A 144,179-nucleotide genomic window follows, 5' to 3' on the forward strand; every position below is an offset into this window, starting at 1 on the left:
GAAACTGTTTAAGTCCTCAGAGGTTGCCTAACCCTAACCTGTATATATTCACTCCTGAATATATACAGTTTTAGAGACCAACTAACCAAACATGTATTTTTGGAGTACCTAGAGAGAAACCATTCGTACACGGGGAAAATATGGAAAATTCACGTAGAAGGACCCCAGTCTTGAATTTGAACCCATTCTTGGTGCAAGGCAACAGTACTAACAACTTTGCCACAGTGCAGCCCACAAAGGTACTGAAACTAAATATTTCATAATCTTACACAAATTTTGCGTCAAAAAACTTTTTCACCTATCCATAATTAATATATTATCTAAAAAAATACGTATCTTGAGGGTTTACATACAGGTCACCAGAATATTTTTTTTACTCTATCTTCTATGGGTGAGGCCAGTCACCCTTCTGAAATACGTTCATTTCAGGAAGCTGATATTTCAGATCTGTCTTTTGGTTTGATCTCCTGACCAGAGATAAGGGTCAGAACATTGGCAAACCAGTAAACAAAGCTCAGCTCTTTTTTCACCATGAAAGACCAGCGTAGCGTCTATATTACTGCAGACGAGGCCCAGATCCATCTATTTAACTCCTGCTCCATCCTGTCGTGTCTTTTGAACAAAGCACCTACATACTTGAACTCACTTTGATGTGGATGTTTTAGGTACATCTAATTTTAGAAAATATCTTAATGTAATTACCCTTCAGTTGTGTACAATCTACACATTTACAGTTAAATTCAATGCACAGGATACCACTAGTAATATTAATTTAATATGATCAATATTAAAGTAGGGATACTGAGCAATAGTTTGGCTTTTGCTTGAAAATAAGAATAAAGAAGCTTTTAATCCTTTTACCTCATTTCTGCTGTTAAGTGCAGTGGAGGTCCTGTAGTAATGTGGGCTTGATATCCCAGGCCTGACTGACAACCCAGACAGGAATATGGAGGGTGTCTCTGAAACTCTGAAGAACACAGGAGGTTCAAAATAAGTCAGTTTATGAAAAGGTCAAGTTTGTTTTCCTGAATTCCTTTTTATTCCAGAAATATCTCAGAGAGAGTAAAAAACAAGACAATAAAAATACAATATAAGTGGGTGTGGATAGTTGAGTATGGCTTGAATTGCAAAATCAGTTTGAGAAAATTGCTTTACAAATATAGTGAACGTCTGATCTGCCTGAATAAAGAAAACAGCATGTAAATTAAATGAATACCACATAAATCTGACAAGGAGTTGATACCTTACAACAGTGGATAAGTGTTTCTGAGCTTGAAAGTAGTAGTTGTCACTTGTATAGTTTGATCTTGTGCTTATGTTTGATAGAGATTTCCTCAGTACCTTCAACACATTTTGTTCTTCAGAGATGACGAAAAATAGTCAAGCTCTCCATCAGTCCATGTCCTACAGAACATACACACTTATGCTTGCAGACTTGCAGGAGGGCTGGTGCCTATTTTCAGCAATCATTGGGCAAGAATATGCCAGAAAATCCCAGGGAAACACAGACATAGGACAAACAAGCATGCATACAAGCACTATCACTCTTATGTTTTTTGACTGTAGGAGGAAGATGCGGTACCCAGAGAGAACCCATGCATGCTAACTTCATGATGAAAGACTAGGCTAGTATTTCAACCAAAGAAAGAAAGCAACAGAAGAAAATTTGAATTTATTTGGCAGGTGTTTCCTGTAATATTATTTTGAAGTTGCTCAGTATTTTTCCTTTAAACCAATGTGAAGGTTTTGCATAGACCAGCCAGAGAGACGTTAAAGAAATTTCAAAATGTAGTCTTAATTTATTACAAAAAAATCCAAAATTAATTCAAAAATGATCAATTGGGCCCAAACTCAGGTCAACATAACAAAGTGCAACTCAGGTAGTAACACAACAAACTCAAGCACAAACTGACCTAACAAACAAGGCATGAGGGGAACTTAAATAGTGGCTGATCAGACCATTAACACACACCTAAACAAATACTGGTAAGCATATTACTAAATCTGTAAATTAAATAAATATTAGAATTGAGCTAACTTTCAAAAAGAAGAAACATTAAATAAATGGTCAAATTAAACTAAAGACCAAATTTCCCCTTGCCCTGGTGAACAAATGGAACGGCCCGCTGAGGAAGTTTGACAGCCATGTATGGACATCAATCAGCTGGAGCTCATCTCTATGATTTTCAGCAACAGGTCCAGAGGAAACTGGTAACTCAAAAGAAAGAAATTAATTTGTTGCATTTAACAAAGTATACAAATAACCGACACATAAAGTTAACTAAATGGGTGCACAGCAAATAGTTAACAAAAGAGTCAGACTAATGAAAACAATTTTAAAGATAAAAATCTAAACTACTCACTAATCAATATGTAAAGTAATATTAAGGAAGAACAGAAAACCATTACCAATTCTATCTCTGTGTGACAGTAGGGACAGCTGTCACACCATGAAAAGCACAAAACAAGAGCATACATGTATGCACATAGATGACTATATTTAATGTGGTATGGTGGTGCATTTCTTAGCATAAGTATTGCTTGATAAAAACACTGTGCTTCTTTCTATAAATAAAATATACAAGCTCACACTTTTGGCACAAATGATCTCTCACTCTTTTTTTCCTTCATTGTGTTGTTGTTGGGATGAGGGAGAGACAGGAAAAGGGAGAGAGGACATTCTTACTTAATTGGGATCTTGAGCGCATTTGTTTTCAATAAAAAAATGTGTGCTTTGTTTGCATTCTCTTGCTCACTTTTTTCAGCTTTCAACCTCTCTGTTTCTTTTTCTCTTCATGTCTGGCTTGAGATGACTGACAGCAGACTGATCACCATCCACCAGCACTCTGAATGAGCTCACTGGCAAACACCAGTACTTATAGAATTTATCAAAGAAAGAATTAATCAAAATATGGATTTTGAATAGTGTTGATGCAGCAGCATAGGAGGACGCGAGTACAATTTGAAAATTAATCCTGTGAAGCACGTTTTTATGTATTGCTCCATTAAGCATGACAGTGAACAAGATAAAAAAAAATCAGAATCAGTTTTTGAAGTTGACATATTGTGTTGCCACATTTCTGCTTTGAACTATAATCCACCTGCAAATCATAAATAGGAGAATGAACTCAGCAAGGGTTTTTTTTCTCGCTTCTCCTCGTGGCAGCTAGCCAGTGGACCAGCCTTGTAGGGTGTGAAGGGCCCCGCCAGAGGTCAAAGAGGGTGATAGGCAGATGAAGTCATTCCTGGATCAATGCCCGACCAACTAATGCTCGTGCTTTCTAATGAAGCACGTCATCTCCCTCCTCCATGCGGCCATGGAAGAGCGCTGGATACCAATCAACAGTCATATTCAAGGAAACTTTCAAAATCTTTGGAGATTCATATTCAGAAATCTGGTTGCAGTTGCAAATACATCGGGTTTTCCTACTAATCTTAGCAGAAAAGTACAAAAATTTGTGTTTGGGTTGTCGTTTTTCTTGAGCTAACACTGCTTCTTGGCAACAAGTCTAATGCAGTTGGAAATCCAATTTATTTGCCACTGAATGGTGCTACATTTGTAAGGAAAACTCATTTGTGGGTAAAGCAGCAGTGCTGAGTATGTGGGTTGTGCCCATAAAAAACTTGCTAAATTCTCTCAGCCGGTGCCAAACATTTTTGGTGAAGGCAGTGTGGGGTGGTATCTCCCTCAGAGGAAAAGCAAAGCCTGTCCTCATTTAAGATGATCTCTGTGTAGGGATTGAAACTCTATCCTCCAAGCTATCAGTGCTCACTTCCACAAAGCGAGGTTTATCAGTGACGACCAGTGCCGACGCAACGCCCACAAGGATAAAGCACTGCACTAAGGGAACCAAGAGTATGGGGAGGGCACCAAAAAAATCAGGGTGGTGAAAAACCATAGTTATAAGAATCATAATAACAATATACTTAAATTAAAACTGTGTAACGCATGCCATGATACATAAGCAGTACAAAGCTAGCGTACCCAAGAAAAAGATGAATTGAGGGCACCCGACTGGCTAGCTCTGGCCCTGAAGACTACATCTAAAATTTGGGAGTGGACAGTTCAGGAGGACTGCCTGCCTCAACCCCACTTTCGATGTGACAGCACACATTAAAGATGATGTGATGTTCTGTCCTGAGCCAGAACAGATCACTGGACTAGAGTCATGGATTGCTCACTGCCAAGTCTTGGAACATTGGCTGAAACCTTGCTATTGCAGGCTGATAAATATATAATAATAGAATATTTTACAAGTAGAGAATCCAACACCACCGATGTGTTTGGCAGTTTGTTCCCTCCAAAATATTATTGAAATAAATCTATCTGTTTAGGTGAATTACTATTAGATAAATATTATTTAGTTTACATTGTTTTTGTTCAGTTGTATGTTAAGAGTTTTTGTAGAAAAGTAACTGTCTGCTTGTGTTTTTTAGGGTGCTGAAGGAGGGGCTCACCCAGGCACAGTTCATGCAATGTGACAATACAATTAATGTGTAATATTTGATACTGACTTTTTGTGCTGTATGTTCAGCCAGCTATGATATCAATTAATGGCACAAGATAATAAGGAACCTTAGGCAATAAGATTTCTTATTGCCTAAGGTTGGATGAAATTTTAAGAGGATGAGATTTTAAGAGGTCTAATTGTTAATCAATTTGTGTTTTTTTTTTCCTGGCTCAAGTAATTTATAATAGCCCTTAACTGTTAATGGAAAAAAAAAAAAAACACGAAAAATCCTTGTGTTTGGTCAAGGGTGTGTTGGCATCATATGTGCACACAGTGTTTCATTAGTTCACACAGATGCTCGCAATATAATCTCCCAGAGAAATTTTACAGGCATATCTTTACTGCCTTTACACTACAGAGCTCAAAGAAGAGAACCATTTTCCACAATGACCCACGGCACTTTTATTGAGCCCTATGGCGTTGTACTGTCAGGAAAACAACATGTATACGTCTAGCCCACAGATATGGTCCAGGAGTTATGACTCTTGTTTCCAGTAATGTCTTACCCCACAAAGTCAAACTTCAGTTCATTGTTATTTGGGGGCATTGCAGCATAGCTTAGTTTTTGTTGTAAAGCATTGTCCCACTCATGTGTGGGACTATTAAAATATTTTTGTACAGTATTCATTTTTATAAAGACACTAATAGGCTTAAAGAAATAAATAGAGAACTGCTTTAGCCAGCTCCTTTTAAATTTTGATGTAGTTTATGTCAATATTCTCACCAACCTGACCTCGAAATCCAATACAGCAGTCTTATAAATAAGAAAACTTTGATAGCTTCAATAAAAAACTGCATTTTTATCTGTCTTATTAGAAATAGTATTTTTCGAGCAGTACATTAAAAACTCCAATGGGTGAATCTTATCTTTAGTGTTTGCAAAACAAAAATGCGTAGGAAGTCATGGTTAAGCTTAATTTTCAGACCCACATTCAAACCCCAGATGAGAAATTGTTCTTAGAAGTGAGTGGTTGAGGGAAGTCCACATGACTCCAGAGATGAGTGGCTTGAATGTGGTATATGATGTGCTATGGCTTGTAATTAGCAGGTGGCTATTTTTTCCCAGACTTTATACCTGGAGAGCAAAGTAGAGCAGGCAAGCAGATTTTCAGCTAGAGATAGGTGCTGCAAGGGATGATTTTGAAAGCAGGTAAAATACAAGGAGGAAGTGTCTCTATGTATCTGAAGACTCAGGAGACAGGTACATTAATGGAGGGAAACTTAGGAAGCAGAAAGGACTTGTAAGAGAAGTTTTGCATAAGTAAATAAAAAAAAGACTCACCCACTTTGATCAATCATTAAAAGATGATTACTTGACAGTCCCTTATTTTCACAGCTGCTTAATCAGAAGGAAATTTCCAGAATTTTTTTGGGAGAAATTTATACATTTCTGGATTTAAGTGCAACACACACCTGTAGTTTCAGCAGCATCTCAAAATGTTCCTATTTTTTTCTATGAAACCACTCACACCGGCAGCAGGTCAACACTGTAAGGAGTGGCGTCTGGTGGTCCTGTTCAAATCTACTCTGTTTATGCAAATGCCACTGGATTCCAGTCCCTGCAGCTATTCTTCTGTGCTACTCTGGTAGTTCTCCTTCTATTGTTGTATTGTAGCAGCAAATTCTGGTGAGGAAAAAAAAAATCAAAATGGGAAAGATTAATTATTGAGTTTATCACACAATTTGTAACATCAATGGCACTGCCACAAAATTATAGATGTCACTCTAAAGTTGATGAAAAGGGAAGAAGAAAAATAGAAGAGCTGTAGGCTAATAAGGACTAGCTGTGCAATATATGTGATATATGAGTAATTAATTATATTACTCATATACTGTATCTGCTCTATGATATAAGTTGGCAAGACATCAGTTTTTTTTTCTTTGAAATGTCCCAACAATATGTACTATGTGTTGTGGTAAAATTAAACCAAGGTTGAGCATTTTAACCATAGTGTTGGCTTGGAACAAAAAAGCAAAACTGCATGACCAAAAAGACCAACCAGAACCACAGTCAGGCCTGATAGTTGTACCATCATGACACAGGTCTATTTCTCTTCATTGTGCATCTTAGTCAAGATGCAAGGAATTACAAATATTTTCAAATGCCAGTCAGTGTTTGTCCGTTTTGTACACATATTTTTTTCTCTTAAATTACTATTTTTCTATTTATTTATTTAATTTTTCGTTTTTGCATGGTATGCCGCAGGCCATGCCGCCCTGAGGGGAGAGCCACATCACTCATATCAAATTGACTTCTGCTAAAAATACCAACTAAAGGATAGCTCAAATACAACAAGTGGTACTTAGCCACAGTTTTATAACCAAAGGGTATCGGGCCTCCCCTTGAACCACTGTAATCTGAAGCTCAACAACCATAATGGTTAAGGCAGTGAGGGGTGGGGAGTTAAAAACTTCACTTCTGACATTCCTCAGCTCTCCTCCGACGCACAGGTCCGGGACTTCTCCTCTGACTTGAGATCTCATCCAGTGGAAACGCTTCCCTCCTCCTGCAACGGACCGCTGTGCAGAAACTTGACCGCACCGAGAGGTTCCGCTCTCGGAGAACCCCGCCGTCCCCACCCCCTGAAGTCGGAGATGCACACACGAGGTCCATCCACCTGGGTGGTCTCTCTACTTTAGTGAGCTGTTGCTAAGCAGCTAATAATAGTCGTGTTTGCTGAGTAATTTTTGCCCTTCTGGAACCAATCAGATGCAAGAAAGTCCTGCGATCTGACAGCCCCAGAGGCGGGATCTAGAGTCTTTTTTTCTCACCCCTCCTCCTTTCTCTGCCTCCAAACGGAGAGAGGTCTTTTTCTCCCTCTTCTATTGAATCTCAGAGTTGGCCGTGACGCTCGGCCCAGGGGAAGACCACATAGATCTCAGCAGAATGCTGCGACCATCGAGCTTTCATACCCGACCACTTGTGTGTGGGAATCCCTTTGCGCGCCTCGCTTTTTGAGAGAAACTTTCTGTTTTTTCTTTTCTTTTCTTTTTTCCCCCCTTTTCAACATTTTTTTAAGAGACAAGGTGAAAGCGGTGAGAGCGGCGGAGACCTCCGGATCACGAAATGTTGGGATGGAAGGCGCAGACTTTGACTCGCCGTCTCCAACAGGAGTATGAAGTCCCACTTCACGGGTGTGAGGTCTCCACGAGTGAAACTCTGTCGCCTCGGGATATCGCTACACGCTTTCGGGGAAATACTATAAAGTGGGAAACGGTAACCACCTCGCAGTCCCCGCAACATGGCCTCGGCTGCTAATGCGCCCTTCGAGCAGGAAAACAGAGACCCCGATCGGCCGAGGATAACGCGGAGGAACAGGGGGGACTATACCCGCGGCACACCGCTGGATTTGGAGTATTTGCAGCGGCCGAGTTACTGCGATGCGGGCTTCGCTCTGGAGCAAATATCAGAGGTGCTTATGTCTCATGTTTCACTACAGGAGAGCTGCGTGGTGCCTGTTTCATTGTATTTACTGGGGGGTAAAGTGGCCAAACTTTTATGTCCAGTCGCTACTAGGTAACAAGACGTGCTTGAAAGCATGGACATGAGAAGGAAAAAAATGCTTATTTTTATTTCAAACGCATGTGAAACAAGCTTCTTGTTGTGGTTATCAATACAGGAACTGCTGCATCCAAACTAATAACGCACATGGCAAAACATTGCATGTTATCCTATACATTGGAAAGACAGCTGTACATATAGTTTTCTGACAGGTATCTCAACTTGGATGAGTCTTCTGAAAATCCATGTGGCTGTTCTCTTCCGTTCACAAATATTGGCAGCAACCCCCCCACACCCACACACGCGCACGCACACACTCACTCTCTCTTGTGTTGGCTTCTCCACTCCCCATGCAGACCGGAACACACGGCCAGCTCCACAGGGAGAGGGGTTGTCTGCCTGTCTGCGTGTGTGTGTGTGAACGTGTGTGGTGGTATTTGTGGGTTTTAACCACATGCACTCTTCAGGGTATTTAATATCACCTATTGATGTGTGGGGCGTGCAACGGTGGAAGTGAAAGCCACCCCAGGGACAGTTCATAGACTGCTTCCCTTTAGAATACAATAGTCTCTGTGCAGTGGGATATCTGCCATGTATTTATAACTGAAGTTTCAAGCTCTCAGATATAAAACTCCTGTTGAGTTTGGCTTTTAAAGGCATAAATAAATGGCAAAAGAGATTAAGTCAAAACCCCACAGACTTATCATTATAAGTTGACAGTAGAGCTGCACAACACATCTAATCACAAAATCAGTGTGTTCAATATTGGAATCACAAAAGTTACTGGATGCAGTATTTGTCTGGAAACTATATTCCTATAGCCATGCATTGACATTCACTCAGAAGTCTACTTCCATTCAGAACCAGCAAACAGATAATTTTGTACCCAATACATAAATAATGATGAAGTACATTTTTTCTTTTTCTAGTGAAGTATAGTTAAGAATTTTAGAGAAAAATAATCAGTTATTAAGGATAGTCTACATTTGTACAATTCAATAGATTATTACCCCTGAGTAGACCAAAAATAGATATTATTTATTGGAGTCCACCATTTCTGTATAGTAGGCTATGAGTTGAATATAGAAATTTAATGTCAACATACCCTGGGTGGACAGCCAATTTGTACACGATTGCAGATCTTCATGAAATGATGCAGGCCTAGCTGACAGTTCTTTCCCATCATTTATCTCCATCAACTTTGGATGTTCAGCTGGAAATCAGTTTCAAACTCTTCAGTTTCGCTCTATTCATAGCTTATTATTGCAGCTGTGAAACGACAGCACTCTATGTACATCCAATAAACCAGAAATGTATGTTCCAGAATGGGACAATAAAGGGATTTTTTGTTTAGAAATCCATTCACGTGCATTATCAAATTGAATCCTAATGACTAGAGATGTGCTGATCAATGGATTAGAAATCAGATTATGCCAACGTATGGTTTCCCTTCGTATGTTTGCCTCAGAAAATTGAGGTAATCAATTTTTCATTGATTGCCTCTGATCTGTGATCAGCAAGTCAGGTACCACAATATGATATTTTTCTAAAACTGATCTTTCTTTTCTGCTTCTATATGTTAAGGTTCTTAGAAAAAAAACATATTTGTATTGGCCTGGAAAAGTGTGATTGGTGCATCTTTCTTTCGTTTCTCAACGTTAACTTCCCCTCAGATGTGTTTCTGTGGGTAAAATTTGTTACTTTATGCACATCATGTGTGTAAATAACCTCTTTCTATGTATTCCAATGGTTTTATCTGGTCAGGTAAGTGTAATCGGTTTGCTTTCATTGGCAGTAACTTTATTCTCTTGTCTTATCACAGGGGAAGGCGACTGGGAGGAAAGCACCTCTGTGGCTGAGAGCGAAGTTCCAGAGATTCTTATTCAGGCTCGGCTGTTACATACAAAAGAACTGTGGAAAGTTTTTAGTTGTGGGCCTTATGATTTTTGGAGCTTTTGCCGTGGGTTTAAGGGCAGCTAATCTGGAAACGGACGTGGAGAAACTCTGGGTGGAAGGTAAGATGATGTTTGGTTATTGGCTTTTTTGTTAAGTTGCACAGTTTCTTGAGTGTATGTATGAAAATCACCAGCTATAAAGACTTTTTAGGAGAATTGTTTAAAGTTTGTGTCTTGGAAAGTGGCCGAGCAAAACTGTGTTGGATTTGCAAGAGGTAACAATAACGTCACCCGTGAAGAAGGTTGTAATTAGGCTCATAAGCAGCCCTTGGAGTTGAGGAAATTTTTGTCAAAGCCGCCATTTTGTGAATGTGTGTATGTGTTGGTGTGTGTGAGAGCCAGCCCCCAGCAGTTGAAGGCTCAGAGGCTGTGTGTGTGGTCCTGTTTTGGACAGCTCTCAACTTTCCAAAAAGATTTGTTTCTGGCTGCAGGGAAATAGCAGAGCACGGACAGGAGTTATGGTGGAAGTGTCAATCAGTCTTCTTGTTTTCTTATAAAGAATTTAGGCAAATGAAGAAATTTAAAAGAGGGAAAGAGAGTGTATGCATGGGTGGTTCTTTGGGGGTAAAGGCATGAGGCTGAGTTTTTTTTTCTCCCTCTTTGATCTGCATTCCTGTACATATGGCTCAAGTTGGCTGTTCCACTCATGAATGAAAAGACAGAATCTGCAATATGGACCTGAACTGTATGTTTGAATAGATTAAATAATATTTTTCATATACATTTTTGTACCTTTATACTATTCTTCCATTCCTTTTTTGTATGAAAACAATCCATGTTTTTTAAGCTTAAGCATCAAAGCGGACGGACTCCGGACCTCTTCCCCTGGGTTTGCAGGCCTAGCCCATCCTTGCGTGCTGCTGCAGGGGTCTGACAGACAGAGGTCTTCTAATGCATTGCGCAGGCGCAGTTGGATCACGGTTTGTGCAGAAAGTAGCCTCTTCAAACACACATTCCTGATTGTACTCAGAGGATCACACAGTTTTCACATGCCAGAACCACGGTCAGGAGGACCGGGGCAAGAGGGCGTTACAGGAAATGCAGAAGGTTAAGGCAGAGTGATAGAAAATTTATTTTAGCTGTTAGGATAAATATGTTCAATCTTCAATCTAGCATTCTAATGTTTTTTAGGCAAAATAAACATTTGATGTCATTTAAAAAAATTGTGAGGATAAATCTTAAGTGAGGTTGAACATTCACAAATAATTCAATGTAATTATCATGTTTTCTTTGCATGATTCTATATTTCTATTTAATGCAATTGTAAACCAGTTTTGCTTATTGACTGATATGTGATATGACAGATTATTACCCCTGATAAAACCAATATAACTGATCGACCTCCTACTGGAGTCTTAGAATAGTATTTTTCTATTATAGACTGTGAGCAGACTAAAGAAAATACTTTTAATTTATCAGATATTAAAGTTTGTGTTGAAAGTCAATTTGGTGGGAATGAATGGTCCTTTCTTAGTCTCACAGTGTGGGAATTCTCTTTTTACGACAATACAGTAACAAAATATTACCCAGTGAATATAAAAAAATCTAAAAACAATACAAGCAACTGCATATTACTAAAGTACCTATAAAAAATATAAAAGTGACTGAAACTATAAAGGTCACTAGTTGACTAGGTACCCAGTTTTCTTGGTTTATTCTTTACACTCAGGGTGACATACATGTTTTATATGTGAAAGGGACTTATTTAGATTCTTTAAACAAAAATCTATAGAAACAAAAATGGGAAGCTGAAACTCACTACTAATGCAACTCCAGACAACTTATTGATCTTACGGACAGTTTTGTGTTGTTCTACTATGACTGTTGCTAAATGAGATTTTGAATGAAAATTAATCTTTATTGGCACTATTGCTGTACTTTCCATATTTTTTAGTAGTCAGAATCTGATCATTTTGCATATTATAAGGTGTTTTAAACTTGATGGATATATTTGGTGGAAATGTTGCTGAATAGTAAAAATTTTGTTGTTTGAACATTAGTAATGTGAAAAACTGTGTTCCTCTGCAGTTTAGTACTTTGGCAGTTTTTGTTGTTTTATGGATATTTATAATGCAAAAAGAAATCACCTGCCATAACAACTAAAACATTTTAAAGCTACTTTTACAACCAAAAATTTTAAATTATTTTCTAAAATCATGCTAGTAGTCTACTGCATTGAATTGTGGGAAAATAAGTTAAGCCTATTAAATATTAATTTACCACCAGGAGTATGCTTAGTTATTTTGATTTGATTAGGAGTCATACATTATTGATTTCACTACATTTGACAAATAGTGGGGATCAGAAATAGAAATTTTCATTCAATTACATATTTTTTAAAGTCATCATAGACAATATCATCACAATTACTCATCCTGGCATAATAATGCTAAACTCTTGTTTATAAATCCCCAAAAATGCCAGCGTGGTTGAGTTTTTAACACCTGGGATTTGAACCATTTTTCATCACTATTTTCATGAGAACGTCAAAAGAAAATTGTTTGTGTTTCAAAGTACAGTACAGACCAAACGTTTGGACACAACTGTGTGTCCAAACTTTGTGACCAAAAGTTTGGACACAACTGTGTGTCCAAACTTTTGGTCTGTACTCAGTTCAGACCAAAAGTTTGGACACACCTTCTCATTGAATTCAATGAGAAGGTGTGTCCAAACTTTTGGTCTGTACTGTACATTGATACAAGCAGTTTGTTTATGCATATGAAATGAAAGGAGTCAAGGAAAACAATTTAGTGCTTATTCTTAGAATAGTCTGGTAGCAATGACCAGTATGGATAATAAAAAAGATTTAATTTCATACATTTAAATGCATCCTTTTTGTCTACAATTTAATCAATTCACACAGTCAAAAATCTGACACTAACAATCGCGGTCATAAAAAAATAACCCTGACTCATTACCAAATTGGCTTCTTCACTACAACTTTTACTGTGTTTTGATGCAACTAAGCAACTGTGATATGACTGCATTTCATCATGTCCGCTTAACATTTATTGTTGTTCTTAAGACAACCATAAAAAAATTGATGAAACTGCAAACCTAACCAAACCTGTTTCTTCATAAAATCAAGCTAATTTCAAGTGCACCAGGTACTGGTAGTAAAGGGATTTCTAGGAAACATTTGTCAAATGCACACACACTTTGATTACAAAAAGGGACCTCCTCACACACATACACTGACAAGGAGACAGTGCTTTGGTGGTTTCCTTGGTCCCGGTGCATGAGGGGTTCCAGATGCTGGTAGGGAGAGATCTGTTTGTTTAGATTAGACTGCACAGCTGAGGGATAGATTAGTTCTGCCTGGACCGCGGAGCCCTGTGCTGGGCCTTGCTGGGGAAACTGGCCCATCATTCGAGAAGAAAAAGAGGCGAGAGGAGAAGAGGACAGACCAGCTGTTTATGTTTCATCTGGAACTGCCCTCCGCAGGCGACCCACGGACGACCCCGCCTAGGGAAGCTGTGTGGCCCACAGATGCACATACGCTGCAAAACTGTTGGAACTCTGCATGATTTCATTTGGGGTTCATTCATGCCTGCTTTCTTGGTTGTAGCCAGAATCCCCCAGCCGTCCACCATCAACTGCATACAGCACTTGTCTTGGGTGTTTATTCTTCGAGTTGTCACGTGCAAAAACATTAGCAGGAGTTGTCTCTTCTCACTGCACTCTCTCTGCACTGTTTATAAGTGCTCAGACACAGGAAGTTCTGTTTATTAGACAAAGTGACAGAGAGAAATTGGGAGTGAGACACATACTCGTGCAAAGGGGTGATTGTCTCCTCGTACACCCTGAACTGTGAGAAAACATGGAGTGGTCGGTATTTTTTCTTTAAAGGTTTTGTTGCTCCTATGTGGCCTTTATTTGACAGTTGTCAGATAGGAAAGCAGGTTGTCAGAGCGGGAGAAGACATGTGGCAAAGATCATCAGGCCAGAACTTGAACCTGCGACACCCACATTGAGGACTAAGGCCTCCATACGAGGGTCATGCTTTACCCCTGTGCCAACGCCACAGCCAGTATTTTATCTTTCAAGCAATAAGGAGTTGGATGGCGGTATGGGATAGTAAAAGACCCTCAACAAGAAGCACTGTATTTAGAAAGACTTGAAACAAAAAATACTCTATCTGCATTTAATTGAAACACTAAGACAGGAGTTATTCCTATGACTATTAAAAATGTCATTATTACAATTAGATTATTTTCATTTATAACGTTCAAAGACTGGTATTTTGTTTTTGTTCTATATAAAGAATAATTAACCAAAGTTTACCACTGCAAGTGCAAGAATATTTATACCATACAAAATATTATACTTTATTTATATACATTTTGTTGATGTCAATGTCAAATTTAATTATATAGCACTTTAAAAACAGGTTTAAAACTCCACCAAAGTGCTGTACAAAAATGATAATAAAATAAGTTGATGAAAAGAAAAAGAAAAATAATATAAGAAAAATACACTGCCTGGCCAAAAAAAAAGTCGCCACCTGGATTTAACTAAGCAAATAGGTACAAGCCTCCTATTGGAAAAGTACTGCATAGACGATTATCTTTCAGCTGGTAACAAGTTATTTAACCCCAGCTGATGCAATGAGTAACTCCTCATTTCTTAAACAACCATGGCAAAAGACACATCCTGTGGTCGTGGAAAAGACGTTAGTCTGTTTAAGAAGGGTCAAATTGGCATGCATCAAGCAGAGAAAACATCTAAGGAGATTGCAGAAACTACTAAAATTGGGTTAAGAACTGTCCAACGCATCATTAAAAACCGGAAGGATGGTGGGGAACCATCATCTTCCAGGAAGAAATGTGGTCGGAAAAAAATCCTGAATGATCGTGATCGGCGATTACTTAAACGTTTGGTCAAATCAAATCGAAGAAAAACAACAGTAGAACTCAGGAGTATGTTTAATTGTGAACGCAAAAGCATTTCCACACGCACAATGCGAAGGGAACTCAAGGGGTTGGGATTGAACAGCTGTGTAGCCGTAAGAAAACCTCTAATCAGTAAGGCTAACCAGAAAAAAAGGCTTCAGTTTGCTATGGAGCATAAAGATTGGACTCTGGAGGAATGGAAGAGGGTCATGTGGTCTGATGAGTCCAGATTTACCCTGTTCCAGAGTGAGGGGCGCATCAGGGTAAGAAGAGAGGCAGGTGAAGTGATGCACCCATCATGCCTAGTGCCTACTGTACAAGCCTGTGGGGGCAGTGCTATGATCTGGGGTTGCTGCAGTTGGTCAGGTCTAGGTTCAGCAACATTGTGTGCCCAAAGAATGAGGTCAGCTGACTACCTGAATATGCTGAATGACCAGGTTATTCCATCAATGGATTTTGTCTTCCCAAATGAAACGGGCATATTCCAAGATGACAATGCCAGGATTCATCGGGCTCACATTGTGAAAGAGTGGTTCAGGGAGCATGAGACATCTTTTTCACACATGGATTGGCCACCACAGAGTCCAGACCTTAACCCCATTGAGAATCTTTGGGATGTGCTGGAGAAGGCTTTGCGCAGTGGTCAGACTCTCCCATCATCAATACAAGATCTTGCTGAAAGATTAATGCAACACTGGATGGAAATAAATCTTGTGACACTGCAGAAGCTTATTGAAACAATGCCACAGCAAATGCGGGCTGTAATCAAAGCTAAAGGCGGTCCAACAAAATATTAGAGAGTGTGACCATTTTTTTGGTGGCGACTTTTTTTTTGGCCAGGCAGTGTATATGTATAATGTTAAAATAATAAGAGTAACAATAAGTGCCATTCTACTCTTTATAGAGTTACACTGGGAGTCTAATGAGCTAATATTAGCTGACTAATTAGTTGGTCTAGCCTGCAGCTGGCTTCTTGACAGTCACGCAACCCAGAGATTAGTGTTATATTCGTGTTTGATAATGACCAGAATTCATTCAATCATCACAATTAGCAGTTACATTTTTAAATTTTATCTAAAGAGGAATGGTGGATTATGCTCCTTCAGTTTCATAGCATGTGTCTGTATTTTTTACAGCAAAAAATATTTCCAAACAGCAAACCCTTGCTTTCTTGTGTCCATGGGCTAAGTACGCTGGTCTTCTTTAAGCCAGCTGGCGGTCAGTGTGCAACAACATGTGCACAAAGGGAAGTACTGTGTTACTGGTTCCCTCCTTAAGCCAGAGACAAAAATGGATCAGAGTAGCAAAAAAAGAAAAAAAAAATGTTTTTAGACTTCCATGTAGAGGTTAAGTCCTGCAAAAGTTTACTTTAACAGGGACCAGTATGCCGGTTTCAAAGCCTGATAATCTGAAGTAATTATGACATGTTTTTATGCTATATCATTTCTTATACAAAAATGTAAAACAAAAATACATGCAATTAAGTTTAAATTTAAAATAAATGCTAATCATTATTGCTACTAAGATAAATGCTATTCTTTTAACTCATGTTCAGTATGAGTTACAATATTGCTGTTAATATTATTTTAGATTTATTGTAATTTTGGTACTACGTTTTAAAAATCTAGAATACATTTCAGTACATATTGTGCAAAATACACATTTGTTGTTCTGCCCTTTAAACCAGAATACAATCATAAAAAGCTCATCATTAGTAATTACTGTAGTTGGTTAATTGGTTGAGCTATCTGCTGTGGTACCCAACCTCCGACTGTTTTGAAACAGAGTAAGGCTTTGTACGAGTGATGGATAATCCTACTTTGAATTTGATGTTCTTCTATGCATGAGATAAATTTTGTTTTCTTTCAGATTGGTGACCGGCAGTTATAGGTCTGGGTGGGGCAGGATTATATCAGGCTACCCTCCATAAAGCTGGAAAAAACCTTGGTCTCTTCGGGTCTTTCTCTGACATCCCATTAATAGGACTTTGAAATATAGAAACTGTGCTATGGAACACTTATGACGCTTTGGACGCATAACTTATTTAAACTGCGGTGTACCAGTAACTGATTCATGCCTTCCTGGTAGCAATATTTTAAGTCTACTTTTCTTTGAAAAAAGTGATTTAGGTCAGAATGCATCCACACTGTTGAGAAACTCTGGGTTTATTTTCACTGTGCCACTCACAGGAAATGATTAGCTCCAGCAGGAAGTTGTAGTATTGTGATGTCCTATCTTGATCTCCCCCACACACAAACATTGCTTGGAGTCAGCTTTGGAGAAAATGCCTCATGGCAAGTGTTCAACTCAAGATGCACCCTCGATTTCACATCAGTGTAATGATTAGCTGTCAGAGAAAAGAGATGTGAATTAGAGGAACATGAAGGCTTTGTTGTTCTTCCTGGCCACAAATAGCAAGTTATGGTATCTCACAGTATCAACGGGCCAAGGCAAGCCGAGGCCAAATTGTAAAGAAAATAAGACCACTGCCTGCCTCTAATTAAAACAGTATCAAATAAACATTGGCCTACTGTACTACTAAAGTCCTTCACGGTTTTGACTTTGAAATGGGTAATCACCTCAGTTTGCTGATTGGCAAAGAGAAGTAGCAAGAACTGGGTAAAAAGTTTAGAAGCTCTGGGCATAGATTGAACTTGATGAAGCAGATGAGCTAGAGTTGTTCTTAGCACTAGTGAAGGTCATTGCATTCACGGAAATGTCCCAATTCAAGCTGAAACGACTTCACACTGCCCAGATTTATGGTGTGGACTTGGGGGCACAGAGTCATGAATTGTAGTCTCATGGCTACAGGCTGACGAGAGGCCCCGGGGTCCCGCAGCACTTTCTTTGGGTGCATAAGTGCAGAGGCCAGGGGCCACGGGCATGGACTCCAGAGACCCTGAGGTCATCTCGTTGAGGCCCCGCTATTTAAAACCTCACCTGATACTCACCCTGTGGCCTGGGTGCAGAGTGAAGACTCACAGCAGAGGGGGTGCAGGGCAGGAGCTGCAAGAAATGCAGCAGAAGTCGCAGCTGTCACCAAGGCACTGATGTGAAGAGGTCCATCTCTTGAACCTGACTGTTAGAAGGGAGTCTGAAAATGCATTTTATTTTATTTTTGTGTGAAAAGAATTGTCCAGCAGAGGGCAGTAAATCTGAGGTATAATCTTTAAACTGATGTTTATGAGTACTCTAATTGAAAATAAATTATAGTTTCCCAGATTTTAATGGTTCCAACCATATTTCTTTGTATGATATATGATGTGTGTGACCAGTGTTTTAAATTCAGAGAATATACAGTCATTAGACACTTTTATGTACACCATGTTTGTTCTGGGTTGGACCTCCAGAGATGCTTTATTTGTCCCATAGATTCAGCAAGGTGTCAGAAACATACTTCAGAGATTTTGGCCCTGCACATCTATTATCAAAAACACTTGTATCGTATCACCTCAGTTTGTTTGAGCCATTGAAGTGCAGTGTCATTTTCACCAAACCTGTTTGAGATAATTTTGAATTGTGATATTCTGTTTAACTTGATGAAATAGCCATCAAATAGGCAACCTGTGTTCGTAAAGGAACAGATGTGGTCAGTAACAATACTACAATGCTGGGGTTAACTGTTGTGATTTAAGTAATGATCATTTAGTTCAAAGGGGTTGTAAGTGTAACAAAAGAATATCCCATTAACCATTACACCACTACTACCAGGCTGAGCTTCTGGTCAAGGCAGGATGGATTCCTGGTTTCATATTGGTCTATGCCAAATTCAGATTCTCTACCCTTTGAGCAGCTGAAATTTCTACTCATTGAATTGGGCAAAATGTTTTCAATTTGTTATTGTCTAGTACTTAGGCGTAACTTCCTGAAGGACTGGTGTGGACATGTCCCCACCAACTCTGGCATGAAGGGGACAGTCCCTACCAATATTTCCTGCACCTTTTTTTCTTTATGTGCTTACATATGTAACTCGACAGCAGCTGCACGTTGTATTCAAAGCAATAACAGACAATTAATGCTTTTTTTAAAGTTCCTTTGTACAACGTAAATGGCAAGTCCGCTCAGTGATTTAGAGCAGTGGTCCCCAACCTTTTTAGTCGCGCGGACCGGTCAGCCCTTCGCAATTTTGCTGCGGACCGGGGGGAGGTCGTTTTTTTTGCTGCGGTTACGTTCCAAAAAGAACCCTCGATAGGCGAAATCCGCGAAGTAGGAACTTTTATTTATTTACAATTATTATACAATAAAATACTCCATAATACATTGAAACCAAAGAACAAAACCTTTTTACAGGCCCAAACATTTGTTTAAAAAATAAAAAGTACTGTATAAACATTTTTTTTTTTTACAAATAACTACTGTACTGTAAAATAATAATTTTAATATGAACTGAAAGCGGATTCCCGTGCCCAAATTGCGGAGATCAGCGCCGCCCCACCGCGACCTGAGTTATTGGATTAGAAAGGGAGAAAATAAAAAATGATTATGAAAAAAAACAAAACAAAGTACAGTAGGACAAATAGTGACTCACGTGTATTTCACTTCTCTTCTGACTGAGCCGCTGCATCCTGACTCCGCTCTGTAGCGGGTTTTTTTCTTTTCTTCTAAAGCCCGCGGTGCAGATGTGTTTTTTCGAGAGAAGAACATAGTTATCGGTAGCTGTTGTCGCTCTTTTTTCTTCTGGGCAAAAAGATTATTATAAACCGACATGCCACCATCGATTATGTTAAATTTGGCAAGCTGTTTTACGTATGTGTACATTTTAAACCGCAACGTTGTTGACACACAGGTAGAGAAGAAGCGGAGAGACTGTTTAACCAATCAGAATGCAGAACACAATGCACGATGCAAATCCGTGAATCAGCGAGACCGTGAAAGGTGAGCCGCAAAATAGCGAGGGTTCACTGAACTCCGATGCTGTTTTGTTCCTCATTCTGCTGCAAGTTGGCTCAATTTTGACGCGCAAGACGTAACCGGTAAAATCCGGTTTAGGATTTTCAAAATAAAAGATCCGGAAGTAGTTCATTATTTCTTGCGCGGCCCGGTATCAATTGGTCCGCGGACCGGTACCAGTCAGGAATATCGGTGGTCGGGGAAATGACACAACCTAGCAGAGGTGTGACCAAGTCACTGTGTTGCAAGTCTCAAGTCTCTGTCCTCAAGTCCAAGTCAAGTCTCAAGTAAAGACAGGCAAAAGTCGAGTCAAGTCTCAAGTCAGGAACCTTTAATTTCAAGTCATTTCGAGTCGTTTTTATTTTATTTTTTTTTATAATTTGCAATTATACATAAAATTCCAATAATAGACCATTTGTTCGTTTTAAAATATGTATTTATCTCAAATGATAGAACATGTGTAGCTGAACACAAAGTATAAAAAACATTTTTAAATTGGACCACTTTATTGCCCAGTTCTGTTAAACTTGATATTCAATAAAAAAAGACGAAAATGCTGACATTTCCACAGCACAATACAAAGAACCATAACAGCAGTTTTTTCCTCTTTTCTCTCACCTGTCAAAACAATATATTGTCAATATAATTTCCCAACGTAGATGTCTTCAAATACACCAACCATCCTTAGATGATACTAGACCCGGCTCATCATCATGATGGGACAGAGAGACTCTGTTCCCTGTGTTCAGGTCCAGAATCTGCTTTCTGTTCCGGAGCCCCGCTCACTATCCACCGGCTTCCTGAGCTAACACGGTGCACATTATTTGTGGAGGCATTTGAAGGACCGGATTTATGGTAAATCATCACCAATTTAACCCGGAGTACACATGCTAACACGAAGTTAGCTAAAGTCAACTATCTTACAGCAAAAGAAAAGCGCCACCTACCGATCTTTGTGAAGCTTCAAATGCCGGACAAAGTTGGACGTCGTGGCATCTCCATCCGATATTCTCTTCTTGCATGTTTTACAAGTTGCAGTTCGTTTTTTAGTCGAAAGTTCATAACCTACGTAGCCAAAAGAAATTACTCGCGGAAGCATATTCCAGCGGTTATTTCGTATTTCGTTCCCTGAGCTCTGTAGCTTTGCCGCGTTTTTTTAAACGTCCAAATCCTGTTAATTTGATTGGTTGTGCTGCAGCTACGTACACATACATACATAAGGAGAGAGGAAAAACATAGTAACGGTCTGCGCATATTGATACGGAATGAGTGAAATTAATTAATGACGCCACTTTATAAATAATGTGTTTTAAATTTTAAGACTTTGAGTAAAAAATATCAAGTCTTTTCAAGTAAACACACTGTTAGACCTTTTATTGTAATTTTACAGTAACTTACTGGCAACACTGTTGCCAGCAAGTTACTGTAATTACCATTCTACAGTACCTTTACTGGCAACAGTGTTGCCAGTAAGTTACTGTAATTACCATTCTACAGTACTCTTACTGGCAACACTGTTGCCAGTAAGTTACTGTAATTACCATTCTACAGTACTCTTACTGGCAACACTGTTGCCAGTAAGGCAACAGTACCCTTACTGGCAACAGTGTTGCCAGTAAGTTACTGTAATTACCATTCTACAGTACCTTTACTGTTATGATATTTCACAGTTAATTTTTACTGTGAGTGTGCTTTACAGTTATAACTGCTTTACTGTAAATGTAGTTTCTAGTATAATACAGTAATTGTATTTTATAGTAAAGCTGGTCTACTGTAAACTTGTTTCACAACATAATGTCAGAGTTTTACTGTAAATTAAAGTTTACATTTCTTTAAGATAAGAATATTTTACCATAAACCGAAAAATTTCATAAAAGAAATTTTAGTCCAAGTACTGTGAATAACAGGTATTTATTTTCAGCAGATTTGTAGAAATAAAATCCATTTACATATTCGCAATGTCATAAAAAACAATGTCACAATACAATATAATGTGCTGTAAAACAACAAAACCATAGAACACATTTCCTACATCAGAAGAACTTTTATTCCATTCGTCAAACAAAATCAGTGGGATCCATCTTGTGGAAGCTGAACTGTAAAGAATAAGACAGACAATGTGGGAGGTCATGAGATGGTCAGGAAGTTATCTACATTTTCAAATCGACAGGAAGTTGACAAATTAAGCTGAAGTGACAATGTTCACATGCATAAAATCTTTGTCATAAAGCAGCATTAAGTTGATAATTTGTTTTAAAAAAAAATCAATTGGACTGAAGTGATAATAGAAGCTGCATAAAGAATGAGCAGGACTGGCTTCACTTCAGGTTTTGGGATTGTTTATGGCAAAAGCAGTCAGTCAGTCAGTCTTCAGTAATTCAAAAGATTGCGTACTACAAATGTCCCCAAGGGGACGATGAAGTACAACAATCTTTTTAGTCATTTTGTTGGTGCTGACGGATTACTGCAAAGGTGTGCCTAATAAACTGAAAACTGCATAGTATAAAAATACACCACACTTAAACGACTACACACTTATACATTTCTGTGATTTATTAAGAGATGCAGCGACATCCACTTTTTACCACGGACACAGAAAAGATGTAGGCTACTCTAAAGGGCTATTGTGTAGGAATCACATGGCATTTATAAATAATCATTAAAATCATATTAAAAAGGCTAAAGTAAAGTCAGAGCATGCAAGATAGGAGGAAAAGACAACAAAATAATAAACATTTACATTTGGTAAAATACTTACCTAGTTGGAAGTCCTCCATTCAAATTCAGCAAGTTGTTGGAAGAAGGTGGTGATCTGGGAGTTGACACTGACTACTTTCTTCTTGACAAGACTTCCCGTCTTGCGGCTTGTACCGACTTTGGCTGTGCATTTGGTACCAACATCTGGATTGATCCTCACAAAGAATCTTTTAACAGAAATAAAATATATTAATTGTAATTTTTAATGAAGACGTACAATACAGCAATCAGCTATGGTTCTTCATCATCAGTCAAACTGTCATTAAATTTAATTCATAAATGGCTTGGTGTAGAGTACTTGCCATTGTATCATCTCCAGCGTGGTGGATGCTGACTCCTGATACTCCAGATTGAAGACAGAATATGACCCAAAAAAGACAGCAAGGACGCTGGCAAAGTCATGTAGTTGCTCAGGCTGGAAAAATACCTTCTCCTCCATACTGACCATCCACCGGGTTGCAGACATCAAGCTATTTCCTAAAATAGACAAACCCTTGTCAGGCTAACGCTAGTGAGTAAAAGTACAGACTACCATAACAATTACATACATTGCTACGAAAAAATTATAGTGATAGAAAATATTCCTCTTACCAAGCATGATTACCCTTGGTGTAGTGGGTAAGGTCATTTCCATTTCAACAGACATCTTGGTGGAAGATACCTTTAAAACATAAAAGGAAAACTCTCTTAAATATGAATTACTGGTAGTAATTTATATTTAAAGGGCCAGTTCACTCAGATTACAACAGGTTTTTGAGAACCTCATCCCGGAGACTAGACTAGATTTTACCCCTACATCCTGCTACCACTCTGAAACAGCGGATGTGAATGACAGTTTGTGGGGCTAAATGTATTTTTTAAAGCATTACATTCCACAAGTGTTCAGTCTGACTTCTGCAATGGCGGTGACTCCTGTGCATGTGGGACCTGAATGCAGAAAATGTTCTGAAGGAAGCAGGACATTGCTCTATTCCACATGCAAACCGATAATTAGCTGTGTGTTGATGTTTCTTCACATGACTACAAAATTCTGTAAATTCTGAAGTACAAATGCTGCAGAATTTACACCTGTACATAGTTGCACCTGTTAGTACTGACTTAACTTTAAATTTACAGGAGCATGGTTTAAACATGTGAACAGTCCTTATGTGTAACGAGGGTTGGAAATTAACTTTTTTGTCCACCTGCCACTGTGGCTGAACCAACTCAAAAAATAACAGAAACTACTTTAATGTTTTTCACCTTTGTCCTCATTTACAGACTCTTATACACTATGTTGGAGATGTAATGGTACTTTAGCAGGCTAACCAGCTGTAGCAAGCTCAAAGTTATAGATTAGGTTAGCTGCTCCTCTACATTTCCAGACTATTTTGTGGCTTCAAATATGTTTGAAGAGCTTTTTACCTGTTGTCTTGTCTTTTGAAGAGTTGAAGCTATGTTAGCAGTCAGCAGGACAGAACTGCACAGCCACTTGGAGGGAAAAAGCTTAGGAGTTAAAAAAAAAGGTCATCTGAAGAAAAGAAAAAAAAGAACAAAGTTAGAAATTCATCCTTGCTGACCTACATAGCTAATCTGCACTTTTAACATCTGCAAGATCATGGTTTAAACAAATGAACAGTCATTAGATGTAAAAAAAAAAAAAAAGAGAAGGGGGGGGATCAATTATCAGTTAAGGTTATATTGTTCGACAAAGGATGTAGCAACAATGCTAACAGACACTCAGCACTGAGCTAATCTCAACCCAAAGCCGCCCGAGGAAGATTAAGCGGTAAAAGTCAAGCTAAAACCTTCAGCGGTAAAATTAGCACCTTTGCTAACGTTAATTCCGAACCAGCTCAAAAAGTAACACCATCATATTTTCCTATCTTTCACCTCATTTACAGACACGTAACTTATAAGGTTGCAATATGCCAGTTATATAAAACACCAGAGTTAGTAAAGGTAACGTTATTTCACCAGGCTAACCAGCACAAACGAGCTCATGCTATAATGCTAAGTTATAGCATTATAGCATGATGCTATAAGTTACGTTAACTCCATCTAAAATGTACATTTCCAGACTAGGCTTTGGCTTCAAACAGTTTTCTAAGAAGTGGTTTTTTACCTGTCTTGAAGAGCTGAAGCAGTGTGAGCCCACAGCACGGAGACAGAGCTGCACTTGCACTTGGAGAGAAAAAGCTTCGGAGTTTAAAACAAACGTCATCAGAAAACAGTTGGAAGCGAAGCCACGCTTGATGACGTAGCTAGATAACTGCATATTAATGTTAGCTAGGATGTGAAAAAAACAAAAGTACATGCTCTCTTTCTGCCTTAAAAATATGTTAACCACTAAAGGAGTAAAAATACAGAAACAGGGAACCACGATGAAGCAGCTATGATGACCGTTGGAAATCAAATATAATTCTTACTGTATATGATAAGTACAGTACCACTACTGTAATGTGTAAACAGTAAATTACTGCAAATTCAAAACATACAGTAAATTACTGTAATACTATGTACTATACCCATAATGCAATGCAAACTACAGTAACTACTTGTAAAGATGTCTTATGGTAGGGTGACCAAACGTCCGTATTTCCCGGGACATGTCCGTATTTCACGTCCTGTCCCGGGCGTCCCGGGGTTTTTTTTTAGAAAGTGAGGAAATGTCCTGTTTTTTAAATTACCTTCATTGGACCATTATATTTACAGGCACTAGGGCACTGCGCACGGCCCTGCGTGTGACGTAATCCCTGAGCCGCGTCAGTGCGGGCAGCCCTGTTCTTAATCAGAAGATAGATAGCGTGGCTGTCAGTACGAAAACAACATACGAAAGCGCAAATGTATGTTTACCTACTATTTACAAAAGAGTTTCCCCGCTTTCAGACCCCCCCACCCCCCTCGCTACAACGTGTCCTGGTTTTCCCAACTGAAAATATGGTCACCCTATTTATGGTAGTTTTACTGGGCATTTTGTGGTATTTAACTGTAATAAATACAGCAAAGGCTAACAGTGTATGATGACCGTTGGGAATCAAATATAATTCTTACTGTATATTATAAGTACAGTACCACTACTGTAATGTGTAAACAGTAAATTACTGCAAATTCAAAACATACAGTAAGTTACTGTAATACTATGTACTATACCCATAATGCAATGCAAATTACAGTAACTACTTGTAAAGATGTCTTATGGTAGTTTTACTGGGCATTTTGTGGTATTTAACTGTAGAAAATACAGCAAAGGATAACAGTGCAGCTTCAAGTCGAGTCAAGTCCCAAGTCAATGGCATGAAAGTCAAAGTCAAGTCCGAGTCTTTGAGCATTTTTTCAAGTCAAGTCTCAAGTCGTGATTTTAACGACTCGAGTCTGACTCGAGTCCAAGTCATGTGACTCGAGTCCCCACCTCTGCAACCTAGCAAAGAATCTGAGAAGGGGGGGTAAAGTTTTGATATTGATTGTCAACACTACGGTAGCAAGATAACAAAGTCCCAAGGGATCACATTTCACAGGTCGGTAAAAAAAACCTTAATTAAAAAATATATAAAGAAAGTGGAGAGTAGGTTAGTCATGCTAAGCTTAACTTTTATCACCTTAACATGTGCTCTTGCTGCGCAGTTCAGAGTACTTCGGTTCAATTAACACAAAAACAAGGCGACCCACATACATTTTCTGACAGATAATCAGAAGTGCAGATGTTTCAGTTAGCTAATCAACCACCGCGACTGTTCGGGATCACTTCCTAATGATCGCAAAACGGAAATTGAAAAACATAAATCTGCAACAGACAGAATGTTCTGTTTGGTGTTTGTACGCCCTTTTTGTGGGGGAAATATTTTTGTGTTTTTTTTTTTTTTAGTGTTAATTCCTCACGCATTGGAACGAAATCATTGTTGCAATAGAAATTTCGTTGAATCCTGTTCAATGACAATAAATGCTATCTATCTATCTATCTATCTATCTATCTATCTATCTATCTATCTATCTATCTATCTATCTATCTATCTATCTATCTATCTATCTATCTATCTATCTATCTATCTATCTATCTATCTATCTATCTATCTATCTATCTATCTATCTATCGCTCTGCGCTTCCGGGCTGCTGTTTATTGGTTGCCATGGCAACGAGTCTGCGTATGACGTTAAGCTGACAGAGTGAGAAAAAAATATATAACCACCCGTTTTTTTTGTTTTACATTTTTCCCATGACAAATTGCATCATTTGTTCGTAGAACGTGGCAAAATTCAGATCACTCATAAAATAGGATGGAATATTTCATAAAGTATATAGGAGCCAAAGTTGGTTAAATTTTAAATCATGGCTCCTATTAAGTAAAATTAAATTATGGGCCATTATAAAGAGAAATTCGCTTTGTTCTCTTTTATTTCTAGAACTGACAGAAACCAATCTATAGATTTATTAGCAGAAAGAATATACATTTTTACATATCCAAACATCAGCATCTCAGCTTTAAGCCACATTTTATAGAATCCAGTAATATCGATGGTCACTTTATTCACCAATTGCTCCAACCAGACCCAGAAAGGTTTTGCGACTTTAGTATTTGCTATATTAAAGACACATCATATCTCATCTGCTATGTGGAAGTCAGCAGAGCAAAGGTTTTGCCAACCAACTGAGGGACAGCTGTGGAGTCAGAATCACATAATTGAAAAATACAAAGTTTGTATTGACAAGGATTCATTTGGTTTACCCAGAAGTAACTTATTCTGCTTTTGAAAAGTTTAATAACATTTTGATTGTTGCAAAATCTCATGTTGTTGATGTTTTTAGCACTTGATAAAATCAGACAATAAAAGGTAACTATGTGATAGTTCTTCACCAAAAATATTACTGAATTCTGAAACTGTTTTCAACTGTAGGCAAGCATTGAGCAAATACAGGCTGATTCCATGAATTAGAATATGACTGAAAAGTTTCTTTGTCAGCAGTTCCATCACCAAGTGAAAGACATTATATAGATTAATTAGATTACGTATGTTTTAACATATTTATATTTTGTAGTATGTTTAATACCTCCTAAAAGATTATTTTTGAAAGGTACTGTTAATCTGACAAGGCTGATCAGGACGTATATCCTAATTTATTGAATAAGACTGTAAGGCATTCACATGGAAGTTTAATAATGGAAGTAATTTCTAGTTTATCACTAGAAAAGAAAAGATCTTCCAGTAACTGTGGGTACATCAGCGCCCTAACGCCCCCTCCACCCGCTCCTCTTCGTCCCCACCAACTTGCAACGCAAAGTTACACCCTTGGTCTAGTCTGTGTTTGATGCAGCATCAGTTTCCTGTTCTTTTCTGAAAGAAGGGGCATCAGGTGTGGTCATCTGCTTCAGTGTTGCATGTGTTCTGCAGTCCTTGGTTTGTACAAGTGGTTATTAGGGCTACTGTTGGTCTGTCTGTCATCTTAAGGAAGTCTGTTGGATAACCACTGGATAGTTTCTCTTTTTCACATTGTTTTTTAAAACCTTAGAGACAGTTGTGTGTGAAAATCAGCGCTTTATGAAATGATTGTACCAGCTTTTTCTGAACCAACAACCATGAGACACTTAAAACCCATTCTCTGTTCAAATCGCCTTATCCATTATTAAATGCCTAAAAGCATTGAGTTGCTGTCATGTGATAGATTCATTATTGTGTGTGGTAACAAGAAATTAAACCACAGTACTAATAATTTGACTGATGTGTGTAATTAAAGTGGGTATTTTGCTGATGGCAAAAAAATGTCACTGGAAACATTTTGCACCTTCACAAATTGGTACTTTTGCTTTTTTTGGTCATGTTCATACCTGTTCTAGGTCTGACTGGATTAAGACTATTCATAAACACCTTTACAGTCAATAATTTTAAAGATGCCTTAATAAGCTGCTCATAGTCCTGGTTATGTGACGCCAGTAAATATTTTGTTTCAGCAGGAAATTGCTGATGGTTCATTTTTGGTTTGAGTACAAGTTGTAATCAGTAATTTTTCCTTATTTTGACTTCTATAGGGATCAAAACCCCAATTCATGGAAAAAGATGCAATATACAAAATTATATTAAAATAAATTATATGTGAGATGGCAGTATTTCATTGTTATTTATCCACATAATCAATCAAAGCACTTAATAATGAGGACACATCCACTTCCTTTGTGCTTCGCTTTTGTGTATACTGTGATTAACAGCAGAGCCGACCAAGTTGGTGGTTGTTTTGGTGGGAATGGTAGTGAGAGACTGCAGTTTTAATGTTAAGTGCTTGCAGAAAAACGCCTCATGGAGAAAGATGAAGAGGAGGGGGGAGTGCCTCCCAGAAAGTGGCGTCTTCAGCTGAGACGATTGTGGTTTTGCATGGTTGAATTATTCAGCTTTTGATGTGCATAAAAGCAGTGACACATGCATGGATGCATGTGCACAAACACACACATACACACAGACATTCTAAAACTGTTGTTGCACGCAGAGAGAGGCTTTGAGGTTCTGGTTCTGTGAATGACGAGGTGGTTGACCAGTGCAGGCTAATTAGACGTCCCTTTTTGTGTGAGTGTTTTTTTTTCTCCTTTTTATCTCTTTCTTCTTCCTGTCGTGCACGTTATATTTTTTTTCTCCCCCACTGCAGTATTTTTTTCTTCTCCAGCTTTCATTCAAGAACCGCAAGCACTAAGAACACAAAAAAGTGTGCCCACACCCAATATTTTTTCCAGTTAGCTGAGAAGTCACTGTAGGCGCCTATCGTTCTCGTGTCATCTGTTTTGCTCTTGCACGGTAGTTCTTCAGTTGCGCGCTTAGACACTCATACAAACTGCACTCAATTAAGTGTGTGTTTATCAGTTAGCCACAAACAGGATTAAACCCTTGGTATAAGGAATAACATTCCTGCGTGTGTTGTGTTAAACTTTATGAGTTGATGAAAAGCGCAGGCGGATTGGTGAGGGACTTGGTATTGGAGGAACATTGAGCCTCTGGTTCTGTAAGCAGAGTTTTGCAGGGATGTTTTCTCAAGTTGAATCCCCGGTATTTGAAAATTGCCTTGTTAGTGAAAGCCCTACCTGGCCGAAAGTTAAAGTGCATTGCCATTTCGAGTTGTTAAGTTATCCGTGGGGGTGTGTATGCGTGTGTGTGCGCGCATGCTGCAAATGAGAGCACACTCCCATTCACAAACAACTTCCTGAGATGCCTCCAAGTGCTCTGTTTACATTCTGCATTCTTTCAGGCGCTCTTATTCAAAAACCAGAGCCTTGCAAATGACCGACCACATGAGACTGTGGAGAAAGTTACCACCATGTCCCCCAACTTTACCTCCTTCTTTTACTCCTCTATTCCTCTCTTTTCCCCACTGCTAGAAAGGACTCTCTCTTTTACTCAAGCGTCTTTTTTTCCCCTCCTCTTCTGCCTCTTCCCCCTCCCTGGCTGGAGAGAGTGGCCTCAGAATGCCAGATGTATTACAGAGTGAGCCACGGCAATGTAAACACTCAGCCCTGCCATGAGAGCAGGGTGGTCTGGCCTCCCTCCTTCCCTGCCCTCCTTCTCCCTTCCTCTCTTCCCTCCCTCACAGTGCTGGCTGCCAGGAGGGTGGAGAAGTACAAAACAGGAGAGGGAGCACATTTGTGTGTGTGTGTGTGCTGGAGTAGAGAGAAAGAAGTATAGTAGCAGTAGTGTATTTGTGTTTTGGCCACGGAATCTGCCGTAGACTTGGAGAGATTGGAGTGTGGATTGATGCATCTCAGGCTGCAGTGTGGAGAATTTTATTGCAAACATATCCAAATGTATGTATGTGTGCTAGTTGCTGGAATTTTATGCAGCCCCTCTGGCTTACCGCAGTTACATACATAGCTTTATAGTTCATTGCAATTCCTGCAAAACGTCGTCACAGAGTCTGGCAGTAACAGCAAGTACCACACAAGCACATACACGGCATGAAAAGAGAGAAAATATTTTCTGTCAGATGATTGAGAAGTTTGGAGTTTAAATTTGAGTCTCTATCAGAACAATAAAATGGTAGCAAATGTATGTTTCGATTTGGTTAGATTTTTAAAGGTAAACATGGAGAGCTGACTAAATACCCCTTTACCATTTTGTAAACTTGCAGTTTTGGATGTTTTTTTTAACCTAAAAAAGCTTGTGAAATTCTGAGTCTGCTTTGACTGATGATGGAAGGTAATTTTCTACTTCTACTGACAGAAATGGGATTATGTTTCTCCAATAAATAATATTCACCAAAAGGAGGTCACTTAGAGTTATTTTAGTTTGATTTAGTATCATAATCTGTTATGTTTTAATAGGAGTCAAATGGCAAAACTGGGATCAGAACCTAACTTACTGGAAACAGGATGCAATAAATAGTCTTATGAAAATACAGTAATACACAGGTAAATTAAACTATATGTAAGATCTGGACTTTTTCATGATTGTTTTCATAGTACCCAACTACAAAAAGAATTTACTAAACTAATGTGCAATAGCTTGGGGAAATATTTTATTATTGGCATTAAATGGATAGTAAAGGGGTAAAATATGAATAAGTAGATAAATAAATTGGGACACTATAAAACCTTGTAGGTTTTTTAAACATACTTGAACATATTTGTTTTGTAAAATCAATTTAGAATACCTTTTAAATATTAATATAAAATTTTAACAAAAAAAATGCTAATTTTGTTGTGGAAACTAGTGAGGTAAGCTAAGGTAAGCAGGTGGTGTGATATTTTAGCAGTTTTAGTTGTTGTGTAATAAATATGGACTCCTTTACTTTTATTCCCATATAAAATTGCTAAAATAACGCACCACATCACATCAGCAGCATGTGATTAGCACACTCGGAATTGTGAAGATCTGCCTTTTTCCTCAGACATTTAGTTTGGTGTCTGCCTGATTCTTGGTCATCGAGAGTGAACACCATATTGACAGTGAAAGAGCTGTCTGATGGTCCATTGTACACCAGATCGCTTTCTGGAAACAGTTTTATTTTCGGATATTGATTGGAGAAAAGACCCCTTGAATTCACTGTAGTTGTCCTGTCATGCCACTACATGGTGGTCTGATTTTAGCATGTTGTCAAATGTGGATGTGCTTTTTGCCCTTAGCTTGCCTCACTAGCCTCATTTAGAAAATTGCAGAGGCAGGCTATGCATTTGGTACCTGGGCCTCCAGAGGGACTTTACCGATTTAATCCACCATTCTGACTCTACAAGTATGCAAGCCACCAATACAATTGTAAACAAAAAATGCAATATAACAGTATTGCAAAGGTTCAGGCCAGACATCAACATCAGTAGTAAAACTGATGTTGAATTCACACATATATGATCTAATTTCAATCTTCCAGCTCGTGTCATTCAGATTGGGAATTTAAATGCGTCCTGCGTGATGACATGGATCTTAAATAACTGCACTGTATCCAAGTAAACAGAGAGAAGACAACTAAGACCAAATTATGGCGATTTCCTTCTGATATTTTTACATGATCGCCATTATACTCCAACAGAATGTCTATACGCAGAGAGACTGAGAAAGGTAGGGAGGTTATTACGTACATAATTTACATATTTATCAAATAGCCTAATTAATTATGAGCATTTATTTGCAGATTGAGCGCAAATACTGCAAGAAACCCTAAGGCAACTCCAAACCTCTACATTACAGCCAACTATGCCAAAAACAGAAAAAATAAAGCACATAATACTCACTCAGTTGTGGAGTATTTAGACAAAATCCACACTCCTGTCTTTACACAGGAAACACTTCAGTGACCATCATAGAGATCTTTCCATTTATGTTCCATCTGTACACCCTTCTCTATACCCTTGTTCTTTGTTGTATCCTTAACAAATTCTAGGCATTTTATCTGCAAAGCTCCAGAAGCTATAAGTGTTACTGGTCACGGCTGAGACTCCACTGTTTTTATGATGTCCAGTTGTTCAGAAAAGGTTCACCTATCTGCCATTGTTTTTGTTATCTTACCATGCAAATGTAGAATAAACCCTGTGCTTTCTGCACTTGTGCACTTTCACACCTGTTGAGTACTTTACACCTCTACGGGGGTGGTACCAAAAAGGATCACTCTTAGACACTGGTTTCAGAAAGTCATAGACTCAGATCACTAGACACATGTAAATGCCTGGCTGGATCACAACAAATGGTTTCATTTATAAAAACCACCCTAAATTATGCTGACAATGATCAAAAAATACCAATCACACCTCCAAGGACCATCTGAAAACTAAGAAATGGCAAGCAGGAGCAGAGTCAGAGCCTGGAACTTGATCTGTGGTTGTCATGAAAGATGCTGTACATGCAAAGATTTTTCCCAAGGGTTTAGGCTGCCAGCAGGAAGACTGAAACAGTACTCAGACAAATGTTAGTAGGTGAAGGTAGGGGACATGCTCCTCACATAATTACCATTAAAATATGATCTAAACAGGCACTATTAATGCCATTTTCTTAAATACTTTTCTTATTTTATTTTACAGCAGTTAAAGTCATGCGACCAAAGTAACCTGTTAGTTGAACAGCAGCAAGTGGTTGGATATATAAACAAGTGCAATGATTAGTCAGGATGCAATGACTACAGAGGTCAGATGGTTTATATGTATAATAAGGAAGTTGCAATTATGGCAGACATTGCTGGTCTGCAAGAGTCCAAAGAAAATCAAGAGCTTCAGAAATTTTACATCACAAGAAAGCTTCTTGGCTAATTTGAAGGAAAGTATAAAAGAATTGGAGATTGTTTAACCCTACTGCACTGTACTGGTTTATGTCAGGCAGGGTGACAGGACAATGGAATATTGAATTGCTCTCAGGACAATTTTTGCTCTTCCTCTCACTTTCTTTTTGTTTCTGCCTTTGCCTTCTGCTCCGCACTCAGGAATGTGTGATTTTGGGATACCTGCAATCATGGGCCATCTTTACAGGAAATGACAAAGAGATGGCTGGCTGAGATTGGCTGCTCAGGCTCATGTCACGGTCTGTTATGACTGGGCGGTGGGCCAATCACAGGATTGTAAATCCAGCAGGGGGGAGGCAGTGAAAGCTTACCTGATTGCAAATTTACAGGCATTGACAGGATACGTGTCCCCCCCATCCATCTGCATGGTTTTAATTCATATAGTTCAACTGCTGAAGATTAACAGTGTTAACACCTTGCAATGACAGCTGCATCCATTTCTAGTTTAGGTATGAAGGTACATCCCTTTTACTTGCAACATTTACTTCACAAATGCATGCACATGTTGCAAAAACAGACATTTTACTGTCAGTGTTTTCTTCTACATCTACCTTATACTCTTTCTGCTGCCTTGTGAATCCATTGGTGTTGAAAGGAATTTTTTTGGGGGGGGAGTGGGATTTGGGGGGTTGGTAGAGGAGATTGGGGATTTGAATGAAGGCAACAACGTGGAAGAATCTGCCCATTGAGGACTGTGTGAATGTACACCTCGGGCCCAGGAGAAGCTGCATTGGGAGCCAGCCGACTGCTAAATACACCCATTTTAGGAGTTGCAAGGGCCGGACAGGTGATTAGCATAATCGGGGGCGAGGGTATCCATAGATATGGTAATGCTGCATTTAGGGGGGTGCAGCGGTTGGCAGCTGGAGTGTCACATTTGTGTCAGGGGGTCCGGCTGTTTTGGGCACATCTCAGCTTTCTACTCTGCTCTTTTCTTATTTTTCTGTTGCTCTTTTCTGTCATTCTCTCACTTTTTCGATCATTTTACAGAACGCTCTTTCTAACTTACTTATGTGGAAACCTACTCCTTTCTAAATGCTAACAGGGGAGAGTAAAGCGAGAGCACAAGGGGAAAGAGCATGAGAGGGAAAGAGGGGGGCTTGTCATGGGTCAGATAGGGTCTCTGCTCTCAGTAAGGCCTTTCATCACATATTTGTGGCTGTGTGCACACCTGCATTCACAACTACTATGTATGCTGCTTCTAAGGAACCACTACAGCTGTTGTTGCTCTTGTGCTTTATTCTTTAGCACAAGAGCTAAAGAATAAAGTGTGCATAGTGAGAGTGCAAGTTGGAATTGGTCGCTCCTGTTGGCTTGCTTGTGTTGACTTAAGAAGTACTGACATTCATGGTAAAAATGATTTTAAAAAGAGGTGATGGATGGACGAATGGATGAATGGATGGTAGGGCTGCGCAGTATTAGAAAATCTTGCAGTGGCAATAACACTGGTAAATATTGTGATGATGATATAAGATGTAATATGTTCCTATTTTCTTCTTTCCTGTTTTTCGTCATGTGGGCTATCATTACTCTGTGATCTTTAGCATTTTGGGCATTGTCCTCTGTGTCCAGTATAATCATCTAATGTCACTGAGCACTGTTTTGCTCAGTGACATTAAATAAGTATGATCAGTTCATTTGTAAAGTCAATGTAAGTTTACAATTGAAGAATTTCACAAATTCAGTGTCATGCTGAGCCTTGGGGTGATGGTGACACGAGGATGCATTATTGGAAACTTGGACTCTGGCTTTGCAGTGACAAAAATGATTGAACATGTTTTTTACTTTCAGTTGTTTTGAGTTGTTTGAAATTACTAAAAGAAAAGCGACTTTGTGTCTTATTGTGCTGTTTTCTTTGTTGAAATCACTGTCATACAGTTTAAATTGTATCTACCAAAGATTTGGTTCACATAAACTGCCTGCAACAATAATCTTCATCTTTTCTGCAGTTGGAATTTAGATTCACATATACCCACTCTTAAGAGATTAAATTGCTCTCTTTGTCTGTTTTCAATATAAGAACCATGGATTAAAGTAGGTTATTTTTATCTGGGTGGAAAAGTGCTTTTTGTTCATCTTCATCAGTAGCTTTGGGTATGGGACATTTCTTTGCTGTTTGCAGGAAGGTGACCCGGTTTTGGGGGGGGGCGTTCCCCACACCACAGGGGGTTCTTGCTGAGATGGGGCCTAATCCAGCTAATCCATTCTCTGCATACATGCACACGTGTGCACACACACTTACTGAGGTGTGCTTGGCCACATGCATGTACACTGAATACACTCATACATCTTGGATGTTCTAATGTTAGTTGAACATCTGCTTAACACATATAAGAATTTTTTTAAACCATTTTACCTTTTCTTTGTCATATCTAATATTTCTCCAACGTATACATCACACGCATTAGTTGAAGGACGTGGTTGCTGTTGTTTTCCTTGAAAGTGTAAGCTACTTCCGTTTTCTGCATGAGAGATGTCTGTGGGATGGGGCTCTGGTGCTCTGTGTCCTGCATGGAAAAAAGAGAAAGTTGGCAAAGAGAAAAGGGGGCTGGGCTGGCTTTGACAGAGGGGCCGGGCTGATTGCCATCATAATCTGGCCAATCACAGGGTAGAGCTGAATAAAGCAAAGACAGAGAAAATGAGAGTAGGAATGGGAGGAGGGAGTCCAGAACTGAAAGGACGAAGGGGGTGATGTCAGTTCCTTAGAAACCTACGTCCTCTTCTTTCATAGCCCACTGCCCCCCACTCCAACACTTGGAGAATAGGGGAGCCCAGGGGTTAATGTTATGCAACATGTTCAATACCCACACTGAAGGCTCTGCCACAGGGGCATACACAAGCCTCTTCTCTTCTCTCAGTAATTTTCTCAGTGATTTAGAGAGTTTTGAGTGGAATCTTGTTGTGTTGACAAATTGGTCATTCCAAACTTATATGTTGATTAATATATTGTTATAACATTGGTTAAAAACCAAATGGTATAGCTCTATCACAGGTTTCTTCAACCTTTATTAGTATTTGTGGCATAAGTGTATGTGAAACTGGAATGGGCAAAGTTTCAGAGTTACTCTTCAATCTTGCACTGTGTACAAAGTTTGATAAAAGATGATCTAAAGTGTACAAGAATTTATGTTCCCGTTATCAAGTAAAAACAAATCCTTGTTACACTGAAGAATCAGCATACAGTACATCAAAAGGGACACACCTAGTTTTTTTCCCCCTATTGATGGAGTTTGATGCAATGTCCAACTTCAATCACTAGGTGGTGTTTCAATCCATATATCTTTGTACTTCATCTTTCATCTTTGCCTGTTTAAAAATGAATATAAAATGCTTACATTTGAGGATGTTTATCATGGATTCCATTAACTGTATTTTTCTGAGAGATCAAGTCCAGGAGTGAAATACAAACACTCTTCCTGTAGAAAACATCTAGATTCTTTAAAATTTTATCTTTTGATATTCCCAACATGTTTATTGTGCATCATGACTAACTGGAATATCCTAATGTAGAACGGGAGAGTTGAAGTCAACTCAGCAATATTACAGTACTGATCCAGTATCTTAGGAGATAGTCATGAATCCATATTGACTATAATATGTAAGGGATAATAAAGGATTGGGAAAACAAAGTGATATGTTAAAAATCAAAGACACTCTCTGCAGCAGAGTCTGCTGAGATGTCACATCATACTTAGAGTAGTAACTTCTACACTGAAGATAATTGCTGTTAGTTCAATCTGAATAAATATTACATTTGTAGTTGCAACCATGATTACTGACTGAAGCTATTTAACAGTTCTTAGTGTGTCTTTTGGAAAAATTGCCTTCACTTTACCAACGACTACCAACTGGTTCAACCCAGCTCTTTTTCTTAAATCACCCAGCTGTGTTCTCATCTCTTTCACTATTTTTCTTCCAAAAACATGGACAAATTTTTACTATAAAAACTGTATACTGAGCTCTGATCTGGAGCATACTGGAGGTTTCTTTTAAGGCTAAATGTGCTATTTGCTGCAGATCGTATAACAGTCCAGAGTGTTGAAGCAGCAGTGTATTTTCAGGTTAAAGAAGAAAAACACATCAGGAAAAAAATAGTGCTGGTAAAGCAAGCATTTAAAAGTCAGTGACACTTTGTTTTGGTCACAGCAGCTGAACTTGGAGCTGAACACCTTCAAGTTATCAACACAAACTGGGGTCACCCAGTTTTCCTTGGAGGAGGAATATGGGAATATGTGTCATTGAAGAAACACAGCTGTGTGTACACACACTCGTATGCACACCCCTGCACGTACGCAGTACTGTGTGCACACACTCACACTTTTTCCTGGTCCAGCTGGGGTGTTAATTTCACCCCACGGCTGTGCGAGTGTTGACCCCAAAACTTTGCAACCTTGTGAAGTGAGGAATTCTTGAAGCCCAAGGCAGTAATGTGCTGTTTCCTGTAGAAGAAGACTACATTCCTTTGACTTGTCCCTTCCTTTACTGCTCACTCGCTGTAAACTCGAGGGTTTTTTGGGTGGCTGTCCGCAACTTGGAAAGCATTCCGGCCAGACAGTGAGCTCTTTCTAAGCACAGCCCTCCCATCTTTTTCCAATTAGATCTTTCTTCATGTTCTCTCACACAGAGAGGCAGGGTGAAAATAGATGTGCTTCCTTCCTTGTATCAGTGTTATCTTTCTTCCTTCTGGCAGTGCACTTACACCGAGCCTGAGGCTAGCTTCGCGTCCGAGTGCTGAGTGCATTGGACAAGTTGACTTCTTAGTGCACTGTCTGTGCACATCGGGTCCTAATAAGTTCCATGCATGCTCCTTTGAAGGCAGTTGCTGGTGTAACATAGCTGTGTAGCTCGTCTAGTACTGGAAAGCATGTCGCTCTAGTTAGGCTCGGCCTGCTATTAATGATGAGTATTATAAACATGCTTTCAGACAGGATCAGATGGGAATGCTGTTTGGGTCCAGAAAAGAAGAAATCAAGTGTGTTTTCCTAATGCCCCAAGACATGGCCCCCTCCCTCCCGTTCCATTGGTCTGACTGGGTGGTCCGGCCCAGCAGAACAGGCCTGCTTATGTTCAACTTTAATGCCATTACAATGGAGTAAAAACATTCAATCCATGCCTACTGTTGCACGAATTGAGCCGAATTGTTAAATTGGATTAAGGCATAATAAAATGTTACAGATTTTTCACACATCCAACACTCTTACTGGGCATTTTTCATGTTTTGTGTGATGGCGTGTGTGTAAGTGTGTTCAAGACATTGAAAGAAGACAACTATGAATTACTTGAGCTTTCACTGAGTGTTTAGTTTCTGATGATGGAAGGGGTGCAAATCTTCCGCTCATAAATCTGGCACATTGAAATTGAAGTTGTGCACAGTCACAAACTCGGTATTAAAAGTGCTACTACAACGATTAAACCGTGATGGTTTTGGTGATTTTTGTTTTATTGTTTTGTCTTTCTTCAGTTCTTTTCACCACTTTTAAAGCAAATAGCACAGTCTGTATATTTTTGCCACAGATTATGTATGTTATAATGCTATTCACTCCTACTTCAATTGCATTGAAACAAGCTATTTACATTATAGAATAATTTGTTTTTACTGAAATTAAATGACTAGATTACCATTTTAAAGTAAGTTTTAAGTATTGTTTCTTTTTTATTTTGAAGTTTATAAATACAAATATTCCTAGGAATGCATTAATATGAAAATTTGGGACAGTATCAATTTCTGATGTAAATATTGCTGTCATGGCTGACAAAAGATTTGTTAATAAGAAAAGAATTGCAAAATCCTAAATGTTGCACAGAAAAGATTTTTTTCTTACTGCAGTTAGTCGTCACAATCCTTCTTAGAGGATAGAGATAATAAAAAGCATACTGTCATACAAGCACTGCAACTACCCACTATTTATTTGTACACGGACAAAATTGGCATGACATTTATTGTAAGGTTTAAAAAAATGTTGCTCTGGAAAGTAAAATTTATTACTACTAAATTCATATTTCAAAATAGAAATTTGTTTTAGGACTCTGTTGCAGGGGCATCCACACTTTTAATCACATGAGCCAACGCTTTCGAGCCAAAAGTACTCGCTGGACAAAAAAACTAAAATGAAGTAAATAAAGTATCCGGATTTATTTTATTTTTTTTTATTTTTTTATTATTTTCAAAATTTATGGGTTTTTTTTGTAGATTCAAAACTTAAAAGTGATTTTGCATGTTTACTGTATCAAAAGGAAGACATGTAGTCTTCAGCTTCTCTTGGACTTGATTGAACAAATTTATTTGCTGTAATAAGAACAGGATTTGAGTCACTTTCTCTCAAAACGCTGGCTATAATTATACAAGTTTAATAAAAAATAAAAGCAGTTTTTTTGTTGTTTTTTTAAGTAAAGAGCTATGGATGAATGTGGTTCTACATTTTTTTAAAGCTAGGTTATAAAAAGAGAAATACTCTTTTAAAGATTTTCTATTGTAAGGAAATTATGTTGGTAATAATTTTACCCTAGTTAAAATTAAAAAGTCTCCATCTGCATCAACCACCTGTGCTGCAGGCAAAGTTAGTATCATTCTTGAACTGCAGAAGGGGGCCAAACAAAATCAAGCAAAGGTCCACAAATGTGGGGTGTCCAAAGTGTGGCTATTGCAATTTGAACAAATTTGTAAATTTCTCTAATTTTTAGATTTGTGTATAAATGTATGCTTTGATTAAACATTTAAAATCTTGACAGAAGAGTGGAGGGTTTTATTCCCATTCCCCCCCACCCCCATTTTTGTCTTAATTAAAACAAAACAAAAATAACATTATGCCAATAAGCATGACTGATTTTGAGTTGGCTGAGGGATTGTGCTTCATGGAGCAAAGTTTTAATGGTCTTTGAAGAGGAACCACAAACTTCTGTATATCGCTCTGTTTATGGGGAATGAATTGTTTGACATATTCCAGTCTTGTCATCTTTTATTTTTCTATTCAGCGTCCTAAGGTTCCAGTTTTGTTTTGTCTTACGAATATGTATAAGTTGAACAATGTCATAAAAGCACAATTTTGTGTTTAATTTTAGCCTCGATTTACTGTTCTTAGCTAGCAGGATGGGCGCCCGGTATGGACTTGTGTAGTGTAGCCCATCTGACATGTTGTGCATTCAGAAATCCAATTCAGCAAATCTCTTATTTGAGCTAACTCGCCTTTCTATCATGTCAAACAAATCTGCAATTTTTTCTTTGACGTCCACAAGCCATTCAGCAGAAAAAAGCAAGTTTTTGATGGCTAGGTGAATCAATTACCAAAATTGCCGTTCTTGTGTGGCAGTCCTGCTCTGTATTGTTCAGCATTTATCGGAAGAGGTCCATAGAAGTATCATTGGTGAACCTTCAGCAAAGGCTTATATTGATTTAAATGTTGTTTCTGGTTTTGAGAGAACAGTGTCAGAATGCACAATGCATCACTGTTGTCCGCACTATAGACAAAATGTTCTGCTTCATCAGTGTATTCTGGAGAATCCTGTTAACTGCAAGTTTTTAAAAAATATATATATAATTTACACTTTTTTGCCTAAATGACGTCTGGTCAATTAAATTAATGTGATTAAAATAGGGTTGTTGTAAACGATTATTTTAGTAATGAAGTAATCTATTGATTATTCTGACGATTAATCAAGAAACCAAATAAAAAAAAATTGATAAAATAAAATATTGGTAAATATTGCCATAACAGCAGTATTAATATCAGATATCAACATTTGCCCAAATGTTCTTATTTGTACACTCCTAACAATTTTCTGTAGTTTACAAAATTAGCCTATAACAATAAAAGGTCACTTTTTACATTAATCTGGACAAGAACTATGCAAAAATCTGAAATCATATTCAGTTTAATAATAAAGCAACAAGCTCACAAATACACTTCTGAAAAAATGTCTATTCTGTAGTTATAAGTTTATGTATTCATCTTCAGTCAATTTAATAGATAAACTCTCACTTTGCCCAGGAATTTATAGCTTTTGTGTCCGTGTTAGCAACGAGATTGGACACTTTCGTCACACACAGAAACACATCTGCCAGCTATGTACCGCCAGGGTGTGTTCCGGCACCCATTTGTTGCGACCGCGGTGGTAGAAAATTTATTTTTCAGTTCGTTCGTAAAGCTACACTTGCGCTAAGCATCAGCTACTGCAGCCCTCTGTGTTCAGTCTATCAGTTCCACCTGTATAAATACACTCACCGCGCACTTCTAAGTTAAAGTCCTCAATCAAAGACACTTGAGGCTAAACAAATGACCTCACTCTTCAATTTAAATAAGCTAATGCATATCATTAAGTGTATGTGCTTGTGAATTCTAAAGGGTTTGATTAAACTAACTTATTAAATATTACATTCAAATATACATAAGATTTGTTCAAATATTTGTTCATTGGGGTAAAAAAGACACCTTGATGACTGAATTCTTCTTTGTCCAGTTGGTGGGCGTGTTAACCAGGAACTGAAGTACACACGACAAAAGATGGGGGAGGAGGCCATGTTTAACCCTCAGCTGATGATCCAGACACCGCGGGAGGAGGGAGCCAACATACTAACGGTGGAAGCCCTTCTACAGCATCTGGAGTCTGCTCTCCGAGCCAGCAGAGTTCATGTTTACCTTTATAACAGGTAACTAATATTTTCTGTCCTTATCTCAGATGTTTGTGATAGGGCTGTAATACATTAAATCCTGTTATGTTAAAAGTCCATGTTATTTTCCCCCAAAGCCTGCCCTGGTGGAAAAAAACTGAATGCATATCTAATATCTGTTTGTTTCAGACAATGGAAATTGGAACACTTATGCTTCAAATCAGGAGAACTAGTAACAGAAACACATTTTATGAATCAGGTGAGACAATTATTTGTTTTAATATATACTCCCCAAGTTTGACACCAACCTGTCATTTGGTGTGAATTCTGCTTTGTGTTTATCCAATCAGATTATAGAAAAGCTTCATCCCTGCCTCATCATCACCCCTTTGGACTGTTTCTGGGAAGGAGCTAAACTCCACTCTGGAATGGTCTATCTCCCGTAAGTACCACATTTCGACTTATTAAAATTGATAAAAATTTAGAAAATTCCAGCCTTGCACTGCAACATGTTATCTGCTTAACTATATTCTGACAAGCACTCGGAGGGCTGACGGAAATCCTAATTAGGCACACATAATCGCTTTTCTCTTTGTCAGGTCAGTTAGCAAACTGATTAAAACTATGTTTGGGGACATCTCTGAGAATTGAGCTTCTCTGCACTGGTTTATAATGTTAGCTCAGCTTAAACTGCACCAGGATGCTTTCCTCTGCATCTTTTTGCCTCTGGTAGAAGAGGCTACTTTAGCACACTGAGCCCATCCAAAAACACACCATAGAAGAGCAAGAGTGTGTGCATGTGTGTCCTGAACTCGTCCCTTCTGAAGGCTCTATTGTAGTGGTCTCTGGCATGCGTATCGCTGGCAATGGTTTTTCTCCAGCCCTGGGCCTCACGGCATTGTCTGGCCGTTCTGTTGCTAATAGCGTGCTGCTACAGTAATACTCAGCAGACCTTTACCTCTGCATGGGTTTGTCCGCGCAGTATGTGTGTGCCTTCGCCAGTGGTGCATCCATGTGTCTTGTACATGTGTGAAAGCATACCAGTTTGGGTTGCCGTCATTAATGGATGTGTACATCCCTCTGTGTGCCTTGCCTATTTGTTTAGGATAGTAAATAAGGCTTTTTACTATGTTCTGGTTGGGAGGTTGGGAATAATAACCCAAGCCTGGTTAAGCACGTACAATGTATTCAGAATGAGAGATTCAAAAAAAGAGAGATTGGAATGTGTGAGGAAAGGAGAGAATGGAGAAACAAGATCTGGGATGGAGCAGGAAATTACTTGTTGCACGATGGGAAATGGTTACCTAGCACGGAAATGATTTACTGCACTCAAAAGTTTTAGCGTTTGTAAAGTTTATAGTTAGTTTGCAATAAAATTTGAAAAAATAAAAATAAAAAATGAAGCTCTTACCCTTTCCTTTCTAAAAAATAATAAAAAAAAAGGTTTCCTTCATACAGTGGTTGGGAGAAGAGATGCTAACATTTGCTTTTGAACTTTGCAGAGGTGAGAACCCTATGCAATGGACCAATTTTGACCCCAGGGAGTTTCTTGAAAAGTTACGAAGAGCACACATTCATGTGGATAGCTTTGAGGACATGTTGGAAAAAGCGGACGTTGGGCATGGCTACATGGATAGGCCCTGTCTGAACCCTGCTGACCCCGACTGCCCTGATACTGCACCCAATAAGAACTCAACTAAGGTTGGTACATGACTACCATCAAGACTGTGGCTAGAAAATTTTAGTAGTTTAGTAGTATGACTAGTATGTCAGTCTAGTCATATTACTAGAATGACAAGTAGTATCGCGTTATACTTTCTTAACATCTACTTTCTAATTACAACAGCCGTTCAACGTGGCACGGGCTTTGAGTGGTGGCTGCCACGGTCTGTCCAGGAAGTACATGCACTGGCAAGAGGAACTCATTGTAGGAGGCACCACAAAGAACGGCAGCGGACCCCTACTCAGGTAACCTACCCATGCTTACACATCCGCAGATTCATAAAAACACCACAGGGATTCTAACAAAGCTTATTTTGGAGACGCTGGATGTTTTTTGTTCTGTTACGCTTTCTGAGTGTGCTTGTGTGCTGTATGCGATAAATCTTGCAGTCATTAGCAGATTCCAGTGAAATTCTAAGAGCTCCAGCTGTTGCTCCTCAGCTCTGGCTGCACTGCTTGGACTCTACCCTCCCTCTGACTCTCATATACACAGAGACGGGCACAGAGTGAATTGGTGATGTGCATACATCATTTACACAACTTTATGTTCGAACCATGACTTTTGAATACCGAATGGATACAGAAATTTAAATCTTATTGAAAAAAAACGGGTCTATTTTGCAGTTAGAAAAATTATTACATATTTTGCTTGCACACTTTGTACTTGCTAAATTAGAGCGTTTATGGCACAGTCACGTACGTAGAAAAGTACATATGCACGTTCACACACATCCTGCTCACAGAGTACAGTTGGCTGCATTCTTTGTTTTTTTGCGGTTGTGTTTTCCTGGCAAAGTTGGGTCATTACAGTGCTGGTGTGTTCCTGCACTGTGCGTGTGGGCGTGCATGTGTGTGTGCAGTGTTAGTGTGTTGCTGCTGCTGCTGGCACTCGTTTTCTACATCTTGTTTACTAACTGCCACCCTTACCGTGATTATCACCATACCACGAAGATCACATTCATAAAGAGAATGACAAGCTAATGTCTGCTGTTTGTTTCATTGCTTTTTGATAATGTGAAAATACACTGACTGACTTGAGCACTGTTCACAAGTTGCTCTCTAGTCAAGTCTCATTTGTTAATAACTAATCACTTACACTACCTTATTGGCTTGCTAATGTGCTCATTAAGGTTGTGCAGTATTCATTATACTTGATATTATGGCTTTTCTAGTCAGGTTCCATGTAGAAGGCATTTCAGAGGGATACTGCAGTAGTGCTGTGCACAAGTAGAGTTATCCGTCATTATAGCAGCAATTTGTTCATTTTGGGGTTTTAAGAAGAACGGTAGATGAGGGGTGGACAAAACAAGATGTTTTAGACCTTATGAAGGGAAAATAGGGGCAATAGTAGAAGGAGTTTGTCTTGTAATTGGTAGACAGAGCTGGTAAGGCAGTTAACCCGCCTTGCCTGCTGGTGGTGGTCAGAGGGCCAGCTGTGGCTGCAATTGAGTAACTTGCCACCATGCAGCAAGTCAATCGGTGAATTACTGAATTTAATTTAAGCGCTTTGTAGACCTCTGGACTTGATAAAATACTATACAAGTATAATCCATTTTTATCATTTGGAACATTTTTGAGAATCTGAAAATAAAAATCTCAGAAATGATGAAGGATCTAAGAAATAGATCTGCTCCTAGTGACATTTTTCAGCTGAATGATCCTTAGGATTCACCTTTCTAACTACGTTATTTTTCTTAGTGGTTAAAAAAGGTGTATTAAAACAGGGTTCTTTTAAAGTCTATAATGGCTGGAAAAATAGTCTAAATAGTCCTGTCTAAAACTTGTATCTATCATCCACCCACTCACTTGTACATCTGTCTATTAGTTCCTCCATCTACCCATCCATAAATTTGTCTCTTCTGTCGTCCATCCATTCCTCCATCCATCAATCCAGCTGTTGTATTTTTGAATCAAAGAAGAATTTTAAAAATTAAAGTGAGTTCTGTATCTTGTTTTAGAACTCCTCCATTAGAACTGAAACCCACGTTGTATGTGTATTTTCTAGTGGATGTACTGCTGGAAGTAGCTTGCTTTTTTCTGGTAGGTGGGTTTGATGCTCCTGAATAAGTGATATTTTGAAGCCTACATCATGCATCGCTTGTCAAGGGTTGTTCAAAATACAACATCACCTCTTCCTATCTGGTGATTGATACTTATTAGTTGATTAAATTAAACCCAAAAACGGAGTGTGCCCAGAGTACTTTCATTTTATGTTTTTAACGTAAGGAAGTTTTCTTAGCCTTGCACCTGTAACTCTGTTCCCTGTCCTTGATCCTTTCAATATTCTTCTTTCCTATGTGCTCTTCAGTGCTCAGGCTTTACAGACCATGTTCCAGTTGATGACCCCCAAGCAGATGTTTGAGCACTTTCGGGACTGGGATGAGGTTTCCCACATCAACTGGAATGAAGAAAAGGCCGCAGCTATACTGGAAGCCTGGCAGAGGAGATACTCTGAGGTGAGGGCTAAAGGCTCAGAAATGGGGGGAGGAAAAAGGAAAAGAGAAAAGAAATCTTCCCTAAATCCTCTACAACCACACAGTAAATCACAGGCCGGATACAGGTGTACACGGAACGGCCTCGTCTAAAGCCCAGGCCCCTGATAGATAGTCAAACCTCTGTTGGTGTGTGGTAGAAGGGATGAAGCTTCTAGCTGCTCATTGGAGAGAAGCGCTAGAGCAAAAGAACATGCGTGTCTGGAATACATTAAGAGAGTGCTGGATATCTCTCTTTTCTTCAGCTTAACTCTCACACAAACACGCACACGCACACATGCAACAATCCAGAGCTCACACACAATCACTTTCCCAGCTGTGGCCCCATTGGTGGCTCATGTGTGACATCATCTGGTCTTTGTTTTGGGAGGCCCAACTTTCTGTTCCACATGACCCTATACATGTGTGTGGTATTGATCTTTTAGCTAGGGAATAATTGACTGTAAAATTAATCACTGGGTAAGAAAAGAGATGCCAGATAGTTTCAGTGTGTGTTTTGGTGTGTGAATTTTTAGGCGTGTCTGCAAAAATATGCATCCATTTCAGTATGTGCAAGTTCACATGTGGGTGATCTAATGTGTGTTACCTAATGTGTGTCAGCCAGCATTGCTCCCCACTGAGCTGTAACTAGAATTTGAGGTTGAAGCTATTTGTCTGTCTGTGATAGTAAAACACAGAGAGAAGGGATCATGGTGCTGTCTGCACAGACTCCTGCAGTGGTTCGCAAAAGTATTTACAAATGTTGAACTTTTAAACATTTACTATGGTACAACCGCAGACCTCAAAGTATTTTATTAGAATTTAGTATGAAAAATAAATGAGAAAGTGCTGTATTATCATAAAGAAAACGTAAAAGGATGAACAGTTTTTCTTTTTTCCTTTTGTTTTTATTGAGACGTTATTTTTTAGAGCTACTTTTACTACAAATTCAGTCTTTTGGGTGAGTGACTACCAGCTTGGCACATCTTGAGTCAACATTTTTCTTTGCAAAGTAGCACAATTTAAGTCTGATTGAATGGAGAGCATCTGTTAACTAGGGCTGCACAATATATAAAATATAGTTTTTTGTTATTGCTATATCCCTGCACCGAATATACATATTTCCAAGAAAAGCTTGGACTAGGCTAAGTATTAGCTACATATTAAATACACTGAATTTATGCCAGTAATACATGTGGCTATACTTGTTTAATGTAGCATAGAATGGTATAGTTTTCTTCCAAAAGTTATGTCTTGCATTCAGGCCAAAAATTTAAACGTGAGCAACCAAAGGCCTTTTTTTCACATTTGCTGCATTGCATTTTCATGGAAAACTGCCTGTTTAATTTTATTGCCTGAGCTCTTTTATGTCTGCATTAATTTCTGCCTGAATCACTCTCGTTCATCTATTTCTCTTTAGGCAGTGCTGCATAGTGTGGCAACAAATTCTTCCCAAAAGGTCTTGTCCTTTACCACCACCACTCTGGAGGATATTCTCAAGTCTTTTTCTGATATCAGTGTTATCCGGGTAGCCAGTGGATACCTGCTGATGGTGAGAGCCCATTCATAACTAGAAGCAAATCCTTTACTAAAATAAATAAATAAAAAATAAATAGATATAAAATAAAAGCATGGAGAATGTGACTGATTGTTTTCCCGTCTGTGCTCAGCTGGCATATGCGTGTCTGACCATGCTGCGGTGGGACTGTGCCAAGTCCCAGGGTGCCGTGGGGCTGGCTGGAGTCCTTCTGGTGACGCTGTCTGTGGCGGCCGGTCTGGGCCTCTGTTCTCTCCTGGGAATCTCCTTCAATGCTGCCACCACGCAGGTACCTCACGCACATGATGGCAGGCAGCTTCCTGTCATCCATCAGTTAGTTGGGTCAAGGTTTTATTAATGGGAAAAAAGCAGAAAGAGGACCTGGTTCAATCCTTGTTACCGTGAAAGAAAAGGGAAAACCTGTAAGCCTGCAAACACCAATAAATTGGTCTTCCAAATGCACAAGCAGAAAGTCAGTTATTAGTTATATAGGGTATTAAAAACAGCAAAGTCATTGACCATCACTAATTCCTGATCTCAGTCCCATTAAACTGTGGGCACACCTGAAAAGGTGCATGTGAGCAAGGTGCCCTACAAACCCAAAAAATAAAGTAATAAACCAATAAGTAAAGCTTGTGAAAGGATGCCAAAAACTGATTGCTGATTGCGGGACGAACTCCTACTTCTGTTGCCACCATCGTCCTGTTATGCCTTTTGTGTTCAATTCAGTTAAATTCAATTCAATTCTATTCAATACAATTCAATTCAATACATCTCCAATTCACAATAAATACTCTAACAAGGCACTTAAACAAGTGCAGTTCATACCCAGAAATATATAAGTGAACCAAATAATCCAACTCAAGCATATTTGCATTCAACTATGTGTATTCTAATTTGATCCTAGTTATACTATTATTGCGTTAAATTCCCTTAATAATACCAACTGGTGAAAGGTATCTAATTCTAAAGAATGACGGTGGATTGCTGGAGTTGTTCATTTTGCAGCAATCCCTCCCGAGCAATCGTATTCTGACAGCTTTTTCAAGTAACTGAATAAATGTTTACTAGATTTAGTATTTCTAACAGGTAAAATAAAATCTGGTTTAAATCTCAAATCTTTAAAGGCTAGCTTCTCAATATCATCACCTGTCTTGTAACATCAAAGCTGAAATAGATTCTCAGCAGTTCATATTTGTTGGTTGCCATTTGCAGGTTCTTCCCTTCCTGGCTCTGGGAGTTGGAGTGGATGATGTCTTCCTCCTCGCCCATGCCTTCAGTGAGACCGGACAGAACAAGAGGATACCGTTTGAGGTGAGGCAAACATCCACAGTTACGCTGGTCCAGCTCCTTTCATGTCTTATCTTCACTGCGGAGGAATGTGTGAAAGCCTGTCTGTGCCTGTGAAGTAACATCGCACAGCTCATGTGCCACATACTTAGCCCACTTATCTAAGCAATGCTCCGTATTAGAAGAAGGATTTTTCTCACTGCTTGTCAAGCAATCTCTACTCTTTTTTTGATGTCTGTGTTCCTTTGCCACAATTTAAGCTCTTGTGTTATCATTTTAGTGTAAGCATACACAAATTGTGTGTTTTTCTTTCCATACGAAAAGTACTTTGTATGCATATAATGATTTCAAACGCAGATTGTAACATGCAGTGTATATCTCTTCATCTTCACATGGGACGTAATTGTTTGGATTTTGAACAGTTCATCTCCAGACATGTATTTGCTTGTTTTTGTTTTCCACTGCTTTCCTCCCCTTCCAGCTCTCCACTCCCTCATCCCCCCTCTAGCTTCCTTTGTGTGACTGAGATGAAAACTAAACAGAGCTGAACTTGATCTCTGCTGTCTGATACACATAAACACACACACACACAAGGACGGACACGCCTGCAGATGCTCCATGTGTGGTCCCGCACGTCCCCATATCATCACACGGTTACAGAAACAAAACATACAGGGCTGTTTGAATGTGTATTACTCTTTGTTTTGTGTGTGTTTTCTGCGAGAAGTGAAAATTTCTGCTTTTCCTTTTGCACCTTAAAGTGAGGCAGACAGCCCCGGGAGAGTTTTCCTAAGCACTTCAAGGCTTCAAAAAGCTTCCCAATCACTTTCAGTCATGCTGGTTTTAAAATAATTGTTCATAATCCGCTGCATTACACATCTGCTTCTGGCTGAGAACTGATCAGAAGTTTAATAGCTTTTCCCCCCCATTTGCTTTGCTCTTTCTGTCTCCGTCAGGACCGCACTGGGGAGTGTCTGAAGAGGACTGGGGCCAGCGTGGCTCTCACCTCCATCAGCAACGTCACAGCCTTCTTCATGGCAGCCCTCATCCCCATCCCAGCACTTCGAGCTTTTTCTTTGCAGGTATGCTCAAAGCCTCAAGTGTGAAAATCTGTGTGTGAGATCTCTGCAACCAAAATTCATGCTACAGTAGTCATTGCCTCCAGATTGTCGCTTTATTGATTTCATTCATCAAACTGAAGGCAGTTATGTATTTTCCACTTAAATCCACCCGCTCTTCTCCCTCCTTTCTTTCTCTGTCAAGCGGTGGTCCCGGTCTCTGTCCAGATTGCGGCCGAGGTCCGTGTAACTGAATCTGATTGCATGTGCGAATGGGTGTTCTTGGATCGCCTTGTGTTGGTTTTCTGTGTGCGAGAGCTGAGCAGAGGCTCGTATTGTCTGTGTGGGAGGTTTGAAAAGCAACAGACTGTCTGGTGTACGTGTGTGGGTGTGTGTGTGTGTGTGTGTGTTCCCACACTAACACTGAGAGAACCAGAGGGGAGCTCTGACTTCTCTAACATCTGTCAGTAATTATAGACGTCACCAGAGCGGTGTCTGACAAAATGCCTCCAATAATCACAGACTTGTGAATGCTCCCAGTCATGGTTATACAAAGGGAAAAAGAGATGAAACTATTGATGATTGCATTTTGAAAGGTATAATCTTCCCAGTAGTAGAGTAAGAGTAATTGAAACATGTTTTAAAAACAGGTAGCAGCTTGTTGTTTGGTCAGTAGTATAATACTGGCTACGAGCCAGTAGTGTCAATGTGATAGGTCTATTATGAATTGTTACTTTGCAAAAACTAGGACTTTTATTAACTTTTGGCATAAAAATATTTTACTCTTTTCATTTTTGTTGCAACCAGATCTTGTTGCACAAAATCGTCCTATTGGACATTGTGGCAATATTTCTGATCAAGGTGAAAAATCGCAATGTACTATCTAGTTGCAGTTACAATAACTTTGTTTTGCAAAATGAGTAAGAAAAATAGTTCCACCATTTCAAATCATTTTTAATCAAAGGACTTTGGCAGAATAAAGAAACATACACAATACAAAGACTTTCTAACCTGAAGAAATATGTGCCTGTACAAGACATCTGTCTTATGACGCTAAAGTTGCCTTCTGTTCTGCCTGTTGTTTTGCCTTTCTTTTCATTCAAATGGATGAAATAGCGCAAGTTTACTGTAAAGTGGTCAGATTTCCTATTATCTGCTGAAAGCTTTGCTCTCTTTCAGCCTGAATAAATTGCATACATATTGTAGAAAATAACAAATAGTTTCTAAGATCTTTGACTTCTCTTGAAGCACCTTGTCAACCTGTACAGATTTACCAAAACACAAGACGTTGGTTTTGGGGTGAGGCCTTGTAAGGAGAACCAGAACCTGCTCGGGATGTCTGGGTTTTCAGAGGAGTTTAGCTTTATTGTTAAATTTAATTTAGGTGGAGCTTGCATTCAAAACAAAAAATGGAATTGTGCAGTTGGAAATCCTTTAAAAACTTAGTAGAAATCCAACAAGATTCATTTTTGCTTTGTTTGTTTTACATAGAAAAAAACCATTTATGTCCTTTGACTACAATGTAACATTCAAACTAAAATTCTTTTTGAGACAGAGGAAGGAAAAAAATACATATGTGCTCAATTATTCCCAGTTACGTAAGTGACAGATTTTACTGCCGAAGTTGACCAAAGTGATCGTCTTTCTCAGCTCTCCTCCTCTCGGGCTCAAACTCCGTTTCTCACACACGTATGCACTCAGCCAAGTGAGGTAAGATGTCGCCACGTTGAGTACGATATTAGCATGTGTGGATAGATGGCTTTAGTACAGCAGGTCTGTCAAACATGATCCATTTACCCCGTGGGTCTAATCCATGCCGCCTCATTTTGTACGCTTATGTACCACACACACATTCGCATGCCATGCATACTTTATACTTGTGGTTTTGTGTATAGTAGAGCACAAACTCATTGAAAGAATATGAAAGTTCTTGCTTTTTACTGGCAAAGATGTGTTTTTTTCTTTACCCGTGCCTCTTTATCAGCATTAAATGCTTCCTGTGGTTGATTGATTTATCATCTATCCCCTTCTTACTTCACTTCCTCCCTTCAGGATCGAATAAAATACACACAAAAACTATGACATGGTTTCACTCCCATTGACCCAGTAAGAAAGTGTGTTTTAATGTGTGTGTCTGGTTGGTGTTAAGGTGTGGTTTAAGTGGGAGGCTGTACAGTTTCGCTGCTCAAGATACGTGTGTGTTTATGTGCATTTTTGTGTGAGTGTTGTCTGTGCAGCCGCAGTGCCTGCTCATCACTTCAGAGCCTGCGGGCCTCTGGCTTCTTGGGTGGTCTGGCACACACATGCGATTGTGTGCGTGCGTGCGCATGTGGGTGTGTGTGTGTGTAGTGGTCTGGCAACTACGCAATATCCAGATTGTGTTCTGGGCAGGGACCCAACCCCCAGCCTCTGCTCCAGTGCACCACCTTCAAATACTTAACCACAACATTGTACTGGCTTCTTTTACACATACACACATGCCTTACCTTTTTTCCCCCTTTTTGTTTCTCCCTGCACAGTCTCTGTTTCAGTCTTGAAAGAGACTAAAAATGTGTTGAAAGGCAGTTTTTTCCTTTTACGTTTGCAAATTTTATTTTTATCTGTTTGAAAGCCACGCCGGTCTTCTTTCTTTTCCTGGCCATTCATCTTCATAGTTGTTTTTACAGTTTTGGACTTCATGTCTTGGATTGTAAAAGTTAGATTCTTTGGAAGAAATACTTAGTGTTTTGCTAAAGTATTCACATCCCTTTTTCACATTTTATCTTGTTAAAGCCACAGATCTCTATGTACTTCACAAAAATTTGACATGATAGACCAACATAAAGTTTGCCATAATTGTCAAGAAGAAAGAATATAAATAAAACTTACAACCATTGACGCAAACTTTTAAGCATTCTAGAACTTTGACATGGCTATTTTAACATAAATAAACTTTATTCTACACCATTCTAGTGTAGCTCTGGTTGTATATTTAGTATCGTCTTGCTGAAAGGTGATCCTTGGTTGCAGTATCAAATCTCTTACAGCCTCTAACAGGTTTTCTTACAATGTTTCCTTGCATGTAACTCACTATCATTTCCTGAACTCAAACTTGGATATGTATTAACTACATCATTGCAAAGATAAAATAAAAACCATAGGTATTTGTCGATTTCTATTATTGTTCTGAACATAAGCGCATATTTATAGTATTTGGAAAATCATGTTTCGTGTTTGAGGAGTCCTTTAATCCTTGGTTATGCTATAAAATGCCACTATGTGCCTGGAAAAAGCACAACATTGCTCCGTTAATCTTAATCAATTTTATAATTAATGTATAAAATTGTATGTTCCCAGCTCTCTCTATAAGCTTTTAATAGCTTCTTCAGAGATCTGATTCACTCAATGCTATCTTTCAGTTATGATTTGTGTTAAGTGTGGTAAGACAATGTGTTTGTAAGTTGATTATGGAACTTGTTAAATTGAGTGAATAAACTAAGGTTGCAAAGTGTTTTGCGTGTTGAATATCAGGTTACCTGACATAAAGATAATTGTCAGATGCTCATGTGACAAAACCAAGCCACTATATTTCATGATGTTGGCAGAGGAAGATCTACAATGCCAAAAGGATTTTACCTCAGAACTAACAAGAATACAGTGATAGAGGCAGACTGAACGGTTAGCAGTAGATTAGAAAATATCTACTTCAGTCTTGAAACTCTTGAGGACTGACTTTGAAATCCACTTGTGAGTATCTCTGATTCATAAAGGGCTTCTGAAGGCATTTGATCCCCCTTTATTTTTATTTAGCAGTTCTAGAGTAAATAAGCGCAAATACAAGTGTTTAAAGGTTTACAGGATAAGAATACTTTTTCAAACGCATGTATTTTTGCACTTGATTGTGTGTCTCTGTTACTCTACCAGCTCTTTGGGAATAAAATTGCTCCCTCTCTGTGTCTTGCAGGCTGCGGTGGTAGTTGTGTTTAACTTCGCCATGGTGCTGCTCATTTTTCCTGCCATCCTCAGCATGGATCTCTACAGACGAGAAGAAAGGCGCTTTGACATCTTCTGCTGCTTCTACAGGTGAAATCAGTTTTTTCATTTCTGAGTGATTGCTTTCGTATTATTTCCTTTCATGATTTTTTTTCTCTGTGCTTTTATCTTCTTATAAATAGCTTCAGGACAACATTATCTCCCAATTATCATATAATAATCCTTCTGAAGCAGAACCTAATTAGAGCCAAAGTTGTCTGTGTCTGTCTGGCTGCTCAGTTGTTTCGCTGTGTGTTTATCTGTCACTGTCTTTATTAGACTCTACCGGTCTTCCTGCCAGCCTGGGCATGCTTGTTGGCGCGGCGTTTGTGCAGATGTGTACTTGTGCTATTAAATTCCATTGTTACCACTATATTTCATGATGTTGGCAAAGGAAGATCCAAAATGCCAAAAGGCTGAACAATATTTCTAACAGATGTAATGCTGTGCTCTATTTTACAAAATTGAAGGTTCTAGCAGTGTGTTTCATTTGCCCATGAAGTTCTTTATATATATATATATATATATATATCTCACAGCTGTTCATGGCTTTGTTTTTTCTGCTTCTCTGTCTACCTCCACAGCCCATGTGCCAATCGAGTGATTCAAATCGAGCCTCAGGCGTACTTGGACGGAGCAGATGCGGGACACTACAGCCCTCCGCCGTCGTATCGCACGTCTCCTCCTTCCTATCACACGCCTCCACCGAGCTACAGCAGCCACAGCTTCGCCCAGCAAACCCAGATCACCATGCAGTCCACAGTGCAGCTCAGGACAGAATACGACCCCCGCACGCAGGCCTTCTACACCACGGCCGAGCCCCGGTCGCAGATCTCGGTGCAGCCGATCAACCCGGTTCAGACGAGGGGCAACCACAGCGGTGACTACTACAACAACAACAACAACAACGTCAGCAGAAGCAGCATGAACAGCCGAGGCAGCAACCTCGGCAACAACCACGGTGGGAGCAGAGGTAATGGGGGCTCCTCAGGCTCTGCGGCCTTCGCTCATCACTGCCCAGCGCCCACATCCGGCGCCTGCACCGTTCCTCAGGGTGACTCAGCCTCTACGACCAGCCATAGCCCAGAGAACAACAGCTCCACGCGGGACCTGCTGTCTCAGATCGGAGAGGCCTCAATGGGTCTGCACTGCCTCGAGCCCTCCTGCTCCCGCTGGACCTTGGCCTCTTTTGCTGAGAAGCACTATGCGCCGTTCCTTCTGCGACCCACCACCAAGGTCAGTTTAGCTCCTTAATACGTATGTTTTTTAGAAAATGAAAATACAGAGAGAATTAATGTGTCTGTGTGGGACAGTGGTGTGGTTTTTATTTTGTTTATTTTGTTTTTTTTCACTGAGTCACTGGGGCGCTAATTTGAATGGGAGGGTTAATCAGAGTGAATTGAGCAGGACGAAATCTGGGGTGGAGGTTGTGGTCATGTCCTTTGTGAGTCATACACACTCAGCACACTCTGACCTCAGTCTGGGTGGCCACTCTTCTCAGCTAAAGTACATCTTGTGGCCTTTACTTGATGAAGTGTTTCACAACATACCATGAACTGCAGAAGTATCCACGCACACATTACGGAGGGATTTTATGTGATTGACCAACAAAAATTATTATGTCTACGTGAAGAAGAAGTAAACAGATATATATTTTTCCAAGTGTTTAACAAATAAAAATCCCAAAATTGTGACATGTGTTTGTGTTCAGTCCGTACATCAATTACAACCTGTTCTTTGCAAAACAATTCAAGCTGAGCCAATGGGTCTCAGAGGTGATGTGAACACTGGCTTTCACTTCTTGGCACAGATTTTCAATTAGCTTTTGGGCTGGAGTTTGTTTGGATCTTTCTTTGACTCTGAAAAGCTTCCCTGATGATGATGCTGCCACCACCATGTTCACAGTTATGATGTTGTTCAGTGTTAGGTTTCTGCCACATATGTATGTAGACCAATAGAACCTTCCTCCAAATGTTTCTGTATGTTCCCTACAGAGTTTTTTTTTTTCTTTAAACATTACTCTGCTATGCCATGGCCTGTCAGCTGTGTTTGTTGATCTTTACAATGCTTTATGACATTACGCTCTAGTGGACTGGTTAACTTTTGAAGGTGCTTTATCAGAGTAAAGGGGGCTGAATACAGATGTGCTGAATATAATTTTTAAAACAAATGTGGGAACCAAGCATCTTTTTAGTTCTTCTGAATTATTTTGCACTGATCTATTGTGTAGTGTATCTGTAAAATACTTTGAAGGATGTGGTTCTAACATGGCAGAATGTGGATAGTTTTACAAAGAACTATATTTTGGCTTGCTATGACCAAACGTTGTTGATTAAAACACGGGTTTTTAGATACTTCTAAGATCAAGCATCAACCTTTCATATTTCTACTCCTCTTTGGCTCGTAAGACTCAAGATGCAGCCATTTGATCAATCCATCCTTGTGTCCATCCCTCTGATTCCAGGTGGTCGTGATTATGCTATTCCTGGGCCTGCTGGGAATCAGTCTATATGGGACCACCCAGGTGCGTGACGGCCTGGAGCTGACGGACATAGTGCCCAGAGAGACCAGCGAGTACGACTTCATCGGCGCTCAGTTCAAGTTCTTCTCATTCTACAACATGTACGTGGTGACGCAGCGGGCCAAGTACGCCCAGAGCCAACCGCTCTTGCACCAGCTCCACCAGAGGTTCCACACCGTTCGCTATGTGTTGAAGGAGGACAACGGCCAGCTTCCCCGCATGTGGCTCCACTTCTTCAGGGACTGGCTGCAAGGTGAAATTAAGTCTGGTTTCTAATCAGGACTCCGGCCAGATGTTAAGCCGACTGCTCTCTGTGTCAGTTTCAGTTAACTCAAAATGTGATTCCAACTGCCGTGTTACTGACACTTTTATTCATTTCGTGAGAATAGCAGAGGAATGGCAGTGATTTAGTTTCTTGTGAAAAAGTTTTGAGATCATCATTTTATTCTTTGTTTGACATGAATCCACAGCAAACAAGACGTTAGGCTAGGGTTCAAAAGCAGGAAGCATTTTAAACTTTACACCGATAGGGGCTGATTAAAATCCCATAAGGGAGGCTGATGGAGAAGATGTTAAAGACAATATTTTTATTCTGGGCTTTAAGAATTGAAAAGCAGAAGATTTAGCATCAACCTGAAAAGTTGATGTTAAAAGTTAAAAGTGAAATCAAGGTTCCTGAGAAATTATAAAAAGGTTTAAATGTGAGTTTATTTTTCAGGTTTCCAAACCTTATTCTTTATATCCTTGTCTGTTAGTCGGGTCCATTCACTCTGTTTTGCTTAGTTTGTTGTTTTTTCGTTTTCTATACTTGAATTCAGGTTGGTGTAGAAGAATCTCCCATAAATTCAATATAAACTTTTTGCTTTTATACCAATTCTTTATCAATTTGTTAAAAAAAGACAAACAACCCTAGAAAGGTGGGGCTTAAATTGTATGGAAATATAGAATGAAAAATAAGAACAGCAATAAGAACCCTAGTTCTTATGCAATATAGTTCATATATTTACATGACTTTTAATTTGGAGTCGATGCAGCATTGGCACGAGAAATACACGAGCATGTAATCTTATAAAAAAAGATACGCAGTGGCATCTTGTGGGAGTCTGTATATGAATCGGCTGAAGAACCACACAGAGTGTGTGTGGGGGGTGCTGAGAAAGGGAGAGCCGTGTCTGATATTCCTCTCCGCAATGGTGGGACAAATTGGAGCCAGACAGGCCAAGGAAAGAGACCCAAAACAACATCTCCCACAGACGGACCACAGCATGGGCCTTGAGGGGGAAGAGTAGACAGGAGGGGAGTGATACACATATGGATTAGGGGAGAAGTATAGAAAAGGAGGCATATGTTACTGATATATCCCCTAACGATCACCATGAATTAAAGCCAGCAAATTTCAGGCTTTTGAAGTCTTGCTTTGTGGTAGAAAATGGAGTTATATGAAATCAATGACGCTTGTTATGGAGGTTAAGGTTAACTTGTAGAGTTGTGTCATGTTCTGTTTTACCGCGTCGGGTTATTACGTCTTCCGTTTTCCTGTGAACTTGTGCTTTGTAATTGTCATATAGAGGAAGACTGAAGATAGCAGAGCATGTAACCTTTTAAACATCCTAATCTAACCAATCTGTCTCGACTTGGTTTCCCTGACAGGACTCCAGCAGGCATTTGACAAAGACTGGGAGGCCGGCCACATCACCGTCAACAGCTACAAGAATGGTTCTGATGATGGCGTCCTGGCTTACAAACTGTTGGTGCAGACGGGACGCAGGGACAAACCCATCAACTTCAGCCAGGTATGTGGGGGATTTAAACCTTTCCTGTTCAGTCACTTGACCAAGCAAGAAACAATTGCGCCATGGGGCGCAATGTCAATATTCTCTGCAAAAATGGGATTATCCTACTCAATAGGAACTCCTTTATTTTTATTAACTTACCTGATCAAATAAATTCACTCCTGAATGAAATTGTCATTTATTGAGATGAACCTGTAATCATTTGGATGGCCTCTAAGCTCCTTTCATGCTAACAACAGATATACAAAGGAGTGATACAAAAGCTTACGGAGAGCAATGGGACCAGATTACTGGGAGTCGATTATCTCTTGTGGACTACTGTATCCTGCAGCTATGAAAATAAAATAAGATTTTTTTGGAGTATGCAAACTTCAAGTTTAGATTCAGCAGATCTTGTTGAGCTGAGTCTCTAACCTAAATATCAGTTTATTATATGATCTATGTAAATAGTTTCCAAAGAGACTCAACTCACTGTTTGTCCATTTATTTGCTGAAACATTGGTTTCAGAAAATAAATGAAAAATAACTCTGCATTTGAATCATTTCTCAGTTCCTGCATGTGTGAGATCAGTGAACAGTGAGTCGCTCCCCCCTTGTGTGTTATTAGCTCCCTCTGTTTTCAAAGCTTAGCACACCAGTTGGACAGAGAGGCTGCGTTCTGCTGTCTGGTGGTCTGAGTTTAGCACCCACTGCATTTCATTATTAGTGCTGGCAGAGCAACGATAAGGCCATTACTCTGTTTTTGAGAGGTCCTGCTTACGCAGCACTTGGTTGAGATCTACACCTCACCTTGACTCGAAAGCTGTTAGAAAAGTATGAAACAAACGATGTTATCATTCGACAATTTCCAGTTCAGTTGTGGAAGTAGCCTTGTCTCCAGTCTGGCATTGTGAGAGATGTTGTTATCTAACTAGGACTCAAGTCAACCCAGTGAGTAGCTTGGATCTCAGATGGAGGTCTAGAAAGGAAATTTGCGAAAGATCAAATCAAGTCTCGTTTATGTCAACAGAAAGATACCAATGCGTTGATAATGAGAGAGAGTGTGGGAGAAAAATGGGAGGAAATAAGGGGAAAGATTGAGTTTTTGGAGCTGAGGAAATTTGCACAGCTTTAACAAGACAACAGAGGGTTGTATGTGTTTTTAATTTAAAGTTTTTTTTAACCACTTTATGAAAACAAGAGATGTAGATTCATTGCTGCGTTCTTTGGCAAGAAGAGTGAAAACAGAGATAAGAACCTGAAGAAATATAAAAACAAAATTCTTGGCCAGGACTCCTGTGAACCTCAGACACAAAACAATCCATTTTCTTTTCAACACTGAGCTCATTTATGTCGAGTCTAATATACACGGCAGCATCCTGTGTAAAAATACAGCAATCAGAATTATGTGGCAACTTTCGCATCTATGAATTTTTGAAAAGAATGTTAACAATAATGATTTTTTTTTATACTATTAACTGGACTCAACAAAATTCATAACATCTTTTCTGACAGGCAGTAGGACTGGAGAGAGTAGTACTGTAAGTGTTAAAAATGTTTCATCGTATATTAGTGACTATTTTTGCTAACTGTAAAGCAGCTGTCTCCGATGTGCGTTGCCTATAAAGAAATAGTGATGTCAGTACCCTTACCTTAATTCAGGATTTTCCAACAGAGTGCAAATATTTCCACATCCAGCATTTCCTATGCCAGAAGAGGGCCCCCAGGAGGACAAATAAGAGAGCATCTTCCTGTTATCTGCTGATAGTCATGTTCTCTCTTGCTCTTTTACAGCCAGAATGGACCGCTGTCTTTTCTCAGCATGTTGTAGAAAATATAGTTTCCTTTTAAGTCACTTCTTGAATTCTTGTGGTTCCTCTGCTTTTATTTGAATAAAGTACTTCTATATTTCTAAACTCCTTACTCATGTTCAGTAACATCGTCCACTCTAAAGAGCGTTGCTTTGAGAATGATCTTGTAGTGTTTAGATTACGGTGGATTTACTTCTTCTAGCTCACAGAAAGCAAAAGCAGCTCTGGTTAGCAACCTTGTGACATCACTTCCTCTGCCTGTGAGGGAATTGTACTTGTTCTGAGTTGCGAGGGGCCGCCGGCAGAGTTGCCTGTACTTCCCGTGACAGCTTGAAGACATGCAATTGTTGCCTATTCCGCTGTTAAATTCAATCCAGATCCACTGGATTTCAGCTCTCACTCCTGCTCCGTCTCTGAGGATTACCTTCACAAACCTCTGCCCTCTGTGCTACTTTCCAGTGTACTCCTTCTTTGAGATGGGATGAAACACTTGTTTATTTGGGCCAGCACTGTGTTATCATATTGCAGTAGTTTTTTTCCTGTGTCTAAAACAGAGGAGCAGATCTTCACCAACTATTTCATTTTTATTTGTCACTTTACAGTCCTATGCAGAAGAACTTTTATCTCTGCCCTCCAATTTATCTTTTTTCTTGGTGATTATTCAGTCCTGGTGTGCTTGGTTTGAAAGCAATGTGACAGAAAGGAGACATTTCGCGGAGTGAATCCAGACGAGGGAGAGCACGCAGACAAAGGAGGAGGTGAAAAGACTGAAAGTCTGAAGAAAAGACAAGGCTGACACTATCAAGAGCTCTTTTCTTTTTAGGGCCGATTGAATCTGTGGCGCCAGGCATTCTGGGTACCCATAGGGGTCAGGAGAACCAAGTGTGAGCAACATTTGTACAGATGTTGTGTTATTTTTATAGCTCTACTCCATTTGCTGGGTGGCATTTCCTTCAGTGTTAACAACCAGGTTAACTGCACACAGACGCGCCCAGGGACTCCAGCCAATTTTTTTTATTGTTACGCTAACTCAAGCAATTTTTCTCTCGCTAACCCCCTCCACCACCATCACAAAATGTGAGGAGAAAAAAAAAATCCAAATCCTTTCTTCATATACGTAACCCGGTGAGTCCAACTCGACCCCTGAAAGCTCTCCCAGCCTCTGTGAAAGATAGATTTATGGTTCCTAGAAGGCAGAATGGCAGAACTATACAGTAATGGTTTTACCTCTCAGGAGGTAGCGATGCTAGACTACGCTTCTTTGCTTCACCATACGAGGGCTAAATTAGCAACCTTAAGTGAGAGCGCTATTCATGTCCTCAATACAGCTGTTTAAATTAAATATCAGTTGAAGCTATCACAAAAAAACTACATAAACAGTTTGCATTTCTGGTTCATAATGGATGAATGCCAGGTTGTGTAACTCTCCCCTTAGAGAAGCTTAGAGTCGCAATTTTGCATGACAAATTTAGGCATTAGTTTTATTTGTTCAATTCTGATTTTCTGCAGACAGAGCAATTATCCAGAGTATAAACTTTAAGTTTCATTGTTTTGCAAAGAAAAAAAATAAATACATTTGAAAAATACAAAGAAGAAATTTTGTGTGCTGTTTTTTACAGCACTTTTTTGGTATAAGGACTGTTAGTACCAAGTTATGCTGATTTAAAAAGAAGAAGATGTTTCAAATATGGCCCAGGCCAGGGGTGTCAAACTCCAGTCCTCAAGGGCCACTATCCTGCAATTTTTAGATGTGCCACAGGTACAAAACAGTGGAATGAAATGGCTTAATTACTTTCTTCTTGTGTAGATAAGTTCTCCAGAGTCCTGCTAATTACCTAATTATTCTATTCAGGTGTGGTGCAGCATACATCTAAAAGTTGCAGGGCAGTGGCACTCCAGGACTGGAGTTTGACACTTGTGGCCCAGGCAGTTCAAGCTACAACTTCTTGGTTTGACTAAAAAAGCAGTATTTTATTCTAATATCCACACATCATCCAAATCCTCACATTTTATTTTTCTGCTAATGCAACTGCACTGGCTCCCAGTTTACTTTAGAGCACATTTCAAGATTCTTGTTTTAACATGGAGAGCTCTGCATGGGCAGACACCAGGTTATAGTAGAGCACTACTGCACCCATATATCCCCAGTTCCATGAGATCAGTGCATACTAATAGTACTAAACTGAAAATAAAGGGAGACAAAGCCTTTTTGTCAGTGGTTCCAATACTCTGGAACTCCTTTCCTTGGGCACTAAGTTAAGCAGACTGTGGCTTTCTTTAAAAGTCATTTAAAAACCTATCTTTTTGAATCTGCTTTTGTTTAACAAGTCTTGTAAAACACTTTGTGATCTTGAAATGTGCTACATAAGTAAAGTTTTACTTATTTACATATGTTGGGGGCTTGTATACATGACAGTCATTCTATTCTTAAATACATTTATCAGTTTTGAAAGAAACACTCCAGACAGAGACATAAAATATGGGTGGTGTTTGAAGGAATAACCGTGAATATGGACAAGTCGTGTAAAACTGTTTGCAGTAAAATTGACACCTAATTTTCTTTTCACCAATAACTACAAAAGTCCTTCCACATTTATGTCTATAAAGACTCAGTGTTAATTCTTCCTTAGCAGCCCAAAGCTCTTGGTATGAGAGTGTTCCAAAAGTTACTTTTAGACGTTTATTCAGAGTGGTCAGAACATATGGCCTGAGGTAGACCAGCCAGTATCTGCTGTATATAAAGGGAGAAGCTGATTCAACATTTTCCATGTTTTAATGTAGCATGATGATTCTGGGAAGCTGTGATCAGAAATACAGGAATTTCCAGAGAAGGTAACCAGTGTTTGACTTGTTGATTTTTCTTTGGTTGGAAATGGAGAGAGAGCGGGGCTAATATTTGCCTCCTGTTTTTGAATGGAGTTTCATTCTCTTGCACTCATCCATGTGTAAAAGGAAACATTTCTGCAGTCTGCTCACCTGTAGAATGTTATGGTAAAACATAGTTGATTTTCACAGAATCGTGGCAAAAACAGCTGCAGCACCACAATCTTTACTGAATGTTAAAGTCTTTTTTCTTATTTCTAAAGGCTAATTACAGTTCAGACTACAGTTTTCAGCCCAACATAAATGAAAATAACCTTCAAGTGCGTGTACATTTTAATGAAAGACCTGTCAGCAGACCATATTGTTAAGTGTGTATTAGCAATGGTTGCTGTCATTAATCCATCCCTTTCTGTGGGTTTTGTAGCTGACTCGACAGAGACTCGTGGATGCAGATGGGATCATCAATCCTGGGGCTTTTTACATCTACCTAACCGCCTGGGTCAGCAATGATCCCGTCGCTTATGCTGCCTCACAAGCAAACATCCGTCCACACCCTCCTGAGTGGCTCCACGACCGGACTGACTCCATGCCCGAGACACGTCTCAGCAGTAAGTCAACACACAGGACGGCCTTGCAGTGCAATGCAGTGTCTCAACACTAGCTTTTGCTGGTAACGTGCTACCACGCTCTGAGTTGTGTTTACCTCTTGTGGTCTGACTTATTGCTTTGTGTCCATCTCTAAGCTCAAAATGAGGTAATAGACTTTGCTGGACCAGGCCAGAGTGTGCACTTGCATGAGCTCAGGTTGCAAAGCTGAGAGCTGGGACACAACTCAGTGTTGTTCCTGTGGTTCAGTGGTATAATCCTGGCTACCCTGGGGCTCTTGCAAGCACACTCACACACACTTTATTAAAACTCAGTGACCCTAATCATGCCACACAACCTGCTCTCATTTCTTTACCACAAACAGACTGAAAATCACATAAAACTACAGTATGCTCTTATTTGAATTTAGGAGAACCTGAGTTTGGATGGGATGAATGACTGGAGAACTTGTAGGAAGTTTGGGACTGGGATAATGTTATTGGATTAGGTTCTTTACAGTGTGATCCACCAGGGTAGATTTATGCTGCTAAGTGTTTTGAATTTCTTGCTGCAATTACAATTTCAGGATTAGACAAAGACTCTCAGTTGGGTTTAGTTTTGGACTTTGACTAGGCTATTCCAACCACGAGAACCTGTGGTCTAAAACCATGCCGTTGTAGCTCTGGCTGTATTTTTAGTGTGTTACTGCTGGACCGTGACTTCTGCTCAGGTTTTCTTCCAGGATTACTATGTATTTAGCTTCACCCTTCTTCTCATCAACTCTGACTATCATAATCTTGTTCCCACCCATTGATGCTGCCAATAATATGTGCCACCTCAGGGATAATGTATGTGTGTCTTTGAAAAAAACTTCCCCTGAAAAAATGGAAAACCAGTGTATTGCTTTCCTTCCATTTTACAGTTTAAACAAAAATGTAGTTTTGTAGTTACAACATGACAAAATGTGAAAATGTAGAACGGATGTATCAATACTATTAAAAGGCACTGTATACAGACATGCAGCTGCTGAGTAATCCTTTAAATAGTTATTTTTGAAACTGCCATATGCACCAAAGACGTGACAGCATGAATCTGAATAAAAACTGTTTTTCAGCAAGTATGACTTCATTGCTGAGTGACAGGCAGCTATACGTGTTTGTGCATTTATATTATTCTTTATGTGGTGGTGCTGTGTTTAGGGTGTGGTAATGGCAATGATCCTGACATTGTAATTACGGTGAATCAACCTTAGTTCTGACAGTCTGCTGTGTCTGGAACTGATAGGCCCTCATTAGGCAGACTTGGCTTCAGTCTGGCCATGTTCGAGTCAATGGAGCTCTGTTTAACGCACCTCTGCACCCCACCTCCACATAAGCACAAACACAGTCACCCACAGATGTAACTATGCCTTGAATAAAGCTGAATTTAGGATAGATAGACCACAGCATGGTGTAGATGAACTGTCTTAAATGATCACTGTGGATTTATTAAATTGTTACCAGAGCCTAAACAGGACAGATTTGTATTATCTGCAAAGGTTATTCTTCCCACTGTTGTTTTAGCAGTGGTCTTTCCCCTTAGTACCCAGCAGCATTTAGTTCCTCAAGTTAAAATTTATCCACATTGTTATAAAGAATTTAAACCAAGATCAGTACATATCCATAGAAAGTAAATGAATCTTCCTCTCACTTCTTCTCCGTTCAGTTCCCGCTGCCGAGCCCATCGAATACGCACAGTTCCCCTTCTACCTCAACGGGCTCCGAGAGACCCCGCAGTTTGTGGAGGCCATCGAGAGTGTGCGAGCAATCTGCAACAACTACAGCCGACAAGGCCTGCCCTCCTACCCCAACGGCTACCCTTTCCTCTTCTGGGAGCAGTACGTCAGTCTGCGGCACTGGCTTCTCCTTTCCATCAGTGTTGTGCTTGCCTGCACCTTTCTAGTCTGTGCCCTGTTTCTTCTCAACCCGTGGACCGCTGGCATCATAGTAAGTGTTAATAAAAAAAATGAAATCAAGTATTGAAGAAAAAAGCTTTTGTTATCTTAAAATCTATTTAGCATTTTATACTGGCAGTCATTGCAACTAGTGCAGGTAGTTTTGCTAAAAGAACATTGCCAAAATGAGTTGCAAATATGTCTTAACATGTAGAAAATTCTATTTCCTTTTTTAATGGCCTCTTACATTGCTGTGCTTTCTCTGACTTCATTTTTTCACACCTAACAGATTCTGAGAATTGGACTCTTTGAATCCTGTACTCTGAATAGTAATTTCACACCAAAGACCATTATTGGTGTTACAACAGCTTTTCATCACTTAGACAATGTCCAGTCAAGAAGGATCAATTAAGCTAAAAATCTTCCAATTCCCGGTGCACCTCTAATCTTTTTTTTGTTTTGTTTTGTTTTTTTCGATAAGTAAAAAAACAAACAAAAAAACCCATTCTGAAAATAAAACTGCTTTGAGAGTATGATGATAAAAAAGTTTAAAAAAAGAAGGGATGCTGTGTGATATCATGGGCCCCTCACCAGTGTTTATCTTGTGCTGTTTTGTTGGGCCACTGTGTTTAGTCTAGTCTGACACTCCCAGACATCAATGCTGAAATAAATGTTGAAAGAACTCTAAAATTTCTCCAGCAGCTAGTTTCCACTCTGACCCTCATAAAAAGTAGTCTTTGTCCTGTGTTTTCCATCCTCTGCCCTTGTCTTTTACTAATTGTCTCACCCATGAAGTTTCCATGGACACAGGCAAGCAAATAGGGTGCATTTATACAATGTATAATGTATAAACTTCCAGGTACTTAATTCACACAGAAACACTCATACAGATCACTCTGGTTATTCTCTCTGCTGCGTTGCACTTTATTACAGGCAGTTGCTAGGCCACCTGAGGCATTAAAACAAGGTAGGAGGGGGATCCATGGTCATCTGTCAGGCTTTACTAGCAACATCAAAAGGTTTGTTACAGAGAGGCATCAAGAAACAAACAACTAGCTCTACAAGCTTATAGCTAGTTGCTTAACACTGCATTGTCTCCATATACAGATTATATTTGATCAACTTAATGTTGGTGCTATAATAATCATCAAATATGATTTGCATTCTGTATTTCCATTTCCATTTTGCATTTCCTCAGGCGTTTAGACAAAGAATCCAAGCTTTTGATACCATTGTTTATATAACAAATAGTAGAAATTTGATCATTCTTAAGATTCAAAATGAGACCTGAATTTCATCTTGAGGTAATGTTTACTTAGTATTTTTGTCCACTTGTTAGCAGATTTCATTCATACAAATACATCTTAGACCGTGACAGCCACAAAAATTACCTCTAGTGGACACTCGTGCACAGAGCTCCATCCCCTGCCCACACTGGGCCTCTTCAAAGGATTTAGGTCTCGCGTAACCTGACACCTGTCAGCTGATAATGGTATTTACTCTCAGTTAGTGCCCTGTCCTGCTTTGCCCGGGAAAATCCACTCTCCACACAGAGTTACACACATTTTGCTCACATTCTGATGTCTTGCTGCCTGCTGAGTACAGTCAGAGTTTAGATCAACTGTTAATTTCAAGGTCATCTACCCAGAAGACCTGATTTGGGTGGGTGTGGATATTTGATTTTCTCCATGTGTTCTCCACCCACCAGTCCATCCTTCCATTGCAAAGACAGCTGTGATAAATTCATAGTAAGCCTTAAATGTAGACGTTCTCAGCAATGTGTAAATTGTAGTGTGTTTGTTTACTGAACTCCAACATGAAATATTTGTAAAATCACACAGCTCGTGTCTGAAGTGATGATGTACTATACATTTAGTTTTATGACTTAGTAAGTTGAGTAAAATTTCTTCTTACCCTTTCAGTATTATAACTGTGTCCTTGTTGCTTTTGTCATACAAAATACAAAATAAACAAATTTAGAGCTAAGTTGCTTAGGAAAATTGCATTGTAACTCTGTTTGGGAGCACATTGCACTTTAAGGCACTAGGGCTTAAGTTATTTCTCCCAATTTGTGCATTTGTGTAGTACTAAGAGAATGAATGTGATGTCTTTTGGGATAGTTCTGCTTTATTGTTTTTCTGATGCTTCCTGCAAACCAGTTTCCCCTTGCGATATGTATAAAACTGAACTGAACTGTTTCCAGACCATCCAGCTGACCATTCTTCATTTTATTTTTGAAATATTGATGTATTGTTGTATGCAACTTCAGAAGATATGAGATGTATTTTGAAACTTTGGAGAAGATTAGAAATAGTTTTTTCCCTGAACTGTATGTTAAATGTCTCTTTTTAAGTGAACCCACATTTCTGTCTGACAGAAAGCTCTTTTTCATCCTCAGGTGCTTGTGCTCTCTCTCATGACTGTGGAGCTTTTTGGCTTCATGGGACTGATGGCAATCAAGCTGAGCGCCGTCCCTGTGGTCATTCTCATTGCCTCGGTGGGCATTGGCGTGGAGTTTACAGTCCATGTAGCTCTGGTAGGCCAATGAAAGCATACTCTTTTCAACACCAGTTCTGCTATGCTTCTGTTTTGATTTTTGTGACTTAGGTTATTAGGGAAAAAGGCTGTCCAAACTAACACGGCATGATACAAAAAAGTTGTTCCTTCCTAAACCTCGTAACTGGTTGTGCCGCAGCATCTGCTGTCTATTTATAATTTAAAATTTATTTGAACAGGGACAAGATATGAAACAGTGTTACATTTAAAAGAAACTGTTGTCCTGTCTATAGGCATCTTAGTCAAAGACTAAAAGCTCCCACATACTTCATCCGAAGTCCCGAAATGAACTTTCATTAACATAGAGGTGTGATAAAACTTGCGTCAAAGTCAACACAAGGTCTGAGTCAACCTATTTTGACAGAGTTGTGGTGAGGAATTATGTACATTTGTTCATAATTCTAAACTGTAGTTTTGAGCTGTTCTTTTCACAAGAGATGTAAAAGCACTAATGATAATTGTTTGATTACTGACTATTTCAAATCTGGGGTCCTTTAAATGAGAGATGATTGTGCAAAGGATGTTATGTTTCCTACTGAATTGGAATGTCTTTTTAAAGTTCTATTACTCCTTTTATGGGTGGCTTTGAAATTATTTCACTAATAATGAAATCTCTCAATGAATCTAATGAAACCTCTCAGGGGTGCAAGGTTATGCATTTATGAAAGACAAATGCATAAAACTACCAAAGTTCAGAGTTCTCACAGTTTTAAAAAGTTTTCTAATATAAGGACTGAATTTAATTTGGGAATACAAACCAGATAATGAAAATAATCTACTTTTTGGATTTTCTTAGAGCAATTTTGACAGTGTAGACACATCTGTGAAGGATCACCACTGTTTTATGTTTTCTCCATTTATGGGTAATGGCTCTCACTATGTATTGCTGTTTTATTTATTTATGTTATCATCATTATCATCATGGAAACAAAACAAAATTAGAATAAATCTCACTGTCGTGTAAATTATTGACAATACTTGATATCTAAAGAGATGTGCCTTATTTAAGTGACCCTACCCCCCGCAGAAAAGATTTGAACTGTATGTTTGTCTGTATTTTAGGCATTCCTGACAGCTATAGGGGATCGTCACAAACGGGCAGTGCTGGCACTAGAGCACATGTTTGCTCCGGTGCTGGATGGCGCCTTCTCCACTTTACTGGGTGTCTTAATGCTCGCAGGCTCTGAGTTCGACTTTATCGTCAGGTGAGTACAACAAGACTTTGTCATAGGATTGCACTTAAAGGTTATCATATGGCAGTTGTGTGGCGTCCATAGTCTGTTGAGACCATGTTTAAACCTGCATTTTGCAGGAATGTCCCTGAGCCACCATTCATGCATGAAGGCCTCTCTCTTTCTGCATCTTTCTCCATCAGTCTTTTTGTTTTACATCCCTATATCTGCACTGCATGCTCTGTTTCTAAAAACATATATTTTTTCTAGCATGAGATGTCTAGAGGATCTCCCTAAAAAATTGCAGAAAATGTTTTTATTGCTATCCTTCTCCATGACCATGTTCAGTATTTCCTTGTGTTGAAACAATTGAAAGATGGACTTTAAGTTCAGATGAAAGTAATAAGAACAGATAAAGCTTCAGTTTTTTTATTGTTTGTTTGTTTGGGGTGGCAAGGGGGATGACTGTAGAGAAGGATATTAAATTATAATCTACAACTGTTGAGTCTCTATTGGACGCCAGGTTTTAAGCATTCTGTACGTTCCTCTCTGGACTATTATAGGAATATTCCTCTAAGCAAATAGGCTCAATGCATGCATTCTTCTTTGCACTTAACTGTACAAATTTGTTGACCTGTTCCTTTAAGAACTGGGAGCAATGAACTCTATCTGATCTGCAATTACACAAACTGTGCTCATGTATGTACATGCCAACAGTTACACACAGTCCCTACATATAGACATGCATACACACGCCGTCATACTCCCTGACCCTGTAATCATTGGGGTCAATGATGGCATGCCTGCACGTCCACACATACACACATGCGTATCCAAACACACAAACTCTGGAGGCCAATGGACCTTCGCTCCTCATCTCCAGCGGTGTGCTGCGCCTCTGGCTTCTGCCACGGTCTGGGAGCCTCCATTTAAAGGTCCTGCTGTTGTCAGAGCAAACAAAGCGGCGCCCCAAGACGGTGCAATAACAACAGGGCCCGGCTCGTATTTTTCTGCATGCGCTGAAAGAAATGTTTCCCTGGCTTTCTCTGTCAGCCCTGTGAATGTTTTCACTCTAAACAGTCCGGCGGGACTCACTGCCCGGTATGTGGGCTGCATGCATCCATATGTACAGTAAATGTAATTCAAGCAATGACATAGAATTTACCAGCGCTGGTGTTTTAGATTGATTTACAAGAATGGTTTTGATGTGTACTAAAAGTACAAGATGGATGCTTTGAAGCTGTAAAAGTGCACGTGTGTGGTCAGTAGGTGGAGTCAAGGCATAATAAATCAGATCAGATTTTCTACCTCATACTGGCTCTCGGGACACTCATAAGTTAACTAATTGGACAAGAATTTGAATGAACTAACTAACTAATGAACTATCCATCCAACATCCTGTTTCAGTAAAATAAATCATAGTAGCAAGTCCCTTACTTGACACAGTTTATTTATTGCTTTTATGTAATTCAATTTAATTGCCTGTTTTTCATTTTTAGAAGCCAAAAACTACATCAAATGTTTAATCATTTGGACCTTTTCTTCCCAATTAATTTCAAGCTAAAGGTTTGCAAACAGTATGTTCAAACTACAAGGCTTAATGTGGTCCCGATGCTGACATGAACAGTCTGGAATCTGATCTGAGTTTTTTTTCCAGGTCTGAATTAGTATGAAAAGTATTTTAATGCCGGACTTCATTACCTATTCTACTGTGTAAATGTTTCCTTTCCTCTGTCCTTGCATTCTGTATTGTGTCCATTATTCCTATCTCCTTTTTCCATTATGTCTTTCTTTTTTCTTTTTCCCTCAGTTTTTTCTTCCCTCTTTCCTTCTGTCATACCAACATTCATTTTGTCCCTCTTCTGGCCTTGATTTCTTTGTGGTGTCCTATCTGTTATACTGGAAACTTTTCTTATTTCCTTGCGTCCTTACGCCATTCCTTTATTTCTTTCCTACAGTTCTTTCTTGTGTTTGTACCCTGTCTCCTATCCTTCTTTCCTTATTTGTTTTCTTTCATCTTTACTTCCTTGTGTGATTTGTTCTTTTCTTATTTCCTTCCTCCTACCTTCCCTTCTTGCCTCATCCATTCATCCATTTTCTATACCCGCTTGTCCTTGCATGGTTCTTGGGGGGGGAGGGCTGGTGCCTATCTCATACAGGCGATAGCCGGGTTACATCCTGGATAGGTTGCCAGTCCATCACAAGGCCCCTCTGGCCTCATGACTTTCCTTACTGTCTTTCATTCTAAGCGTACTGCAGTCCATGTATCGACCACTCTTCCTCTGTTTTCTCCTTTTTTCTTTTCTCTTTTTTCCTTGTGTCTTTCTTGTGTTCTACATATATTTCTTTCATGTGTCCTTAAGTCTGTCTGTCCTTCTTTCCTCCCTTACAATTTTTTTTTGATGGTGCCATATGTAAATATCTACCTTAAATTCACAGTGAATGTTTGTTTCTTATCATTTGAAATGACTGAGAAATCTGGAAAAAGGAATCAGAAAAAATATGGGATTTCCACATGAAAAATGTGTAACCTTACTTTTATAACAAAAGCCAATGCAGTGCATACAACCAAGACATGAAAAACACGAACAGCCACCAAGTGCTCCTTTCTCCATTAATTAAAATCTATTTAAAATATAACCCCACCACATATGATAAATGATAAATGTAGAGCAAATATCCTAACTGGATAGCTATGCAATGCAAATTTTATTGAAATAGTCCTGATTAACTAAACGCAGGACTGATCTCATTGCAGCCTTCACTTAAAAGTTGGCAGCCCCATCTAAACTACAAAGACTATTGTAGCAAAACACTACAGTATCATCTGTATAGCACACAAACAAATCAGAACCTCAAGTGATCCAGCCTCACTCAAAAGTCAAAAATTGCACAGCTAGGCTAGTGTGTCTGGGTGTCCTGACAGTGTTCACATGGCTAGTGGCAAAGAGAGCTCTTTCTCATGTAGGTGACTTGATTTGAGCGAGGGCGAGATTCAGAGCAGAGAGTGTGGGGTCTTACCTGATACATACAGATTTAATTAGATTGAGGGGATTGTGGAGTGGTCGGGAATTTCACAGAAGCTTAGCTGGAAGGAAGGGAGTGAAGAAGATGGAGAGAAAAATAAAAAAATTGAGAGAGGAAAGAGGCCAGGGAAGGGTGGTGCTCTCAGGGTTTCCTTCTTTTCGTCCCTGGACTAAATTGTTTAAATTCTATACCCTTCACTTCATTTGTTTGCCCCTCTCTCTTTTTAAAACCAGAGAGGAAAGAGAGGCCCCTGTCCTTTTGTACCCCCCCTCACTTTATACCCCAATGTCCTCCCTCTTCAACCTCCTTTACCCCCTCCGTTCACATTCCACTCCGCTTTGTTTTCCCCATGTTTGCTTATACACTGCACACCCAAGAGAGAGTGCCCTCACCCCAATAGCTCCTCCTCCCCCTCTACTTTTTCCCCCCTTTTATTCCTGTGCCTTTGAATTAACCAGCTCTCGCTAATTATGCTTCCCCTTTCCTTTCTTTCTGTGGCTTCTTTAAGACTAACCCTCTTTGGCAGGGCTTAGACACACACAAGGTACCTTTATGTTCTGCTCCTCAGAACCACAGTGCACGCATCAGCTATCTGTGGGGGGTTTGTACATGTGTGTTTTATTTGGGGAGTGGCTGGTGTCAGTGTGGAAGTATTATTTTGGGCATGTGTGGTGAATGAACCTGCGCATTTCTCTCCACATGTAAACATCTGTGGTCTTTGGGGGTATTTTCTTTGTTTCCTCATGTCTGTCTTTGTTAGCCTAAGCAACCCTATGCCCATGCTTTTTGGCAGTGTCATCCACTTTACTCCATGTTTGTTTTACTGTATTTTTAGAAAATGTTTTAAACAGGCAAATAGTAAATAGTAAATGCTGTTTTCCAGCCTTTGCAATAGGTTGGCATTTTTATTTACTCTTTTTAATCCTTTTCATATATTTGTTTTATATTGCAGGTATTTCTTTGCAGTGTTAGCCATCCTGACAGTTCTTGGAGTCCTGAATGGATTGGTCCTTCTCCCAGTATTATTGTCATACTTTGGACCTTATCCAGAGGTATGATTTAAAAAACTGAAACCTCAGCCAGAATGCAGTCTTAATCAACCAGGGCAATTGTGTTTTTATCAATAGAAAGTAGGGATATAATTTAATTCATTCCAGGGAAGAAGCTTGAGTGGCAGTTTCGAGAGGAGCGGCCACTTCGTCACTAAGTCAGTGACTTAGTCCACAGCATACCAAAACATTTTTTTTGAAAATTCAAACAGTTTGTTCCAATATGACTATGTCCCAATGCACAAAGCAAGGTCCATTAAGAAAGATTGTTGTAGAAGAAATTGACTGACTTGAGGTCCTGACCTGAACTCGAAAGAACACATTTGGGCTGAATTAGAGCTAGACTCTGAGCCAGGCCTTCTTGTCCAACATCAATGTCTGACCTCAAAAATGTGATTCTGGAAAAAATTGTTTAAAAAAAAAAATCCTCTGAGACTTTTAATAAGGAAATCCTTACTAAATGAGTTACGGTTACAAAAATGTGGGCCAACTGTCTATTAAATGCTACTGATTAAGAATGGGTAAAACTCTGCTGATTTATGAACTGAAGGGTTTGAAGTCAGTCCTCCCCATCGTGACTGTGTGAACCGAACAAGTTAGTTTATCCTTTAGTAATTAAATTGTTCCAATACTATGCCAACATCCGATTACCATGACAATTTTAACTTTGTTGGTTAGTCGGTTCCTCTCAAGTGTCAAGGGCTTTTTCATCTAATGTGATTGAGTGCTTTCAGCCAATTTGTTTGTATTCTCCTCCTTATTTGGAGGTTATAATGGTAGATTACAATACCTCACAATTTTAACCTATCCAGATGAAGTTATATGCAAGCATCGATTGGATGATGCATTACAGAACAGACTTAATATTTATGAGAAATATTGTGAAATCTTGTGCTGAGATCTTGTATACCTCTTCTAATACCTAATGGGAGTGGAGTCTTTATTGAATATTACAATTGTGATTTTGTCAATAGAAAGTGACTTACAGATGTTCAAAAACTGATTGCTTTCCTCTCATTGGCCAGGTTTCACCCACTGATGGCCGAAGTCGGTTACCCACCCCCTGCCCAGAGTCCCCTCCTCGAGTGGTCCATTTCTCGGTCCGTCCACACCAAACCTCTGGACCCGTCACGAACTCTGGTGCAGCCACAGACTCGTCAGACTCAGAGTACAGCTCTAATGCCACAGTGTCTGGAATAAGCCAAGAGGTACAGAACTACAACCTTTACCCTCACAGAGGACAAACTCAACCAGAGGAGCATCACCACCACCTCCGGACCAGCAGGGGCAGAGTGGCCCGGCCAGAGGAGGAAAGAAGAGTGGGGTCAGGACAACGGCATTCACCAAGACAACAGCCTGACCCCCCAGCCTATACTGTGTCTTCGGTAGGGAACTATCACAAATGGATTTTTCTTTGCATGTGTCAGATTTAAAAGAGTGTCTTATTGTGGTTCTCTACAGTTTGTTCCTTCTCAGGGTTGTGACTCTGGTCTCCTACATGGCAATACTCAGCGAAACTGCAGCAGGGACCCCAGGGGCCAGCAGCACTGGCAGGCCTCGCCCCCGGCCCAACCGCGCATGGACGCTTTTGAAACTGCAACTGAGGCTGGGGGCCATCACACCTCTCGCAGTTACAGAGAACACTCAGCAGGCCACAGCAACCATTCTTCCCACAACTCACAGCCTCATCATCACCAACAGCATCATCACCACCTCCCGCACCAACACACCAACAACGCTCCTTTTTGTCAGCCCATCACCACAGTAACGGCGTCGGCCTCGGTCACTGTGGCCGTTCACCCTGTGCCATTTTCCGCCCAAGGTCCAGCTTCCTCCTTCCCAGAATACACGGGAACAGACAGTTACTACCCATCGGGGCCAGAGGAGTCAGAATCGGCTTTCCAAGACCCCCACGTGCCTTTGTACACCCACACAGGGGGTAGGGAGGCTAAGGTGGAATCTGTGGAGCTTCAGGATTTGGAATTAGAGGCAGCTGACACGAACCATGGCCAACAGGCTAGCTGAGGTGATACTTCGGTTCCTTTAGCATATTCATAGATAGATTTGTTTCATACACATAACTGGCTTAATCACGGACTATGCATACAACAATAATACTGGCAATGCACAGAGAAATTGACAAGTCACCAGGATCCGTTTAATTCCATACCTTAGTGCTACTAAGTTGAACTAACAAGAAAATTATTTAGTGTGGAAGTTGTTACTGAAGGAAGAAGATTTAAAGGTATATTGTATGAATCAAATCATCAAATTAAAGTACTTACTGGGCAAGATTGTGAAATACAATTTGTTCATTGGCCCTTTAGGTGAATGCTAACATTCTGATTCAGTCCTTGGTAAAGGTTTAAAAGGTTCCATTTTTAAAACTAATGAATAAAAAAACTATTATTCATTATAATAAGAAGAGCAAAACTTAAAAGGTAAAAAAAAACACACACATTTATATTAAAATTCAAAATAATAGTTTAAAAGGAGTAAAAATGCTAAACAGTATAGAGTGAACCAATATACATCAGTGGGAGTTCAAAAACAATGCAAATCTGTGGAGCTTTAAATTAAGAAAAGATTACCCTAAAGATAGGGTTCAGTAATCATGCAGGTTGATAAATTACCATTAAAATGAAAACATCTCCTTGTTCTAAGATCGGATTTTTACCTCTGAAACATGGCTGTTAACACATTTTAACCCTAATACTTTAGAGCTTTTTTTTTTTAAACTCAGCACACAAAAAAAGCTTTTAATAAAAAACATGATCTTTTCAGTTGAAATTGTTTGTTATAGTTTTAGAGATTTTTTAAATATGAGATTCAAATTACTGATTCAAGGAAAGGTCTCATTTTTTGTTTTTGAGCAGCCGATCGCCAGTTGGAAACTGATCTAGATGAAAATCATCTTGATTACAGTCACCAGCCTATTTCTCTGTGCATCTCTAACAATAAAATTACTTACTTAGTGTCTGAATGTAAAATGTCTGACCATCCATCTTAATGCACGTACTGTTTTTTTCCAGATCTGGGGAAGAGAAGCACTATGGCCAAAGATGGACTCCCCTGTCTTGCTAAGCAGTTGACCAGCTTGGCACAACCCCACATCTGACCCCATGTAGCGTAAAAGCTTGCCAGTGTTGCCATAATGGTGCTCAATGTTACTGTAACACAGTGGACTCTTGTTTTAGATATTTCTATCTATATTTAAAAGATTTATACATATGTAAATATAAACAAATAGTTGGTATAATTTTTAGGAGCTGTACAACTCCTACTTGTTAATAGACTGGGGCTGTGTATGTTGTAGGTGTGTATGGATGCATGAATGTGTGTGTATTTTGATTACTGTTCACTTCTCTGTGGATCTGTGCCAATAGGAAGCTCAATGTAGGACAAACATGCCTGTCAGCATTCACAGTTGCTGCTCAGAACTTTATTTTTTTTATACTAATGTACATTTTTAACACTATGCAAATCTCTCTTCAAACAGAACCAGTGATCTGTCAAGGTATATGAGTGTGTGTGGGTGTGTCTGTGTGTCAGGTTGTGTAATGTGAAACAGCTCCATTCACCAGATGCATCCTCAGTTCAGACTAACATTTACACTCATTTAAAACATGAGGGAAACTGTTAGAAACATCCAACAAAGCTATGGTATATCTGTTTGTGTGTGTTTTTATTATTGTATAAAGGTACGCTTGTAAAACTATTAATTTTTTATCACAAACCTGTGGTAGATATGAAAGAATTACTGTTTTAACTTGACACGCTATGCGTGCTATTTACAATGAGTTGGTATGAAGACATTTTAAGATTTTTTTTTTTTCCTTTTTTTTTATATTTTAGTTACGGCCTTGAAACCTGTTTCTGCACTCAGCTATGTATCACTGTCTGTTAGGCTGGTTGTATTTTACTGTAAGAGGTTTTGTGATGTTAAACAACCCTGGCAGGCTCACACAGGTTCTGAGCAGCCTCAGAACCCACCTCAGAAATTAACTCTTACCTTTTACAGGGACCTTCACGTTACTGATTCTGGAACAGGGTCAAAAAAACAAGGTGCTACCTCTGCACCTTATAAAGTGGCTTTGTCTTGTGGATAAGCTAAAGCTCAAACTAATACTGTATGACCCAACTCAAAATGGCACTTGACTGTGTTTCATTCACAGGAATATATCTCGCTTGAAGTAGCTCTTTCTGTCTATCCAATAAGCTAGACCATGCAGCCTTCGAAGGGCTCAGACCAATAAGGCCTCATATTTTGCTGTGTGCGTTTGTGTGTGTAGTGGTTTTCTTCACAACTCCTGTCCTCTGCCTGGATCTGAGACCCCCCTTTATTTTATGACAATAAAGACAACTGGTCATGGTTTGGCCACAGCTGTCCCCACTGACCTCCGCCCTTAAAAATCCACAGCATAAGGCCATGACACTAATTGGACGTCTCCACTCAGCTGCTAAATTGCACAAGCCTGAGCCTTATGGGGGTGGAATCGGGTCATTTTTTTTGTACCCCACCTTCACCAGATATGGCTTGCTGGTGTCAGTGCCAACAGGCGTACCTGTACACTTCTTGAGCCCCTTTGGTCTCCTTCCATAACAACCTTTTCTTACACTCCGACTCACTCTCGAACATTCGTAGGTTTTTTTCTCCTGTTCACTGAGCTGTGGTGATTCTCAAAACCCTACACTCCTCTGTTTTAATATCAAGTTTTTGTGATGTAAAAATATTGGTCATGGTAAATGTTTCAAAACCTTTTCCTCATTCAATGTGACATTACAACTAATAAAGAATCTAATCTGTATGTAGGGAAACGGCACTCCAATAACCTGGTTGTATAAACCAATACTTCATTTTTAGTACTTAGTCTTCATTGGCAGGAGTCTGTAACCGTCCCCACATCTCAACCTGGTAATTGTAGTGCACTCTGCTTTACAAAAGTTCCCCAAATTTATCACAATACGCAGACATTTTCTCCCCCTTCAGATGATCTCGCAGATTTTCTCAGATTTTGCTCTGAACTATAGTGAGGCAATTCCAGTGCTTTAATTTTCCTCTTATAAAATAACATCATTCTGTCACTGATTCAAATATGTGCGTGGACTCAATAAGAGGAAAGAAAATTCACTCATCTTTTCATTAGATTTGGAGAAATGAGCACTTGCTGTAAATTCCCAGCTGTGCCATATTTTCTCCAGCTGTTGCTATAGTGTGCTCTGGTACCCATTTAATGCTGTGGGAATTGTTTATAGCCTTCCCCTGAGTGATACCTTTTAATGTTGAGAAAATTTGAATCGTCTGTAACCTCCCCTGTGCAAACTGTGGCTTTAGCTAAAGTTGGCAAATGAACAGGCAATCCTTCTAGGGGCTCTAAAATGTAATTTTGTGTAAATAGATTCACTGTAATTTAAGGGAAGTGAAATGTGAAGACAAACTAAATGCTAAAACTGAAAAGAATGTTCACATTTTTCAAACAAGTTGGTGCAGCTTTGTATTTTTTATATTTTTTATTTAAAGAAAATTTTTGTTCCCTTTAGTTGCAAATATATGTATGCAATTTTAAATAAGGAGACCATTTTGAAAGGCTTTATTAAGAGTCTCACTTTTTTACATCACAAAAAATAGGCATTTTAATGGGGTGTGTACTATTTGAGAGCCACTGTACATCAGCTGCTTGCCTGAAATGGGTTACTTTCTTTGTTGTTTTAGTTTTGTTTTTTGTTTTTCCTCCCATTTGTCACATTGGCAGCAGCGGAGAGAATCATAGCTGGCAACTATTTTATTCATTTCTCTGTTTGTACTTTGTTCAATTTCTATATTTATATTTTTGTAATATAAAAAATATGTTTTTTATTGTTAAAATGCCAGTGGATAACAAAATGCAGGGATTTTATGTCTATTGAAAAAAACACTATTACAGTAATGTTTTTTTTACATTAATGGAGTTGATCTGTATAAAGTGCTTACTAATGTTAAATAGGAAGAGAAGAGTATATAACGTTTTGTTTTGTACACAACAGATCTCATCATAGCTCTTAGAGGATTTTAAAAGGAAAAAAATCAGACTTTTTCAGAATGCCAATTTTTTTTTTTTTTTGGTCACTGTTGGCGTGGATTTATGCTGTTTTCAGTTACAAAGATAAATGTATGCCATATAATTTATTTATATGAAAATTTATTTTTGTAGTGTACATAGTAGTTGTCAAGGTATTTGACAGAAGTATATTTCTAAAGAGTTTATATGTAATGATATACCATAAGAAAGAAAGAAAAAAAAGAGAGAAAAAGCCTTAAGGTGCACACTTTCATTGCTAACTGTTGTGTGAGACAACATGGCCGCCTCCCCTTCAGTATTATGTTCCGATCCTTGGAGAGAGACAGCTGTTTCTATGGGTTTATCAGAAGCTAGCCATGAAAGTAGAAATTTTGTACTAGCTCTCTAAATATTAATGTTCAAACACTGATAGAATTCTAACAAATGAAAATATAACTTATTTGTCTCTTTTGTTCATAACTTTAATAAATGGAAATTTAAAAAAGAAAGCTTTGGTCTTACTGTTGTTTCATGAACACCCCCTCTTAACTCCCTCTTACTACCTCTATCCTCTTTCTTGACATCTGGTCTCCTGCCCCTGCAGCCCTCCCTCAAAGCCCACCCAGCTCCGCCCCTGCAGCTCCCTCCTCCACTCCCTGTTCTGTATGATTTTGATTGACAGCTTTATAGACTGCAAGGAAATTGGTTGTAGTTACAATACAGCTGGCCTGTTCAGAGTAATGAAAAAGGGCATGTGGTCCTGAGCTCACTCCACTGATGGTGGAGCAAGGAGGGCTTTGTCAGCTGCATGGGTGGCAAAGAAGAGGTTTTGGGAAGGAGGCCTTAGCTGAATTTCAACAAAGTGTCATGATCAAGGCAAAAATATGCAATAGATTTTGAAACTTGCTTGCATGGGGAAAATTGCTGACCCTGGATCAGCTGTAAGAGGAAGGCAGTAGGCATGTAATTATCTTTTAAAGCCAATAAAAGCACCAAATTCTGCTTGCTGTCTTGGAAACGACCGCACATGTTTGCAGAACTCAGCGCTCGGATGTTGTGCATCATGTTTTGATCTTCTCTAACAAGACTTGACTTTTTTATGCTGTGGTTTCATGAGAGCGAGGAGCTAAGGTAGAAGACTAATGCAGAGTTTGTCGTGTAGCAGTCAGGATACAAATACAGACAGCTGTGAATAATACAGAGCAGAAGGATGTTTAAATGGTGCTTTTTCCCCCTTGTATATATAGAGCCTTTCCAAAGTATTCCTAAACTCTGAAGTTTCCCATATTTCGTCCTGTTGGTACCATATCACAAACTGTATTGTATTTTATTGGGATTTAGATAGACCAACTTAAAGTAGTGCATGTTTTTAAAGTGGATGCTAAAATGCTTCATGTGCCATGAATCTGTAGTCAGCGTCATAAGTCAATAGTTTATAGAGCCACCTTTTGTTGCAATTACAACTGCAGGTCTTTCAGGATCTAAATCTACCAGCTTTAGAGATGGAATTGTTTACCCATCATCTTCCTGAAAAATAGCTTAAGCTCAGTCAGATGGGGCTGAGAGCCTGCAGAGACATCACTGCTCTAGTCTTTCCACAGCTTTTCAGTTGATTTAGGTCTGGACTTTGACTAAACCATTCCTTTGTCTGTCTGGCTGTATTCTGAGTGTCGTCCTGTTTGAAGGTGGACCTCAACCACAGTCCCAAGATTTTCTGCAACCTCTAATAGGTTTTCTTCAGGAATTTTCCTGTATTCAATTGCACTCCATTTACTTTGGCCAACTTCCTTGCCTCTGCAGAAGAAAACCTCCCCACAGCATGATGATGCCACCTCCATGATTTTCCATTGCAATAGTGACTTCAGGTTGCTGTGATCACGTAGCTTTTTGCTTAGCGGCTAATTTTGTGTTGGTCTGTTACAAAAAAAATCTCAACATTTTGAAGTTGGTGCAAACATATTGGACAAAATGTGAAAGTGCTTTATAGAGTAGTAATGCTTTACTAAAACACATATTTTTCTAAAAGTACAAGACATCCTAAGAATGAATGTGCCCACCCAAAGCTTGCTTCTAAGGGACATGGTTCATTGAGTTGCAATGTTGTTAAGATTTCTTTCACCAGAACTCCCCTCATCTGTTCAAGGACCCCAGGTCACCAAACCAAGACACCCCCCTCCAAATGGCCCTGCCTTACCCTTTAACCCCCCCTTACCTCTTGTTTCCTCACAAATACATCTGCACACCCCTACACACACTCTTAAACTCCCCTCCCACTCTGGAGAGTGCTTCACTGAAGCTAACAAGCTCAAGGTTGTTAATGAATAAGTGTTTCCGGTACCTGTCCTTAAAGCCAACAGAAAGGGGGTTGGAAAGATGGGGGAAGCATAAAAGTGGGGGCAATTAGGAAGTTTATTCCCTTCTGGACTACTAGAGTGTTAGCCATGGCTTTCTGCCCAGCTCACTTGACAACAGCGGACATTCAGCTAAGCTTATCTTTCTTTATGTAACTTTTTTGCTTCCTTATCTGCAACCTACATTTGTAAATGCAATTATAGACAGGGATTTCCTGGTTTTTGTGTTTAGCTCCCTCTTTTCCATCTATCCATCCCCCACCTCCCAACCCTTCCTTCTCTCCATCGCTCACTTATTCCCTGAAAGGCTTGTCCATCATCACATGCCGGCAGAGCTAAGCCCTCCAAGAGTATACTTTGCTCCACATGAATGATTGCTCTGTTGACATGACTGCACGGGACACACACATGCATGCGCGATCACTCCTGCCAAATCCAGGGCCTGGTTTGCACATTCTTTATGAACAGGGGAGTTTAAGAATAAATCTGCAGGAAACATCACATGGTGTGTTGATATGACTCCAGATCCAAACTAATACGGGTTTTGCCTTTGGGGGCCTTAGAGACACCTTGAAAAGCGTTCAACCATGAACCTGCTTTTGTGTCTGTGCCTGCTCGTCTGTGGGCGACAACAAACTTAAGAACAAGTACTTTTAGCGTGATTGACGTCAAAGCCATGGGAGCTTTGTAAATGTTTGACCTTAAGTTGCAGAATTTGACTGCACTAAGAACAAAAACTGTGTATTGCAGCTGCCAGTGGGTTTACAGACTTTATATTCTACACAGAAATAGACAGAGAAAATCAAATATTTACATCCTGATATCTACATACACTGTAAGAATGGACAGACATTTTTTTCATACTATTTGGCATTAGATGGGATTAAGCTTTCCTCCTTTAGGACAGTTTTGATTACTTAAAGTGTTTATATTTGTCAAATACCAGAATATAAGGCAAAAACATTTATTAACATTTTTTCAAAACTTAAAATTGAAGAGTTTACTTACTTACTTTATTTTAAATCATATTACTTAGTTCAAATGCTTTGGGTATTCTTTCAAAGGTTCATCATGAGATTGCAGGAATTTCAAGCCATAACACTTGACAGAACTGGTGTAACTGAGTCAGGATATGGCATTTTTTGGATTCACAGTGTTTGGTCCATCACAGGGACTCGTTGGACTTGGCTGCTTCTTTCATCCCCCACAGAAGAACTGTTCTTCCTACAATAGCAGTTCTAAACAAGTTGTAGGTCCAAGTCCCCTGTCACTTACTGGGCTCAAACAAACAGTTCTCCAGGCAACAGTGCTGCTTGAGAATTATATAAATAACATATTTGTAGCGTTTTGATATATTATAAAGAGATAAGCAGTAGACTTGTAATACAAGTGCATATTTTGTTCATATTTAAACTCAAATAGCTGTAGAAGGTTTGCTCAGTCTTCTGTAGCCTATCTAACCTTATTTTTCTCAATAACTCTGTAAACGGTTATGAAGTATTTGCTAAACACAGTTTTGGAATACACCATTTTAGCTTTCCAGGAACTGTTTGATGAATAGGACAAAACTTGGGAAGCAAAGCACCATTCAGATCTGGGAGAGCAAGGGAAGTACTTCCAACTTTAAAAAAGAGCTGACATGATTCACTGTGCACTGCATAGCATTCAGAATCATCAAGTATGCGAGACAATCAGCTACAGAGCCAACAGTTGGATCCTTCATCTGGGAAAACGAAAGACATAAATCCAGCTGTATAATAAATTAAAGAATTTTGTTGGTTGTTTCTTTCCATACAGTGCCTTGCAAAAGTATTCGGCTTACATTTTTCTACATTCTCACAAAATACAACCACAAAACTTCTGTGTATTTTATTTTGATTTTATGAGATAGATCAACATAAAATAGTCCGTAAATACGCCATGAAATAGAAGGAAAAAAGAAGAATAAGCAAAACTTTTCTTCCCGACAGACTCAATGACATCAGGATCTTTTGACCAGAACTCCTTCTTTTACATTTGCTGTGTCCTCTAGGAGGATTTGGGAAAGCTTTAAAGGAGATTTCTTATTGTTTTCTTTTAACAATTGCTTTCTACTTGCTACTTTCAACTGTTGGGCCAATAAATAATTCCACCTATAGTTTTCTGCAGCTCTTCTGGAGTTCCTTCAGGCTTCATGACTGTTTCATTGGCTTGTCAAACAACCACACCTCACTTCTCTGATTAATTTTTTAAAATGTTTTCATTCATCTTCATAATAATGTGATTCTTTGAGTTAGTCTCTTACTTGAAACAACCCATAAAATACATTGATGACACAAAATGTGGAAATGTTTAATTAGGCTGGACCTAACCACTCTGCTCAGAGATAGAACACTTAGACCTTTGAACAGCCAGAGATTAAGAAGGGACGTATAAAAATAGCCAACGAATTGTAGGTAATTAAGCATAAGGTGTAACCTAGCCATAAGGAATGGCTAGAGAAAAGACTGGAAGTTAAGATGAATGGAAAAATGGAGGAGGAAGAGGGGTAAAAAGAGAAGGGTTGGTGGGTGGGTGCCGGTTTGTGCAGGGAGTAGCCGTATGAGAATAATTATAATGACTGATGTTGTTTACTCCCATTTCCCTTCGCATCATTTATTCTGTTGAGGTAGAAAACCCACCCAGCCCCCTTTGCATTTTCTTTTTGCGTTACAGACGAGCACTCCAGAGTGGTGCCAAGCCAATGTCACAATCTCCCCCTCATCCATTTGCACTGGAAACATTTTTCCTGCCCTCAGCTTTCTGCACTCCTTCACTTCTGTTCTGCTTCCATCTGCCTTTGCCTTTATCCATCTTGTTCCATTCCCTTTCTTTTCATTACTGCTACGGGTGTGAATTCTCCGAGCACATGTGAGATGTTAGCATGATGTACGTCCGTTTACACTGAGGAAGACAAACTGAGGTTGGATGGTGTCACGCTTTCTTCCTTTTGTTTAATGTAGTCCTGGTGGGCACTCACACACAGAACCAGATGAGCACCCCACCACCCTTTTCCTTGTTTAAACTGTGCTGTTTGTCTTTGCCAGAAAACATGCAACATTGTATGGAAACAGATGCTTCATTCTAAACACCACGTAGGGGGGCAGTCAGTCCGGGAATAAGGGAAATAGAAAGAAACCCACAACTAAATATTTTCATGTGTGACTGAGATTGTTGAGCAAATTTACAATTTTCTCAAAGTCAAAGTAGATGCCTTAAACATTTTTTGCAGCCCTAAGCTAGGAATAAAAATAAGGCTGACAAATTTCTAAAATAGAAAAAAAAGAAAGCCGTATATTTGAGGAGGGTCTTTTCCAGTGTGATGATGGTATTCACTTTGGAATTTACTAATGATCTGCCCATTCACAAAGAGGCTAGGAGAGGAGAAATATTTTTTTTTCCTTCCATCTGTGCTTATTGATTCTGGCACCATGACAGACACCTAATGAGGAACAGGACATGGAGAAAAGCTCTGAAGACCCTCAGAGGGAGACTTCGCCCGTGTGTCGAGACAGACCAGCAGAAAATATATAGCAGTGCACTGATATGCATCAACGTTGTTGAGCTTCCATCAGAGGACACAGAGAATGACAATGATGGACATGAAAATTAGTAACAAAACTGCTTTGCTGTTGTTTTCTGAATGACTCTCAAATTGTAAAGAGATTTTGTCCATTTCTCTTTACTATGTTTTGTTAGGTCATTACAATTTGCAGACATTTATGCACAGTGCCTTGCAAAAGTATTCATAGCTCCTGAGCATTCTTACATTTTGTCAAGCTATAACCACCATCTTAATTGTATATTATAGGGATTTTATGTGATTCTTCTTAGATTATAAATAACTCAATCTCAGGCACATCAGATCACCTAAAAACCAAATTGTTTCCCTTGACTAACAGTGCTTGATTGCCTTCTTTGGGCTATGTCCCTCAACAGTGATGTCTTTCATATTTCTTTGTGTGTTTTATATTTTATGAAAATATATCTGTAGCCTTTGGTGACTAGTTTTGAGACTCCCAGAGAAACATGCTCTCAGTTGAATACCTACATGTGCACACTTGAGCTTAAACAAAGACTCAATTAGTGTAAAAGCTATCAGAGAAGCATTTAGAGCAGGAAGTGTGTAATTATTGCAGACAGAGGGGCAGATAGATGGATGTGTTTGTGTTTAACACTCCCACTCAATTTCCCTGCAATCTACTGGACTAATAGAAAGCAGGTGTCTCACTCCCCGTACCTCCTTCTCTCCCTTGAATTTGCTCTTTTGTGTGTTGGTGTGAGTGCAAAATATGTCATGGTAAAAAATTGATAAAAAGCTCTGGTATCAGGTTGTTGAACTCGTGGAATAAAGTGAACTTTGAAACAAGTTCCTGTTAATTTTTGAATGACTTTAATTTCAGGTTTAGTCTACTAAAAACCCACAGGTTCAAAAACTACAAAGATAGTTTGATTTAAACACAGTCTCGGACTGTGCAGGTTTTAGTTTGGTAGTCACAAAAGTTTAAATGAAACAACGTAATATCAATCAGTCAAACATAATAATACAGTCGATTTACTACTATTTGGATTTTCTGATCCTTCAATACAAACTCTGAAGTTGAATTGACTTGGATTCTGGAAAAACAGAGCTTAAACATGACAACTGCAATGCATTAACGAAGATGAATCGTAACATCATTGCATAACAGAATAACTTAAAAATATGAAATAAACAAATAAAGTCTACGGATATTTAACAAAAAAGCACACCTTTTATAGAATTTAATAAGTTAAAATTTTAATTCAATATGTAAAAGAATATTAAAGCTGTAAATAACCTTATTTTGCAAACAAAACACATAAATATTGAAATTTTGATGCATAGGCAATTGTCATCTGCCATTGTTTTGTGACATATGCTGTATTCATAATCAATAAATTAAGATATCCATTTTGTTTGTCACATTAAATGTGTCTTTAGCATACAATTACCTTTATACAGGCATTAATCATGGTTTTCACAAACCCCGCATATTTGTACTAAAACTGTTTTAGTGGTCTGATGCAACAGTCTAATTCAAAATGGGAAATTATCAAATTTAACGGAAATATAAACTTGAAGACATCAGTCTCTGTAATTTATTAAATGTAATTCTGTTAATGAATTTGCTTACTGAAATATATACACTTGTCATTAATATTCTAATTTAATGTAATTTATTGACTGTATATATGTCTTCTATGTTTCAGTGCATGATGAAATACTTTAAACTGTCCACTGTCTTGCCTTATTAGTGTTTTCACCGCCTACTGATGCACAAATGGGTAGGCCTTTGATGCAAAACACTCGTATGTAAAAATTAAAGAGTTAAATGAATATGTATGCAGCTGTGGTTTTTGATAGCACTGTTGCCTTGCAGCTAGATGGTACTGGGTTCAAACACTGACCTGCATTCTCTTCCTGTATGTAGGGGTTATTCTCTGGTACTCCAACTTCCTCCCATGGTCCAAAAACGTGACTCACACTTGACGTCCTCCCATGATCCTCTGTGTCTCTGTGTTTATCTGTAATGGACTGGTAATCTGTCTGGTGTGTGCTCTGCCTCTTGCCCAATGACTGCTGGAAATAGGCACCTAATGCTGCAAGGGTTAGCAAGCATAGGCAATAGATGGGTTACGTATGCTTTTTTAAATAAGTGAAATATTTTTTAATCAGTGAAAAATGTATTTTGTCCTTTGTTTTCTATTTCAGATTCTATTGGTAATCATTTAACATTCATTAATTTGCAGAATCTGGTCACGTTTGGACATCCAGTGGTAGTTGCAAATGTGAACTCTCAGCAGCTTGTTGATTGCCAAACAGAGCAGAGAGAGCGCTGATTACTATGCAGGACACACAGAAATAGCTAAGGTAGGCAGAGTTGGCTTGAAAATTCAGTAAAAATGAACTCTAATTAAATAAGATGCCAACCGTTGTGAGATTATTGATCATTTGGTAAATCAGTTGTAAATGTCAAAGTGCAGCTCTCACTATGCAGAGAATGTAACAAGACAGGATTGATGCACACTGTACTTGTGTCTTGTGCACGCAATGCTGTTTCACATTGGTCACAGCATCACTAGCCTTTTCTCCACCAATCCTCAGCTTCCTCCCTTAGCAATAAAGAAGGATGCCTGGAAACATAAACAGTGAATCCATGTGACTACATTTGTTTGTTCTTAAAATATTATATGGAATGCAGTAGGTACATGTTTGTGTTTTCATTATGTATCCATGTGAATTTTGTCCTCAGAAACAGAAGACAGCATAAGATGCACTATCAAAAATGTTGTGTAAGAGAAGAGATGATTGTTTTGCTCAAGGCAGAATATTACACGCATTTTGTGTCTTGCCCACACCAGCAGAGGAGGCTCCCCAGATTTGTATGTCCTTTTTGAAGTGCTTTGTGCGGGGCATTTCTTTTCATCTTCTGCATTTTTGTGCAGTGAAACACAAAGTCAGGGATTGATGTCTGTTACCACTATTTTAAACCATCTTTATTCCAGATGTCTTATATCTTTTTTTCATCTAAAGCTGTAATAAAATTATAGTACTTTTATTGCAGTTTTGTCATGTATGAGGGGTGTGGTAAGTGGGTTGCTACAGAGTACAACAACATAACACAGTGATAAATAAATAAATGGTGCAACCCACTGAAATTCATCTTGTATATATATGTGTGTGTGTGGGGGGGGGCTGGGGGTAGGTACGTATATATAATCTGTATTATACAGTAATACACATTACTGTATAAGAAAAATATACTGGTACCAAGAAGACAAAATGAAAACAAGAAAACAAAAACAAGCAACTACTACAAAAAGACTAAAAGAAAGAAAAATACTAAGTAACTGGTTACACTGCACAGATTACTATTTATACATTAGGATGGTTCTATCTGTCTATAAAAGCCTGGGTGGCATACTAAAAAGACCATGTGTTTGAAGAAGTATTAATGGAGATCCAAGAAAAAATGCTTTTTTAGTACATCCAAACACTTCAAATACTAATGTTTTTTTTATATTAAAAGAAAAAGACAACACATACAAAATATATTAACACTTACACCACCTGTTCACAAATCTGTGTACACACACTTCTGCTTGCTCACATGCACCACAGAACTTCTGGAGTTTGCTCTACAGGCAAAAGACCGTGTTATACTTATTCTTTATCTATGAGACTGTACTGCTGTTACACAAGGTGAGCACACATATAGCACAGACCAGGGCCTGTCCTGAAACGCTCTGCAGAATTCAAGCAGCAAATGCATGATTTAAAAATATTTGACCACACATAGACATGCTCAAGGACTGCATTCACCAGAACAAAAATTGAGTAAATGCACTTCTACAACTACATGTGTATAATCTCTTTCTCATGCAAGCCTGCTGTGCACTTATGCACGCACATGTGCATGCTCAAACCAACACATGGGGCATTACGTATTTTAAACAATTCGTTTCCTGCTGCTGCAAGTTTCTTGGGATCTGGCAAAAGCTTAGATGATTTGTCACTTTGAGCCATGCTTGCTGGGAACCCCTCAAAAGTCCCTGTGGATCACACTCTGGAACCTTTAAGTTCCTGCCACTGGAATGCACTCTGCTTCACCCTTTTGATGTTTAAACCTAAAATGTTTGACACAGAAATGAATGAATGAACCCACTCACGCACTTACATCTGCACACAGATACCAAGAACAGCCTTGGTATCTGTATTCCTATCTGTATAGAATAGCCAACAGAGTTGGTTGTGTACAATCCAGTGACACATCAAAGTTCTTGATTAATGTATTCCTTAAACCCATGCATATCTGTTGCTGCTTATACTAAAATTGTTTGCCTAAAACTATTTCTGGCATGCAAACATCATCATGATCATCATCATCATCAACAACAACAACAACAACAACAACAACAACAAAATGTCGGGCTGTGAAGTAAATTTAAAAAGCAACAATCCCAATTCTAATTCATCTGCTTTAAGAATATCATATTTATAATTACTCCAAATTACTTTCAAGTTTAGATCTTGATTGAACTAAAATACTGATTCTTACGGTTTTTATTTGGTTGTTTGATCAATTAGAAACTAATAAAATGTGCTTGACTTTATAATCAATACAACTAAAAAAGATGATAAATTGAGTTCTACGACTTCATTTCCCAGGAGTCTTTCCAAGGGGATGTCCGCGTACGTCACCGCTCTCAGCAAATAGGAACCTTCCCTACCCGGAACTCACTAGAGAAGAGGGAAGTTCAGTTTCTTGTTTTCACGGAAAGAAAGAGGTTTTTGTCGTTTGAGTCTGTAAAGAATATTTTCGTATGACCAGCGTCTGCTTTGGAAATACATCAATTTGAGTGCTGCGCATATTATTTGAAAGTAAGTTCACATTTGAATAATGTCCAGTCGACGGGTAATGACTGTCAAGTATGTATGTTGCTGATAACATTCTAGATTAAAAACAATCCACGAAAGAGAGTATTAAAAAGTTTAAATGTATTCCTTTAACTTAACTTTGAAACCGACTGACATACAACAGCAGTGGTTTGAGGCTGAGTTGGGTTTTTATTGATAGTTTTCCTTTATAATACGGTCTCCTGTAGAGGAGGAAATACTGACATCCTGTGGTCTGATGTTGATACAGCACATGCCTCCATCTTTCTATTTGTTCATCCATCCATCCGTCCGTCCATCCATCCATCCATCCGTCCGTCAGTCCGTCCATCCATCCGTCCGTTCGTTCGTTCGGTTGGCTTAGACGTTGCGGTGAGAAACTAAACTATAAACTGAGAAATTGATTGACTGAGAAATCTTCTGTTTTATTTCTATATTTCCAAAAAGGACTAGATGGAAATAATGGCTTAACACTTTAACTGGAATATATTTTAAATATTCAAAATAAACAAAACAGAAAAAAATAAATATAATTAGAAATCTCTGTCAGCAAAATTGTACTTCAAAAACAAGGGCTAGTTGAAACCAATGCACCAGACTTGCACATTACTGACCCACTGCAGTGGGACATGGTCAGAATCAAACTGTTTACATTTCTCATCTTATTAAACCTTGTTGAACATAAGGAAATCATATGCAGGTAAATTTGCAGAAAGTGATGCTTAACTGATTTTGGTTGTACTGAAATAATGTCAACAATCTCATAATTACATCAGCAAACCCAGCAAAACCCAAAGTCCACAAACTTAGTTTAACACATCCTCAAAGATAATATTTGACCAGTCACATCTCGTTCCTCCTCCAAAATGTGCATAACTAATTCCAGAGCTGCTGCTGAGTCTGTTTGTACATGTACATGTTTTTTTTGTAACTGTAACTGCATTTTATTCCGTCTGTGCCTATATGTACTTGTAACTATTGACAGGATAGAGATGTTGATGAAACTCCGCTAAGGTTGTTTTTCTTTTAGGTTCTCCCTCAGATTTTCTGAAAATGGAGACCCTAAGAGACAAGTCAACAAGAGTCGTTTGTTCCTAATTTGGTTTGGCATTTTTCCTCCCTGAAATGAGTATTTATATATTCATTTCAGCGTGCCATAGGGGCTTTCCAGCTGAGCTGATGGCAAGACATTAAACAAATCATGTGTTACGAGGTGATCATAAAATACAAGCCTGTGGTGTCCCACATAGACCTGTCATTATGGCAAAACACAACAAACACACACACACACGATTCTCGAGCTATATGCAGACATGAAACACATCCTCGTACACACCCTTGGGGCCTGCCCTCCTATGCTTTTTTTCCATCTTCATAAAAGGTGAAGAATGTATTGTTTATTTCTCAGTAGGCAGTCTTGGATGTGTAGAAGATATTGCTTGGATCACAAGAATGTGATCATTAAATTGTGGTAATAAGAGGGTAGAATAACTAGATCAAAACAATTTATTTCCTCTTTTTTATTCATTCCACTTATTCTATTAACCTCCTTTGAAAGCAAGGGTGGCTATGGAGGATGTAGGCCACATATGCAGATATTGACGTAATTGTCAAAAGCATCTGTTTTTAGTTATTGTTTATTTAATACTAGCCTGGTAAAAACCAGCCGCTTGTTCTACGCTTTCTATGTACGGACGATTGGGACTCTTGGCTATTGAGAAATGATTGCTTGCTGGAGGCATGGACTCTGTTGAATTTTTAAACATTTGGCTGGGACATGTGTAAAGCGCCTCTCAATAAAGCTTACCGGAAATTGCGTGAGCTGTAAACATTCCAGTGGGGAGTAGGATCATCTTTGCCAGCAATAAAATGTCTTAAATATTCCTCCAACTTTAATTGCTCAGTATTTGGAAGCATGTCCAACACGGACTGAATAGCTTCTTTCACTTCCTCCACTGCCACTGCCAAACTGCAAAGGCATACTTCAATTCTGAAATGGCGCAGAAAATCAATGTCAAATCATTCATAACTCTTCTTTCTGTTTGCTGATTGGTCAGGTTGAAATTCATCTAAAGAAATCAAGCTCAATGAGAATAAACCAGATAGAGCACTGAGGGGAGATTAATGCTAAGTCTGCACAAATCCATCATCATCACAATATTCAAATTGGAAAGAACTGTTTGGAGTGCAATAATTGTTGGGTAATATATTCCAAGTGTTATCAACTTGGATTTTATATCCTAATATAATGTTTAGCCAGTTGCACAGAATCTGATGGCATCAGATATTCACACTGGGCACAAATGACTGGACAAAATGCTTAAGATCACAGACTGAAGGAAGCACATATGAGAGTTGAATGAAGAAATAAGCATATATCGCAACTAATATTATCAAAACAATATTTACCAATGATTTTATAATATCATACAGCCCTATCTAATAACCAGTTGTTTCCTTTAGGTTTCATTTTCATGATCAAAATGTAACTTTTTCAGTAAGTCTAATTGGAATTTGAGATCTACCTATTAGGATTTTGTGGGCAATTTTTGATTTGGATATTTTGTAAAGCTTTGACCCGCTTAGTTCTCACTGTCTATGTTTTTACACCAAGTACAAGATATTTTTGCCACTTTTTAATTTCTCATAAGAATCATATGATTTTTTTCCCTATCCTTCCTGCCAGGAGTGGTAGTTAATCATTTGGAGTGGAGGTGATGTCACACTGTGTGAGAGAGAGCAGCCATTGTGAAATTGTGTTTTATTATTTTAAATCAAAGACAAAAGTGATTTTTCAAGTTTACATTTGAATTATTTTTAGCATCACTAATGAACATGTTTGATGTTATGGTTAGTGTAGCTAGCATTATTCAAGCAGTGGCTTCTGTGTACATGCTTGTGAATGCAGCAATAACTGACTTTCACACATGAAGTCATGTCATGTTGCCAGAGCAAAACTAAAAGATTGCCAGAGCGACCTTTTAGTGTTCATTGATGGAACTTTGTTCTTTAGTTTCTGACTTTCTGGGCACCCGTTTCTCTCTGTATTTCTAATAGTTATAATGTCTTTGTTGATGTTTTGTCTACTTTCTATTAATGAACATTATCAGCAATATTCTCTCTATTTGATAAATGTTATGACGGTGCTATCATTTTCAAGTTGGGATCTTACGCTGTTCTATATGTCATTGAGCAGCCTACTAAAGACTGTTGGTTTATGTTTTTATTATTTTCCTACTTTGTACCGGCATAGACAAATCACAATTTTATTTGTTAATAATTACATTTTTTGAAACTCATTTCTAGAAAAAGTCTCCATATAAATGTTTTTTACTGTTTAAAGAAGTGAACCTGAGTTTTTATTTGTCATTGTAACAGTAAATCTCCATCTGTGGAGTTTTCCTGTAAACAAAGTTTCTCTTATTTTTCAAACTCGTTCTCAGCAAACACAATTTGTGTTTTCTTCAGGTTAAACAAAGTGGTTTATTGCCTTTTCTCATTTATTTCTAAATGCTTAGTGCTGCATAACATCTGAAGCCAATGAAACTGGATAGCGGGAAACGAAGAGATGTCAAAATAAATCAAACATCTATGTCCACAAATATGCTAACAGAAAAACGGTATACCGCCAAGATCCCACTTGCCATTATTCTGTCTTGATACTTACAAAATATGATGGTAAAGTTCAAGTTTCATGACAATTTCTGTGTAATTCTTGACTTTAATGGTACATTTATTGCTGTTTCCTAGGATTTCTTTAAGCTCAAAAGTAAATTTGCCTGTGGAAAACGTCAAATGACTGAGCTGCAGGTTCAGCAAACAACAGCACACTCGCCAAATGTTCAGCAGATGCCCTTCTGGCTTGAAAAAGCCATCTCTTGGGGCCAAACTGACACTCCACACACACGGAACGACATCGCCCTACACTTGAAGAGACTGAGGGATTTCCTCCAGCAGCTTCTCTCAGAAATCAGCAGTGTGGTGAGTAAAGGTATTTATTGATAGATTATAGTGTTACAGGAATAATGTAGATAAGTTGGCTTTTAGAAATATTGCGGTCAGGAATAACATCATTACTACCTACCTAATTGTGTTGTGGTCCTCCTTATACTGCCACCTACCATATTGGCCACCATTTTGTTGGCAGTAGATCCTTTAAGTCTTGAAAACTGTGACTTGTGGATTTCATAGATTAGATTTTTTGGGAGCACATTCTACAGATGTTGGATTTGATTGATATCCAGGGAATTAGACCAACTCGACACTCTTGTACTCTTTTTTTTTCTCTTGTACTTCAGACCACTATTGACCCATTTCTGCTATGTGGCAGGGGCATTAGAAAGACTACAGGAAATACTGATTAACATCTTCAACAAAGTTTAGGTAGCTTTTGTGTGTAAAATGAACATGCCCATGAAAGCATTGTAATTGCATGTTTTACCATTATTTATGTCTGCCATTGAAACTTAAAACTAATGCACAATAATACAGTGATGGGAGTGCAACAGGCTGTTTTTCTGTCTTTACAGGTTAACATTGCACTATATTGATTTTAAAGTCTTCACCTATTAGGCAGAACAGCAGCCATTTGATTAATGAAACTTTGAGAAAATTAACACAGAAATGAGACTATCAAGTCTGCTGAAACCTGCGCCCACACCTTCTGAGTTTTAGCCAAGGCTTGAACGGTAATTCATTCAATGGAAGGGTCCTGCTAACAGACGCTGTTCTGTGTGTTGCTGAGGCAGTGTATGCCTGGCTGGCAGCACTGCAGTGTTGAGTTAGTCAGGTAATAGCCGCAGTGGGACCTTGAGTGCTAACCTGATGTATCCCCATATCAGATCCAGCAAATCTGGGAAGAGGGCCGAGGATAAGGAGGTCTGCTGTTCTTTGAGATTCCTGAACTTTTCTGATCAAATCTTTTTTTTCTCTACAACTCGCCAATTCACAGCATTTAAGATTATTCCTTCATATTTTAGACTGACTTTCCAGATTTAGCTGAATTTATCCTTATTAAATTGCCCTTGGAAATTGTTTTGAATCTTCCAATGTTTTACTGAAACATTTAGTGAGTTGTTAAAAATCAGTTTTCTGCTTATATTTGACTTATTACTTCAACTTTGACTTTTGAATCTACCAGTATATTTTTATAGATCAAGCCTCGCTTTTTTTCCCCTGCAGGTCTCTCGTTCTGTCAGCATAATTCTGGCTTTGCGTAATGCAGATGAGTCAGAATGAGCAAAGTTATGGAGCACATGCAAAGAAACAGTATGGTAAAGCTTAATTGCATTGAAATCTTTTTTTCTTCGCAATGGGCTCATAAAAGACCAGCTGAGGATAGCCCACATTTTGGCAACGATATGAATCCTTTGATATCTTTACAGCTTTCTTGTGGCTTATGACCCAATATGTGTAATAATCCTATTGTTCATTTCCAGGTTCTATACATGTTTAGAACAGGTGAGGATGATTGTCAGACACCAACACTTGCAAAAGCCAATGCTTAAAATTAACTTCTCAGAGTTTCTCTTTTTTTAGCCATTTCTTTGTTAGATGCAGTGGTTTCCATTTTCACAGTGATGGTCTCAATAATATTATCGTGGAAAAATGTATTGTCCAGAAAAATCTGTTATCGTGACAGGTCTAGTTTGTGGTCCACTTCGCTTTACAACAGTTTTGAGTTGTGAGAATGAATTGATACTGTTTCAAGCTGATGCCAGTGCACAGTTTACCTACACAGTCAGAGAAGGAGATGGAGTAGAGTAATATTTTTGAACTTCCATAATGTATTTCTTGAAATATTAATTAATTGCTGAATCTGTACATCCATCTATTCCGTCTATTCATTCACCAACCCATTGATCCACACATCTGCTCGCTAACTTGTAGTCTGTGATTTTGCAGGTTAATATCACACATTTGAACATTATTTGGTTGTGGCTACAGTGTTGAGCTGTATTTGAAGTACTGTGATGATGATTGCCCCGAAATATATTTTGAAATCGATTCTGTTTCAAAACCCTCTTTGGCAGTAGCAGCACCAATAAAAGAGTCTACTTACAAGAGACACACAGAGTTGTGTAAAACCCCTTAACTATCATGAGGGTGACAGTTAAGGGGTTAATCACTGTTATGTCCAATTGCGCCTAATGATCCTAATTTATATAAATGTACATCTATGTGGTATATTCAAATAAACAATTTGTACTTAATTTAATATTTCATTGACCCTTTTTGAAGAAGAATTAATCTTTTTTTATATAATTGTAAAACATGAAGCTGTTAGTGTGTAGAACAGGATTAGCATGTCTAGTTACTATGAATAACACACACACAAACATGCTAATGCTTGATTTGTTTGGGTCCATTGCTGTGGGGGTAATGTGTCTGAAGTTTTATTGGAGTGATTGGCTGGTTCTCATTCTTTTAGTCTGTGTACTACCCTCCCCCGCATGCTGGGAAGAAGCTCTGTTTCCGTCAATTAAACTTGAACACAGTTATTGTGTAGGTGCAGCTCTCAGAGGAGCCTCGAGGTAAATCCAGGACTTTTCTCCAGCTGCTTATCAGATACATCCTTCTGAAAATTCTGAAACTTAACCAACTTCTCATTGGATTGCCTTTCTTTGCTCTTTTAGTAGAAACAAACATGAATGTAATTTGTGCATGCATTAGAACCATTAACTTCCATCTGTACCTTAAAATGACAAAAGTTTACATTTTCATTGTTTTTCTTGTCAAATTTGTCTCAGTTTAGAGCTTCACATATTAGGTAAACCCTAAAATACATATGCATGATTTATATGTATTTTGCATCTTGGTGTCTTTCTTCACCATCTATTTCATTCTCATCTATAAACATGTCTCCTTAGGCTCCTTGGCCAGTATGTAATCAGTCACTTCTGTCAAAGAATGTCTGGTTGTAATTACAACAAGTTACATGGTCATAATTAGAGACAGTGCTGAAGAGGCTTTGATGCCAATTGTGCCCTGGTAGTCGGTCGTAATTGCTTTCTTTTGTGATGGCTTATTCTTATGGGCATTCCTTCAGTCACAGAGCATTCAACAGTTTGTATTGTAAATGAGCATTCCTTCTCTGTTGCATCAGCAACACACATGCACACGCACACACACACAGACGTTTACCGTACAGCATTTACGATAGACTATTCAGCAATCGGGAGGCCAAATGTGAGGACTGAGCAAAAGAAACTGTTGTTGCAGACAATAGCTGGGTTATTTAGGTTCTATTTAAACTCTGCTTGACCTACCATTATGACTAACATTAGTAGTGATCTCATCCTCTCAAATTAGTCGTTAGTCTTTATCCATGACACACTGCTATTTAAATATAAAGGCCTGATTTTTTTTTTTTTTTTTTTACATTGATATTGTTTTTTTTTAGTGCTTAAATGTTAATTTATGTCTTTTTTTTCTTTCCTTTTTATTCTATCTCTCTTAGAGCTCCACAACAGAAACCTTGAATAGGCTCCCCTTATTAGGTCAACTTTTAGGCCGACTGTGCTGGAACCCTCATGTCACTGCAGAAGGTGAATCTATACTTTGGTCATTACTTTATCTGTCTTTTTAAAACCTACTGACAAACAGAAACAAGAAACATGAAAATTACCCTGAGGAAATTGGTAAATGTTGTATGTGTTTTGCAGGTGCAAGTAGAGGACTTCTCCTCCAGTGTTTGTTGGCTCTGTATTCTGAGCATCCAAGCAATGCAGTGGAAAGAAAAGCCAACCAGTGGATACAGGTAGAAACTGATCTGTTAAAATAAACTACTTGACAAATTAGCCATTATTTAAAGTGTTGACCAATATTTATTTAGCTAATTTTCCAAATGTGCAAGTAAGTAGTTGTTCCACTTAAAAGCTACATAAAAGCTATTAAAATGAGAGTAGATACAGTCAGGCTATTGTTTAATAACACCAAAATAATTCAAGTGTACCAAAACCCTGTTCTTCCAACTTTTGGAACTTCAAACACTTTATTTGGAATATTAAATAAACAGTTTATTTTCTGAAAAATAATTCATGAACATACTCCGAATGCCATTAGATCTTTGCTCTACTAAAACGTACGCTAATATGAAAACATGTCTTCTGAAGTCTTCTGGGGCCTAAAAAAAACACAATTGTATCTCAAGAATACATTTTGAAGCGTGAGATTTGTCCCACGGTATGCATAATGCTTACATGGTGAGAAGGTGGTGGTTATTTATTAGTTTTGCAGCTCTACTCTGCATAACTAGATGTATCTAGACACGACACATGTCAAGATACGTCGCCAGTGATGAAATTCATTATATAAATACAGATAGCCTGCGACAGACTGGCGACCTGTGCAGGGTGTACCCCACCTCTCGCCCAAAATGTTTCCTGGAGATAGGCACCAGCACACCTCCTGACTCCACTAGGGACAAGGGTGTACAGAAGATAGATAGATAGATAGATAGATAGATAGATAGATAGATAGATAGATAGATAGATAGATAGATAGATAGATAGATAGATAGATAGATAGATAGATAGATAGATAGATGGATGGAAATACAGATAGCAAAATGATATGACATGAAGTGATTCATCCATCAATCACAATGTAGCTTGACTTAATTATTTTTGGGGAAAACAGTTACATTTGATGCATTTTGGCTAGATTCAACATGACAACGCAAAGCAAAAAATAATTAAATCAGTAAAAAAACAAACAAAGGGGCGTGCCGTGGTGGCGTAGGGGATAGCTCGACCCATGTTTGGAGGCCTTGATTCCTCGATGCGGCCGTCGCGGGTTCGACTCTCTGACCCGACGATATTTGCCGCATGTCTTCCCACCTCTCCTTCCCCCTTTCCTGTCAGCCTACTTTCATATAAGGGACACTAGAGTCCACAAAAAGACCCCCTGGAGGGGTAAAAAAAAAAAACAAAACAAAAAAACCCCAAACAAACAAGAAAGAGACATTGAGACCCAAGTTAATACTAATACTATTAGCCTGGGTGTTTTTAAAGTAGGCATCTGTAATTATCTCTCAATGAGCAGAGCTATTATAGAAACCACAGGAAAATAGTTACTGATTGCTTATGGATCTCCTCACCCAGGACATGTCCAAACTTGAGGCAGATAAAGTTGGGATGTAGCAGGCGGTTTTCCACATTCACAGCAAGTTGGTCTCATGCGTAATACTTTAAGTAGTGCTAATTTATAGTTACCTGGTTTGTACGATTTAATTGCTGCCTCCATTTTTACCCTCCTGTTGTCTGTGGCATACACATTCACTAGGCTCTGCCTTCTTAGTGGCTTTGGTCATCTGCTTTCTAACTAAGAGTTAATAAGAGGAGTAATACTCTAAATCAAATGATGGGTTGCAGTATTTTTCTAAATAAAAGCATAGAGTCTCTCATTATTAAACAGTTCAGGTTTTATTGGTGCAATGAAATGAGACAATACATCCAAACTGAAATTCCAAATTGCATTCTTTAACAGCTGCTTTAGCAATGCACTCGATACTATTTACCATAGTAGCAGCTTCTTTGGGTTCTGTGTGGAGTGTGGAGGAGTCTGGAAGCAGCCGTTGGTAAGTTATCCAGGTGTTGTTCCTTATACAAACCTGTGTGGCTTGGTCAATGAAGATTTGGAACGAGGAATGACCACACTATTTTTGTGCCAAGCTTAAACCTCAGTCAATCAGGCAGGCTGAAATTGATATTGGAGGTGTGAAAACCACCCATATTTTTAAGGATTTTGATTTGATGGCGAGGACACAACAAAGTGCAAGAGAGCAGGAGACTGGACATCCGTACCCTCTTAGAGGTCCTGGAAACTGTACTAGAATTTTAATCTTGTGTAAAGATGATGTAAGCAAAGGTTTAACAGAATTGCACAACTGATGGCCACTGCACAGCAAAGTTGGAAGAAATTGTGACAAAATCTCCTGAGTTTCCAGCCTTTATTGATATTGAATTACTTGTGGTAAATTGTGTGTAACAGTGTACTCTTCCAGATCTTTTTCATATGCCAGTTTTCATCACACTGGGCTGGGTCATTTTATTGTTTGTGTTCTGGATGACTTGACATAAAGATTACTTGGCAATAAAGCAATTTTTTTTAACAAAAAGCTCTTTAAATAATTCTTCTTTGACAGTCTCTGGACTGCTGAAGAGATTTTCTGTTTCATGTATTTTAATAGGGATGTGCTTTCCATCTCTGTCTTTCCAATCCGATTGAATATACATAATGAATTGAGTAGATTGTGTCTCTATTGCTCTTAGTCTGCATAGTCTCCAACTATGTTTCACATTTTAAAGTCAAATTAAAAGTGACTGTTTCACGGCCTCTTGTCATCATTTAAGAATCCGCCTGTATATTAGGGATAGCCAGCAAAGCGCCCTGTGTGTTCTGTAGGCGAGCGCAGAGAGGAGGGAAAGAGAAGAGAGGGAAGAAAAGCTTCTGCCATTTTCAACTTTGAGAGGGTTCACACAGATGGCTCATGATAAACAATGTGAAACCTTCACATTTCTGCCAGATTAACTGTGTGTTTGTATTCTTTTGATTAATTTCTCATCTAATAAAACATCTTGCTAATTAAAACAGAGCCTAGAAAGTAAACCTTGAATTTTGCCAGATGTTCTTTGACCTGTTGGAGGGGAAGCTGAGTGCAAGTGAGCACAGTGGTGTCTGCATCTGTGTCAAGATGTTTCTATGTGTGGTCATATTGTATGTTTTGCTCAGGATATACTGGCCAAATGTTCAGAAGTGTAGAAGGTACAATAATATTTACAATAATTGAAATTGTACTAAGGCTGTAAAAAGATTGCAGGCTTACAAGCTTCCACATTTTTTCTCCAAATGTAAAGATGATCATTGTGGCCTAATAGTTCCACTTTAGTTTCATCAGACAACAGGTCATGTCTCCAAAAATGAAGGTCTTTGGCCCCATCTGAATTTGAAAACTGCAAACTATTTATTTATTTATTTATTTTATTTATGGCTTTTGTTCTGGAGTCGATTTGCATATTTCAGACCAAAACACATCCATCTCTGGGACACAGAACTAATCTCCTTCCACCACATTTATACTTGTGTGTAATTGTTTGGACAGAAGAACTGTTAACTTTCAAGCATCTTCATTCAAATTGTTCCCAAGAAGATGGGGAAGTCTAAAGACTTTCCCCATTGTTCCTGGTGTTGCCTTGAAATACATCCATCTACCTCCAATTAACTCAAGTGTGTCAGTAAACCTAACAGAAGTTTGAAAAACCATGATACCATAATCTGGCGTTCCTTGGTAGTTCTAAAAGATGGTACTCATTCTCTAGGTAAACTCAGATTTTTGAAGGTATTAATAAATAAATCTGACATATTCTTCCTGTCATTGTTCAGCAAATGGAAACAATTTTAGTAATTCTGACCAAAAACAAGAGAAGTGTGGTTTGATTTAACTTACCTGGGGTATTTAAACTTCTGGTTTCAATTATATTTAGAAATATAGATATATTTGGTGTTCCATGGTTATTTTATGAAAGTTAATCTAGCTATATTATTGCAAAGATACTTTCAGATTATCGAAATAAAAGCTCTTCATTGACTGGTAGGGAAGGGAATTGGTTGCGTCAAATTTTATAAAAGGGTATTAGAGTAAATGGGATTGAATACAAATGTATGCCACATTTTCATATGTTGCTGTGATCTTGAAAATTATTTTTTTTCTACTTCATAGTTATAGAGCAAGATTTTCAAGGATTTAAAAACATCTTGTACAACAGTCATTGTCATTTCTGCGTCTTTTCTACATTCCCTTCTTTTATTTTTTTGAAGAATCTTCCTTTTACCACCAGTGATGCGAATGACGAGAAGCGCAGCAAAATCCTTTCGCAACAACTTAGCTTGTCTGTCGGGGAGAGCAGAGCAGATAATCTGTTTTAGGTCAGAGATGCTCCTTCTTTGTCTCTGTGTCTGCACAGCGCTGCCTGTCTTGGAATGTGAGGCAAAGCCTGTTTTTTGTTATCCTTGACTGATCGTGCTCCTCAACATTGTTTTCTTATTTCCTTCTTGAGAAACTGATCATCAGCTGCTATGTGGCATCCAAATGCTTTGTTCATGTGCATTTAGGTCATTTTGAGAATTTAATGAAATATTTTTGTTTCTTTGCTGTTGTATGTTTGCAGCGACATGTTTCTCCCAGTTGATGCATATAGTGTGTACAGTATTTCTCTGCCTTTGCTTCAGCTTCCTGTCTGTCTCTTTTCTCCACATCTGAGCTTTCACATAGGGTTTGATGAATTCTGGGGTATAGCCACAAAGCTCCAGGCTGATAGTCATTAACTCTGTTGGTCTGTTTCTCAACATCCTGCACATGTAAAAAGACCTCACAGTGCTGCAGTAAAATGATCTTTGAGAAGATGACAGTAAGGCGAGTATAAGTAGTATACGTAAGTATAAGTAGTGAGGGTGTAATTTTATATAGCCAATCAGCTGAATGATAGCTTAATCTGCACTTTAGCTGCGTAAGGAACCACAGATATTTCCTGCAGCAACTGTAGCCACTTTATATATTTGCAACTGTTTGCTCATACTAAATGTTCATTTTATTATCAAATATAAAAACATTCCCTCTTCATATTAGGTTCATTCCAAGTGTCATTGTATGATTAAAATTAACTTTACAGTTCCAAGCACCTGGATGATTGCCTTCATTCGTTCTCTTCCTCTTTGTTTAGTTTGTGATTTTCTTTCACTTCTTCTTTGTAAACAGCAAAAGTAAAAAAAAAAATCCCACCTTCATTAAATTATAGATTTTAATGAATGGACAGTTATCTAACTAAAACTTTTAAAAAATGCTAAAGGAATGTGCAAAAATAAAATAAAATAAAGAAACCTCATGACTCCGTGGTTGTTGTCTTCAAAAGTTCTGCAAGGTCTTAATTTTTTGGAGTCTCTAAATGTAAAATATTTGCAGTTTATTCATTTTTTGGAAATATGCTTTATATTACTTTGTTTTGTGATTTGTATTTGTGGCTGAGTGGTGTACTTACAACATTTTTGTTAAATTATCCACTTCTATCTCCTTTGTAATGCACATTTAAACAGGTTCTGTGTGTTTACAGAGATTTTGTAATAATTAACTAAAATCCATCCTCAATACTTTTTGCTGAGCTTACAATAAACTGTAAGGACTAAGGCTGGGTATTGTTAAAAATCTCACAATTCAATTCAATTTTCAATTCTTTGGGTCGCAGTTCAAATCAATATCAATTCGATTCAATGTTGTTTAAAGTACTTCAATACGGGTTTAGTAATAAGTAGAGTAGGAATTGGATTACCAATTAATAACTTTAACTATAGTGGTAGGCATTACTTTATCAGTATTTGACCAGTAAAATATCTGAAATAAAACTGTAGCACAATATCACTTATGCTCAATATGTAGTACAATAGCCAAAACATGACAGTACAGTATTATAATTGGAGTAAAGTATATGTAAACATAAACAATTTGGCTTGTGGAAACTGAGATAACTCACATAAGTTTGGAATCATCATTTTTAAGCATTTCTGGACAGCATTAACACTCTGACCCAAACTTGACATTAAATTGAGTGGTTCCTAAATTTAAATTATAATGGTATTAAAGTCTAAAAAAATAAAGTCTTTGCTTTTAGCTTTAATAACACTCATATTGTTTTGGTATGTCATGTAAAGTCCATTGAATTTTGTGGGTGTGTTGGTCAAAATGTGAACATGTTGCTTTGGAATGAAGACTTTTGAAAGGGAAAGTGTGTTAACTGTGCATAAAAAGAAATATACCAGAGGGCTGGATTTTTTAAAATCTCTTTTTTTTTATAAAAGTAACTAACATTTAACATTTTTTTTGTGGGCTAACTCTATATAGTCCCTCGATTGTTAGTGGGTGTTGTACAAATACTGGATGGGCATACAGATTTATTACACCAAGTTTGAGGTTGGGTTGGTTCTAAATCAGTGCTTTTAGAGATCCAAATTCTTTATTTGTGCTCTTCCAGCGGATTTCATCTCCCCTTTTTTGTCTCTGCTGTTTTGACCAACTGAGGCTATACTTAAGTCTGTCATTGGTTTTTCAATCATGGTGTTGTAATTGTTAACAGACACCCATCCAAAGCAACCCGAGTCTTTGCCTCATGCCTTTTTTCTTACATCCTCTGTTTTAATTTTAGATTTATGGGGGATCATTTCTATGGCAGTAACTTGTCCCCAAAGCCAATTCAAGTTGTTTTTTTCTGTGTGAGAAAGATGGCTTTTGACCTAAAGTATTTGCCACCCATCTATCTTTCTGTTCTTTATCCCATTCCTCTGGTAACCACACACTTTCCCCCCTGTTCATAATGCAGACATCACAGTGACTTTCAGTCTCTGATACTTATTCTAACCAAACCGTCCTTACTTCTCATTCCTCGTCCCCACTGTGCCTCCTTACTAACTGTGGGTTGACTGTGATTGGTTTTGTACGTACTATATGTGCTGGGTTTAAGGGCTCTCAGATGGTAGTGATTGGGGTGGTTTTGTGAGACTATGTGGAGGGTAAGCATCCTAGCGTGCTGCACAGCCAGGCCAAAGAAACCACAGGACTGCACCAACAGCTCTGCAGTTCTACTTTTCCTCAGATTTAAGTTTCACTACTCTCTTCTTTTTATACATATTCAACATCTCACAATGTCTTTCTCTTCTTATTTCTTTTGTCTTTTATCTTGATGTTTCAAAGCAGTTTGTATTTTTTCACTTCTTAGTGAGCCATATGCCTTGGTTTTGCTGTGTAGTCAAGATGTCAGGTTTTAGGTATTCAGCTTGTATTAATAAGTCAATTTCTTGTGGGTAAATTAAAAGGGTTGTTTCAAAGGCTTGAACAAGCTTTTGATTTGGTATTCTTGGGTTACGCACACACACACACCCCTACAAGCACAACACAACCACAAAGTTATATATAAAGCATTTAAACACTGCTTTGAATCCAGTGAGAGGTATAATGAGTAAACAGCTGACCTTAACAACAATTATACTGCCTATATCCTGCAATGACTTTTGTGATTATCTAATTTTGCAATGACATATGCAATTAGCAATTATCCCTAATTTAAATTTGATCTCTTGAGATTATCTCAAGACCCTTCACTTTTGGCTGGGGTGCAGACCCCATCTTTGGAAACCACTCTAAGGTGTTTTTAGATGTTATAAGATCTAATCTAAAAGGCACAGGTATTCAGGTGGTTCTTCTATTTTGGTAAATGGCTTGCCTTCGAATAGAATAACTTCTAAGTCCTTAGAAATTTCTAAGACGCTTTTAAAATTATGCTTCTCTCTGAGTCCTGTGACTCGGTTGGAGATTAACATAATTTTATTTTTACATTTGTTTCCTGTATTTTTTTAAATTATTTTCTTTTGCTACATTACAACTTTTAGTTTTATTCTGTTTTAAATTCTATGAAGTTATTGTATTTCCCACAGATTTGCTTCAACATCATTGCTGTGCAGCTTTTTTAAAAAAAGCTATATTAATAAAGTTGGCATTGTCCGGTTTATGTTCTTACCATATACTTTGAGTGGATTGCTTTGCTTCATTTCAACCAACATTGTTCACAGCTGATTATGGGTTGGGCTCATTATTCTTGTGTATCAAATTATTATGAGGCCCCCTTGTAAAACTGCAAGGGTCTGTTACAAAGAATGCTCGTTTCTACTTCTACTCCTATGCTGCCCATATATTCATACTCAATTATTGGAATACCTTTTCTCCACTCATGTGTTTCAAATGATGTGATGCTGACGTAGTCATCTGAATTTCCAGTAACTAATTAGATTTTCTGTATTGAAACTTTTGGTTTTGATAAAAATGATTTTGTTGCATTCATGAAGTGCCAAACCTCTGCTGCATATTGTTTCTTCTACTCCACCACAGAAAGTCCTGTGTCATCTGGCTACAGATGAAGAAGATGGTGCAGCCGTGGGACTGATGAAGCATTTAGGAGTGCCAACCAAAGAATACCATCTTAAAGTGCTGAAAAAGGTATTTTGTTTCTACAGCTTCTGTTTAAAAGCATACTTGCATTTCATTTTGATTTCTTGCATTTCAGATGGTGACAAGAATACAGGAAAGCATTGGGAATAGTCGGTGTTCTGTGAGCAGCACAAATAAGGGGTAAATATAATTCACATTCAAACTTCAAGCTGTACTCGTGATAGATTGGTTTCTGTTCTGTTGACTGAAATTGCAAGAAATTTGATCAATAAAACAAAAAAATACATAAATGAAATAAATACAAAAAGAGTTCAAGTATCTGTTAATCAGTTACACACAGCAGTAGTGCATCCCACACTTAAATGTTTCCCAAATTTATGTGATTTTTATAATGGTTAGTAAATGAATTTGACATCATTTGAGTTCAAAAAGGTACAATTATCAATTATTCTTTTTTATTTTTAGCTTGTTCTGTTCTTGTTGTCTGAATCTTAAGGTTAGGATCTAATGTGTGCCTCTTTAATGTACAGTACTTTATTTACGAAAAACAAAGAAATAAACACTATAAATATGTGCAATAAAAAGTTCTGTTAAGGACATTACAACTGTGTCTGTGCTTTTTAGGGGAACTATGAAGGAGTTGACTTTAAATGAAAAACAAATCTATGCAGAAAAGATCAGCAAACATTAACTCTAATCTTCACCTCCTATTGTTCTGTCTCCACAGTAATATAACTTTCTTTAACATTTCTCAAACTTCACATAGGTGTTCATGTGGCAGTATTTGGACTGCGTCAGAGGCTTGTGTGCCTCTCATCACATGTCCTGAAGCATCTCCTCTCATTGGTGCTTTGCTGCAACAGCGGATGACTTGCATCAGAGAAGGTCTGAGTGAAAACTTCCTTGATGCTCTACACTCTGCCTACTCAAGGTACAGAAAATGTTTCTACTGCATTTTTAGCTTGTGCTGCCATATTTGAGAAAAATATGCTAAGTGACTCAGTAGTGTGCAATGTTGTACTTACTAAGGATTATTTCATGTCACAGTTCTAAAAAGGATGTAAAGTCTTGATTACTAGAAAAGTTGAGAGGTTTTTGGAAATGCTGTAAAATCTTACAGTTGTGGAATAAAACTGAATACAATTTTCAAGTCTTTATTAGTACATCTTAATATATTGACGTCCAATTTGGAGATGAAAGGGATATAATTTTACTTAAACAATAACTGTTAACTCTGTTCATGAGGAAAAAAGTTAGAACACCCTCCTACCTAATAGGTGGCTTTTCCCCCTTTGACTGAAATAACTGCAGGGAAACGCTAATGGTAGCCGTCTACCCGTCGCTGACATCACGTCTGAGTAAGGTTTTTCCTACTCCTCACTTTCAGCTGCAAGATATTTTAGTGGTTCTTGCACTGCCTGCTTCAATTCTCCTGAAAATGCCAAAAAAAGACCAAGTTACTATCAGCATATGTGCTAGTATCGAAATAGTGCAAAATTATGAAATAAAAAAAAAAAAAATACAACCCTTCAAATATTTCCAGATGCGACCTGGTACTGGACGAGCAGGCAGTTGTTTCTCTGTGGTATCAGAGCTTACCCAGCCTGGAGGAAGCTGTGCTCAATCTGTTGGAGTCTGCTACTACAGCAGGATCAACACCAAGCAAGGTGGAGGAGCAAGTGTCGAAGTCATTACTGGTGGGTCCTCTTTTCATGATTATAGAAACATGTCTGACTGTCCACATCTGACATTGGGACATGACAACTGTCGAAGCACTATTGTATGAGCTACTGTGTTTGACCAAGCGGAACAGATTGAGTCATTAGTGAGGTGGGATATTAAAGAGACAGAATTCAAAATTAATGCTTTTAAACAGATTTTGTCCCTATGTTTTAGGGTGTCAACAAAATGGTATAAATTTAACAAACTTATTGTGTTTTACATTTTTTAAATTAATATAAAGGTGTTTTAGATGTTAGACGCACTCGAGTGAATAAAATATATATATTTTTATTTTACTGGTTTGAACAGAAAAGCAATTATTATTCCAACTGCTGCAAAAATGATACACAGGGTGTCACATGGTTCAGTGGTAAAGGAAGCACACCATGTACAGAGACTACATAGTCCACACAGTTGATCCTGGGTTTGAGTCCTGACCCCAGCTGTGTTTTTTCCTCTCTCTGCCTTTCCTTCTGTCCAGCTGTTAATGAATTAAAGTCACCAGTGCCATAAAAAACCTTATAAATAAACACATTTATACAGATGATTAAATGTATTATATTTATTTATTGTTATTTGGATTTTGATTCATAGGATAGTCGAACCTCGGATTCAGGAAGAGCAGTGTGGTTTTCGTCCTGGTCGTGGAACACTGGACCAGCTCTACACCCTCGGCAGGGTCCTGGAGGGTGCATGGGAGTTCGCCCAACCAGTCTACATGTGTTTTGTGGACTTGGAGAAGGCGTTCGACCGTGTCCCTCGGGGAGCCCTGTGGGGGGTTCTCCGGGAGTATGGGGTACCGGGCCCTTTGATACGGGCTGTCAGGTCCCTGTATGACCGGTGTCAGAGCCTGGTCCGCATTGCCGGCAGTAAGTCGGGCTCGTTTCCGGTGAGAGTTGGACTCCGCCAGGGCTGCCCTTTGTCACCGATTCTGTTATTCACTTTCATGGACAGAATTTCTAGGCGCAGCCAAGGTGTTGAGGGGATCCGATTTGGTGGCCTTAGGATCTCATCTCTGCTTTTTGCAGACGATGTGGTCCTACTGGCCTCATCAGGTCATGATCTGCAGCTCTCGCTGGAGAGGTTCGCAGACGAGTGTGAAGCGGCCGGGATGGGGATCAGTGCCTCCAAATCCGAGGCCATGGTCTTGAGCCGGAAAAGGGTAGAGTGCCTTCTCCGGGTCAAGGGGGGGTGTCCTGCCCCAGGTGGAGGAGTTCAAGTATCTTGGGATCTTGTTCACGAATGGGGGAAGAAGGGAGTGGGAGATCGACAGGCGGATTGGCGCAGCGTCTGCTGTCAAGCGGGCGTTGTACCGGTCCGTCGTGGTGAAGAGAGAGCTGAGCCATAAAGCGAAGCTCTCAATTTACCGGTCGATCTACGTTCCCACCCTCATCTATGGTCATGAGCTTTGGGTCATGACCGAAAGAACGAGATCGCGGCCGAAATGGGTTTTCTCCGTAGGGTGGCTGGGCTCTCCCTTAGAGATAGGGTGAGAAGCTCAGTCATCCGGGAGGGACTCAGAGTAGAGCCGCTTCTCCATCACATCGAGAGGAGCCAGTTGAGGTGGCTCGGGCACAGGATGCCTCCTGGACGCCTCCCTGGTGAGGTGTTCCGGGCACGTCCCACCGAGAGGAGGCCCCGGGGAAGACCCAGGACACGCTGGAGGGACTATGTCTCTCGGCTGGCCTGGGAACACCTCGGGATTCCCCCGGAAGAGCTTGAGGAAGTGGCCGGGGAGAGGGAAGTCTGGGCCTCCCTTCTGAAGCTGCTACCCCCGCGACCCGACCTCGGATAAGCGGAAGAAGATGGATGGATGGATGGATGGATGGATGGATGGATGGATTTTGATTCATGTAGCATAGAAAAAAATATCCAAATTTAGGAGTAGTTTTTGAGAAACTGTTCTGTTTTTGAGAAACTGTTCTGTCAAATATTATGCCTTTTAAACTTTCTTCTTCTTATAAAGTAACACAGATGTTGCGAGCCAACATTGGCTGGTAAATTAGATGGGATGTCTGTTCTGGTTGCCAGCTGACAGATAGGTCTTTTTTACAAAAATGAATTTAATATAATGTAATAGAAAAGTACTAGGGGGAAAAAAAAGTGAAACTGTTGAATTGTTATAACTTATGATTTGCCTATCAATGAGTCGAAGAGAAATTTCTTTTCTTTTGTGCTGTAGCATTTTTGTTATTTTCTCTGCTGCCTGATTTGATAACACTTGATCCCTTTGATAAGCTTCTGATAAACATGCTGCTCCTGTTAAATTAGTTTTTTGGTACATAGTGTCTCATCTGCCTCAAATTAAAGAGTCTCACAAGAGAAACCGTTGCACACATCCATATGTGTTCAGTTCCCCTTTGAAGCACTTTGTAAACTGAAACTCAACAATTTTAATAAGTGAGGATCTTAGGAATGTTCCATTGTATTTTTTGGGCTGGGTCATTATCGAGCGCTCTGCCTGTCAGATCTATTTGGCTTTTGTTCTGCTTGCCTCTCACATAATTTGGCAAGCTCCAGACCACATCTCACATCATTTGGCTGTGTGATATTATACTCACTATCACTTCAATGGCTCAGTGCTCGTCACTTCATATGGCTTCATATATGTTCTTTTTTTTTTACTTTAGAATTGCCGTTACTGAACTTCACCTCTGCGATACAGTGATATTATATTTACCATTTGTTGCCCAAAGAGAGGCTGAGTTTTAGATGTAAGTTGTTTTCCAGATTTACTTTTCAGTCACTGGGAGATTAGGGTCAGTGTGAAGTAATTAGGCCCGAGCAGCAAAGCGCTGCGAAGGCCTATTGTATCTGTACTGTTTATTATTATTATTCTTCCCACCTCTTCGTGTGCCTTTTTGGGGGCTTTATCATATTCAAAAACTCACCAAACTTGGCGGTCGCAACTAGAAAAATTAAAAATTTTGAATTTTAAGGTTGTTGCAAAAATCGCAAAAAAAATTGCTCAACGGCGGCAACTAGCAATTTTCTGTTAACACAATGGTATGAACGTACTTCATCGTAGAGACATGAAATTTGGCACACTTGTAGAGCTCACCAAAAGACTCAGAACTTACATTTAATGTTATTAGCCAACTATCACAGGAAGTCAGCCATTTTGTCTTGAACGTCCATTTTTTTCCTCGATTTTGACGTTTACAGCCTTCGTATTTGATCGAACTCCTCCTAGGGATTTCGATTGATCGACTTCAAACTCGGTCAGTCTGATCATAAGGCATGTTTGATTTAAAGTTATCAAATTGGTGAGTTTTGGAGCATGTTGAAGGGGGGTTAGCAGGGGTCAAAGTTCACCTACTCGCCATGAAACACGAAACTCTTATATTTCCTATATAAAAACACATAGAGGGACCAAACTTTCAGTGATTGATCGTCATCGGGTGCCCTACAATACCCTATGGTCAAATGATGACATCACTTAGGCCACGCCCCCTGAGAACAGGAAGTGTCATGTTTTACTGTGAACGGTCGCTATCTTAGCCCTTTGACCTAATCAACATGAAACTGTGTCCAGAGACAGAAGACATGTTGGTGTGTTGTGGATTCCAACCCCGACCGGCTGCGATGAAGCAGGTGGGCGTGGCGGCGTTGCGAACGCCGTCGAATTTCGTTTGGCTCTGAATTCCACAATTTCGGGCCCAGCTGCTCCAAACTCACTAGGATGGATCCTTATCCACCCACCGACAGGAATTCATAACAAAATTTGGTGGGCGTGGCCTAATTTCTCTATAGCGACCCCTAGAGTATTTTAAATGAACAGCCCCATGCCATGCTTTATCCTAGAATTACGAAACTTGGTACACATGTGTATCTTGTCAGGACGTACAAAAAAGTCTCTTGGAGCCATGCTCTAAACCCAACAGGAAGTCGGCCATTTTGTATTGAAGGTCCATTTTGGACCTCGAGTGTGACGTTTACAGCCTTTGCATTTGATCGAACTCCTCCTAGGGATTTCGATTGATCGGCTTCAAACTCGGTCAGTCTGATCATAAGGCATGTCTGATTTAAAGTTATCAAATTGGTGACTGTATGATCTTGCTGAAGGGGGGTTACCAGGGGTCAAAGTTCACCTACTCGCCATGAAACACGAAACTCTTATATTTCCTATACAAAAACACATAGAGGGACCAAACTTTCTGGGATTGATCGTCATCGGGTGTCCTAAAATACCCTGTCGTGAAATTATTTTTTTACGTAGGCCACGCCCCCTGAGAACAGGAAGTGTCATGTTTTACTGTGAACGGTCGCTATCTTAGCCCTTTGACCTAATCAACATGAAACTGTGTCCAGAGACAGAAGACATGTTGGTGTGTTGTGGATTCAAGCCCTGACCGGCTGCGATGAAGCAGCTGGGTGTGGCGGCGTGGCGAAGTGACCTGTAACGCCGATGCCATACGTTTGCTTCTAGATTCCACATGTTTCGACCGAGCTGCACCAAACTTGGCCTCAGTGATGCTGTTGTGATGCCTGACAATGCTATGTCATCATATTATGACGTCATCTAAGCCCCGCCCCCTCAGAATGAATTAGAGAGATCTTCTGTGTAATTACATAATAAACAGTACATGTTCGTCGTTTGTAGGGCAATGCTGCCCTCTGCTGGCCACTGAAATAGTTTCATTATTTCAGTAATTCGACACCAGAGGGCAGCATTGCCCTGCAGATGAAATTCTTCGATTTTGTAATACACAGGAAAATTGAAAAATTGGTATTTCTAACACAAAAAGTCACAGAGACTCCAAACTTTCAGTGATTGATCGTCATCAGGTGGCCTACAATACCATATGGTCAAATGATGACATCACGTAGGCCACGCCCCCTGAGAACAGGAAGTGTCATGTTTTACTGTGAACGGTCGCTCTCTTAGCCCTTTGACCTAATCAACATGAACCTGTGTCCAGAGACAGAAGACATGTTGGTGTGTTGAGGTTTCCAACCCTGACCGGCTTTGAGATAGCAGCTGGGCGTGGCGGCGTGGCGAAGTGACCTGTAACGCCGATGCCATACTTTTGCTTCTAGATTCCACATGTTTCGACCGAGCTGCACCAAACTTGGCTTGAGTGATGCTGGTGTGATGTCTGAAAATTCTATGTCATCAGATTATGACGTCATCTAAGCCCCGCCCCCTCAGAACAGGAAGTGCTATTTTTTTCCTTGGAAACTTTCATCTATGGCTCTCTTGACCTAATCAAGGTGATTCTGTGTTGGATGACAGATAGGAAGTTGGTCTCGCTTGCTTTAAAGTGCCAAGAGTTTTCAATGGCGGCAACGCCGTTCGTATACGTTTGCCTCTACATTCCACATATTTTGACCGAGCTGCATCAAACTTGGCCTGAGTGATCCTGGAGGCTTGCCCGTCGATCCTACGTCATCACATTGTGACGTCATCTAAGCCCCGCCCCCTCGGAACCGGAAGTGCCTTTTTTTCCTTGGAAAGCTCTGTTTATGGCTCTCTTGACCTAATCAAGGTGATTCTGTGTTGGATGACAGATAGGAAGTTGGTCTCGCTTGCTTTAAAGTGCCAAGAGTTTTCAATGGCGGCAACGCCGTTCGTATACGTTTGCCTCTACATTCCACATATTTTGACCGAGCTGCATCAAACTTGGCCTGAGTGATCCTGGAGGCTTGCCCGTCGATCCTACGTCATCATATTATGACGTCATCTAAGCCCCGCCCCCTCGGAACAGGAAGTGCCGTTTTTTTCCTTGGAAAGCTCTGTTTATGGCTCTCTTGACCTAATCAAGATGATTCGGATGATAAACTCTGTCAATGCTCACTGCTGGCTGAACCGTGTGGGCGTGGCCAAATGGCGAATATCAGTCCCTCGCCATATACATACGTTTGGCTCTAATTCACACATGGATCATCCGATTGGCGCCAAACTGGATATGTATGACCTTTGTTCTGCTCTAAAGAGCCCAACGGGTTTGAGATGTAATTTGGGGAAAATGCGCGACAGCTTCTGCGGCGGCTAGCGGGCGGCAGTGCTGGAAACTGCGGCAGAGCTTCTGCGGTGGGGAGCGGGCTGCGGCTCTGGAAAACGCGCGAGAGCTTCTGCGGTGGCCGGAACCCCAATTTAATTTGTCACAGAAACTACACTAACAGAAATTTGATAAAGCAAATTCTGAATCTTGCCAAAGCAGGCTTTCTGTATCTCGTCTCTGCCAAATTTCTGTACACATCCATAAAATTATTCACACAAAGGTTATTACTGACATCTTGTTTACCTCACTTTCTGATTGCATTTTTTTGGCAGTTGGGAATGTCAGTAAAATTTAAATGGGAAAGACAAACTTATCTGCCTTTTGTTTTGAACTAATCAGGTTTGTGAGGCGGTGCTGCTTATTTTATTCAGTAGTGATGGTCCACTTAACCTGTGTATATATCAAGGGGAACTGCACACTCCTTGTGTTTAGAGATACTTCTCACAAATTAAGAGACGGCAGTGCACACTAGTCCATATTCATTTGGCTTACTATTACATATACAGAAATTAAACCTGCCAGATAAATCTGATTAAATCTGCCATTTTGAGTTGGGAGTAACTGTTCTGTCATAAAGTTAGTTTCAAGTGTGCCTGAACTGTAGGTTTTCGTTCTGCATCTCCAAATGGAAACAACTGACCAGTAACAAAGCGGTTGTTGATACCTGAAAGGTGAATTTTTCCTTTTCAGCTAGTATCTTAGGATCCCATGTATGCTCTTAATTCAAAATTTATGTGCCCTTGTGTTAATTCAGTCCATCAGCCAAATATGCCGTGCTTTTGAATATAATATTACATCTGGCATTGTGTTTTTATTAAAAAAGAAGGGAGGTTCAGGTTTCATGTGTCTGTTTATATGACTGTGTGGGATACTTCTAAACAAAAATAAAAAGTAAGAAAATCTGAGATGTCTGGGCTCTGTAAAGCCCCTCACTTGCCTGCCTTTCTCGAACTTGTTTATACTACAGTCAAAAATAGGAAACATAAAAATGCGTTCGCATTCCTCAATTTGGCTTTTCCTACCGCCTTCTGACCCAGGCAGAGGGCCCAATAACAATAAACACTCACTTCCTGCCCCAGACTGCTAAAAAAAAAACCAGGATGTTTGTTGTGTGCTGTAATTAACTCTCCTTGAAGTCATACCTCCTTCATAGTCGTAAGGTATGAAGGAGGAGGCTAAAAAAGCAGCTGTTGGGATACATGATGCTTCACACACATCCATGAATGAAAGTGAGGATGTACAATTTTATGCCAGTCATTTGCTAACTAATCTCTGATGTGCATACAAACAGAGACATACAAAGGGCAATAGTTTGGTCTTGTTTTATAAGAATAAGGTAAAAACTGATTTGGAGTATTTTGTGGTTGTAATTACACTGTATGGACACTTGGTGGAACTATTTGTTGTTTAATTCTGTTATAATTTGACTCATACCCTGGTCTTTTGTCCATTTCATTTAATAACTCTGTTACTGATGCTATGTGCAGTTTTATCCCCTCTGTTTAATCAGGTTACTCCTCATTTGTTCATGTATGGAGATAGAGCCATTATATATTTTACCTGCAGTATATCAAGTCCCAACAATTAATGCGTTCTAAATCACAAATCACTGCTTTTCCACCAGCTACCAGTAAATCAAGCAAAAACAAACAAACAAACAAAAAAAGAAATGCAACTGGGTCATGCATTCATCTCTTCTTACTGTACGGCTCTGCTGGGGTAAAACCTGGGAGGTATATGACATGTGAACCACATGGTATTATATGTGTTGCGTATTGAGCGCCAGATAATTAGGGACTCAGCGACATGCACGGTACAGCTGTTAAATGTTTGCACTGGGGCGTTTTAGAATGTATTAAATCTGAAACACATGATGAGTGTGGATTAGGAGGAGATGAGAAAATGAGTGTGTGGGAGTGTTAGGGAGGCTTGACAGAGTGGGAAACTGAGTGTTTAATGAGGAGAAAGTGAGAACAGAGAAACTATGATTTCAAATGTAATCATTTAGATGGTCCAACAGTGTCACCTGGTGGTTAAGCGCTCTTGTTAAAAAGTGATGTATTGTTGCCATTGTTTTCTGAACCTGCTGATATTGTTGATGCATTTTAACATGTATGGCCATAGCTTGTAAAGTTTGCCCTTTTGTGTGTTTTAGCCTAAAGCTTGTGCTCAGCATTGTTCAGTATTCCTGGTTGTAAATGACATCTTCAGGTAAGTGCAGTGGATTTAATTTGAATTTAAGTTGTTATTTAACAATAGTATATTTCTTTGTTTCATGCTGAATATTTTGGTTATGTGTTGTTTTTTTCCCCCACTTTTGGCAGGACTGTTCTTAAACAGACTGAAAGGAATGAGCGTGTTAAAAATGTTTTCCAAACATTTACCAAATGCTTCTTCATGGAGCTTTCACGATTGCAGCCTCAGGTAAGACAGATTTTTTTTTATTTCTCCTTTTAAAAGAGACTCACATTGTTACTTTATTATATGGCTTAATATTAGAGTCAGTGGAGCACTTAATTTTTTCTCATAGTGACAAAGATAAAAGAAAAATTAAAAAGGGGAAAGAGTAAAAAAGATTGATATTGTATTATGACATAAACTAATAAATGCAATCAGAATGAACACACAAATCAAAAATATCTATAGATCTAAACTTCTCTGCTAAAGAAAATAGTTTAAATAAAATATCCAGAAGGAAATTAAATGTCCACATTTTCTTGATACTACAATCTATTTCCCTACATTCTAGAGAGTGAAGTGTTTGGTTGTGTGATGAAAGCCACACTATCTTAAGCGAAAATATTTTGGACATAATCTGTGTAGCTAAAGCCTACAAAAATAACAGGCGACAAAATCTTGCATAATCATTGTACATTTTCATAATTGAAGCAAAATAAATTGTCTTTAATATCTAGTAACTTGAGAGAAGAAAATTTAGAATGTAACTGAAAATGATTCATTATTAAAATAAAAAAAAGCTTATTTTTACACCACAGGGTTAGCTGAACACCTAAGGTGGAGAACAATTTCCTGCACTCAGCAGGAAAATTCACTGCTGATGAATCTTCACCATCATTATCACTTCATCTCCAGCTGAGAGCTCCACTATTCACACTACACTCCCATAGCTGACACCTCTACTCAACTTACAATGAATTCAAATGATTAATTTACACGTAAAACCTTTGTCCAGATAATCACCTGGAGTGATTGGCGAATATGCTGCCCTGGTGTGTCACTGTGTACTTTAGCTGAAACTCTCAGCCCTTAGTTTGGTTCTGTTGCTTTATCATCCAATTGGAAGTCCTGTATGGCCATATTGTAATTATCTGGCACTTGCATGTCATACATAAATATTAAGAGACAGTCAGTAAATGTGGTACTCTGAAACTTCACATACTATCTACAAAACAGTTATGTGAATGCTGTATATTTCTCTTGACTTTTATCTATAAGTATAAGGGTGATACACAGTTTTAAAAAGTTATAAAAAATTATGTAATAGGTTATTTTGTTTTTGCAGGTTTGAATAAGTATGGTAAATGAAACCATGGAGTATGGAAAATTGTTTCTTTTCATATTTAATGCCTTTGTTTTTCCAGAAGCAATAAAACTGAATTCCAAAATGCTCACTATATTTCCGATGCCATTCTTGTTCCTTGAATCGCTTCATCACAATTTGAGTTTCATGTTTCTGGCATTAACAATTTTGGTTTCAGTTCAATTCTATCATAGAATTTTCTTTTTGTTTCTAATCAACTTCAATTTAGAGTTTCGAACTGATTCTGAATTAGGTGCCAAAACTATCTTATCAATTTTTTTTTTTAAATGGATAAAATTGATTAATTGATGTTACAAAATTCACAATTTAAACAACCTGTATTTAAAGCAGGAAAATATCAATCCTGATATGGTATGTCTGTTATTGATTTTTAAATGGAGCCCATCTAAGTTTGTGGCGTTTGAAGAAAAATGTGAAATATCCTTTTTTTCTTCTTTTTCAGACACCATCTTTGTCACTTTTTGTGGTTTATGGAAGACACAGTAATTGGAACACAAATCAGAACTGACTATTTTCTAATGAGTTTTTTTTTATTACTTTTTATAGCCTCAATAGTATTTTTTTCAACAAAACTTTTTAAAGTAGGCTTTCACAATTAACTGCACTATATAAAACAAAGGTAACTAAAGATCTGGACTTTAAAGTATGAAATAATTTCATCTCCAATATGGCAAAATCTAAAACAAATACCTGGTTGCTCTGATTTTTTAAACTAAAAAATCCAGTGAGTGTTCACTACGTCAAATATGATAAGACTGAACTGGAAATAAAAAAAGGTCTCCATTTACAACCCCAAATGAAAAAGAATCTATTTCTCTCACACTTTTTAATTTACATATAATGATTAAGATAATTAATCATTAATATGTATAAGGTATATTTCCACAGAACTTCCAAATGACTTGTCTCCATCAAGGGCATGTGTTACATTTGAGTTTGCTCAGTTTACATTTGATTTGTTTTACATATGACAATATTTTAGACATTTAACACCCGACAGTGCCTGCTCAAAAACATCTCCGTCCGCAGGGAATACATCAAACAGAACCCCCTCGCTCAGGAAAAGCTGGTCTCTCTTCTTCCTGAGTACGAGGTTGCATTTATGATCCACTTGTTGGCCCACAACCCTCATTTCACAAAACCACGAGTGTCTGTGGTTCATGTTGGAAGTCCTGATGACCAAGAATGAGAACAACAGTCCAGCGTTTCTTAGGAAGGTGGTTGAGAACATCAAACAAAGCAAAGTCGCTCAGTGTCTCGAAGATGCAAAGGCCAATGAGAAGCTTTATAAGGTGTGGCGATTCAGGCCACTGATTCCATCGGCTAGACATTAACATGTTGGCACAGCGTTAATCAATCCAGCGTGCTTCTCAACATCAGACAATGCATCTAACTTCACAGAGAACATTCAGCAGCTTCAGAAGCTCTGAAGCTGCTGAAGCTTCAGAGCTTCTGAAGCTTCAGCAGCAGCTAATGGTGGTTTTGTCTTTTTTGTCAGCTCATCAGTAATCCCTGGGCGTCGCCTCTTCAAATACTCATGCATGGCCCTTGTCCTGCTGTGGTTTGCATCCAAGACTTATAGGACATTCAAACCTCCATTCATTGTTGTCTGACTTGAAGTACCTCCATACTTTAGTTCATTTAGCCTGTGGCAACTTTAAAACCTGGCTTAATCAAGAGCGAAAAAGGAATTATCCATAGCACACAGAAATGTATGAAACTCTCAATGACCAACTGCAGCAAGTCACTTTACTTTACACACACAGCAGTTTGGTAGAAAATGTTTTATTTTTTATTAAAAAGATACATGTATTTTTTAAAGATATGTTCAGTTTACACAAGATTGTCTCTATTAAAAATATCAGAGGCGATTGATTAATATTAGAGATTCCATGGACTACGAGGATAGACTGCAGCTGTCCAAATACAATGCGTTATTTGCATTTTCAAAATAAATTTCTATAATTTGATTAAACGTATACAAAAAAATCTAAAAATGTGTACATGGAAAAGCCTTGATTTTTAATATTGATATTTGCGGTCGGAGCAATCAGAGCTGATGGAAGAGTTATGGTGTTTGTATGGACCTCTGTTTCAGTTGTTGTCATGTTGCTCCAAATGTCTCGTATTACATGTCACATTACACATTTGCTCCAGCATTATCTCCGTACTTTTCAGGACGTCATTTGAAGGGTGCAGAAAATGACGTGAAGTCTTATCTTCGCTATTCAGTTAAAATTCTTTCCTTTATTTCAGACATCTGCGTCTTTAAAAGCCTTCTTCCCACAGTCCCCTCCAAGTCTTCTGATTCCTCTCTTTACCATGCCTTCAGGTCAGTGTGCTCATACATCTTCACTGCGTTTGTCTGCCTTAACTCCTGGGAAAAATGCTCAAAACTCTCCAGTGTGAGTAATAGTGTAATGAAGTGTTATTTAGCAGTGCGTAAACAGTTTTTCTTCAACAGAATGAATGAGCAAGTTGGTGTCTTTATATGTAACATACTTATGCAGTAACTATTTTTGTCAGATATTCAAGTTACTATGATGTGAGGTGTCATTACTTCTCCAACTTCGAACACAGGTTTAGTCATTTGCTTCGCCAGCTCTTGGGCTTGATCATAGTTACACAAAGAGGCTTATCTGCATTGAGTAAGTGTTGGAGTTTTAAAAAGCTCTATGTGGGGGAATGTGTACGGTTGAAGAGATGCAGAGTAGGTGAGCGCAGGAATGCTGCTTATCAGTGTATGCCCAGACTGGCCCACAGGCAAGAATTATTTACATGAATGGAGCCATTTAGGGACACACTGAAGCCCTGCCAGAAATCACAGTTAATTATTACTCTGTGTGTGTGCGGGTTTGTGTGTTTGTGGTGAAAGGTAATATTTCACTAGGGACTGAATAGTAATGATATTGTAAAAAGGTGAAAGATCCAAGTTTCATGCATTCTGTGTAAGTCATAAATACACAAATAGCATTGCATTCTTAATAGTTAGCCCAAGGGGACCTTCAGATATTTGTTAGTTTGTTTGTCGAGCTGAAATGTCATCTTGTCGTAGGAAGATGTCCTTGTTATAGGAAAAGTATTTTTCCCAAAATGCAGTTCCTAACTCTACTCTGGTCATCAAAACAACTTGATAGCTGTTTTCTTTTCTTCTTTATAATAACAACAGCAAAAACTATGAAACAACAAAACAAGCTGAAGACATTCGATTCAAGTATCCTTGAATTTAGAGTCTTCTTAGATATGTTCAATAACAATTCCTTTCACTAGACCGTGGGAAGAAGCATCAGCTTCACTTTTAATTTCTTTTGTTTTGTTTTGTCATTTTAGCCTTGTTTTCTTTTCTTTTGCTCAGTCTTTGTAAACTACTTTGTGAATTTTGACTATGAAAGCAGCAATATAAGTAATTTACTCACAACAATGAAAGAGATGCAACTTAAAAACAAGAAAAATAGCATTAATTAGTCCTTTGCCACTTTATACTCCCATTTATTATGAAGCCCTTGCTATTTTGTCCATTTTCAATCTGTAAACAAATTGCAGGTTGTGTTGTAGTTAAGTTTATTGTCTTTAAAATGTTCAATAGCAATTCCTTTCACTAGATCGTGGTAAGAAGCATTAGCTTCATTTTTTTACTCAGAGGTGGGGTACAAAAGATGTATAAATTGTAATTAAAACTAGAAAAAATTGCATTTCCTTTCAAAATGCAATGTGAGGGCTGTAAGCTGAATATTTTAAGTGAAAATTACAGAAGCATTTGAAGTCAACTGCAGAGGATGTGCCAAAATGTAAGAAATGGGAAGAAGCAGCAGCAGACTAAGACAAAAGCCTGCAAAATGCAAATAAAGAAAACTGTAGAAGAGAAGGGAAAACTTTCAGTCAATGCAAAAATCCCAGCCAAAGACTATTAAAAATATGTGCAGAACACTGTTTACAAAGCTAAGCAGGGTTGGAAGGAGGGTTTGAATTAGCTTTGGAGAAAGGGATGAATTTAGGGTTGTACTGACATGTGGAAGGAGGGTAGGAATTAGGGATAGAATAAGGTTATAGCAGATTTTTAAAAAAGAAATTATGGGATGTTCTGGGCACTTCAAACAGGCTGAAAATGATTGGAAAAAGCTGAATATTTCATAAACCGTAGAAGATGTCAGTACCAAAATACATAGTCTGAATGATCAGAATAAGGTAATAGTTGAAAGGTTGAAATAGCACATAGTATGCAGAAGTAGTCAAGTGGCACAAAGTATACTGGCATAAAAGTAGAGCATTCACACTAGTTGTGATCTTAGAGTAACATTTTGTTAGACGTATTTTTGCTCTTTTTTAAAAACACAAATACCAATTACATTGATTTAACGTAAGTTTTTTTTTTTTCAGAGATGCCTCAGGAGAGTTTGAAAAACCACCTGATATGGGTCAGCAGCTCATTACAGAGACTGACTGAGGAGGAAGAAGATGAGGAAGACTCAGATAGTAGCAATATCAGGTGAGAAAGAGAGACTCGACAGCGAAATGTGCTAATGTGCATCTGCTTCCAGCGACATGTTGGAACCCTGTTCAGCATGGTGTTCCCATTTCCATTAGTTGCCATTGAGATGGTGGTTAGTCAGTAATTTCCCGTTGCATCATAGCAGCGCGGTCCTGGAGCACAGTGTGGCTTCTCCAAGCATTCATTAGAGGCCATTAGCTTTGGGGGGGGAAAAGAGCACATTGGAAAAAAGAGACGTTATGAGGTCCAATAAATAGTGAGAGAAGTAGTTCAGGACAAGAAGCAGAAAGCAGGGAGAAGGTGCACACATTAAATAACATCGCTATGGAAAAAAGAAAACATGTACAGTTGTCTTGAATGAACTCATTTTTTTTAAAAAAAAGGAAGATTGGGTTGAAAAATATGCACAAAAAAACAAAACAAAAAGAAAAACAGATGATGTCGTAAAGATGGAGACGGGTGACTTGATACCCTCAGGATGCGGTTTTTGAACAGGGCCTATTATCCCGCCGCCGCTCAAATCTGAAGCTCCATTCAAAAGTCTCTAAGCGAGCCAGCGGTGGTAAATAGTGCCTTGCTGCTGCCAAGGCCCTGCAGAGGACTGTTGGTATGCTGAAGCCAAGTGGAAGGGAGGATGAGGAGAGAAATGATGGCATTAGAGGAAATGTGAGAATCATCTTTACTCCTCAGTCTTCCTATTGCCTTCAGTGTTACAGCTGTGCAGCTCGGTGTAGTCTGCTGCAGCATTCTTAATTTCCAAATTGTTTACAATCTATTTTTGTCACAGCAGTCCATAATTTTCACATTTTTTATATCCACTCCAGCTCTCTAAATGATTTCCTCTTTTTAAAAGTCATCATACATATTCAGGACACTAATATGACTGAAGAGACTTTTCTCTTTTTGAAGTTTATCAGGTTTATTTCAGAGTTAGGACACTGACCCATCCCTGTGCTTGTTGAACAAAATGTTGTTTCAGCAATTTGAATTGCACTGCCTGTGGTAACCATGACAGAGAATATGTCTGTTGCAGTGAACAAAGCAGGAGATTATCGTCATAGAATATATTTACATGGCAAGAAGATAGTTGCAATGGAGGTGGCTTTAATTAATTAACTATTTATATATTTACTTATTCATTTATTTTTTGCTTGGATCCCTTTTTTTGCTTATTTTTAGATTTTAGATTAAGAAAAATGATACTGTTTACTGCAAAATTAATGTCAAAGGCTTGAATGTCAGACATTTCAGATTTTTTAACTTGAACTCTTCTTTTTTTATGAGTTACTTAATTTAGGCTGAGGTTAAGGAAGGCCACCTCAAAATTGTTATTTATTAGCTTGCGGTATCTGTTCTAAAGCTGATTCTGATTAGTTTGAGTTGACTTTCTAGTTGGGACACATAACTGTGTCAAAATTTTAATCATTTAACTGTTGATTTGAAGTGAAGTTGATTTGTTCACAGTACTTTTTCTTTACTATGCCATTCACTTTGTGTGCTGCACTACCAAACTTTAGAATATACACATGTTCTTATATTAAATAATATTTAAAATATGTTAAAATAAATGCAGCATGGGGGCTGCACCGTGGCGCAGTTGGTAGCACTGTTGCTTTGCAGCAAGAAGGTCCTGGGTTTGATTCCCAGCCTAGGCTCTTTCTGCATGGAGTTTGCATATTTCCGGCTCTCTCCGGGTACTCCAGCTTCCTCCCACAGTCCAAAAACATGACTGTTAGGTTAATCACAGCTGGTGAGAGTGAGTGTGTGTGTGCATGGTTGTTTGTCCTGTCTGTCTCTGTGTTGCCCTGCAGACTGGTGACCTGTCCAGGGTGTGCTCTGCCTCTCGCCTGAAATGTTAGCTGGAAATCGGCACCAGCACCCCTCCTAACCCCACTAGGGAGAAGAGTGTACAGAAAATGGATGGATGTATAAATACAGCATAGTGTCTTGTATTTGATCAGCTGTCCATTGAACAACATGTCAGTCGACCCCTTTAAAAAAAAACAAAAAAAAAAAAACATTTTCAGAAGCAAAGAAAGCTTGTCTAGATCTGCGTTGCATTTAAAGCTTAAAATTTGTTGGATTTTTTTTATGATGCTTATCTTGATTTTATTTATTTATTTATTTTTAGTCAGAGCAACATTGACTTTTAATAAATTGTCCAAACAGTGAAAATAATAGTAATAATTTGTTATATGATAGTTTCTTTGGAAGTTGGGTTTATTTCTGCTGCTAGGAAACACTTAAAATTGTCATTCATTTATGAAACTAATATGACTTAATAGCTTCAGACTAATCAGATTAATTATTATTAAGTTTTATCTTAGTTTTAGTTCATGAGGTTGTGTGAAAACTATTGGGGTAAAAATGATGACCCACTTCACAGTGGGTTTTTTATGAAAGTGGGAGATGCATAGCATAGTGGAAAAACTGAGACTTGGGTGGGCTCAGTGCCAGGGTGTTAAAAGAATTAAACCAGACCACCCAAACCACTTGAGTAAATGAGCTGTTTACTGCTCTGTTTGCATTGCACTGTGGTCCAATTTCACTAATAATCTATGTTTTTACACAGACATAACACCCTGCTTACTCATTTATTTCAAAAAAGAGAAATGTTTTCACTCTTCACAATTTTCATCTTGACAAGGAGAAAATAAGTAGAGATTGCTGATGACTTTTACATTTAAATAATTACAGGTGATTTCTACCATCAAACTATTTTTACCCAAATTTTCATGAAATATTTAATTACCTGTTAACCTGTGATCGCTCCTCTTCCTCCTGTCCTACAGAGGGAACCATAAAGTCTTTGAGGCGTGGTTCCTGCTGGTTCAGTGTGGCTACTGGGTGCAGGTGCTGGTCCAGCTGCTGGTCACATCAAGTCCTGAAGACTGTGGTCCCCTTCTCTGGTTACTGACCTTTTATCATCACCCCACCAACAGGTGGCACCACAGAGCTTCACAGCTGGTGAGAGTTTTTCTCATAAATGGCGTTTGCAGTACCTTGCAAAATTTTTTCTTCACAACCACAGATTTCAATATATTTTATGTGGTAAACTAATACAAAATAACTCTTAATTATGAAGTGTTTTTTAACCACTTTTTAAATTTGGGGGGTTAGGTTTAGGGTATATAATTTTGATTTCACATCATCCACCCATTTTCCAACATGCTTATCCCTTGTGTGATCATGAGGGGTGCTGGTGCCTATCTCCAGCAGTTTTTGATTTAATTTTTATAATATTTATTATGTTTTACCTAACTTATTGGTTTTATTCTTGTTTTTGGAGGATTTTTGTATCTGGACAACCATAGTGAAAGAAACCTATTGTACTTCAGGTGTTTTTATACTCTGTGATGGAATGCTAATGTTGCTTTCATTTTTTTTACCATCACCAAGGAAGTTAAATCAATCAGTCAAATGGAGACCATCGATGACATTTTGGGCTACCTGCCAACTTGTGACAGTCCTTAAATATGACTGCTCACACACTCTCTCAAAATAATCTGACTGAGATTGAGCTATTTATTTCCACTTTGCATTCATTTTCTTATTTTGTTGGTCAATTGCCTTAAATCTCAAAATGCATTGAAGGTTGAGTTGTAAAAGTGAAAATTTTAAGGCGTATGAATACTTTTGCAGGGTGCTGTATTCCTGTATGATATTGTCCTTTTTGCGCATCTGTTTGCTTCCAATTGTCACTGACTAGATGAAAGTGTTTTGAAATGTGACGCAGACGTCTGTTTTCGCCTGTCTGAGGAGTTATGAGGTGCTGTAAACTTCAGTTGTGTTATGTTGCTCTGCTGGAGCTAAATTGCGAAGAACAGACTTATAAGGTGCTGACATTTGTTTTGTGAGCTGAGTGGACACAGTGTGGATAAAATCTCATCAAGTCGGCGCAGCATCATAACTCAACCAGGCAACGGTGTGGAAGGTCTGTTATTTTCCTGCAGACAGGTGTGGTGTTGCTGAAAGCCAAAGAGCCAACACAGAGAAGGGAGATACATTAAAGAATAAATAATGGATGACAACACCACCCTCCCTCCCCTCTCCCATGTGAGAGGTAGTGGAGAGCTGAAGAGAAGGTGGTGCAGATGAGCGAGGGGAGCTGGGTGAAAAGGGGAATGCAGTATTGATTTCTCAGTGAGCGTCTGGCCAGCTGGCCTGAGGTTTGTCTCCGTGTCTCCTGTTTGTCCGCCTACTCTCATAACCATCGGAGACTCACCACCCCTTACGATGACACGCTCATCTCGCATTAGGCTTGCCTTCTGTATCTCTTCTAAATAATAAGTGTGTTGATCTTTGTTTGCAGGAAGGTCACAGTGAGTCACATGACCTTTCTGTCCCCAGGTCCAGGCCAAAGCAGCGTGGGACCACCTGTACAGTCTTTTCTCCATTGTAGCTCATCTTCTTCCTGCTGACCACCTGCAGTCTTTTATCAGTCTGCTGGCACCGAAACCTCAGCAGCCGTCACTTGCCCCGTCGTTGACCCTTAACCTTTTGGTTAACTTTGCTACTTTTGGTCAACTTCCACAGAGCATATCAGCAGAGATTACACAGAAGGTGAGTAAATGATCCTCCCTTAAACCTCTTCATAGCACATCACATTTGTCATCTTACCACAAAATCTAGTGTATTTTGTTGGGATTTCATATGATAGACCAACACAAAGAAGCCCCTAATTATGCAAGAAATCAAAATACATGGTTTTCAGGCCTGATTTCAACTAAATAAGTCTGGTGATAATGACTAGTTTAATATTCAACCTGTTTTTACTGTAGCCTGGTAAAGACCAGCCCCTTGTACTACACATTACTTCGTATAGAGGGTCTGGGCTCTCGGCTGTTGAGAAACAAATGCTTCTTGGAGGCATGGACTGTGTTTAGGTTTTAAATTTTACCCAATTACTAAAGTTCTCCACTGCAAAGAGAGAAGTGCTGATCCGAACAAGGTGGCTGTTAATGTTAATTCAATATTTGGAAAGGTTTCCAACAATGACTGAATAGCTTTCATCACTTCCTCCACTGCCGTTGGTAAAACTACAGGCAGAAAGCAATTCTAAAACAGTGCAGAAAATCGACATCGTTTACAACTTCTCTTTACTGTTCGCTGATTGGCCCAGTTAATATTGACCGGAGACAATCCGAGTCAAGGGTAGAAAGCCCAGACTGTGCTGGAAGCAAGAATTTTTTTCGAGCTGACTTTTTAGTTTTACTTAGTTACTTACTCTAATATCATTTAAATAATATCCAGAATGTGATCAAGCTGGTCACTGAAGGCCTCAGAGAATTGTTTGTTTCAACATTAAAGAACAAACCACATCATGAAGACCAAGAAACACACCAGGCAGGTCAGGGATAAAGTTGCGAAAAAGTTCAAGACAGGCGGGCTCACAGAGGATTATTCAATCCATCATTCAAAAATGGAAAGACCATTGCTTTCTCTCTTGCTAAATTAACAGGGTGAGTAAGGAGAACATATTTTAGAGAAACTGCCTAGATGTCCATCGTAACTTTGAGGAGCTTCAGCTCAAGCGTGAGATTCTGCTAAACAAATACTAGTCATACACTCCAGAAAACAGGCTATTATGGAAGAGCAAAGAAGAAGCCATGTACAGGTGGTCAGATGAGACCAAAGCTGAATGTTCTGAAAAAAATTACAAAATCACTCTAACACCATCTCCAGGATGACCTGCTGTAGGCTGCAAGAGACTTGCAGGGAGATTGGAAATTTACCCTCCAGCTAGAAAACTTCCCCAGAGACTTAAACGGCGGCATGGTGTAGATCAAGACAAAAGAGTGGGGAAAACCATGCCACACATTTCAGTTTTCTTATGTATAAAAATTAACTTAAGAAACTCACTTCTGGTTGGTTCATCATTTACAATTTCTATAAAATACATCAGGCTTTATGGTGGCAAGATAGAAAAACATCTGAAGCTTATGAATACTTATGCAAGGCACTGTATGTGTCTTTCTCCTTTGTATTCCACGCATCACTGTGGGATGCGTGGAATACAAAAAAGTAACAATCAACTAGTTGATTTTTGCAATGAAATGTTCAGTAACTTTGACAGAGGAGCAGTAGGAGGCCTAAATTCCCCAAGCAGAAGAAAACTAAGCAATGCAGTCTATTAAAAGATCCTCTGTTAATATAATGAACAAGTTTGGTAGTTGGGAACAACATAGCTGAAGGTTTAGGAGTACTGATAAAAACATGTTATGAAAACACTTGATTTACACACTGTTTATACTCTCAGTAATGTGATTTCTAGCAGTTTATTGATTACTATTACTCTTTGTCACATCCTCTTTTTTCTTTAATAAACATTTGGTACAGAACCCAAGAAAACATTCACAATCACAAAAAATATAAGATTTTTTTTTTTGTTTTTCTTTATGTCCTTTACATAGGCTGTCCTGATTGTTCAGCTTTAACGTTGTAAAAAAGCACCTATCCAGAATTTAAATATCTTGTGTAGAAAAACTGAAACATATATTGTTTATTTCAAGAGAAAAAGGCTTCATAGAAATTAAGTGCATAAAATGTTTAAAAATAATTATTTGGTTCTTACAAGTAGGTAAAAAAAAGACCTTAAGGGAATAAAAGAACTTCTAAAGAAAGGACACTTTAATTGAATAATTTGGATGTAAAGAACTAATACTTTTTTTCTTTCATCATATCTTGTACTTATTACAAGGGGATGATAAGGTTCAATCTTAGATTAGGCTGAACTTCTTTTTTCAATCAGAAACTGGTCTAGGGTTCAGCTTCTTTCCTGCCCAAGCAGTTTGAAATGATGAAAGAATAAGAACATCTGCATAAAATAAAATCTAACCATCATCTTGGTTATTTAATAGTTGCAGTACACCCTAAATTCTGTTATATTTTGCTTCCAAGAAGCCAGACTTTATTCAGATTACCTAAATTGGTTTTTAACAATATTTCCTGAGGCTTTTCAAAAACTTTTGGAAACTGGCTCCTTTTTAAATTCATTTTCCATCCAGTCCTTATACCTAACTATTTTAAGATTTTTTTTTTCATTAATTGTGAAACCACTTGAAAGTAAGCTATGAATCATTCAGGCATAAATACATGCTTGTAACTTAAGGAAGGGGCTGGCAGAGGGAAAAGATGCTTTCTGAGTTACTCAAGAGGTAATTGTGGGTTTTCAGAATTATTTCTGTCAATTGAAATACCACTTTTTTTCCTGCAGTAGTTTGATGAGACCAGATCATTTCCTTTTCAGCCTCTCATGGGCGACAACTTGTTGATTGTGTGTGTGTGTCACTCCAGGTGGTGCATCAGTCTGGTCTGCAGGATGAAGCAGCACGTGTTCTCAGCTCGCTGCGTCTCAGACTGAATGACCGAGGCAGCTTCCCAAACGACAGAGTTCAGCTCAGGATCGAGGAACTTCACAACACAATAAAAAATAAATGTAAGCCAGATGCACCCTCACAAACTGACACATAGCTACGCTGCTGTGTTGTCCTACGGTGGCGGGAGGCTGTTGAAAACAACACAGATTGGAGGACATGTGGAGGACACAGTTATAAACACACAAGTAAGACAGTTACATGTCCCACAAACACTGTTGAGCAGTGAAAGATGCCCATGTTAGGAAGCATCTGCGTGTACGTGTCAGAGTTCGCCCGCTCACTAAATTTCTACAATATAAGTCCCATCAAACTCCACAGGCTGATCGCAAGGCAACAGCAAGAAATACCCAACAGTACCAGTGATTGTGCTTTACTGGTGCATGGAGAGTAGATTATTGTAAGTATGTTATAAATAAACTAAATAGTTCTGCTCATTTGTGTATTTCTTTGTAAATGGGAAGGATCACATTTACTATAACAAAATCACAAATGTAAGCACCCATTGTGAAATGCATATATACTTAATATTTCAGATTTCTATGAAGAATGTAGACATTTCCTTGATATCTAGTTTTAATTTGTAAATTTACAGTGAAATTGGATTTATTTTATTTACACCTGAAACAAAGAAAAGATAAAAATCTATCTACTTTCCTGCATGTGTTCAGACAAGAGATGCATTTATGTCAAAGCACAGGATATTTTGTTTGGTTAATTTATGAATATGGTTTCTAACTCATTCACCTCAGAAAATGTATGTAGAATCTTGGAGCATTTTCTGAACTGAGTTTTTGACAAAAATAGATTTTCCTATGGTTTTGTGAGTTGTATCAATGTGCTTGTAGAAAGAGAAACAGTGACAGGGTAAAGTTATAATATTTAATTTTCACTTATGCCAGATTTTGAATTTAGTTGCTTCTGTTTGTTTTCATTATTTGTTGTTTAAAAAGATGCCATCTTTCAAAGCAGCTTGGGTTGCTTTTGAAAGTAAGCTATGACTCCATCTAGTCTGTCTGGACTAGATGGAAAATTTGCTATGTGGATCAGGTGTTGCCTAGTTGTGCAGCATTTTAACTTTTTTATTTTCAAGTTGTCCCACAAATTTGGATGAAAATTTACAAGTAGACTTCTGCAACTTAAAAAAAAACAGCACTGCATTTCTTACATTAGACTTAGCCAAGTTTACTTCTGATATTTTGAACCTACTTGGCTAAAGTTCTTTAAATTTGGTTTATACTGGTTTTGTTATGTCCTACATAGGACGGGTCTCATTAATAGACCCCTGTGTGATATAAAAAACATTGGGATAAAGGAATTTGAGTTTAGGATAAACAGAAAACACAAGAAGCAACTCATTTATTTCTGTGGAAATGTTTATTTACTATAAAAATATTATTTTTCTAAAATTCATTAAACCAACACAGAAAAATGCCCTGAGCTGTCTGGGGTCAGTCTTATTGCAGTCAAGAGTGAAGTAGGAATAACGTCTGTGAAATTTACCTTCCCCTAAAGAATTTCCAGTCTAAACTTCAGAGAACCATTTAAGACTAAACAGACTGAACTCATCCCTAAACACACCTATGACAACATCAACTCAAGCTCACAGTGTTAAACATGTCTGAGCTTTTATTTGTGAAATCCCCATTTTTCCTCCATTAATGTTCAAAAACAATGAAGAATGACGGTTTTTATTTTGCCTGACAACGCTGTTCTGCTACGAACAGCTTGTGTAGTCCCATTGTAATCGAATACGCTGGAGCTTTCCAGTTGGCTGTAGAGCACAAAGGCAGCCTTCTGGTGTTCCTGCAGAGTCCCAGAGAAAGACGGAGTGAATGCTGCATCCTCGTACATCCTCCGGGCCAAACTCTTGTTGTCTCTGTCCACATTCTGCAAACCTACAAAAAACATAAAAGACACACATTGGAACATTGCGTAACATTTGGTCATCGTTTCAAATATCCAACATGAGGTGAACCAGACCAGTAAATAATTTTAGAGTCCATAGCAATCTGGGCCACGACGCATTAAACTGTAGTTTAGAAGCTTAGCCTTATTTGTCTAAATATTTATCAATGATGAAGATTTAATATGTATGGCTTAATGGCAGTTAGTGGCACTAATATGTATGAATGTTTCTCTTTTGCTGCCATTAACTCTGTTCTCTTGGTTTTTCTATTTTTCTGTCAGTAGTAAGTAGTCTTGGCGCTTCCGATATGAAGCCATTGACAAATCTATTGCTGCCATAAACTGTGTGCTATTTTTCATGGAGCGTAACCCTGGCCCAGTGTGTGATGTGCAGTTTACAGATCAGTTGGTTTCCTTCAAAAACAAGTATTAATAATTAAACAAAGCTTAAACTTATTTCCTGATAATTGCATCAAATTAAAGTTTTAACAGTTCTATTGAATCCAACCTCCCATTCATCAGCAAAGTTATTGAAAAAGCTGTGTGTAAACAATTAACTAGCTTCCTAACTATAACCAACCTCTTTGACTCCTTCCAGTCTGGTTTTCGTGCTCACCACAGCACAGAGACCACCTTCGTAAAAGTGTTCAATGACATCCATATAAATACGGACTGTGGCAGAACCACAGTGCTGGTTCTGTTGGACCTCAGTGCAGCTTTTGACACTTGACCATGACATCGACTGGAGAGTTGGGTCGGACTCTCCGGTCCAGTGCTTAACTGGTTTGAATCTTACATAAAGAACAGGGATTTCTTTGTTTCAATTGAAAACTTTTCATCAAAGAGGTCAAAGGTCACATGTGGGGTACCCCACGGTTCAATCCTAGGGCCCCTTTTATTCAATATTTATATGCTCCCACTAGCTCAGGTTATAACAGGAAATAATATTAGCTACCATAACTATGCAGATGACACACAGCTCTACATTACGATGTCACCAGGTGACTCAGAGCCCATCCAATCACTGAACAGATGCTTAGAACAGATAAATGTGTGGATGTGCCAAAACTTTCTCCAGCTGAACAGAAACAAAACTGAAGTTATTATTTTTGGACCTAAAGAGGAACGATCTAGAGTCAATGAACAGCTTCAGTTATTACAACTAAAAACCAACGATCAGGCCCAAAACCTGGGAGTAGTGATGGACTCTGACCTGAACCTCCAGAGCCACATAAAGACAGTTACAAAGTCGACCTTCTATCACCTGAAGAACATTTCCAGGATTAAAGGACTAATGTCTCAGCAAAATCTATAGAAACTCATCCATGCGTTCATCTTCAGTCGTATTGATTATTGCAACAGCGTCTTTACAGGTCTGTCCAACAAATCAATCAAACAGCTGCAGCTGATCCAGAATGCTGCTGCTCGCGTTCTCACTAAAACCAGGAAGATAGAGCACATAACACCAGTTTTAAAGTCCCTACACTGGCTCCCTGTAGCTCAAAGAATAGACTTTAAAATACTGTTGTTAGTTTACAAATCACTGAACGGCTTAGCACCACAATACATTAAAGATCTGCTGTTGTATCAACCTTCCAGACTTCTCAGGTCTTCTGGTTCTGGTCTGCTCTGCATCCCCAGAACCAGAACCAAACGAGGAGAAGCAGCTTTCAGCATCTATGCACCACAAATTTGGAACAAACTTCCAGAAAACTGTAAAACAGCTGAAACACTGACTTCTTTTAATCTCAACTAAAAACCCACCTGTTTAGAATTGTATTTGAAATGTAATCAATTACAAATTTATTGATGGAACTTGACTTAATGCTGTGTTTTGATTATTGATTCTATGTTGCATTGTGTTTCTGTGTTTGTAATGATGTAAAGCACTTTGAAATGCCTTGCTGCTGAAATGTGCTATACAAATAAAATTTGATTGATTGATTGATTTAATGAAGCATCAGCTGTTTGTTTGTGACGTGCCAGATGGAACCGGTTTTTGATCCTGTTGTTAGTGGACTGGACTCCTGTTCCTGCTGAACTGAGCCAGTGGTTCTATAGGACTGATTATCAGCTCAGTAGGCACAGGAATCCCAGCCCAAATGTCTTTCTCATCCAAAGTTGGCTGTGAACAGATTATTTTCTAGTTTGTCTTCAATAACACCAATGCAAACCGACAAGAAACCCGATTTGTGTGCATTCAAGACTGTTCAATTTCTGTAGCTGTCAACATAGTTGGAAGCTCTTGGCTGAATGGTCAGAGCGGTTCAAGAATACTGCTGCAAAGCTGGCACAGAAAGAACATTGCTGTTATACCTCAGACTCTCCAAGCAAGGATAGTTTCACCTGCTTATCAGCCGACTTATATAGGGGCAAGCCAGCTCTGGTTGAGTTAGTGGTGACAAATGGTTTGAGCAACCAGACCGCCGCAGGATTGAAAAGCACGAGCATTTGAAGTATTTACTCAGGCAAAAACAATATTACTAAGCTGAGTTAGTCTGACATTATTGTATTGAAAGAAATGGCATGGAGAGATGTCTGACGCAGATTTTATACCAGTCGCTAATGTCAAAGCCGCACCACAACTGCTGCTTTCCTGCATCTTCTTCTTAAGGTATATTAATGGTCAGAACTATCTTAGAAGTGGTTCATCCAGGCAAATGTATGACACAAATATTTTGTGAAAGAGACCACTGTCCTGATAGAAGGTGAACCTTCACTGAAGTCAACTTTTTGTAGCTCCTTTCTTCCAGGACTGGCCTGTACCAGATTTGTCTGCCATGTTCCTCGTTCTTCCTGGTGCCGCTAAGGCCTTCACAGCTGGATTTATGCTGACTTGAAACTACACACAGCTGGACTCTACTACCAGTCAGGTGTTATCTGAAGCCAGCTGGTTGCACTCAGTTTTATTAAGGAATACCAGAGTAAAGAGGCAAAACAATAATCAGGTTTCTTTCCACTTTGTAAATTCTCACCACTTTGTATGAATCTGTCATATAAAATCCAGAGTTGTGGTTGTGTTGTGATGTGAATACCTGTGTGAGGCCGTGTAAAATGCAAAATGGCCACATCTCATCACCTTCTCTGATGCCCACACACCGCCTCGTTTCGGACTAAAGAATTTTCCAATGCGCTCTTTGAAATGCAATCCAATGCATTTCAGCATTTTGAAATGCACTTGACATAAAAGAGACAATCAATTTAAACACACATGAGGAGAAGATGTGGGCTTTTTGTGGGGCAAATCAGTTTATTTTCGGAAGCTTCATACAGCGTTGCTTGATCCTTTGATGTGCAGAGAACCATTTCCCTTCCCATTAGAGAGTAATAAATCACCCTTTAGATTCAGGCTCTGATGGCAATTCCTCTTTTTTTTTTTTTTTTACAGGCCTTTGATGGTCATTACTCTTTTAACAGGCCCTAAATATAGGTCTAAAAATGGCAAGCTCCACATGGCCCTCATTGCTAATTCACACATCTGTCCTCGTTTAGTTGTCATTTTGTCGTCGCCGATGTAGAGCGCTGTAATACCTCCTCACTCCATATATATTCTAGCAGAAGATGTAAAAACGGAACCAAGACTGACCAGTTTGAAATTCATTTTCAGCCATCTGTCATGGTTTAGATCAAGGAGCAGAGTGATCTAGAACTGCATCACAATTAGCCTGTTACACATCAGACTCTTCGCAGACTGAACACACACACACGATGCAGCTGAAGTTAATGCTTTAACTTGGTATTTTACACTCGTTAGCAAACATCCCAGCTGCAGATATCAACAGATTGGCTGTTAGAAGATAAGCAGACTTAGCTGGAAGGGGATTTTATTTATTTATTTATTTATTTTTGACTAGGTAGAACATGCAAATATTGCGCAACTAGTGGTGTGACTAGTCCATGGTGATTCCCTTTTGACCTCAATGTGTGAAGACGGTTATTGATCAATGTGTTTGCTAAAGAAACATGCACCTTCTTGCACAGCACCTCTATGTTTTTATCTTTTTTCTGCTAATGTGGGAGTCTCCTCTCAGTAGGATCTTCAAACGAAGCATGTCGCATGACCAAGCTAAAAATTCCAGCGGGTGTTTTACAAAGTCTCAGAGTCTGAGACTAAACAAAAGACGCTTACGTAATGCAAATTAAATCTACTGTATAAAAACACTTAATAGAGCCATTAAAGTTAGAATGACATCTAACCTGCTGATGAACCTGGAATATGTTATCAGGTTTGTCTTTGACGCCTTGGCCTTGTTTTCCTTCTCTGAGTGGGAATGTGTGAGAACATGTCTCTCTGTGTCTGGGCTGCCTGAGGCTCAGATTAGATCAGAAATCAATGCACATCAGCAGCACTTTTCACCACCAAAGTCATTTTAAGTCTAAATCTCAGCACCAAAAAGATTCTTTCTTTTTAAAGGGATTTAAATTTGTCTTAATCGTTTTTTTTTAAATATCACATCTGTTTCCCAGTTTGATTGCAAAGTCGAAGAACTGTTTGCATTTTTTCTGTGAGGATGTGAGTAGGTTGACTTGGCCAACATTAAAGACTCAAACCTTAAATCTTGGTATGACATTTTGGAGCTGTAAGGCAGTAAAAATGAACTGCAACAAGCCAAGAAAGAGTTTCACACAAAGTTTCCCCAGTAAATTTAGAAAGTTGTAGTTCAGCCTTCAGTTTTTGTAATGCCGCTATGAATTAAGAGGCCTGAGAGATATTGAATGGTACATTTTAAACATTTTTGCCAAGATTTGGTGCATATTTGAGGGAGAAAACAAATTTCTCAAAAAAAAGTCAGTGCTTCTTTCCCCTATTTTGTAGTTGTTGATTTTTAAGTGAAGTTAAACAAAATGGGAGTTTGGCGTTCCACCCATTTTGTACAAAACAAACCCATGGCATAAATTGGGGGCTTGTCTTTCAAGAAATGTGATTTATCTGAAAAAATGGCATGGAAATCTCTTATAATAACTGTGAAGTAATATGCATGTATAACAATGTATGTTATACATTATCTTGTATAATATACATTATACAAAATGTATAATGTATATTTGTATGATATACATTGTACAAAATAATATACATTATTTTGTATAATGCTGTGATTAATCTCTTTAAAATGTGGGATAACAACTTTGCTTTTATGTAATTGTATTTTACATCCCATTTGTTGACTTTTTATTGATATTCAATTTAAAATATTTTTTTATTGAACTTTACATATAGTTTTGATGTTTTGGACACGGATAAGAAATAAGACACAAATAAAGCACATAAAATAAAATAACCCCTCGTCACAGCCAAAGTTATGTTATTGCTCCATCCAGCCAAAGACCTGTCCTTATATTACAACAGGTTATTACAAGTTTCAACTGTAGTAAAAATTGATATTGAATTTTCTTTAGTTGTTTAACTTCAATGTTTTTATTAGGCTTTATAAAGAAATGAACCCTAACATTATCCTAGTAATATACCCTGAGGTTTGTGGTTGCAACTTTATAAAATATAAAAAGAGAAAAAAAGTATTATTCATACTTTTGCAAGGCACTGTAACTTGAGTTTAAAGTATTGCATCAGTCTGAAGCACTGCTATATTTTGCTGTCAGGTCTAACTTTTACTTTGACTGACAGAATGCTGTACTGTCAGATTGTGGTCGCTGCTTTGTATTTGATTAAATCTATGCCAGCGTCGGTAAGCAGAGTCAGGGTCTCACTAGGCCTCATTAGTACACAGCAAGTAGACCCACCAAGGTGCTTGGCTCCCCACCTTTGACATGATTACAGAGCGTGATAAAGGCATAATGTGCAGAATCATCCTGGATATATGGATCAAAGTGGAGGCGGATATGTGTGTGGGGAGGTTTTACATGCAGGCTCTGGAAAACGATGACGGGGATAAGAGCTCGAAAGAAAAAGGTGAAAAACGATCCAGAAACGGCAAAGAAGCAGAAGATAAAGAGATTGTGGGACTTTGAAGAGGCTGAAAAATACGGCTCCACTGTCTCTACACACATTTCTTTTCTTTCCATTGTCTCCCTGTCTGGGTCAAGCTCTCCTCAGGTGCAGAACTTAGCCACTGTGAACAAAGAGGAAATCAATCACTGTTCACCAATCAGCTAAGCTCTGTATCTGGCTGGAGAGAGGGTTCAGAAGCTGGCCCAGGTGATTGACGTGTGGTCAAACCATCGTGCTGATGAGTCCCCCTCATCGTCGTCATTTCAAATCACCGTCTCCTCAAACATAATCACGCAAACCCTTAAATAATCAGGCCTTCTAGAGTTCTGGTTTCTTCAGTGTGTAAGTGCGTGAAGATGTTTGTGCAGTGAACGAGATCTGGTTGCCAGAGCTGCCGGCGGGGTCAGGACTGTGTGGTAATCCCTGGCAATGTGATTTTATCATAAGCCACAAATCAGCACGCCAGGAACCCTCACAGCCCAGACATGAAAGAACAAGATCTCCTCTCTGTCTCTCATTTCCCTCCCTCACTCTCTACCTGCTGAATCGGACTCCAGTTCACTGCTAACACCCTGAAAGTAAAAACTTTCTCTACTCTGGCCTCCTGTTTTTCTCCCCTCACGTCTGCCATAAGAACTCAGCCGTGAAAGACCACAACTGCAGATCATTCACTGCCTTACTCTCACCCACTATTTCCTTGGTTACCCTTCTTCTCGTCTCCTATTCGCCACGCTTGGCTGACCCGGCGATATGCCCCTCATTAAGCGGATCAAGAGGGATTCCAAAGGCATGTACTGGGGGGAGGAAAATTACAAGACAGCGAGCAGGGAAGGATGGAAAAACGAAAAAAAAGGTACTGAAAGACCACCCTAATACTCTAAAGAGTTGTGCTTTTCAGGTTCAAAAACAAAGTGGAGGAGGGAGCACGCCTTCATAGACATGTTGTTTTCAGTTAAAACCCACTCAGCCTGCCTCAGCAAAATCAACATAATCCACTGTGATTGAGACTGAATGTTTGGGGGAAAAGGTACAGGGAGGACTGTTCAAGTTAGGGTTCCTACACATTTTCTATGTAAATATCCAACGGTTTACCAATCTTAACATTCCAGTTTAGTCTTTTTAAAAGACAGAGCATAAAATTATATTTCTGCAGTGGGCATAATGAGGGCTGCAAAAAAATAATAAAAAGAAAGAAAGTAAGGCCATGAAGGGCATGAGCAAGGAAAGGAGAGAGCAGAAGGAACAAAGAATGAGATAATATGCAATAAATGACATGAAGGAAGGAAAAACAGAATGACAAAAACAAGGAAGAGAGGTAGGAAGAACTAAAGGAAGAAAAAAGAAGAGAGAATGATACGTAGGACAGTAGGAAGTAAGGATGAAAGCAAGGAATGGAAAATGGGAACAGAAGGAATCACATAATAAAAGAAGTATAAAAGAAGGGACAGTAGAAGATACGAAAGACATGAGGATCAAAGTAAGGAAGGATGGAAGTAAAGAAAGAAGAGCACAAGGAAGGAAGGTGGTTACAAGAAAAATAATCAAAAGAACAGGGAGATAGAGAAAGAAACACGTAGCAGAATGACATCTAGGAAAGAAAGGAAGGACACAATGAACTGCTTGAAGAAAGAATGACGACATGACAGCAAACGAGGTAAGACCCAAGGAGGAAGGAAGGACAACATTCCATGATCCATTGGAACATGGAATAAAGTCTGGAAATGTAATATTTCTTAATACTCTAGCTTCCTTTTTCAGGCTTATTCAAACCTTGAGAACACTGAAATCAAGTTCCAGACTGTGTAGGAACCCTGTCAAGTAAAAAAAGAAAAAAAGACTATTTAGGAACACAAACTAGGTAGGGAAACATAAATCCACCTCCCTACAGAGAGATATGAAAAGACAGCAAGGAGGTCTGTTCATCCATCATTTTAATTGGAGTGAGATCTCAGATGACCAGTGGGATCCACTGATGTTTATGGGGGCTTGCTTGGGCCGGTCCGATGGGAAGTCATAGTAAAAGTTGGAGTATTAATCTCTAAATGCTTCTTCTGCTCTTCTGAGGTGACAGGAGGAGGAGGAGGATGGCAGAAGGATGTGGGAATGCTTGTGGCAGCGTATCTGTGTCAGCGAGATTTATCAGGACAGAGCCGGATGCCAAACACTTGTAGAGAAAGCCTTTCACATCCAGAGCAAGTTTTTAGCTGCACCTTCTGACAAAGTCTGAGTTAACCAAGGTCACAGATGCCTTCTCAAGTGTTATTAGGTGGAGGGAGGAGAAATAATAATACAGCCCCATTTGATTTAAGCCAAAAATCATTTGCTCTACCTGCTTATATTTTGGTGGGATTTTTTTATGATCATGTAATTTTCATGTAAGTTTCAGACATTATCAGCTGCATCTGGTAAAGATGTGTAAAAAGCCTTAAAATAAATTAGTCTTCTATAACAGCATTATAATCATACGCTAAAATCTTTTGAACAACCTAATGTTTAATCTGAGTGTATTTGCTCTCTGTATGGTCATGAATGACAATTTAATTAGTATTTGGTCAGTTAATTTTGCTGCAACTTCTGGATCATTATTATTTTTCAAGACCCTGTGGAATCCCATTTTCATTTTACTGACAAAGGCCACCCGATTCTTTAATTAATATTTAATTGTGTCTGGTATTTTAAAGAATTCCTTATTCCAAGCACTCTAATAAGGTTCCCAAGGCCTTTGAAAATAAACTTCCCTCATACATAACGGTGACTATGTAACAACTTTTGCACATATATTCTTCATAGCACACCAGACTAACCCAAAGTTTTAATTTTAGTCTTATTTGACCAATGGTTCCAGTTACAGTAGAGTTTAGCCTTTTCCACAGGGCTACATTTGAGGACTGTAAAAGCTTTTTGCGGCATCAATAAAAACAACCAGTTTATATATTGTTAACAAATGTGTTATACTTTTTGACTCTAATATGTCATCATTGCTGCAGTTCTCTCACTGTAAACTGCGGTGATTTTTCTTGTATACCTCTCTTACTATGTACCTTACTGTTCTTGGTGGCAAGACAAATACAGATGCTCCTGGTAGGGGCCACTGGCACAGAGAAATGGGCCTATGTGTTGCATCATATTTATACCTGATAAGTGCCTTTCCTCTAAAAATAAGTAGATTGTACATTTAAAAAACCTTCAGTAATAGATATTTTGGACATATTACGAAGAGTGCAAATAGTTAATATTTTTTATGGTGCCATTTTTCCTCACTGAGTAATTGCAATCAAATTAAAGTGTGCACGTGTGGGCGTGTGCACACACACATGCACACGCCCACACACAAATATATATATATATACAGTACAGACCAAAAGTTTGGACACACTTTCTCATTGAATTCAATTAAGAAGGTGTGTCCAAACTTTTGGTCTGTACTGTATATATATACACACACACAACATCTGGATGGACTACTCCCCATATGGGGTCTGTGTTTGCAAGAAATCCAAAACAGAAAGTTTAGTTAACTGTTTTTATTATTATTATTATTATTATTATTATTTATTTATCACAAGTCATAACCTCATTGTACCATTCACTAACACTACTGCACATTGGATGTTTTCCTAAAATTGTGAGGCTCTAAGTTAAACACTACTAATTCATTACAGTATGTATTATTCCTTCATTGTGTTAAGAATTGAGTGACAGTCTTTTCTTCTTTTTAACACCTTGGACACTTTCTAAACAACCTGCTTGCTGATTCAGATTGACAAAAGCTCTTGGATAGAAAACTAAAACAGAGTTGGATTTACTCATGAATAAGGGTGATTTTCAGGCACTTTCTGTTTCAAATTCAGCAACACAAGACAATCTAATACATCCAGCAATTTTGGAAAAATTATAATTCACTATAATTCAAGTATGCTTTTAACTTTTTGCTGTAATTATTTAAATTGTCCAACATCCAGGTAATCAGTTTGCACACCAGTCTCTCTTTCCCTTTTTGTCTCTCCCAGTCAAAACTTTTCATCTTTCCTTCATTTAGTGCCAGAGTAAGAAACCCCTCACTGCTCAGGATAAGCCAGGAGTCCACTAGTTGACAGCTGTGATTATGCATATAAACAACACCCAGTGGAGGAATTCCAGGCTGGACTGTGTGCAAATCGCCAAAAATTGAGTCGAGACCATCCTGAGCCCCTCAGCACATGCTCACTGACCTATTTTCTCTGCTTTACTGTCTTCCAGTACAGTTTGTTTGAGGAACAAATTCCCAAATTCCTTCTCTGACAAATATGGTAATGGTGCTGCCGTGAAACCTTATGAGTCTACGAGCTCGCTTACAGGTCAGAAAGGAATGTGCTGCAAAGGTAGCCAGCAAATTCACATGTAGACTCCCTGCTAGGATCGATTGGATCAAAATAGATTCAACACAAAGCTTTCTTTATCAGGTGCCTCTACAGGTCAAATAAGGCAAAGTTTCAGTAAAAACCCTTATGAGGCAATAATTACCCTGATGTATCCAATACATGTTAATTTTCAATTAAGTCTCTGGACTTTTAAGGCACATGTTGGTTAAAGTTAGCAGTTTCTGCTCAAACTGTTGAAAGGAAGAGAACCAGCAGAACTAAAAGTCACCGTTCAGTAGAGTGACAGAAACCCTGTTGGAGCTACTAAAACTAAAAATCTGCTAAAGAAAAACGACACTTCACCTCCAGTGTCACAGAATCATCTCCTCCACAACTCTGCATGCTGATTGGTCCATTTCCTCCTGGACCAATCCGAGACATCGACGAGCCAAAGCCTGCTGCTCTGGATCCTCCTGAACCATCAGCTCCCCGTAAAGATACACACCCATTGCCTGAAACACACACATGTTTTGTTCTAAATCTTCTCTTTGCTTTTCTACATGACTTGAATGATTATAGAGTAGAGGGCTAATGCTAATGTTTTACCTGGTCATGAAGCAGAAAGTCCTCAACATCACAGTAAGCCTGAGAGTAAGTGTGCTTAACCACCAGCTCACACCAGCGATGTCGGACCTGCAACCAAAACGGGGGGAAAAAAACAACTGCTAGTGATAAATACTACATTTCAATTTCAGAATATTGTACATTTTCCCTTCTTTGTAACATCTCTGGGCTTTGAAGAAAGATAGTTACCAAGCTACGTGGCCTAGTGGGTGATAGGTGGAGGCAGCACAAGCGATGCCATTATTGGCATTATTGTAGGCTTAATTTAGAGTTTGTAGACAATCATTGTCCAAATAAGTGCTGCTGCAATATTTGGCACATGAGGCGTTAAAGCATCTTGGGATAAAAACAGGCTCATTGTTGCAGCCATAGCACCCAACCAGTTTGTTAAGCAACATATCTTCTCATTGCTAGGATTTATAAATTGTCCATGTTTGATGAATTTAGTTTTATGGTTTTATTTCTAAGCATATTGAATTTTAAATTGCTGTATGGAAATGTACGATAAATAAACTTGACTTCACTTGATTTCCTTTAACGTCTTCACTCATCAATAAATTTTTGTAATCATTCTTGCGTTATCATTGCGAAGCACAATAATATTGAATGTTACGTTTCTTTAAAAATCCATTCACCCATCCACTGTCTATAACAGCTTGTCCATGCAGGGTCACAGGTGGGCCGGTGCCCATCTCCTGTGGTCATTGGATCAGAGGTGGGATACAGCAGTTCATTCGTTTAAAAATTTCAAGAGATTAATGTAGAATTAACAGATCTGGGATTCTGAAAACTGAATATAATATCACGTGAGAAACTTCAATTTGATTTTTTTGACTGTGTATTTGTTGTTTAACTGTATGTGTGTGCGTTTGTGAAAGATGCTGCCCGGCCTTTTTCCTGGAGGATCAATAGGAGCTCTGTTGCTGCGGTTACAGGAGAGATCAGAGACTGCCTCTGTCCCTGCCTCAACCATCATCCGTCATCATCTGATACGAGCGCGCGTGAGTGTGTGTATGTGTGTATGTACATTTATATACGTGTTGAAGAGACTGGTAGAGGACGATAAAAGATATTGAGGAGCCCTAAAAATTTTGAGATGAAAAATCTTTTAAAGCATCATCAATTCTTTTACAGCTTAGCTGTTTCCCCTTGACTGCATTTTTCGTGGGTGTTTTCAGTCTTCCTCAAAGTGTCTCCACAGACTCAGGGTAATAAACTAGTCCCTTGAAGAATTCAGTGTGGGATTTCTGGTGATTGATTTGATCTCAGCAGCTCAAGCTTTGGGAAAAGAAAAGGTACAGGAATTCATTTAGAGGTTTTAGAAACTGAGCAGAAGTGATCCCTCCAAGGCCTTTTTTCAAGCTTTCACTCTCGTAACAGAAGTTTGAGTCTTTAAAACGCCACATTCTGCTCCTTTCATCTTTGCAGTGTCAAAACAGACCGACCAATGCCTCATTTGGAAGCCAAAAAGGTTAGTTTAATCGGTTTTTAAAATGTTTTTTTAATTAAGTTGTATCTAGTAAGAACTCAAAAAGCAGATAAATTTAATAAATCAGCTCCATTTCCCTCTAGAAATATGTCTCCCTGTCTTTGCACGAGTGTGCACAATGTGTTTACCCTCTAGTGCCAGTCCTGCCCTCCTGGCCTGTGCAGCCCCAGCAGCTGCTGACTATACTGGGTTACATTCCTGGGGAGAGCCTTGGGGCACAGCAGCTGCTTGGTGCACCTCTTCTTCTCCCTTTTTTTTTTTAAACTATGTTTCCTCTCGCAGGGCCCCTCTTCCTGACAGCACATGCAATTACGCAGTGACATTCCTTCATTTATTACTGCACCACTGCTCTTCCCTTCACTCCTCTCTATCCCCGGTGTTATCACACACAGGAACTACAATTGTTGCTTAAATATTCAGTGTGCAAGCAGAGTTACAGACTATCTTTTGTCTTTTTTTTGCTACTATCTAAATGGTCCAAATTCTGCTTAATAGTGTATGAGCTTGATTTTAAAGCAGGTTGACTGGTATCTGCTGGATCAGTGGTCACTTCAGGAAGGTTTGCTATGTTTGCATCATTGGTCAGGGAAGTATGTGCATGTCAAATTAACTTTGACTTGATTAATTAGTGATGATTGACGATCGTCACCTATTGGTAGTTTACTCTAATATTTTTTACCACTTGCCATTTATCAGCCAGCTTGGCAGTTACATTTTGAACAATATTGCCAAG

At 38.8% G+C, this 144,179-nt stretch overlaps 3 protein-coding genes across 7 annotated transcripts in view; 2 read left to right on the top strand and 1 right to left on the bottom strand.

The window, feature by feature from the left end:
* Nucleotides 1-7,325: 7,325 nt before the first annotated feature.
* Nucleotides 7,326-79,711, top strand: ptch1 (patched 1). Its single transcript, XM_032578758.1, has 24 exons — nt 7,326-7,924; nt 9,836-10,028; nt 41,676-41,865; nt 42,016-42,085; nt 42,177-42,268; nt 43,329-43,527; nt 43,673-43,794; nt 45,857-46,004; nt 47,440-47,571; nt 47,690-47,845; nt 48,772-48,870; nt 49,803-49,928; nt 53,848-53,966; nt 54,500-55,151; nt 56,380-56,689; nt 58,087-58,229; nt 63,267-63,450; nt 65,132-65,412; nt 67,759-67,896; nt 68,979-69,121; nt 73,068-73,167; nt 74,190-74,549; nt 74,626-75,190; nt 76,197-79,711. The coding sequence occupies exons 1-23, from the start codon at nt 7,754-7,756 to the stop codon at nt 75,187-75,189; spliced, it is 4,692 nt and encodes a 1,563-aa protein (XP_032434649.1). The 5' UTR covers nt 7,326-7,753; the 3' UTR covers nt 75,190; nt 76,197-79,711.
* Nucleotides 79,712-89,837: 10,126 nt separating this feature from the next.
* Nucleotides 89,838-129,569, top strand: fancc (FA complementation group C). Of its 2 annotated transcripts, XM_032578659.1 has the most exons (15): nt 89,838-89,975; nt 93,741-93,971; nt 97,450-97,537; nt 97,655-97,749; nt 105,922-106,029; nt 106,097-106,161; nt 106,748-106,912; nt 107,525-107,678; nt 115,864-115,919; nt 116,033-116,132; nt 119,527-119,602; nt 121,648-121,756; nt 124,552-124,726; nt 126,110-126,322; nt 129,056-129,569. In XM_032578659.1, the coding sequence occupies exons 2-15, from the start codon at nt 93,786-93,788 to the stop codon at nt 129,230-129,232; spliced, it is 1,767 nt and encodes a 588-aa protein (XP_032434550.1). In that variant the 5' UTR covers nt 89,838-89,975; nt 93,741-93,785; the 3' UTR covers nt 129,233-129,569. The 2 variants fall into 2 exon arrangements, with proteins under 2 accessions (XP_032434550.1, XP_032434551.1); XM_032578660.1 differs by lacking the exons at nt 97,450-97,537; nt 97,655-97,749.
* Nucleotides 129,570-130,870: 1,301 nt separating this feature from the next.
* Nucleotides 130,871-144,179, bottom strand: part of aopep (aminopeptidase O (putative)) — a 99,627-nt gene continuing 86,318 nt past the window's right edge. For all 4 annotated transcript variants that reach the window (XM_032578655.1, XM_032578658.1, XM_032578657.1 and 1 more), the window contains exons 16-18: nt 141,940-142,026; nt 141,697-141,845; nt 130,871-131,033 (exon numbers count right to left, since the gene is read on the bottom strand). In XM_032578655.1, the coding sequence (XP_032434546.1) occupies nt 141,705-141,845; nt 141,940-142,026 (228 nt within the window). In that variant the 3' untranslated portion in view covers nt 130,871-131,033; nt 141,697-141,704. The remainder of the gene's footprint in view (nt 131,034-141,696; nt 141,846-141,939; nt 142,027-144,179) is intronic.

Source organism: Xiphophorus hellerii, chromosome 12 (assembly GCF_003331165.1).
Source record: "Xiphophorus hellerii strain 12219 chromosome 12, Xiphophorus_hellerii-4.1, whole genome shotgun sequence".
Taxonomy (NCBI): domain Eukaryota; kingdom Metazoa; phylum Chordata; class Actinopteri; order Cyprinodontiformes; family Poeciliidae; genus Xiphophorus; species Xiphophorus hellerii.

Bases quoted from the DNA above. Each gene is read 5' to 3' on its own strand.
- ptch1 (XM_032578758.1), top strand. From the start codon at position 7,754: ATGGCCTCGGCTGCTAATGCGCCCTTCGAGCAGGAAAACAGAGACCCC. The intron at 43,528-43,672 runs GTTGGTACATGA...TAATTACAACAG, and splicing joins CCAATAAGAACTCAACTAAG to CCGTTCAACGTGGCACGGGC. The intron at 63,451-65,131 runs GTAAGTCAACAC...TTCTCCGTTCAG, and splicing joins GCCCGAGACACGTCTCAGCA to TTCCCGCTGCCGAGCCCATC.
- fancc (XM_032578659.1), top strand. From the start codon at position 93,786: ATGACTGAGCTGCAGGTTCAGCAAACAACAGCACACTCGCCAAATGTT. The intron at 106,030-106,096 runs GTATTTTGTTTC...CTTGCATTTCAG, and splicing joins ATCTTAAAGTGCTGAAAAAG to ATGGTGACAAGAATACAGGA. The intron at 115,920-116,032 runs GTAAGTGCAGTG...CACTTTTGGCAG, and splicing joins GTTGTAAATGACATCTTCAG to GACTGTTCTTAAACAGACTG.